The sequence below is a fragment of the Xenopus laevis genome, chromosome 1L, assembly GCF_017654675.1.
Source record: "Xenopus laevis strain J_2021 chromosome 1L, Xenopus_laevis_v10.1, whole genome shotgun sequence".
In the NCBI taxonomy this organism is placed as follows: domain Eukaryota; kingdom Metazoa; phylum Chordata; class Amphibia; order Anura; family Pipidae; genus Xenopus; species Xenopus laevis.
In genome coordinates, this window is record NC_054371.1 from 165,426,771 (window position 1) to 165,529,002 (window position 102,232).

Consider the following 102,232-nt stretch of genomic DNA (forward strand, 5'->3'; position numbering starts at 1 on the left):
AGTAAATTTACCAGCAAGTACATTGCCTGTAAATTTGTAATACCAGCCAAGGTCTTGGTTATTATTTTACAGGCTAGGCCAATGAAATACCCGCTGGGTAGCAACCTTATGTGACACCCATTACCTACCAGATTGCTTGTGATTTGGTTTTTTGGCTCTTGGACTGAATGCAGGGTTGCTCCTGTCATGAGGCAAGGTGACAAACTTACCAGTCACCAAGGGTGACACAGAGCCACTTCTACTAACTTTTTTTTAAAAATGGGAATTCATCTCTTCTAGTGCAATAAAGCTCTTTGAACTAGTGATGTGGCCTCCCCCTTGGACTGCACAATACTTGCTCAAAACATCATTTATTTTAAACTGTTCTGGTAATTATACTTTTTAAAACTGTTCTGGTAATTATACTTTTTAATTCTTTCCACCTGTGGGGCATCAGAATCCATAGCCTGTATAACGTATTGCAACTGGTCATTATCAATTTTAATTTTATTTCCATCTATGGGGCCCCTTAATCCATATCCTTCATGACATATTGCACCTGGTTATTCTAATTTTAATTTCTGTGGTCCTTGCATATTTTAAAAGCTTTTTTTTTTTAAATCTGGTTATTAGGCTACCAGTTACTCGAGCAACCAAGCAAATGCCACTAGGTAAAGTATTATTATTAACAATACATAATTATAATGCACATTCCACAGTGCTGGCAATAAATGGGTGTATACGCTAAACATACAGATATAAACATACAAAAATACAACCAATAACAAGGGTTTTACAAGGGGTGATAAGATGAGGTGTAAGTCCAATATGCCTGAAGATATCAGTCTATGCTAGAGAACAAATTCATTTTAAGGTATCGATATAATTGTAATGTGAGGGAGAGAGAGGGAACAGAGAAAGAACCATGGAAACTATAAACCCAATGACCTATTCAAGCAATTGTTATGATTTTGTATCTTCATCTTCATACAAGAATTATGAGTGACACTTCTGCTTATCTCTCTATATTACTTTATGAGGTCTCCTAAAGTTTCTTTCAGGAATGTCGCCTGTAAACATGAAACGCAATATAAAATGTTTCCAGGGGAACACTGATGGCTGATCTTACATTAAAGGAAAACTATACCCCCCAAACAATGTAGGTCTCTATTAAAAGTTACTGAGTAAAACAGCTCATGTGTAAAACCCTGCATCATGTAAATGAACCATTATCATAATAATATACTTTTTTAGTAGTATGTGCCATTGGGTAATCATAAATAGAAAATTGCCATTTTAAAAAATAAGGGCCACCCCCTGAGATTGTACGATTCACTGTGCACACATACAAACCACATGTAAGGTCACATGAGCCAATTAACAGACAGAGTTCTGCCTTTTGCCTCCTCACTTCTTCCTGTTACAGTTAGTGTTGTAGTATTTCTGGTCAGGTGATCTCTGAGGCAGCACAGATAGAGTCACGAAATGGTGGTTCAAGGCAAGAGATGTAAAAGGGCAATATTTATGTAAATATATATTCTAGTTTGGTAAGATTCTTTAATATGTCATTCAATTTGATATAAACTATCTGTTGCTTAAGTGTTCATTTTGGGGTTATAGTTTTCCTTTAAGGCTAGGTTGATTCTTAGCCTGTGGATATACACACAGTCTCTACACCAGAATCAGTAGCTTCATTCTTTCTTCTATCTCTATGAGTTGGCAACATAATGGCATGGCACCCTAAAACTTTCCTGTCCTAGGCTTGAGCCATTGTGGCCTTCCCACAAATCCAGTCATGACAGAGACACACATTTAGCTTTACACACACTTAACTAACCCATTAACATTTAAAGGAACATCTGTTTCATGGAAGCTAAGTAATAAGATGAAATGTGGTTTGCATTCCCAATAAAATGGTTTGTTATGTTCATGTAAGGATTGACTGACAGGAGCCAATGTGCTGTATATAAGTTTTAATACAGAAAAATGTGCACCCACCTCTGCAGAGGGATATAACAAGGCAGCAAAAAAAAAAACAAGTCCAGGTTCAGGCCAAGGGTCAAGGGCAGGCGGCAGACAAACAGTTTGGGGATAGGTCAAAGGTTGGGACAGGCACAGTACATGCAGAGTCAAAAAACAAGCCAAGGTCAAAACCGGGAGATCAATAGCAAAGGGAACAAGGACCAGACAGGAACAGGACAGGAACAAGGCAAGATTACCAGATTTGGGAACAGGAGCAGAAACAGAAGCAGGATCAGGAACAGGAACCAAAACAGGATCAAAATCAATATAGGCCAATAATCCAGCACTGAAGAGTCTGGGATGCAAAAATTTGACTCTGACCCTAAGCCAGCAGTTCAGCACCCGACCCTATCCCAGCCAGCACTGATATCTATAGGCCTGTGCCCACTCCTCTCTGATGTCACAGGGTTGAAACTATAATAAGCCATGCCTGGAGGTGGAAGCAGGGCATAGTAAGGTTACGGCAGAGTAGGCACATGGGGAAGTTTGGCCCGAACCTGCCAGTGGCTTGCTCTGGTTGTGCTGAAGTCAGTAATTTAATGCTGGACATATTTCAGAATGTCACAGCGAAGTGTCCTGTCAAATGATATGGCCAGCACTTTATTTACAACCACCATAGTGAATTTGGAGTAACTAATTCCTCCATACAAATCTGGAGTACTGCTTACACAAAGTTGAAATAATTAGTTATTGACAACATTTTATTTGCGTTAATAATGTCAAATTCATAAAGATAGCATGAAACTTGGAAAATGGCTTTACACCAACTTATTGATTGAAAAAACAGGCTTACAGCAAATTAGAATATTCCATTATAGTTATTCTGCGGAAGGGAAAATGAAAGTTTCAAGTGGTTGAAGCACCCCTCACGGGTGGTCTTATGCCTTTAAAAATGGGTGGACTTTTATATCTCTTCCATGGCTACATTTGGGGAGGATTAGCTTGTGAGGCAGTGCTGTGGTTAGGAGACAATTCCCAATAAAAAAATGCAACCAAGCAGAGAGGTGCCAGACTATGAAAAATATGACAGGAGGTAAATAGTTAAGACTACTATAAGGGGTTTACCTTGGCATGGTATGTTGCTTGGCCATTTTATGATCATAAACTCACAACAAAAAAACTTTTCAAAATGTATGCACTTGCTCAGACCAGGGGCATAGTTTTTGAAGCCAGTGCCCCCTGGAAATTAGTTTTTCACGTCCTCTACTCCACAAAATCACAGATGACCCATGACACATGCAATATAACAGTTTACCTGCAACGTACCCCCCTTACCTGGCTGACCATGGGTCCCCAAAACTCCACACGGGATATGGGCCCTCTATATTTAGCACATAATAAATTACTAATAAAACACAGGGGCAGGGAATGTGTATTGATTAATACACACTGATCAATCCCCCCCATATGTTTTTAGTAAATCTGGCCAGTTTGGATTGCATTTTACTTGGTGTGTGCTCCAACAACCCCCTTTGTATTCACTTGATTCAAGTGACATTAAGTGACTAATTATAACTAATCACATAATTATACAATGGGTACTGTTTAGAAGGATATATTTATAGTGTATTTGTGGCTCTTGTGTTATGCAGGTTATTCGTGGCTCTTGAGTATTATAAATCAATAAGGTATTCACATGCATAAATGATTCGGAAATAATTAGCAATCATCAGACATCCAGAAAAAGTTATTTTTAGTAAGATCAACAGACTGCCTCTTTAAAGGGTTGCCTCCTCAGTGCTTAAAGGGGTTGTTCACCTTTGAGTTAACTTTTAGCATGATGTAGAGAGTGAGATGTAGAGACAGTTTGCAATTGGTATTCATTTTTTATTATTTGTGGTTTCTGACTTCTCTTTTTATTCAGCATATCTTGATTTGAGAGACTGGAATATGAATAGGAGATGGCCTGAATAGAACGACTAGTAATAAAAATCATCATCAAATAACCATACTCTACTAGTAAATGAAAGTCGCTGAGTTGCACTGATTGCCAACTGATTTTAAGTAAATACAGTGAGTGCAGCCCTTCTATGCGGATTTCCTTTGTGTCCCCTTTTTTTTATTAAATCAATCAAATTCATAACGTTAGTGTAATATAACAATATAAAACCAAGCTTCCCCTTCCACTGTGATCAATTAAAGTACAGGCCAGTGTTGCTGGACAGAATTGTATGCTTCAATAGACTATGTGGAAGCCAGATAAGTGTGGGAAACTTGAGGCAGCACAGCAGTTAGCTTTGCTGCTTGCAGCACTGGTGTCCTTCTGTAAATCCCTGACAGGATATTATCATCAAGAGGGTTGTTTGGGCTCTTCCTATGCTTGTATGGGGTTTTTTTTGGGTGCACTTTTTTCCTCCTATATTCCAAAAAATGTATAGACAGGCAGGCCCGGATTTGTGGAAAGGCCACCTAGGCCCGGGCCTAGGGCGGCAGGATTTTAGGGGGGTGGCATGCTGCCTAACCACACCCACATTGGTTCAAAAACACTGGGGATGCGCTGGTTATATAATATTTTTTTTAAATTTCCTGTGCGCTAATCCCCATTGCTCCTGTCCCACTGCAGGGTACAGGGGCGACAAACGGTAGAGGGCCTAGGGGCGCCCACTATGTAAATCCAGCCCTGTAGACAGGTTCATCGGCTGTTGATAAATCTTTACCCCAGTGTGTGTGTGATAAAGACTGTATAAGGGTGATGCCAGATGGTATGTTTTGTTGCCTGTACTAGATCTCATCTGATGTGGAAGACAAAAACACTAGAAATATTGGATCGTCTGTGCTAAAATCTGTACACAAGTAGCCTGCCTCACCCTTATTTAAATTAATGAATCTGCTGCCCACACTGGAAATACTGAGAAGTCTGTGCTAAAATTTGTATACAGTGGATAAATAAGTATGCAAGCTATGTTTTTGCCAGCTACCAGCAATCACAAGTGTGGGTCAATTAAAAAGTGTCTTGTGGGTTAATTACATAGTAACATAGTAAGTTAGGTTAAAAATGACACATGTCCAACAAGTTCAAAATTTTAACCTGCCAAACTGCTAGTTGATCCAGAGGAGGAAAGCTAGCAGATTGAGTTGAGCCATCAGTGCAGCTATGAAGTGAGCCTAGGAACTCAGACTCCTCTATTGTATACACTGATTTAGTTTTCAATAATTTTTATTGGAATTTTTCAAAAGACATTACAGTCATATAAATGACATAACTTACATCAATAACATATTTACAATACAATTTACATAATAAAGAACAGTTACATAAGGACCTGTTTAAACATCCTACAGAATAGGTCTATAATATTATGGTACTATAACATTATATTGTATACACTGATTTAGCACATTTGCCTTGTCTGTATCTGTTACAACCATACTGGTATCATTATTTAAAGGAGCAACACTCTCAACCCACATCTTTTTACTATTAATATACTTAAAAAACTTTTTGGGGTAAGTATTCGCCTCAGCCCCAATGCTCTCCTCATTTACTCCTTAAGTTAACAGTAACGATTTAATATAATTTTAAATGACAACCATTTCTGTTCTGTGTTTTTAGATGAAAACATAATGCCCCAATCTATGCTCTGAAGGGCAGCCCTCAAGGCACTAAAATTAGCTTTTCTGAAATTCATGGTTTTTGTTGTCCCTGTGTATATTTGTTTTTTGCACTAGACATTAAAAGACATCACATTATCATACCTCCCAACTGTCCTGTTTTCAGTGGGACAGTCCTGCTTTTGACAGCTCAACCCGCAGTCCCTCGTTTGTACTGAAAAGTCCTGATTTTCTCTGCACTGAACAGACAGAAAAAGATACAAAGTTTCTAACTTAATTGGCTTTTGGCCAAGAACCGCCACCGCCAGAACCGCCACCAGATGCAGCTGAGATACTTTTGTAACAATTTTGAGATAAGCAAATACGTAATTGTAACAATTTAGACAAGGAGGTGCCTTGGGAAAAGTTAGACTCACAGCTTAAAGGGCAATTCACCAAACTTCTGACTGACAAACTTCTTCTTCTGACTCCAGCTTTCAAATGGGGGTCACTGTATTCTAAAAAACAAATGTTCTGAAATGCTACATATGTATGTATCTTCATATCCAGACCCTCTCGTATTCAAATTACAGTCTCTTATTCAAATCAATTCATAGTTGCTAGGGTAATTTAGACCCTAGCAACAAGGTTGCTGAAATTGCAAACTGGAGAGCTGAATAACTGAAAAAACACAAATGATAAATAATGAAAACCATTTGCAAATTGTCTCAGAATATCACTCTCAATAATACTAAATACTAAAAGTTATTCTATTGGTGAACAATCCCTTTAATAAGATGAAGGCATTCAAATTCTAAGATTCAATTTTTGTGTTTTTTTTTAAAGACACGATTTAGCTTTTTGTTCATCAGCTCTCTGGTGTGAAATTTCAGCAGTTATTTGGTTACTAGGGTCCAGTTTACCCTAGTATCCAGGCATTGGTTTAAATGAGAGACAGGAGGATAAGTAAGATAGGGTCAGTGACCCTATCTGACAGCGGAAAAGATGCAGAAGAGGAAAAGAGGAAAAGTTGCTGTAATTAGGAAATCTGTAACGTATAATGTTAGTTTATAAGAGAACAACCCCTTTAAAGAAAGGGTTCCTATTGTTTCTTTATGTTTCTATTAGACAAATGCAGAGAGCAAATAAATAACGAGCCCATTGTATGTATTTGATGCCGTTGCTTTCTATCTCCTTCTTTGCTCTACAGCAATGAAAAGGTTTCACTTTAAAAACACTGTTTTTTTCTGTGGTTCTTCTCAAATGGGGGGGGGGGATATGTCGTCCTTTGAATTACTAGGAAACCTGTCAAACAGGTTTGGAATTTAAAACAAAACGTCCAGTGAATTTACCTGCCTTCATTTATTTTAACTTTTTGTCTTTACAGGTTTTTTAGCGATAAATAACCCACCCCGGCACTTACTGTAGAATCTGTTCATAGGATCATTTAAATACCAATGGCTGTACTGCAAGAAATACATTTACAATTTGTTATATAGAGTTCATATAACATACTAGCCACAGCATTGCTAGGGTTAATAGAATTGTTTTTGTTTTGTTTACCCAGGAAGTGCTTTACGCATATTATTCACCTATATTAGTGGCAGGAAGCTGTCTCTTACAGTGCTGAGCGGAGGCTTCCAGATGCTGGGAGATGATACACATTTTAATGAGACAAATATGAATGAAAATAAGAAGCAGAATACATAATTTAGGGCTGTAAGGAGTGACTACAAGTTGTGGAGTCCTGAACTGTGATTGTGATATAAGAGCTGAGTCCTGCAACAACTGACCAGGGAGTGACTGTCGCAGACATGCATTCGTGAGTAACATGGATAGACTATTGGTCAAGTACATACGTGATTATGTGTATTAATTTCAAGAATGGCACTATCTCTGTGTGGTTTGTATAGGCATGGAACAATGGTAAAATAGGTGACTAAGGCACGTTTTACATCCACGCCTGCTACACTCCACATCCACACACACTATGCTCTCTGCCTGTAGCACTGGGGATGGGAGCAGGAAAGTTGTTGCAAACAAGGGTAAACTGGCAGATAATTGGCAGATGGCAGCAAGTGAGAGGGCAGGGGGTTATAGGCGGACAATGGCAGTGGGTGGAGGTGTAGGGATGGAGATTGGCCAAATATCTCTAGGCTGTTTGGGTTTGTACTATATTCTGCTCATATTTGTGTGGATTACTTCAGGGGACTCTGCCTCCCCCACAGGGCAAAAGCACACAGGTTAACAAGCTTCTGATGAGATTAAGCCTGTCTTAAAGTGGCCATAGACATTATAATTACAATCTTTCCTGGAAAAGTCTTTCCAGGAATGATAGTTTGTTTCAATAAACACGTGTAGAGCTGAATTGTCAGATACACAAGTAGAAACAATAGAATTCTACCTGTATCTGACGATTCAGCACTAACAATGGCCGATGTTCTGGTGTTTTCAAAAAACCCAATCAAAATTTTCCACCTGAGTCAATCAATGAGCCGACCAATATAAGCCTTCTGCCGATATCGGTCGGCTCGTCTCCCCCCCCCGTACACTCACCGAATATATTACGAAACTAACATAAAGGTGGCCATACACGGCCGAAAAAAGCTGCCGACAGACAGAGTCGGCAGCTTATTGGCCCGTGTGTGGGGCCCTCCGACGGGCTTCGCCAATCAATATCTGGCCGAAAGTCAGCCAGATGTTGATCGGGCAGGGTTAAAAATCCAGTCGGTTCGCGGCCGCATCTGTTCCTATATGCGGTCCCGCAATCCGACTGCCTGTATTGGCAGTATTATGATCCGATTGTTGGGCTCTAGGGCCCACGATTGGATCAGCCAGATATCGCCCATCTCAATATGCAAAATCGCGTGTGTATGGCCCAGTATGGATCCAGTAGGTTATGGATTTGTTATGATTAAGTCTGTAAATCCGTGCGTACATCGTTCAATAAACGAGAATCATTTTAATAATTTTAAATAATGCACCAATATCCCGAATAAGTCTGTGTTAAATTATGTAACTTGCCTCAAAAAATTATGGTTGTTTAAAAAAACCGTAACACTAAAAAAAATTAAAGCATTTTGAAGTAATTAATGTAACATATGTAGAGTTTTCTTGAACTGGAAAAACTGGTGTGTTTGCTTCAGAAACACTACAATAGTTTATATAAATAAGCTGCTGTGTAGCTGTAGGGGTAACAATTCAAAGGAGAAAAAGCTCAGTTTACATAGCAGATAATATGAAATTCCACACGCAATAGCCACTACCAATAGGGTTCTGTATACTCATGAGTCCCTCAAAAGCTGCAGCGTCAGCTGTCTGTATTGTGATAAATTTGAGAATGAAAAAAAACATTAATTTATTGTTATGTAATCCTGTCTTGGCTAAAACAATTCTTGTCCAGTTAGTCAAGGTTAAGAACAAGGATTACATTGGATTCTTCCACACAGGATGGGCCTTTGCTAAGTGGAAAAGTAAAGTGATGGTGAGGTTGTACTACATCTCTCTTGCTGCTGTATAAAAATAAAGAAAGATGAGGCCAGAGTTTCTTGCAAACAAACAGAACAAAGGCTTTGATGTCAAAGCACCACAAAGGCTAGGGCCAGACAAGTCGGATCTCAACCTGTGAAAAAACGCAGTCTACGAATCCACTGCTGCCTTTCTGCCCAATGTGCCTGCAATTGACGACATAATCTGCCGCATTTGCTTGCACCTGACCGGGGGTAATGTTCCCAGGTACATACCTTCCAACTGTTCCGTTTTTCGCTGGACATTTCCAGATTTTGACAGCTCAACCCACAGTCCCGGATTGTTACTGAAATGTCCCGACTTCTCTTTGATCTCCTGCACTGAACAGCAAGAAAAAGATCCAAAGTTTCTTAACCGTAATTGGCTTTTGAGAACCCAGAATATGTGGCCGGTGCACTTAGATACTTTTGTAATAATTTAAAATAAGCAATAAAGAAACAATTGTAACAGTTTAAGATAAGCAGAGCTCTTGGGGAAACTGCAACTTGCATCGGAAAGGGCAATTCACCTTCATTAGCAAAACTGTAACAACACATAAAAACCCCAGAAATGTGTTCAAACTTTCATAACCTGCCAAATTTTATAAAATTAATATGGTAATTAGGGGGTGTGGACACAAAATTGGGCGCGTCAAAAATGTTACCACACTCATTTTGGCAAATCTTTTTGTCCCTCTTTCTATTTCCAAAATGTTGGGAGGTATGCAGGCACGTCAGGCAGAAGGGCGGTAGCGGAGAAGCGGATTCTCAGCCAGTGTTTCTCTGCGTCTGGTCTAATAAAGATATGGGATCTGTTATCCAGAATGCTTGGAACCTGGGGTTTTCCGGATAATGATCTTTCCATAATTTGGATCTTCATACCTTAAGTCTACTAAAAAATCATGTAAACATTAAATAAACCCAATAGGCTGATTTTGCCTCCAATAATTAATTGTATCTCAGTTTGGATCAAGTACAAGTTATTATTTTATTATTACAGAGAAAAATTGTAATTATTTGGATAAAATGGAGCTTATGGGAGATGGCCTTTGTCGTAATTTGGAGCTTTCTAGATAACGGGTTTTTCGGATAACAGATTCCATACCTGTTCTAGGGGTGCGCCTACCATGAAGAAAGTTGAGAACCTTGCCTCAGGTGGCATTGCCCCGCAAATTACCATGGGAGGCAAATAACCATTCCTGGTAACTGTAAGAGCCAGATTTCTGTCTCTGACCTATACTCACAAGACTTGAGGTATATAGTAATAGATAGAAAATTACTATTTCAGATGCTCTGTGATTTGATTGCACACCTAGATTATTCTAATAATCCTGTTGCCCTACATGTCTTATGACAATAATCATTTTGGCAACAAAGACACATTTATCAACACTAGGCAAATTTGTACTTCTGGAGTAAGCCATTCCTGGGAATTTGAAGTTAGAGTGCAGCTCAGCGGTTCCTGAGACCAATGTGCTGGATCATTTTTTTTTTTTTAAAAGGAGCACCGGCAGAGGAAAAAATTTGAGTAAATAAATTAACTGGTGGGTGCCTTACACTTTGCCACCTCTAGCCTTTTCCTATTATATAGAAGCTAGGAAAAATGTCTCAGGAAGAATATAATTAGTCGATTGATATTTCCATTTAACAATTACAAAAGGTAAATAAAAAGAAAAGAGCTAGCGAGCCTCTCAGGTTTTTGCATGGCTATCTATTTTGTGCTGTGTATTCTTTGTCATTTTATGGGTATTACATTACATTACTGGGACATTTTTGTGTTCTGAAGCATAGGTAGGGTCCAGTAAAACAAGTTTAGTTAATACACAATTAGGGGCTAGATTGATTTTTTTTCCGAGTACATTGATACAAATGATAACCCCTGATTATGAAGTCTAATGAATGGTTGGCAGATGGTAATCCTGAAAAAACTGAAGAGCCAATACCTTGATTGCATTCAAGGTATTGGCTCTTCAGTTGTTCCAGGAATACTTAACTGGCGTGTGACTAGACCAGTGCTAATACCTACATCCCCATCTGTGATAACCTGTTTTGGCAGATCTCCACATGTAAAATATTTTACATGTGGCACACTGGTGTAGTCATGCAAAATGGCCTATTACACAGGTGTGCTGCATTTACCATGGGACAATTTCCACTCATATCACCCTTAGGGAGCAACTATACTCAGTCACCATTCTCATCAGCAAAGCAGGCTCATCATCCAGGCCAATGCCCCCTGGAATAATTTCTGCCCTGTGCTCCAATTTTTATTGCCTGGATTGTTAGTGGTTTCTTAGAGCTCTGAGGAGCAGCCTGGGTCTGAGTCTAGGTTTATATTTGACTTGGGAAAACTTAAATGATTTAGAGGAGTGACACATTCAGTAAGATTAGTGGTGGGCCTATATAGCATATGGCCCTTGTGGTGTTTTATTGTTTGGGCCTCGTCTTTACTAAATCCAGGTAGATGACTTCCCCAGGCCCCTGCACTACAAAGTATCCGAATGCAGCAACACCATCAGCATGAATGTTGTTCCTGTCTGAGGATAAGACCATTGCTCTAAAGAGGGCTGGGCCAAGGTATTTTGGCACCCTAGGCAAGTGCCTCGAATGGTGCCCCCTGCAGTAGTCCCACACTATAAATTTGCACCTTACCACCTTTAATTTAAAAAAATATTTTAACGCATTTATAAAAGTACAATAAAGCAGCAGGCCCCCCCAGTCACAGCACACCTAACATCACCAAACATTCCCAGTACAGCAGCCCCCCAGTCAGAGCAGGCACACATTACCCTCTCAGATAACTGTTATAACACAATGTCATGTCACACACTGTCTGACTGTCAGTGTGTCTAATCTTGGTGTAGTTTGCATATCTTTAAATTCAGCCTCAGATCAGATGTGCTGAAAAAAAAAGTACTACTCATTTCCCCTCCTACTACCTCCATTGTGAATTGTACCCGTGTTGCAATACCTGTCTTCCCATGCTGGCAGCCAACAGCCAGCTTTAAATCAAAAAGAAAAGTGTTTTTGACACAAGCCACACCAGTGCACCAATTCTTGCCTCTTATCCCACTGCTGTCAGATGGCTGAATGGAGCGTGACACACCAACAGCGCATGCTCCGACAAGATAGCATTTAATAAGGTATACTACAGGAGTGGGGGCACGAACTGGACACACGGAAGCAAAGTTAATGATTACATTGTGCGCCAGAGGGAGTTGGGGCAGGTGGCTGGCTTATATTAAATAAACCACTAGTGCTTAAAAATAAAAAGAAGACATTTTTCCCCCCAGAGAAATGGGCCCCGCTGTGACTGCGCCCTAGGCAGATGCCTACTCTGCCTACCCCTAATTCTGGCCCTGGCTCTAAAGCTGGGGTCTCCAACCTTTTTTGCCAGTGAGCCACATTCAGATTTAAAAAGCGTTGGGGAGCAACACAAGCATAAAAAATGTTCCTGGGTGGTACAAAATAAGTGCTGCTATTTGCCATTTAGTGTGGACTGTCAGCCTACAGGAGGCTTTGCTTGGCAGTACACCTGGATTTTATGCAACATCCAAGGGTGAGCAATATGTTGTTCACGAGTCACAGTTGAGGATCACTTCTCTAACGGTTTAAGAATTACCCAATAACTTATTTCACAGGGATGTTCAGATACTGCTGTCCCTAATAGGCCTCATTTAGTAAACCACTCCTATTAACTATGTTTTTACCTACAATACATAGATTTTCAGCATGATTGTGTCATCCACAATCAAGTACAAAATACTGCACTACATACCAAAGGTGCAAAGATTTGTGTTGATTTATAAACTGCACTCAAATGGACACAACTTGTACCTGCAAGAGCAGGGGCTTTGTGTTAAACAATACAGTGCAAGCAAAAAAAAAATATATAGATGTATTGTGTTGTACAAGAATGTGACATGGACATGCTCTTATATGACATTTAGTTGCATGCTATCAGTCTGGTGAAACATCAGTCCCCAATAAAACACACAAAAATGAACCCCTTTCTCTCACTCTGGTCAAGTGCTGGTATAGGGTACTGGCCTTCTTTGCACTGGAAGAGCATTTCATGCAAAGTTGGAGCAACTGACAAACTGGTAAATTACATTAGTATAGCTGAGTTTAAGTAGGTCAAGTGCTTTGTATTTGGCATTTTAGATGCATACTCCATACCTCCCAACTATCCTGTTTTCTGTGGGATTTTGACAGCTAAGGCCGCAGTCCCGGGTTTCTTACTGAAATGTCCTGACTTTCTCTTTGATCTCCTCTTTGACTCGATAAAAAGATACAAAGTTAGAGCCTTTTTGGCAGAGTCCAGAACAGTCAGCGGCTGCACTTGGATATTTTGTAACAATTTAAGATAAGCAACAAAACAATTGTAATTATTTAAGATAAGTAATTATCTAGGGAAAGACTAGAAGCGTAAAGGGCAATTCACTTTCATTAGCAAAACTGTTATAACACATAAAACATAGCACTAAAACTCTCAAACTTTTATAACCTGCCAAAATTTTATAAAATGGCCATGGTAATTAGGAGGTGTGACCATAACATGGGCTTGACCAAAATTGCCGGGCTGCATGCGGCACAGGTTTTTGTCCCGTTTTTCAAATGTTGGGAGATATGATATTCTGTGGCCATTTATGAGTTTAGCGAACATAAATGTGCAGTATATTTACAGAACTGAAGTTGAGTTTTCCTAGAAAGCCTATTAGCAGTTAACAGCGCCACTGATATGCGGTTGCTCAATCGTGGCGATAAGAGTGATGACATTAGGAAGATGGTTCCAGTATGTATGTGCAATCTGTGCTAGTGATTGCCTTATTCATATATCACAATAGTAACAGCCAAATTCATCCTTATTTGTATAAACAGAGGAAGCAAATGACACATTACTGTTATAAGGGCAAGGGCAGACTAGTGTATTGAAAGTTTCTCAATACTAGCGGATGTGCTGAAATAAGTGGCTTCCTGCATCTGCATTTAAAATTACAGTTTCCACCTATCTGCTACACAGAGCCGATCGGAGAAGAGAGCGGCCTGAAAAACCTGAAAGCCTCCGCTTTGCTCTGTGTAGCTGCAAACAGGCGGAAATTGTATTTTTTTTATTTTAACAATTCCATTTTTATTTAAAAGATATATGTATAAACATAACATTCCCATGAGTTGACATTTGCATTGCAATGTACAATAGTTTGATATAAAGTGACATAACAGATTAATAAAGTCCCGTGGGATTCAATCAAACCTGTGTGGTGTGTTGTCTATGTGTGTTTGACAAAAGACCGATAGCAGTGCTCTGCTGTAAGGTAGTATTGGTAATTAAGTATAAGTACTGTACGGTCTGTACTCGAGTCTTTAACTGTTTTATATTATTGGGAAAGGGGAGAACATGAAAATAACAGGGAACAAATAGGGGGCTCATGTCTGGTGTTATACTCTTATGCCCATAGGCATTCAGGGGAGACTAGTGGTAGGTTGACACTTACTAGGTACAGATGTTTTAGTGAGACATTTTGCCAAGGATTCCACGCTTTACCATGTTTATCCGGGAATCCCCTTCTTGCATAGATGAGTTTGTATAGCGGGATCGCCTGGTTAACCTGGTTCTTCCATAGTGATAATGTAGGGGGCTTGTTAGCTTTCCACTGCATAACAATACATTTCTTGGCTACCATTAGTACTATAGCAATCACGGTCTTAGCTGCTCGGGTGTAAGCTACCATGTAGACCTGGTTTAGTAGCATTACCTGAGGATCAGGTTGTATATGGATCCCTATGACATTTGTGAGATATTCAGATATGGATAACCAGAATTTGCTTATTTTCGAGCAGAGCCACATCATGTGTATGTAGTTGGTTGATGAATGGTGACACCTTGGGCACTCATCAGAGTGTTCTTCTGAAATCCTATGTAGGCGGTAAGGGGTGAGGTAGGTTCTGTGTAGGAATTTGAATTTGAGTAACTTATCTCTAGCCCCAACCAGGTATTAGAATTGTGAGTCTAATATATCAGTCTAATCATCTGTATTAGGCAACTGAAACTTCATCTTTAGGCTCTGAAAATCAGATATTGACTGTCAATCGCAAACATCTTTGATGTATTAAAAGGAGAACTAAACCCTAAAAATGAATAGGGCTAAAAATGCCTTGTTTTATATAATGAACTTGCACCAGCCTAAAGTTTCAGCTTGTCAATAGCAGCAATGATCCAGGACTTCAAACTTGTCACAGGGGGTCACCATCTTGGAAAGTGTCTGTGACACTCACATGCTTAGTGGGCTCTGAGCAGCTGTTGAGAAGCTAAGCTTAGGGGTCGTCGCTAATTATCAAGCAGAAAATGAGGTTGGCCTGTATCATAAGCAGATGCTACAGGGCTGATTATTAAATTCTGATGCTAGTTGCACTGGTTTCTGTGTCCATGTAGTAATTATCTGTATTAATTACAAATCAGCCTTATATTGTGACATTTCTATTCTATGTGTACTGTATATTGTGAGTGGGTCCCTAAGCTCAGTAAGTGACAGCAGCACAGAGCATGTGCAGTGAATCAGTAGAAAAGAAGATGGGGAGCTACTGGGGCATCTTTGGAGACACAGGTCTTTACTGCTAAAGGGCTGTGGTTGCCATGGGCTGGTAAAGAAGCACAAAACATAATGTACAACATTTCTAGCCTACTTCTTTAGTTTAACTTTCCGTGTCTTTAAATGTTATATCTGGCCCAGGTAATTGTAATTTTAATGTAGATACAGGAAGCCACTGATTTCAGCACATCCACTTCTCTTTGCCTCATTAATATTATATATCAGATGGAGAGAAGCCTTCAATATGCTAGTCTGCCCTTGCCCTTGCCCGTTATGTACATATCTCTGCTTTGTAGTCACTACTATTTCATTGACCATCCATTTGGGCTCTGGACAGATCCAAGACATTTTAAATAAGTACTGGCACCACTGATAGCTCATCTCAAAGGGGCATATGACCATACCATATCTAGATATCTGATAAAATGCATCATACACGGAAGCACTAGTTGACAGAGAGATGTTCTTACACATAATTTCACAACATGGGTGGTGCATCGATTTGAAGAAGAGGAAACTGACACCATCCCAGACAGTTCAGTTTCTAGAGAAGATATTAAACATGGAGAATATGCCTCAAATCTTCAGACACAAAAAAAGACTAGAGATTATAGCTGCAGCAAGTGACCAAGGGGTTGGTGAGCAACATGTTGCTGTATTGGTACCTAAGGCATGGTGCTCACATACAATCACGCCCTCACTGCTGCCTACAGTCACTCGCTTTCTTGCTGGTTGCTCAACTCTCCAATCAGTTGCTAACAATGTGATCTGGCTTTGTCTTGCTGTAATAAGCAAGGTCTTTGCTTGTTGTCTGGATGGCAGCATATGATGCCCCAAAACCTATCAGTATAAGTTGTATATTGTTCAGCATTAAGCCGGCAATATATGTGCAGAATTTATTGTCATGTATAACGAGCAATCGTTCGTTGCAATCTGCCAACCTACAACTAAACATTCAGATTAAAATAAATAGAAAAAATAACAAATAAGACAATGTTCTGGCCATTAATTGACAGGCAGCAATCATACAAAAGTTATGTCCAACAAATAGTAGTGACAGTCACCCACTGATATTGTCAGATAGGCAATACATGCAATACATAAAAAATTTTCGTTAGCCGACAGAAATCTTCTAACCTGACTAATCGACTAAACGACCGATCGCCATAGTATCAAAGATTTTGGGATCCAGACACGGTCCGAAAATCATACGAAACAAAAGTTATCTTTTCGTCTATGGCCAGCTTTAATTGTGCCTTTCAAGATGTGCAAGCTACCCATGCCACATGCACCCCCATACAATCACAGATGCTGGCTTTTTTTCAACTGTTGCTTGATAACAAGCTGGGTGGTCCCTCTTCTCATTAGCCTGAGAGCAACATCCAAGGGGTTGGGGAGCAACATGTTGCTCACAAGCTTGGGGGATCACTAGCCTAGTGGATGCAGTGTCTAAAAATAATTGTAAATTTTGATTGGTCAGAACACAGGAAAGTTTTCCACTTCGACTTAGTCCATCTTAAATGAGAATGGGCCCAGAGAAGGCAGCGGTGTTTATATATAGTCTCTGAATGCTAAAGATTTAGCTTGCATTTGTGAATACAGCATCGCACTGTGTGCACTGACAATGGTTTTTGCAAGTATTCCCGAGTCCATGCAGTGATTTTCACTACAAAATTATGGCTAATTGGTGAGATACTCACTAGGAGTTTTTTTTTAGCATTGCACAACTTTATATTATCGGTGGGCAATATCAATCTTTTAATCTGTCCAATCGACTGTACGACCAAGTGCCATGGTATGCAATTTGTCGGGACAATCCACAGTCCAAAAATCATATGAACCTTTGTTTTGTATGACGGTATCTTTGCATCTATGGCCAGTTTAAGGCAAAGGGAATGTTGCAAAAAAGGGCTACTATGTGGTATGGTCACAGAATGTGTTGTGTAAAACGTGCCCCCCCCCCATATTCTGTCTAGGTTTCACACACAACATTTCATTTTCCAGGTCTGATATTACTATTGAGTATTTAGTGTCCATGCAAGTTTCATTCTGCTTATGTAAATACTAAAAGAAACTTTAGGGAATTGTCACACCAGATGTTTTCTCTGCCAATGTATCCACATCAGGAAAAAAGCATGCCCTGACATCACTGTACACTATGACAGGCATGACTTGTTACCTTAAAAAATGCATACTTTGGTACCAAAATCCAACCCGTCCATGCCTGTCATTTCAGAGTGATGTTGGGGAAGAAAGAATTGGATTGGCTTTTTTTTCCTTGGAGTAGATTCCAGTGTCGGACTGGGATGTCAGGGGCCCACCAGAAAACCTTAGACCATGGGGCCACCAGAAAACCTTTAGACCGTGGGCCCACTTTCCAAGCTTTTATTCCTCCTCTCCTCATGCAAACTCTTTATTCTCCAAGTCTTTTTTATCTACTAACTATATTCTTCCATTATTAAGCATTTTTTCCCATAAAAAAATAGGGAATGACCATGAAATATGCTAAATGGTAAGAATCAAGAGGGACCTGGCGTTTTCCTGGTATCCCAGTGGGCCAGTCCGACACTGGTAGATATACTGTGACATGGCCCTTAGGGCAAATATTGCTCTGCTAAAGGAATTGTAAATGAATGAGAGAATGGGAGAACAATTCTATGGTATCTACATATCTCTTTGCAAATGTTTTCCCAGTAGTAGGAAGCTGTGGTGTCTTTACACTGTATAGAAAATCCCCCACACCAGTCTGAGCTTCAATGCAAGTAGACTTTAGATGTGCTACAGCATGTTTTGGATAATAAAAGCAAGTCAAGGTATTCTTTAAGTGTCTGTTGTGTATGTTGCCTGTGTAAATTCAGCTGGCTTTTAGAGAACTTCAAAGGGGATATTGAAACTAGAGAGGAATACACTCACACAGACAAACTGCTGTACAAGGGAAGAGTAGACATGCAGCATCAGACAATATATATAATATGCAGCTCTCTAAATTCTGAAATGGACCAAAGAGGATCAATGCCAAACAATGCTACATTCCACTTGCTAGAATACTAAGGGGCATGTTTATCAAAAAGTGAAGTTAGAGATTGATCCCCACAGTCCCCTAGAGTGACTACTCTCCATTCATTTCTATGGGATTTTTAAAAGAGTATTTATCAATGGGTGAAAGTGAAAGTTCATCCTTTGATAAATACGCCTTTCAAAATCCCATAGAAATTAATGGAGAGTTGTGGAATTTCATGTGGCGATCTCTAACTTCACTTTTTGATAAATATACCTCTATGTGTATATGTAGGACCATGAACTTTCACATTCAATCAGGGCTAATCAACTGGAGGCCATAGGCCAGATGCGGCTTTCCAAGGGAATTTTACAACTTTCAGTTTGCTCAAGTGAGCCATACCCAGGACTTCACGTTGATTCCAACTCAAATTGTGAATTAGTTGCTAATTAGGTTACTATACTATATACTGTATAAATAAACTTCTAGGGGCTACCAGTAACCTAACAAAAAAGGCAAAAATGTGAACCTGGCCCCCACCCATTTCATCATAAAACACAAAACACATTTACACTGACTGCATTGCAGTATTCCTAGAAGCCCTGGTGCAGTCACACCCCTAATCACACGGTAGTTCCTCTACTGGGAGCTGCCATGCATTATCCTATATGGTTCTCTTTGCATTACAGTTAATCTGTTTAGCATACAATATTTTAGTGCTTATTTCCACATTAAGGACAATGGCGTGTTTTGTTGCACACGTTGAATCACAACAAAACACCTGAAATGCTTTGCCATTGCCTGAAATGTAAATCACTGTGAGTAACTTATTCAAACTGAGTAATTACATGATAATGTTGCTTGGTGCCCATTTTCACACGAGTGCAAATGACTCACCCTCACAATTTACATTGTGGGCAATGGCAGCAATGTAACGTTTGATTTATCATGGGCGACAAAATGCCCTGTGTGCCATTTCCCTTACAGGAGTCAAGTATAATTCATGGACGCAGGTCTCTATGCTCTGGAATTGAGCGCATAGGTCTGTAGCAAATTCTTTAAAGCAGGAAGGCAATGTGGAAAGTGCCAAAAATGTGAATTGTGACTTTTTTTTTTGCACACTGACTTTAACCTTTTAAGGCAGAATGTAAATTGCCGGCGGGATGGCACCTGTAGGAGAGTAGGCCTGATTTGTATGGCTCATGAGTGGAATTTTGTATGAGGTATACCTGGGGTAAATCAAGGGTATGTTCATGAGCATGTAGGTAATGTTCTTTTCATTGTGGTCCCATTCTATTTGTTGGCATAGCTATCTTAGCAGTATGAGACCTTATGATTCCTGATGGCGGGGGGGGGGGAGATCGGACGCCAGAAGGAGGGCCCTTGAAGTCAGCCCCTGTGAGCCCCGGATGCCCTAGGAGCAGAGACCCCTGTCATAAACAGATTTACAGTACATTACGTTAGGGCCTTGTGTCCAGCTTGCAAGTTCTAAATATAGACACAATAGTAGTGTGCGAGGTGCCTCCCATGTTTCACCCAACTCTCACCTGTATGAAGTGCACAGGCGGTGCATACAAGAGGCTTTGTGAACCACTTTGTGTTTCATTCAGGGAGCTCACATATAAGGTGCCAGCACAATTCATTAATTAAAGTGTAAAGAACTGGTGTTTTGACTCCATGCTAAAAAAGCTTTGTGCCTAGCCTCTTCTTTAATAAATGAAAAACAATTGTCGCCAATTGACACAAACTGCAAATTAAACCTTACATCTACTACCAATTCCAGGATTTTCATCAATGCTTGCTCCTATTTTAATTTCCAGTTTATCTGTTAGCAGTGATATATCTGTGTTGTGTTTGACTAAAGTAGTAATATTTATACATAATGGAATGCTGGAATGTCACAAAGGTTACAGGGGTGGGACAGCAATGTGCAGTGATGCTGTAATGCATTCTAAAGTCTTCCTTTGCTGAGTTTATTAACAAATGGAAATCTGTGCTCACTAGAGATGTCGCGAACTGTTCGCCGGCGAACTTGTTCGCGCGAACATCGGGTGTTCGCGCTCGCCGGAAGTTCGCGAACGTCGCGCGACGTTCGCCATTTTGGGTTCGCCATTGTTGGCGCTTTTTTTTGCCCTCTCACCCCAGACCAGCAGGTACATGGCAGCCAATCAGGAAGCTCTCCCCTGGACCACTCCCCTTCCCTATAAAAACCGAAGCCCTGCAGCGTTTTTTCACTCTGCCTGTGTGTGCTGAAGAGATAGTGTAGGGAGAGAGCTGCTGCCTGTTAGTGATTTCAGGGACAGTTGAAAGTTTGCTGGCTAGTAATCGTTTTGATACTGCTCTGTTATTGGAGGGACAGAAGTCTGCAGGGGTTTGAGGGACATTTTAGCTTAGGTAGCTTTGCTGGCTAGTAATCTACCTTCTACTGCAGTGCTCTGTATGTAGCTGCAGTGGGCAGCTGTCCTGCTTCTGATCTCATCTGCTGACTGCTGCAATAACAGTAGTCCTTGTAAGGACTGCTTTTATTTATTTTTTTGTTGTTTTACTACTACTACTACTACTACTATAAGAGCCCAGTGCTATTAGTCTAGCAGTGTTGGGGAGTGGGACTGGTGTGCTAATCTGCTGCTCCTAGTAGTTCAGCAGCACCAACTTTAATTTTTTTTTTTTAATATTCATTTTTTTTTTATTTTACTTTTTTTATTTTACTACCGCTGTAGTAGTGTATAAGTTGACCTTTTAGGCATTATTTGCCCTGTAGGCATTATTTGCACAGTGTTTTCTTCAACCCGCCATCTAGCTGTGTGACCTTGTTCACATTCTGTCTAAATATCCATAATATTACCGTCTCCAGAAAAAACACCGGAGTGACTTTTTTCAAGCAGCCATAATATATTTTACGTAATCCGTATCCACCGCTGTAGTAGTGTATACGTTGACCTTGTAGGCATTATTTGCACACTGTTTTCTTCAACCCGCCATCTAGCTGTGTGACCTTGTTCACATTCTGTCTAAATATCCATAATATTACCGTCTCCAGAAAAAACACCGGAGTGACTTTTTTCAAGCAGCCATAATATATTTTACGTAATCCGTATCCACCGCTGTAGTAGTGTATACGTTGACCTTGTAGGCATTATTTGCACACTGTTTTCTTCAACCCGCCATCTAGCTGTGTGACCTTGTTCACATTCTGTCTAAATATCCATAATATTACCGTCTCCAGAAAAAACACCGGAGTGACTTTTTTCAAGCAGCCATAATATATTTTACGTAATCCGTATCCACCGCTGTAGTAGTGTATACGTTGACCTTGTAGGCATTATTTGCACAGTGTTTTCTTCAACCCGCCATCTAGCTGTGTGACCTTGTTCACATTCTGTCTAAATATCCATAATATTACCGTCTCCAGAAAAAACACCGGAGTGACTTTTTTCAAGCAGCCATAATATATTTTACGTAATCCGTATCCACCGCTGTAGTAGTGTATACGTTGACCTTGTAGGCATTATTTGCACAGTGTTTTCTTCAACCCGCCATCTAGCTGTGTGACCTTGTTCACATTCTGTCTAAATATCCATAATATTACCGTCTCCAGAAAAAACACCGGAGTGACTTTTTTCAAGCAGCCATAATATATTTTACGTAATCCGTATCCACCGCTGTAGTAGTGTATACGTTGACCTTGTAGGCATTATTTGCACACTGTTTTCTTCAACCCGCCATCTAGCTGTGTGTATTATCGTTTCCAGAAAAACCAACTGAGTTTTTGTTGTTGTTGTTGTTTTTTAAAAAATAATGCCAGGCAAAGGCAGGCCGCCACGCAGAGGCCGTGCTAGGGGCCGTGCTGCTATGCAATCCTGTGGCCCTAGCAAATTGCCCAGTTTTAAAAAGCCAATGACCCTGAACTCCCAAAATGCTGAAGAGGTAGTTGACTGGCTTATACAGCACACCCCATCCTCTACCGTTTCTAACTTTACCACAACATCCTCCTCATCCTCCACTGCTATGGCCACCCCACGTAACACTTCCTCCACCACCGGTGCCCCTTCTTCACTGGGGTCAGAGGAGTTATTTTCCCATGAGTTTCTTGAACTGAGTAATGCGCAACCATTATTGCCAGAAGAAGATGAAGGAGATGAGGACCTTACACCAGATTTAATTCTGGCAGAGAACACGACAGAGATGGACATAATGAGTGATGAGGAGGAGGTCCCCGCTGCTGCTTCCTTCTGTGATGTGTCAGAAGAAATTGATGCATCTGAGGAGAATGATGATGAGGAGATTGATGTTTTGTGGGTGCCTAGTAGAAGAGAGCAAGAGGAGGGTAGTTCAGATGGAGAGACGGAGAGTCAGAGAGGCAGTAGGAGAATAAGACTTAGAAGAAGCAGGGAGGACAGCCCGCAGGGATCAGTAGGGCAACAACATGTATCGGCACCTGTGTTCAGCCGGCCAACGCACCCGCCATTGCCGCCAATGCCGCCAACTTCTACTGTTACCGCCAGATCGCACACTTCCAAAAAGTCAGCAGTGTGGGATTTTTTTAATGTGTGTGCCTCTGACAAAAGCATTGTAATTTGCAATGAGTGCAGTCAGAAACTGAGCCTTGGTAAGCCCAACAGCCACATAGGTACAACTTCTATGCGAAGGCACATGAGCGGCAAGCACAAAGCACTTTGGGAGCAACACCTCAAAGGCAACAGGCAAACTAAAAGCCACACTCCTTCTGGTCCAGCATCTTACTGCTCTACCTCTGCTCTCCTTGACCCGTCTGAACCACCCTCCACTCCGCCTTCCACCTTGACCACCTGTTCCCATTCCCAGTCATCTGCCACCAGCCAAGTTTCTGTGAAGGCCATGTTTGAGCGTAAGAAGCCAATGTCTGACTGTCACCCCCTTGCCCGGCGTCTGACAGCTGGCTTGTCTGCACTCTTAGCCCGCCAGCTTTTACCATACCAGCTGGTGGACTCTGAGGCCTTCCGCAAATTTGTAGCAATTGGGACACCGCAGTGGAAGGTACCCAGCCGCAATTTTTTTTCTAAAAAGGGAATACCACACCTGTACCAACATGTGCAGAGCCAAGTTACTGCATCTCTGTCACTTAGTGTTGGGCCAAAGGTCCATATGACTACTGACGCATGGTCCTCCAAGCATGGTCAGGGCAGGTATGTCACCTACACTGCCCACTGGGTGAACTTGGTAATGGCTGGGAAGCAGGGAATGGGTAGCTCAACAACAACAGTGGAGTTGGTGTCACCGCCACGGATTGCACGCGGTTCTGCCACCACCTCTACTCCTCCATCGCTCTCTACCTCGTCGTCTTCTTCTTCTTCTTACTCTGCTGCTGGGTCCTCCTTCTCCTCCTCCACACCTGTGCACCCCCAGCTCCCCCTAGGCTATTCGACGTGCCAGGTACGCCGTTGTCACGCTGTCTTGGGGATGACGTGCCTGGAAAGCAAAAACCATACCGGATCTGTACTCCTGTCATCTCTGCAGTCACAGGCCGATCGGTGGCTGACCCCACACCAACTGCAGATCGGAAAAGTGGTGTGTGACAATGGAAGCAATCTGTTGGCAGCGTTGAGACTAGGCAATTTAACACATGTGCCCTGCATGGCACATGTGTTAAATTTAATAGTCCAACGTTTTGTCTCCAAGTACCCAGGATTCCAGGACGTTCTCACCCAGTCCAGAAAGGGTGTCGGCCCATTTCAGACGTTCCTACACAGCCATGGCACGCCTTGCTGACATTCAGCAGCGCTACAACATGCCAGTCAGGCGTTTGATTTCTGACAGCCAGACTCGCTGGAATTCAACGCTCCTTATGTTGGAACGTCTGCTGCAACAACAAAGGGCCGTCAACGAGTACCTTTTTGAACTGGGTGGTAGGACTGGATCTGCACAGCTGGGGATTTTTTTCCCCCGTTACTGGGTGCTTATGCGCGATGCCTGCAGGCTCATGCGACCTTTTGAAGAGGTGACAAATATGGTCAGTCGCACCGAAGGCACCATCAGCGACCTAATACCCTTCGCTTTATTCCTGGAGCGTGCCGTGCGACGAGTGACAGATGAGGCTGTAGACCAGCGTGACGAGGAGCTGCAAGCGCACGATTTCTGGTCGGAATCACCAGAACGAACCCAGGCACCTGCTGCAACGCAGGGAGAGGTGCCAGAAGTGGAGTCAGAGGAGGAAGGTGGCTTTGTGGAGGAGGAGGAGGAGGACCAACAGGAGCAGGCTTCCCAGGGGGCTAGTGGTGACCTTTTGGGGACCCCTGGTCTTGTACGTGGCTGGGGGGAGGAGACCGTGGATGATGCAGTCCTTGATAATGAGGAAGCGGAGATGGATAGCTCTGCATCCAACCTTGTGAGAATGGGGTCTTTCATGCTGTCATGCCTGTTGAAGGACCCCCGTATCAAGAGGCTTAAGGAGAAGGACCTGTACTGGGTCGCAACGCTACTAGACCCTCGGTACAAGCATAAAGTGTCAGAAATGTTACCAACATACCACAAGTCCGAAAAGATGCGGCATTTACAAACCAGCCTGCAAAACATGTTGTACAATGCTTTTAAGGGTGATGTCACTTCAGGAACTCATCAACATTCCAGGGGCAGAGGTGCCAGTAATCCTGCCACGAGCACACCTGCAAGGACAAAGCCCTTTGGCCAGTCTGTAACGTCAGACATGCAAATGTTTTTCTGTCCAAGGCAGCGCCACAACCCTTCTGGATCCACCCTCAAAGAACGCCTCGACCGGCAGGTAGCGGACTACCTGGCATTAACTGCAGATATCGACACTCTGAGGAGCGATGAACCCCTGGACTACTGGGTGCGCAGGCTTGATCTGTGGCCAGAGCTGTCACAATTTGCCATGAACCTCTTGTCTTGCCCAGCCTCAAGTGTGCTCTCAGAAAGGACCTTCAGTGCAGCAGGAGGGATTGTAACTGAGAAGAGAACTCGCCTAGGTCACAAAAGTGTCGATTACCTGACCTTTATTAAAATGAATGAGGGGTGGATCTCGGAGGGTTACTGCACGCCGGAAGACTTGTTCTGACTTCTATGCAGCTGTCCTTCTCTTCAAGCCTCATGACTCCACACACAGCTGTCCTTTAGCGTCCTCCTCCTCCCTCCGCCACCGTTACAAACTAGGGTGCAAACCCTACTGGTTTAATTTTTTCTGGCCTCTGTGCTTCAGTGGCTGCAACCAAAAAAACTGGGCAAACAATGTCTACAAGGTCAACGTATGGCAAAAAATGACTATTTTCAGCATTTATATGGCATATTTTTTCTGGCAACTGTGCTTCAGTGGCTGCGTCCAAAAAAATGCATATTTTCTGCATTTATATGGCATAATTTTTCTGGCCTCTGTGCTTCAGTGGCTGCAACCAAAAAAATGCATATTTTCAGCATTTATATGGCATAATTTTTCTGGCCTCTGTGCTTCAGTGGCTGCAACCAAAAAAATTTATATTTTCAGCATTTATATGGCATAATTTTTCTGGCCTCTGTGCTTCAGTGGCTGCAACCAAAAAAATGCATATTTTCAGCATTTATATGGCATAATTTTTCTGGCAACTGTGCTTCAGTGGCTGCGACCAAAAAAATGACTATTTTCAGCATTTATATGGCATATTTTTTCTGGCCTCTGTGCTTCAGTGGCTGCGGCCAAAAAAACTGGGCAAACAATGCCTACAAGGTCAACGACGTTGACCTTGTAGGCATTGTTTGCCCAGTTTTTTTGGCCGCAGCCACTGAAGCACAGAGGCCAGAAAAAATATGCCATATAAATGCTGAAAATAGTCATTTTTTGCCATATACGTTGAGTCAACGTATGGCAAAAAATGACTATTTTCAGCATTTATATGGCATATTTTTTCTGGCCTCTGTGCTTCAGTGGCTGCGGCCAAAAAAACTGGGCAAACAATGTCTACAAGGTCAACGTATGGCGAAAAATGACTATTTTCAGCATTTATATGGCATATTTTTTCTGGCAACTGTGCTTCAGTGGCTGCGTCCAAAAAAACTGGGCAAACAATGCCTACAAGGTCAACGTATGGCAGTTGTTTAAAGAGAACAGTAGATTACTAGCCAGCAAAGCTACCTAAGCTAAAATGTCCCTCAAATCCCTGCAGACTTCTGTCCCTCCAATACAGAGCAGTATCAAGCAGATTACTAGCCAGCAAACTTACTATCATCTGTCCCTGAAATCACTAACAGCTCTCCCCCTACACTATCTCTTCCAAGCACACACAGGCAGATTTTTCAGATACATTTTTGCCCTTGATCCCCCTCTGGCATGCCACTGTCCAGGTCGTTGCACCCTTTAAACAACTTTAAAATCATTTTTCTGGCCAGAAATTTTTTTTTTAGATGTTAAAGTTCGCCTTCCCATTGAAGTCTATGGGGTTTGCGAACCGTTCGCGAACCGCTCGCGTTTTTGCGCAAGTTCGCGAATATGTTCGCAAACTTTTTTTCCGACGTTCGCTACATCCCTAGTGCTCACCCCTGCAAACATTGTGTGATCACATACTACATGCAGGTCATCAGCCCTCCACCTTATCTATACGAATATGCCTTCTCAGGCAATGTAAAGTGATTATGCGAGATAAATCTACTCTAGGGTAAATGAAGACAATGCTGTTTGCAGACAGCTTTTATTATCACATAGTCTTTGTGTATTTTTAATTAAAACCTTATGTTTTGCAGCTCTCCAGTTTACAGTTGGAACTCACCTGAATCTGTGCCTTTTTTTATGCAGGATTTGGCCGACCCAGTTGCATACAGTAACTATAGAGGAAGCAGACCCCATGGCCACGGGGGAGCCTGGACTTCCTCTATAGCTGAAAAGAATACCCCCTCCCCAACTCTCTTACCTATGGGCATGGAGGGGGGCACAGATGGTTGGGAGACTCTGGCACAGGGTGGGCGGGAAGTTGGGCACTCAAGTTAGGCCACTGGCCTGATTGAACCGAATCCTTTAAATTAAGTGACTTCTGGTCTCACAAAAAGGGAAATGTTTCTTTTTAGCGCTTCCATATATTAATTTGGGTTTGGATTCGGGAATTGGCTGAATCCCAAAATAGAGAATTTGGTACATCCCTAGTTTTTCAGGGATTTCATAAAGAACGTTTCCAGTGTTCCCTCTAACTGCATCTTGGCTATGTGCGGAAAAAAATAATTTTGTGTGCACATGTTAAACATGTGTGCACATTTTATAAAATGGTGTGCTCAGGTCAGAATGAATACAAAATTGTGTTTTCACACAAAGTTCAATGCGTGCACCACAATTTGTTGTGTGCTCTGGCCTCCAAATGTGTGTGTCTGCAGATGAGTGCATAGTGTAGGGGGATCGCTGCATGTTACTTTTAAGGGTGGTGGCAGACAAGGCTACTGGGTGAGATTAGTCGCCCAGGGACAAATCGCCTCTTCTTCGGACGACTAATCTCCCCCCTAAATGCCTCACCGCTGGCTACAATGTAAATCGCCGGTGGGGTGGTACTCGGAATGTTTCCTTGATTGGCGACTTCGGAAAATGAAGCATTCTGAGTGCCATCCTGCCAGCGATTTACATCTAGTTGGCAGGAATGCATTTAGGGGAGATTAGTTGACCGAAGAAGAGTCGATTTGTCACAGGTGGCCTTGTCTGCCACCACCCTAAGGGCAAAAAGAAAGCCAGTAGCACACTGAGTCAGGTTGCAGTTGTGTTCAAAAAGAATTATTTTATTAAGCCCATATGCAAAAAGGCAACGTTTCGAGCCTACTAGGCCCTTTCTCAAGAAAGGGCCTAGTAGGCTCGAAACGTTGCCTTTTTGCATATGGGCTTAATAAAATAATTATTTTTGAACACAACTGCAACCTGACTCAGTGTGCTACTGGCTTTCTTTTGGATATCGATTTGACCCAGTGACAGGGGTGGGTCTCACAGTACAGCACCTGGCACTACAAAAAGTGTGTATTTGGGAGGTGAGCGCTCCACTTGATTGGACTTACCACCCTAAGGGCAGTGACTGATGGGGAGATTTGTCACTAACTTTGTGCGACTAAGCAACCTGTTGGTCATACCACCAGTGGTTTAAATTTTTTCCAATGGAGAGGCATTTGTTGCATGTGATTATTTATGAGCAACTGCAGGTGATAAATAATTGCAGGTGCCAACGGGGAGAAGTGTCTTGGCAGCTGAATCTTGGCAGCTCTTAGGTGGCCTACAGCCAAAATTGTTGCAGGTTTGGGAGAGTCTCACTTGCTTGGCATTTATATGCGTGGGAATACATTGTGGCCAGCAATAGTGAATAAGCAAGTTTCAGTTTTTGAGGTAGTGAAAAGTAAAACCATTGCCAAATCTGCCTTTTATTCAATCAAAAATGGAAATGGAAATGATTTAGGTTAGGGGTATAAAACGCTCCATAAACATCTGTACAGGTGTGTCACACAATATAGGGGCACAGAGGGCACATGTTGGTTATCAATGGCTAGATTTTGTGTAGAGAATTGTGAGTAGCCTCCAGGTCCATTACAGTTCACTCTGGTGCCCCTTACCTTGTTAGCTACTTGGTGTCGGTCCTGTGTGTGACCCCAGCCAGCAGCGAGGGACAGTGAGAGGAATTCAGTGTCAGGATGAATCTGTCCATCACGTTACTGATGTGCGTTTCCTTCTGGCTGGATATGCAGTTAATCCGCACCGGTGTGTGAGGAGGTCCCAGAAGCAGACAGGTTTGCTCACCTGTATCATTGTGTATCCGGCGCCTCCTGTGGGGAGTGTGACATGTAGTTCCCCTCTGTTCTCCCCTCAGGCCATTCCCTGCCCTCTCTCCGCCTCCCACTGATAAAAGCAGCATTCGGTGATTATGAGGCGCCAGTAAGAAGTGTGTGAGTGGAAGTTGCACCGGGCACTGCTGCACCCAGAGAGGCGGTAAGTAGGGGTAGAGAGTTGGGCACCTCGCTGTGTGGGAGATGGGAATGGCTAGTGCAGTAGAACAACGTACCAGTACAGCGCTCAGTCTCCCGCACATTTATACTTTCCCTCTCTGGGGAGCCGTAGAACTGTACGTTATCTATCGCTGTCTCGCTGACTCTCCTCTGCCGCTGCAGCTGCTGCTGTCTGGGGACGGTCCATCTTCTCCCTGCTGCGGTTTGCGCAGAGTCTCAGCCTTTTCATGTCCCTGTTAGAAGGACAGACTCATTTATACTCATTAGCAGAAACTTGCTGGAAGGTGAGCAGCCGCTGGTTATAATCGGTGGGTATGCTGTGCCCGTGCTTGTGTTTGGGGTGCCATTGCCTCTACATAAGATGCTGTTCCGCAGTTTTCCACCTCAGCGTCGCATTTGGCATCGAGCGCTCGTAGCCAGCCAAGGGGTTAAACATAGGGAGGCGCACGTGGGAAATCACAGGTGTCCCCCCCCCAACTCGGACACAAATGGAATGGACTGTTTACTTGGCACTTTTCACTTGAAACTTTGTGTTGGCACGGCAGCAGGTCAATAAGTATGATACACACTGTGCCATTGCCTGTGACTATCCCTTGCTACCAGCTATCCTCTGTGCTGCCTGAGCATCTCATCTGTTATTCGGAAACCCATTATGCAAAAAGAATAAATCGATGCCAATTCCGGTAGCTCAATCCAAACTGTCAGTTTCTATTGTGTAACTGATTTCCTCATTCTCTGTTAATACTAAAGAGCATCTTGCCAACTAAATTGCATGAATCCCTGTTGGTGGCAATACCAGGGGTGTGAATACAAAGGAAGCATACCATGTGTTACAGGGGGGTCCAGGAGTGTAGTGAGCCCAGCGAAGCCCTAATTCATCATCAGTTTTAATCTATTGTAATAGTCAATTTACTCATATTTTGGGGCTTGAAACTGAATTTGCTGGCCCAGTAACATTTAGTTATGCCACTGGGCAAAACAAGCCACTTGCTTACATATTTCTGTAGTAGGTTTAAGCTTTGGTGCTGCAAAATAATGGAAACACCCAATAACCAGAAACAGTAACAAATAAAGGATGTCTGTATATAGTCATTTCCTATGCTACTGTAAATTCTGACAGGTTCTTAGTCATCTGATTCAAATTAGTTTTTGGGATTGCAGCATCCTCTTTAGATTGCCTAAGTTATTAAAGTATGTTATTGGGCAGTGGATTCTGAAACAGATGCATCAATCTGCAATGACGCATTGATGAAAGATCTGTGAATCATTATCATGTTATCTACTCCTCCTCTATTAGTGATATGCATGTATATCCAAGTTTGGGTCACACTACGAGGTTGTTGGTGTGGATTTTTGGGTGGGTGGCAGGTCTGGTATTTGGTATTGCCAGCCATTGCACCTAGAGGCCCTGCATGTTACCTTTGAGGTTTGTGATCTCAGAGGCAGACCCCCATCTCAGGGGCGTAACTACAGAGGAAGCAGACCCTGCGGCTGCAGTGGGCCCAGGAGGTATAGAGATGCCCCATAAGGCCCTAATTAATGAACAAATTCAACATAATTGGTAAAAAAGTACAACCTCTGGATATGTTGGGGCCCTAAAATTAATTTGCTGTGGGGCCCAATAACATCTAATATGCCACTGCCCCATCCTCTGTGATATCACCGATGGCTGGATTTGGGTTAAGTTAAAAGTAAAGGTCTGTGGAATAACCCTAATTAAGAAACATATTTTAACTAAATGGCATTACTGGTCCTTTCATAATTTTTACATAGTTTGTTAGTTTTTTCAGAACTGCCATCAGCTTTTCTGACAGATATTGTTTATTATTGCATTAACAAACTCCTACCATTCTAAAGCCTAAAGCTTGCCATACACTTGCCATACTCTTATGGCAAAGCTACCATATAAGCTTATTTTATTCTTTTTATTCTTATAACGACTATAGTAGCCCATAGGGTAGCCAGCTGTTTTGATCCGGACAGGGTTGTCCTGGTGGAAACTGCCTAATTTGGAAATCTGGAAAGGGCCGTAAAGTAAATGTTGCGACGATCAGTCAATCACCTGACATTTTAATGTCATCTTATTACTGTCCTTTCAAGGAGCTGACAGAAAAAAAATTCAAAAAGCATCTCTAGAACATAATTCTACTATTACTCATCTTCAATTAGGTGGTAACGTAGTTCAAGTTCCAAATGCTAATAAGACATCTGCAGTCAGCATAGAAGAATCATGGTCACCCTGAACAAAAACAGTTTAAATATAAGTTTTCAATAATATAGAAAACACATTAGATGGTCACTTACTTATAGGGGTTGTTCATTTATAGGGGTTGTTCACCTTCAAAGTCAAAGTAAACTTTATTGTCATCTCAGCAGTATACGAATATACAGTGAGACGAGACGACGTGGCTCCAGCTAGTACATATCACACTAAGGCACTTAAAAATACACAAAAAATATGTAAACATGAAATGTGCAATATATAGGCAGAAATTGGATATATACATGTGTAAACCTTTAGAATTGTGCAAATAAATTAACAGTTCACAAAGTTAAGTTCACAGTTCAGGTGTGTCTGGAATGTAGTGGGAGGACAGGCAGTGAGTTGAGGAGTCTGATAGCTTGCGGGAAAAAAGCTTTCGAGCAGCCTGGTTGTTCGGGCTTTAATACTGCGAAAGTGTCTGCGACTTTTTTCAATTCAGATTCTTCACAAGAAATATAGACTTATTTCAATTGCTTTCCAATATATATACTTTTAGTATAAAGTTTAATGTTCGTGTCTCTAGTGACCAATGTGTAAAAGAAAACGGATCCGCACACACACCGATTAGTGCAGTCGGGGATTATCCCCTTTTATTCAGTCACCAAACATCAACGTTTCGGGGGGGAACACCCACCCTTCATCAGGGGTGTTCCCCCCCGAAACGTTGATGTTTGGTGGCTGAATAAAAGGGGATAATCCCCAACTGCACTAATCGGTGTGTGTGCAGATCCGTTTTCTTTTACACATTGGTTGCTAAGGGACCCGGCCGGGTCAACGGAAGGAACGCACCATCAGCTTGCAGGAGTGGTGAACTACAGGTGTGCGGTAGGAGAATTACATTGTAATCAAGTCGTGTCTCTAGTGATACATTTTGCGACATTAGTTAATAGATTTCTCAGAAACATCTTTGGAATATCAGCAACTATTGTATCAATTATAACAGCTGCCTTTAAAGGGGAACTCTGGCTTCCAAACCAAAATTAGAGAAATAGGCCTACATAACACAGAAACCTCTAATATACCCTTAACAGTTACCTGTTTCTTCTAAATGCCATTTTCTATGCTGAAATCCAGCTGTTTAACAGTTCTTTTTCTGTATCAATTGAAATCCTGGCAGGGAAGGAGGGACTAAACACTGATGTTACAAATTGTAACAACGTCTCCACAGCTTATAGACAGCACACAGGAACTACATAACCCATAATGCATTGCACTGTTATGTTCCTTTCTTTATTGAAATGTGCATTGGGGTTTGGAGGATGCAGGCCTAGGACAGATGGCCGCTGAAACAAAGTAACAGTAGTCAGCCAGATCAGCAGGAGAGCAGGGGCTAGGCTTGGGGAACTGTTCCAAACCATTAAAAATCATGAAAGGTCTGCATATTTTTTAATTAATGTATATTGCAAAGTTTCTCGAAAATTTACTTTACAAAAAGCTTAAGTTATGTTTGGGTGGAGTTCCCCTTTAATGAAACTCAGTGATTCTGCTCAGCAGGGCCAAAGATAATAAACGTATCAACTAATAACTATTGTATCAATTTGGAACAGTTTACAGAGTCAGGGACCCCCTAACAGAGCTGCTTTAGAAAGATGTAATAAGGTGAACAATGAAACTATATACTTCAATATTAGAAAAACTGTCACAAATATAAAATAGAGACTAATTTTAAAAAATATATTTAATTCTGGGAAACAACTGAACTGAAAAAAGTGTTGGAAGGTGAACAACCCCTTTAAGGGAAGGCAGTGTGCGAAGTGCAGAAAAGAGCCACAACTGGAATTTTTTGCACTATGCACAAAAAACTGTTTTTGCAGATCTCTTCAAATTCTTTTATGTACATTTATGCACATTCAACCTTTTTGTGTGCTACACAATTTTCGTGCGTGCCATGATGCCATAACTTGTGTGCACATGCTCAAGTGCACAGCATAGAGTGAGCATGTTTGCATTCCTGAGCACTGTTTATTCATCAACTATAGTATTAATGCCGTGATGGGAAAAGAGAGTGATGCAGATTTATTGTGCAAACCCTGGAGCTAACAAATTTGTATTTATGAGCTACACCGAATGATCATGTATGGTACACCTGGACCGTAAATCTGCTGCTGTTACCTGCACCTACATCTTTATAAGTGTTTCTTATTGACATTTAAAAAGGAAATATGCCATAAATCATTTATAGTTACTTTATGTTTTTATAAATGTATAGAAAACCATATCTTGGTAGGATATTCTGCACAGGCAGTCTAATTTACTGTATCTGTCATTTGACTTGGAACTGTTATACTGGTTTCTATAATGAGGGATTTGGAAATATTCACAGTGTCCTGCAGTGGCCAAATAATTTAATGGATAGATGGTCTCTATGCAGGGATTAGGGATATAAGTAAAAGGAGGGGGTGAATTTAAGAACCTAATCAATATTGGCATAGATGTTTGCAGTAGGTCAAGCACCAAATTTGGCAATGGAGACATGGACCCCTTGCTGTGTTGGTATTCAACAAGAAAACTTATACACAATTTGTCTATGAATGATTTCAGTAAATCTAAAGCAATTGGACTTGCTGAGTAGTCATTGAAGATGTGTCACTACTCAGCTTCATTGGTTCAACTGATTTGCACAGGACGTCCCTGGCATATAAACTCTTTCGATAATCCAATCACAATGGTGCAGTGTAGTTATTCAGAGAGGTGAAAATTGAAACTCAGAGAGGTTGTGAATGATGTGAGGTTACTGTAATAACATTACCAAGGTGCCATGCAACTCTTTTTTCAATTTTGTGAGCTTTTTTTTTTTTTTAACATTTCTTTTATTGAGTAAACCAAAGCAGTTGTACACATTGAAAACGTAACATTCATACATTATGTCGGTTTTGTTTGTACATAGTCTGTAACACAGTTTACATTTATTTTATTGTAACTAAATGAACATAGTAAAATAAAATAAAATAAAATTATATTCAAAATCCCAAAACTTTCTTCCCCTTCCCATTACCTAATCTAGGGGGCAGTGTTAAGTAGGACATGTTAAAATGAACTGTTATTGGATTAGCCTGCTTGATATACCATTTCCAAATTCCAATTTTTACCAGCAATGTAATTCCTGTAAGATTACATGGGCAGTCTGAAAAAACTGTGATACAATTAAGATGACCCTACCTCGGGATCCTCATCCATCCATACATCCCAGACTTTTTGAAACCTTTCTGGACAACCTCTTTTTATATATGTCAGTTTATATAACGGAATGATTTTCTCAAGGTGTTGCTCTCACGATTGCGGGGTAGGCCCTTTTATGGATTTCCAGTGTATTGCTATCATTTTTTTTGCATGCATACAAAGGATTGATATTAGGGTCCGGTGCACCCTTTTAAGGGATAGCTCCTCAATCTGATTTAGTATTAGCACCATAGGGTCTATTGGTAGAGTGATCTCCGTTTTTATGCGGATCATCTGCACCACCTTCTCCCAATAGTTATGTATTATTGGGCAGCCCCACACCATGTACATGAAGTCTGCTGGACTGTGACTACATCTAGGGCATTCTGGTACCTGATCAGGTTTAAATTCATGAAGTCTTTGGTGAGTGATATATACCCTATGCAAATTGTTTAGCTGTGTCATTCTGTCCCTACTGCTAATAATCCCATCAAATGTTGTGTCAAGAATATCTTCCCAATTCTCCTCTGTAATTTGCGGGATGTCCCTTTGCCATTTGACCCTCAGTTGTTTAAGGGGGTGCTTCCTGCTTTTAATAATTGTACATAGAATTGTGACAATGGTTTTTTGAGGTCTGTTGAATGTATTCCCAGTTCCGAAGTTTTTGTCGATGACGCTATGGGCAATTTCCCATTGCATGTCTGCAGATAGCGAAAAATCATGTAATTTGGTAGAGAAAATTGTTGTTTAAGCGCTTGGAACGGTAGTAGTTTGCTTTCCTCTATTACATCCGCTATATACTTAATGTTAAATCTAGCCCATGGGGTGTAACTCGAACAACCCTGTTGCGTTTTTGGGAATTTTGTAAACTTTAATGATGGTTTAATGATCCATTTCCTTCATTCATTTTATTGCAAATCTTTGAAACATTCAGTTCTACCTTATTTAACTAAATTGTTGCTTGTATGGCATTTGAGCTATATTCTACCCAATAATTTATTAGAAGTTTCAGTCATGTTTAATATTTCTCAGATTCTTGACAAATAAAGTACAGTAACAGCACTTCATTATAACTAATAAGAAAATACTTCAGCAGCACTCCGATTATGGTGAAAAAAATTGGTACTTTATTCGTGCGTCAAGCTAAGCGACGTTTCGAGCTTTTCCAGCCCTTTTATTCATGTGAATATTTATGGCACTTCATTATAACTAAATGTCTGGGGATCAGTTTTCACTGGTTTAGTAACGTTTATGACCAGTTACATGGGTGTCTACTCTGTTTACTTTTCCTTTACATCTCACATCTCTTTTTTGTTTTTTGCAATTTTAACTCTGTTCTCACCTATGAAATGTAATACTGCAAGCAATTTTAAAAAGCAAGACTTTGCACCTTCAGTTCAATAGTTACCAATTTTTTACAGATAAAACAATCTGGAGTATGGTGCAGAGTGCAGTGTCAGCTGGCGCAAGGTTTCCTAAGAATACAATACTGCTTAACGTTGCATTTATCTGTAGACCTCAAGTCTCTGCTGCAGAAAATATAGTAGAAATTTTTTTTATCACTCTGGTAGGACTTTTCAAAAGGATTATTTGAGGGGATCTACAAGTGACCATAAAAGCCCACATAGTTGAGTAATATGGTAAAAATCAACTGATCTGCCCGTCCCTGTCTGAGCATGTATGGCCACCATTAGTTACATTAGCCAACAGGCAGCAGTGTTGAAGTCAGTCCAGTAACCAAACCCAAGTAAATCGCTGGCGGGATGGCACTTGGATCACTTAGTTTTCAGAAGTTGCCTTACTAGGAACTTCTGGCGACTTTGGAAAATGAAGTGCTCCGAGTGCCATCCCGCCAACGATTTACATTCTAGCCAGCAGGAAGGCAGGGGAGGCAGTTCGGGAAGATTATTCGCCCCGAAGAACTAATCGCCGGGCAACTAATCTCCCCGAATCTGACCATGTGTCTCTGCCTAAGGAAGAGCAGCCAGAAGAAGAACAATGAAGTATAAAAAGGCAGCTTCATGATGATTGATGTCATAGGGTAAGGCACACGTAGGATAAGCACTTCTGTTTAGCTATGTCGCTGATTGAATATCTTTCCAATCAGTCTGGGAGCTAGAGCAGAAAGTAAAAGTCAAGACTTTCTGAGAGAAATAGCTCAATTTTGTCTCACATATAATAGTGATATTATAGTTCACTCAAAGTTAATTAATTTTTTTATAGGCTCTATAAATTTTCATTACTTCACTTTAATTGTTCTCTTCTGTTTCAGTTTATTTGCATACCAGAATCTGGATGGTGGAGAGTGGGGGTTCCATATAAGCAATTTGGCACCCACCACACTACTTTATGAAAGGTAAGATGTTTGTGTGTGTGTATAAAAATGGGGAGGACAAATATGTCAACAAAAACATGCCATCATACACCAGTGCAGCTATTAAGAGCCAGCTTAGTGAGTAGGTAAGTTAGAGGCACAACCATGACAGTAATAAGTGCTGCTGGTTGGGAGGAACATTGGACAAATATTCCAGACTGATCAAGTTTATGTGCTTATGTGCTTAGACTGTGGTAAAGTCTCCAGGCAACTTCGGGCGATTTCGGAAATCGAAGCACCGCGAGTGCATTGCGCTGGCATTTTCTCATTCAAGCAAGAGGAAGGCAGGAAGAAGGCAGTTCGGGGAGATTGTCGCCACGCAGAAGAGGCGACTAGTCGCCAGGTGACTAAAGCTCCCCGAATCTGCCAGTCTGCCCTTGGCCTGGGTGGTGGCAGATGGGGAGATTTGTAGCATAGTGACAAATCTTCTCTACTGTCGGCGACTATCCCCCCTGAGATGCCTTTCAGCCGCAAGAATGCGAAACGCTGATGGCATATGTATCGCTTCGGAATTCCAAAGTTGCCCGAAGTTTCCTCGTGAGGTAACTTTGGGTGACTTCGGAAAATGAAGCAATTCGGATGCCATCCTGCTGGCGATTAACATTCTTGCCAGCAGGAAGACATTTGGGGAGATTAGACGCATGCAGTAGAGAAGATTTGTCGCTGGGCGAATAATCTCCCCGTCTGCCACCAATCTAAAAGAGAGAAGAGACATTTCTAGTTAAGAAAACAATTAATCAGTTCTCTTAAGTTATCAGGCTTGGTAAATTGCCATCTGATGGAAACATTTTTACCTACCTCATGGTAGAAGCAGTGCTGAGTCTAGAAGACCAGTCAGTTACAGTAGTCTTGTGATAGGATAAGTGCATTAATATGTTTTAGTAGTTGCTTAAAAGAGAAAGGGACAGATTTTGGCAATACTATACAGAAAAAAGTCACATATTTTGGCAGTGCTATTAATATAGTATGAGTATGATGAGGTGAAAAGGTTAAAGTCAAAGATTAGGGCAATGGCACATAGGACATAATTTTGCTGCACTTGGTCCTTACCTTAGTGTGTATTATGTTTGCTTTAGGTGAAAGTAAAAGAGGAGACTCTGCCTGCGCAAATATTTATATAACAAAACATACTAATTATACACTGTTGCTAGGTCTGTGATTTTAGAACTTGCCAGCCTAAATGAAAGTTAGTGAAGTGGTTGACGCTGTGTTGAGCTCCTGCACCACTGTAGTCCTTCTTTCCATTGCTGGAAAGCTACAATAGTTTCTGGGCATCATAGGCTATTTGTAACTGCATACATATAAGTGTCATTGTTTTCGTTCTGAGCAAACTATACAACTATACCCAACTGAAAGACATTAGCAGTGTTTAGTTTGGTTACAGTAAGGATAGCCCCAAGCGCACAATTCCCAGTACTCTAAATTGACTATTGATCATGGCTGTAGAAACCACAGTGCAGATTCTGCAAGGGTTGGATACTCCCAGTATTTTTATTTTTTTTTAACAAAAGTTTTTTTATTTAGTTCGATACAGTACATTAACATGGATGAAATACAAGTTTACTCAGTATATTCATGTAACACAGACATTATTACTCCCAGTATTTTAAATGCCAGAAGTAATGTTGATAGCTGTAGCTCAGATCACCCAAAAGCTGTGAATGTCCCACTACTGACATAGAGCTTATGATACAGTGACCCTGGAATCACAGTGAACTTTAATTTTCCAGAGAAAAAATGTCTGAAAATAGTGCTGTGAGGTTAATCATCAATGACTATTGTCAGCGAATCTCTTCCTTATATGACATTCTGCCTAAGAAACAAGGCAGCCCACCACTTAAAGGGGAACTATCATAAACTAGAACATTTATTAAATAAGCTAGCAAATATGTTTCTAAGTTGTTCAAAGAACCATATTCATAAAAAAATAATCAATTACTAGAATTATACACTCTTTAAAAAATAAAACAAAAAAATTTATATTTTTTATATACAGCTTCTATGCTGCATATGCAGCTACTGAATGTTTTTTTGTGTGCCTAAGCTCAGAAGATGAATCACAATGTAGTTAATCAGCAGTTTGATGGCTTCAGTACATTTCACTGGTTTTTAATGACACTCTATCTATCACTGACTAAATGAAGCAAGAAGGCTGAATGAATTGTATCTTCTCTGTACACTGGCATACTAGCTCCCCTTTTATGTACAAGGAAACAGACAATGACCATTTGCAATTGGCACTTACCGTTTACATGAAAGATTTCTTTGTTGTAAAAGCATAAATGAAAAATAAAATAATTTGAGTGTCATACTTATACAATACAAATACATTGCACTAAAAGGAAGTAGAAAGGGCACCAATACATATGTAATCATTTTTTTATCGGACAAATGCAAGTTCTGCATAGAGGACTTAGGTTTGCCCAAGCCTTTTTGTATAACACCCCTTAATTTCTGCTCTAGAGCAGGTCACACTCTAAATAGCACCTGTATATGTATTAGTATATGCAAAGATCTTACACATGATTTGAGTTTGTGTTAAAAGCATTTGTCATTATGTCCCCATATACACACACACATATACACACTCTCTCTCTTGCATTTTTGCAAATGTACTGGCCAGAATTTTTCAAATTCTCAGCACTTGTAACATTGGCTCCTTTACTTCACATAAGAAGAACAGATGGCCCTGTCGCCCACCCACTCTGTGCCTGTGACATACTCGTGCTGAGATTATGCTGCATCACCAAGGTACACCAAGAAGGAACCATTTTTAGGATGCATTAACTCTTACAGTGCCTGAGTTGGTTTAGCACATGCCAAGCACTGTAAAATTATGATTGATCAAGATTACAAATCTTTGGCTGATAAAAGTTTACTGGAAGCTTCTCAGATCTAGTGTAATGATGAGTACCTGACATCAGTATATTACATAAAGGTTACTTGAGGTTGCATAAGTAGGATGCAGATTACTTACCCTTTGTCCAAAATTACTGACTTAAAGTGGCTCTTCTATTTTGGCCAGCATTTCAGTGTGTTTGAATACACTTAATCTGATCTTATTTACCCTAGCAACCAGGCAGTAGTTTGCACGAGAGACTTGAATATGAATAATAGAGGGTCTAAATAAGTAGATAAGTAACAAAAATGATTAATAACAAATAATAATAATAAAATTGTATGAATAATAATTCAATTGTAGCCTTGAGTATTCGTTTTTGGCTGCTGCGGTCAGTGACCACATTTGAAAGCTAGAAAGAAGCAGAAGAAGAAGGCAAATAATTAAAAACTATATATAAAAAAATAAATAATGAAGACCAATTTAAAATCTGCTAAATAACATACTAAAAGTTGAAACAGTGAATCACCCCTTTAAACTGTTACCCAGATGGTTTCTGCAGTGGCTTTTCCAATCAAGTGCCTTTCCAAAACTCATTCTTGTCACTTTAACCCATAAAGGCATAGACATGTTTGCAGACATGACTAAACCTTGCTGAAGTTTGTAACGTTTCTCGTCTTTTAGCTTGGAATATCAAATCTTGACATCTAAGATTTCTGGCCCCCTAAACAGGCAATTAGAATCAGATTATCTCAGTTTGAGGGATTATTAAAGATCATACCTAGAGCAAAAGCAGAATTTCTAGTAATTAATCATCTCTGTTCTACTTCACTGCATCTAAAACTTTCTAATGAATAGAGCCATTATTGTATTATATAGCTATTATATATAGATTTTTTAGAGACAGAAAATCTATCGGGCAGTGCAGCATGTTACTAACAATGTTTAATTTTAATATAAAAGTCAAAGGCTTTATACTGATACATGTTTGAAATAAGGTCGTAGCACTTACACTGGAAACTGCTTGATATAAAGGATTTCCCTCTGAGATCATAGCTGTATTTGGGCCTTTTTTAATTTGACTCAGTGGGCATCAGATCCAAGAAAGAGTCAAGAACAGCATGAAGATATGGCAGGCACAGACTGTATATCAACGCTACAGGAACACAAGGCAGACCCTGGATAGAGGCAGCCAAGACCAAAGACAGGGACATTTTCTGCAATGACACAGCCAGTTCCTCAACAAGCTTGTACTAATATATATTAACTCATGTCTTTGTCAAAAGTGTAAGTGTAGGCACATTCTCTTGTAGTGATTTAGAAACAACAAATACAGTTTTTTAAAGACAATTACTTATTAATGTTAATCTGGTTAATGTGTCTCTTTCTACCCAGAGCCATGCAGAAACGCTTTATATTAATAGGAGTCCTCAGCCTCCTACTGGTGGCACTTGCACTATTTTTTGGACTCTACTTTGGATTGCGTCGTGATACCCCTTCTACGGAATATGTCTATGCGAGAGCAGCTGTAGCCACTGATGCTGGAATATGTTCAGAGATTGGAAGGTAAGTGTTTTGTGAATGTTTATACTGTTTTAAAGTACCCAATATATGCTATACTAGGACACCCAAGGGAAGGGTGGCAAGACCAGAAAATAAAGACCAGCTCACCACTATGAGGTGGAGGAGAGACAATGAGATGGTCTAATAATAAGCCTGACAGTTGGGGGCACAATTATCAAGTGTCGAATATCGAGGGTTAATTAACCCTCAAATTTAAATCCTTCGAATTTGAATATCGGGATCGATGGATTTAGCGCAAATCCTGCGATCGATCGAAGTAAAAATGGTTAGAAAAGTGATGGGGATGGTCCCCATAGGCTATCTGAGTACCTGTCCAAATCTAGGTAAGTAGTGGGAGCACTCACCGATCACTGGCTCAGCTTGTGCTGCACATCCGACCGAGGTCCCATCGGTAAAAGTACAAAGTCCAATTCATGCATAGATGGAGCACCAAGACGGCCGAAAATCGATTTAAAAACTTTGATTTTTATTTCATCATGTTAAAACAATCAACAAACAGCATGCCCTTGTAATCCCCTGGGTCATGTGCTCAACGCGTTTCGTGACAACCCGTCACTTCCTCAGGAGCTAACCCCTGCACACACCCACACCAATTTATAAAGGGAACGTGAACTCCACATCACACCTGGGTGAAAAAATCAACCAACCCAGGTAGGTGTTGTATGTTTATACCACCCTCCCACAATTGACAAGAGATAATCCATAGCCCAATATCTATACAAAAGCAATATCTAAAACATACGTACAATTAAAAACCATAACTGATAAACAAAGAAAAAAAGAAAAGAAAAAAAAAAAAAGAAAAAAAAGGGGAGAGAGAATAAAGCTCACTGAACATGTAGTTAACAGGACTAGCAGAGCTAATGATACTATGTTATTCCTATTGTTTGATGTTTCAAAAAACTGCCACAATAATTGTAACATTAATGATACAGAAACTCCCTAGACTTCAAATGTAGCAAAATGCGGGAGTACTTATATATAGAACCCGCAGGGATAATCTAAGTTAAATTCATCAATTAGAAAAAAAATAATTAAATAGGAATAATTTAATAGAGCATATGTGCATATATAATTTAATTTAATTTAATTTAACTTGATTTAATTCAATTTAATTTAATTTAATTTAATAAAAGCAAGATAATTCCCATTCCCTATTCATTCCCCCAAGGGTCTCCGAGGTCTTTAGCTGATAAATCCAATATGCTTCCTTGCACAATAGTTTCCTATCTAAATCCCCTCCTCTTACTCCCAGTTTAATATTGTCTATAACCTGAAAGGATATCCCGATCTTCCCATCATGTTTCTCCAAAATATGTTTCGCTACTGCTGATCTGTAGTCCCCTCTATTAACCGCTGATAGATGTTCTAAAAATCGTGTGCCCACTTTTCTTACAGTTTTGCCCACATACTGGGCACCACACTTACAATTTATCAAATAGATCACTCCCGTCGACAAGCAATTAAAATATCTGTCAATAGTATATCTCCTACCCGTATAAGTGGCTGAAAATTCCTTTGATACCTGTATATACGAACATGCCTTACACCTGGTCCTGCCACAACCATAGTTGCCCTTATACCTCAACCAAACGCTGTTGTCCACCGTCTCCTTGGAGCTATATAAGCTCTTCGAGACCCAGGACGCTATGTTTCTGCTTTTCTTATATACAAACGATGGGCGGGCATCCAAGACTTTTGCCAGCACCTGATCTTGCATGAGAATCCCCCAATGCTTCTTGATACTCCTTGTTACTGCTCCTGTCCCCTTACCAAAAGTAGTACAGTATCTCAGGGGTCTATTCTGTAATGGCCTATCTTTCACTCTATGGTTACTCCCTTGTAGCAATATTTTTCTATCCATCGACACCGCCTTCTCATATGCTGACCTGATGTCTTCATTATCATAGCCTCTCTCAAGGAACCGATCCCAAAGTTGCATAGATTGACTATTGAAGGTTTCCCATGTAGAGCATATCCTCCTAAGACGTATAAATTGTCCCACCGGTATACCCCTCAAGCAATTGGAGGGGTGGGCACTACTTGAATGTAACAAAGTGTTCCGTGTGATAGGTTTTCTATAGAGATCAGTGACGATCTTACCCTCCTTTACCGAAAACATCACGTCAAGAAAAGGAATCTGAGTTTCGTGTGTATCCATAGTAAATGTTAATCCCTGTACCTTCTCATTACAATATCCGACAAAATTATTTAAGGATTCTACATCCCCATCCCATATGCCAATGCAGTCATCGATGTAGCGGAAAAACCGGACTAGTTGTCCTTTAAAGGGGTTCTCAGGAGCAAAGATGTGGAGTAGTTCGAACCACCCCATAAAAAGGTTAGCGTAAGTGGGGGCGAATGACGCCCCCATCGCCGCCCCGCATTTCTGTAAATAAAATCGTCCATCAAAAAGAAAATAATTTGTCCTAAGAAGAAAATTGATAGAATCTAACAAAAATTCTGACTGTTCTCTTGGAAAAACCCGTTCTCTCTGTAGCCAAAAGCTTATAGCCTCAATCCCCACCTGATGGTTGATGGAAGAATAAAGGGCCACAACGTCCATGGAAAACCATCTATACCCCGGACGCCAAACCATACCTTGTATCTTGTCGATACACATTGTGGTATCCCTTAGATAGGTTGGAAGTTGTTCAACCAAGGGTCGTAATAATCCATCAACATAAGTTGACAAATTAGATCCTAGGGAGCCAATACCTGCCACAATGGGACGGCCCTTAACCTCCGTCAAGGACTTGTGTACCTTGGGTAGTACATGAAAGACGGGAATAATAGGGGACTTGCACCCAAGACTTTCCCATTCCCTTTTAGACAGTACCCCATTATCATACCCTTCAAGTAAAATCAAATCCAGTTGGTTCATAAACTTTTTTGTGGGGTCCGATTGTATACGTGAATATGTATCAGTGTCATTAAGCTGACGTAAAATCTCATTCTCATAGGTTTCCACATCCAGGACCACTACGGACCCCCCCTTATCTGCCTGCTTGATAACAATGTTTTTATCTTTACTCAATGCCCGTAGTGCTTTAAATTCACTTGTTGTCAAATTCTTACATCTTGTGCCCTTAACAGTACCTACCATCTTTTCAATGTCCGATTGGACCAGTTTCTGAAATATAGATATTTGGGGGCTCTTAGAATTAACTGGATAGAAGTCTGACTTTCTCGTCATCCCTGAATGTCTCACTGCCAAGTCTGCATCATCAATGTTTTCATTCATTAAATCATTTAAGACATTTAATGTGCACAAATCACCAAAATCATGAATATCTCCCCCCTGTCCCACTCCACAGTCCCCATCCTGTAAAGAAATCGTCGATTCAGTTATAACTGAAGGTGTCAGCGTGTCTGCCCCTGACAAAGTCACATCATCGTTGTCCTCCCTGATGGTATCCTCTTGGGCAAAATGTCTTTTCAGGGTAAGGTTCCGTATAAACCTATTCAGATCCAGTATCAAAGAAAAATCATCACAATTTAGATCGGGGATAAAATTAAGCCCCTTAGATAGCACTGACAATTCATCCGAAGTCAAAGTCTTAGATGACAAATTAATTATATTGTCAAAAACAGGCTTACCCCTCTCATCCGATGGAGCCGATGTTGTCTGCCCGTCGGTCCCAAACGAGACCCCATCAGGCAGCCCACTCACCGCTGTTTGGTGCGTGCTCCTTTCCCCGAGTACCATTGTTGGGGGTATGGATCTGTATCTCCGTCCACCCCTCCGCCTCCTCCTCTGCCCCTTCCAAAGCTGCGGGTCTTCATAGGATCCATCCTCGGAGTCGACTGATACCTTGGATTGTATAGCTGCGGCCTCGCCGTCCGGTCGTTGTCCATAACCTCCGGGTCCGACCTTAAAAAAGGAGAAGAGGGAGAAAGGGAAGGTGCACGGACACCCCGCATCTCACTTTCGTGTCCCATGAACTGCACCACTCGGTCTCTCTTGAGTATTGAGCGAGGTCCTGAGCCGGAGAATACAGAATTCTGTCCCCCTCCCCCATGCGGGGAGCGCATGGAAACACTATTAGATCTCCAGACGTAAACCTGTCCACTATCGTAGTCACGTTTGTCTCGTTGAAATTTATCCCTCTTGTTGGTCTTTACCATATACTCAAATTGTTGCATCTGTCTATTCAATGTGTCCAATAAACTTTTGTCAAAACCAGCACATTTCTTTGATTGTAATAATACTTGGCTCTCAGTTACTTCTTTCTGCACCTTCACCAGCTGTTGTTTATTAAATGAAATAATGAGATCCATTAATTTATTAGAACAGTCTGTAAGTGCAGCATTCCAGGCCGTAATGAATTCAGCCGGCACCTCTGAAAAGTTAGGATATTTCTTAATCCTTAAACCGCGGGGTATCCGCTCACATTTAATATAATTCTCAAGTGAGCTAATATCCCACCATAAGCGTATTTCTCGTTTCATTTCCCGTTCCAAGGTACGGCCGTCTTGGTGCTCCATCTATGCATGAATTGGTATCTGAGTACCTGGGCTGATTGCAGGCTAGCATTACCCCCACCACACGAAGTTTGTTTGTTTCAGGTTTGGAAAAGGGTTGTGGCTGTGGTTGCTATGTATAGATATTTCTACTGAGCCAATGACCATTTAATTCTCATGTGGTTTCTATAGCTCAGTACAGTATAACTAAACACTTCTCAAAAACTACAGACTTGTTTGAACCACAAACAAATTGGAAATGCATAGACAGCACTCTGCATGGAAGCGGTCAGCCCGGCTATATCACCCATTGTCTATTACTATTACTTCTCCTCTGTTTGTTATAGGGACATCCTAAAGGAAGCTGGCTCGGCTGTAGATGCTGCTATTGCCTCTCTTATCTGTGTTGGACTACTAAATGTTCACAGCATGGGGATAGGAGGTGGTGTCATCTTGACTATTTATGATTCCAAAACTGGTAAGAACAATTAACAGGTAAAATATACTGTAACCATAAAGTGGAGTCACAGATAGTTTTACTTCAGTTTTAAAACTTACTATACAGGTATGCGACCTGTTATCCAGAATTCTTAGGATCTGTTTTTTTTGGGATAATGGATATTTCCAAAATTTGGATCTTCAGACTTTGTCTACTAGAAAATCATGTAAACCCAATAGGCTGGTTCAATAGGGGTTCCAATAAGGATTAATTATATTGTGGTTTGGATCAAGTAAAAGGTACTGTTTTAGAAAAAAAACATTTTGCAAAATTTGGATTTTTTGGATAAAATGGAGTCTATTGGAGACATCCTTTCCCCAATTCAGATCTTTCTGCATAACGGGTTTACGGATAATGGATCCCATACATGTATATGAGCAATCCCTTTGGCAAGGTTGCAAAAAAATATTTGCCTGATGTGGGCAACAATGGAATTGACCATAGTAAGTACTCCTAATTCTTTGGCTATGGGCACACTGTTATATGATCTCAGGGAGACAAATTCACTAAAGGACGAAGCGCCTAACGCTAGCATTAATTCGCTAGCGTAGCGCATTTTCATTAACTCGCCGGATGCTGGCGTAAATTCGCTAGTGTTACTTCGCACCCTTACGCCTGGCGAATTTGCACAACGGACGTAACTATGCAAATTTACTGAAATTTCAGAACGCTATCTTTTACGCCAGACTTCCTTTGCCACCTCAGACCTGGCGAAGTGCAATAGAGTAGATAGGGATTGCTTCAAAAAACGCTGGCGTTTTTTCTTTTTTTTAGGCTGAAAAAGATTTAAAATTTTTTTGGAGCTACCCTCCTTCCCCCCTACATTTCCTAACTAATGGCAACTTAACTATACAGTGGGCACATGTGTAGGGCAAAATAAACATTTTATTTGCTGTTTTGAAGGTTTCCCAGGCTTGTGTAGTGATGCTACATATACCTCCATTGTAACTTCAATTTGGCGCTGTATGCAAATTAAGCATTGCTAGCATAACTTCGCTTTGCTTGGCGAATTAACGCTAGCGCAACTTCGCAACCTTACGCTTCCCCTGAGCGCAACTTCGGATTTAAGTGAATTTGCGTAGCGCTGGCGAAAATACGCCTGGGAAGCGAATGCTGGCGCAACTACGAATCTTAGTGGATTTGCCCAAAAGGATTTTCAGGATCCTGCATGCTGAGTGGATTGGAGAGCATCATTTTGGGTTTTAAATGGATCAGTAAGCTGCTGATTCATTCATACATTGGCAAAGAGTGAAACAAATGCAAATAGTAGGGTTATAAAAAAAGTCTCAGCTGTAATCCATAAATCCACCGATTTGATTAGAATATTTAAAGGGATACTGTCATTCAAAATAAATCAGTTAATAGTGCTGCTCCAACAGAATTCTGCACTGAAATCCATTTCTCAAAAGAGCAAACAGATTTTTTTATATTCAATTTTGAAATCTGACATGGGGCTAGACATATTGTCAATTTCCCAGGTGCCCCAGGTCATGTGACTTGTGCTCTGATAAACTTCAATCACTCTTTACTGCTGTACTGCAAATTGGAGTGATATCACCCCCTCCCCCCCCCCAGCAGCCAAACAAAAGAACAATGGGAAGGTAACCAGATAGCAGCTCCCTAACACAAGATAACAGCTGCCTGGTAGATCTAAGAACAACACTCAATAGTAAAAACCCATGTCCCACTGAGACACATTCAGTTACATTGAGAAGGAAAAACAGCAGCCTGCCAGAAAGCATTTCTCTCCTAAAGTCACATGACAAGTCACATGGCCAGGGGCAGCTGGGAAATTGACAAAATGTCTTGCCCCATGTCAGATTTCAAAATTGAATATAAAAAAATCTGTTTGCTCTTTTGAGAAATGGATTTCAGTGCAGAATTCTGCTGGAGTAGCACTATTAACTGATGTGTTTGGAAAAAAACATGTTTCTGATGACAGAATTCCTTTAAAATAAAGAACAACATAGTTGTGCAAAAAAGGCTCAGTTAATGAGGCAGAGCAAAGTGCATGATACCTGTGTAAATTGGCGTGTTTGTTACCCATAATGCAACCGCTTCGCCCAGAATTGTAATATCAGGTTCCTGCAAAATAACACGTGGCACAGCTTGCATGCCTTTTACTAACACAGGTACAAAGTAGCTCCCATGCTGGTAAATAGTGTTAATTAGCGTATGTAGAGTGTCTAGCCTGAGAAATGCACACCACAGCAAGGTGAACTCACCAATCTCAGAAAGTATTTTACTCAGTGGATTTAAGGGGACATGTTTTATGTTATTATCTTTTACCACCATTGCCTACTCTGGAAGAGTTTAAGCACAGGCAAGAAAATGTCCCATCTGCCAGGGCCCTAAAGACTCAATTGATCACATACAGACTGAACTAGAGACACAAACACACATCAGACTTCTAAATACAGACTGAGCTAGAGACACAAACGCACATTAGACTTCTTAATTGCTGTATGGGTTTTATACTGCATTTTCATTGAGAGAGACAAAGTCCAGTATGGGATGGGAAGCAAGACACTCCCTTGAACACTTAATGATTAAGGCTGCAAATGGGAATTTAATGTGTTCTTTAGAAATTAAAGTACAATTATGTTGTCTCCTTTAACCCCTTCCCCACCAAAAGGTGCTGCAACGCTGCCAAGGGAAGTGACAGCCTGCCTATGACATAGTACCCAGTTTCCAGTTATGCTACAGGAAAAGTGTGAATCTCTCTCTCTATCTCCTTAAAGGGGTTGTTCACCTTTGACTTAACTATTAACAAATTGCACTTGGTTTTCATGTTTTATTATTTGTGGTTTTTGAGTTATTTAGCTTTTTTTTTCAGTAGCTCTGCAGTTTGCAATTCCTACAATCTGGTTGCCATGGTCCGTATTACCCTAGCAACCGTGCACTGATTTGAATAAAAGAATGGAATATGAATAGGAGAGGGCCTGAATAGAACGCTGAGTAATAAAAAGCAGCAATAACAACAGATTTATAGCATTACAGAGCATTTGTTTTTAGATGGGGTCACTGACCCCCATTTGAACACAAGAAAGATTTAGAAGAAGGTAAATTATTCAAAAACAATAAAAAATTAATAAGCAGGCCCGGATTTACATAGCGGGAGCCCCTAGGCCCACTGCCTTTCGTCCCCTCTGTCCCCTCCCCTTTATTCGTATACATTTTCATCATCGGGACTGGAGCAATGGGGATTGTGCATCCCCAATTTTTTTTTACCAATGTAGGTGTGGTTGGGCCTGTGAATAATGAAAACCAAATGAAAAAGTTGTTCAGAATTGACCATTCTATAACATACTAAAAGTTAACTTAAAGGTGAGCCACCCCTTTATTCAACTGCATATACAGTATAATGGCAGTTTCAGTTTTCCCTCCCAAACACAAAAACTCCTACAAATGCATATCACTATCACAATGTCTCAAGTAGCCCCGTGTGCCGTGCTTGCATAAAGCCCATAAAACAAAGTGGTTTTCCAGATGCGTCCCTGTCATAACCTTAATCTTTATCCACAGCACCCTTGTTCCCTTTCATGTCTGTCCCAGCTGTATTTATTGGGGGGTTGGTGCAGGAGACTGTTTAGAAGCTCTGTAGTAGTATCCATACTCATATCTCCCCTTCAGATCACAAGATGCATTTGAATCACCACACTCCAAATGCACGTTTGTCTTGAAATTGCTGGCGGTATATGCCCAACCTATTGCTAAATCGAAACTCTGGGCGATTTAGAGATATGAGTATGAGGATGTTTAATGAACAATGGCCTTCTTAATCACTTGAGAAATATCTTTAGTAATTTAGTCAAACATACAGTATCTTGCCCAATGACACTTCCTTCTTAGGAGAGAAAGCAGCTTAAATATTGTCCTACACTTCGCTGTAGGTAAATAAAAGGCAGAGACACATCAAAGTGCAACGGATAATAATTCTTTAGGTAAACAGTAACTGTAAAAACCAAAAATGTCTTAGAATAAGTGAAAAATAACAATCAGACAGGTCTGCAAATACAGGAACTGTGGAAGGAAGGAATGTGTCCTTTATGACTGAATGATTTCACCCATATAAGGGATGAGGTTTGTGCCTGTTAAATACAGGGAAATTCCTGTTGTTTTTATAGCCCACCCAAAGCATCTTTCAGGCAAGTCCATGCTGGTGCAAACATAACCACCAACTGCAAAAGTGTTTTAGTTAGATTTACAAACTGATGTGTCTTAGCCCCTTCTAATATTAGATTGTAAGCTTTTGTGGGCAGGTCCCTCTTTATCACTTGTTTTGGTTGCAGGTTGTTGCTGCATGTGGCCTGGTTAAAAAAGTTCAGTGTGTAAACCCATTTATTGTAGAGTGCTGTGGAATATGTTGGCTCTTTATTAATGATAATACATATAACAGTTGTAAGGGCCTCATGGATCATCTGCAATACCAAACGCTGCAATGAAGCTAAATAGTTTTCTAAATTCCTCTTTTTTTTTCCTTGCAGAAAAAGTTGAGGTTATAAATGCTCGGGAAAAGGCTCCACTTGCTGCAACAGAGAGAATGTTTGGAAATAACAGTCAGTTATCCCAAAATGGTGAGCAAAGTCAAGGCTCTAACTGCCATCATATAATATGTTTCATTACTGGTACCGTTTCCTGGATACAGGCTAGTTATGCAGTTTACACTATACCGGCCTTAGTATCTTCTCCTGTAATTAAGTTTTCAAGTTAGCAGCACATATACCAATATATACTTAGAGCCAGAGATTACTACAGACTGATTTGTTTGTGTATCTAATAAAATCTTCTATCATCTCTATAGAGTCGCATAATCCTGTGACTCCCACGCATGTTGATAGGTAGGACTTGATATTTCTTTAGGAGTCACAACATAGTCAGATCATTTTTTAGCGCTGGATATGTGCTGTAACAGAAAACTCAATTTTTTTGCCCCCCAGATGGTCTTATGGATGTCCTGTTGCATTCCTCTTTTTAACACATGATTCAAGAGGAAGCCTCTATGGGCACAAGATGCTATGTAAAATCCCTTGTGTAAATTTGATCTACCATGCTTTTACAACTGGCATCATATAGCTTGTGCTGAGTGCAATATACATCAAAGCAGGCATGCCCCCTTTAAACTTTGAAGTATCCTAGACTGAGAGGGTTTTTTCAAGTTTGCGTGCTTTTTAACATGTGCACTGAAGACAAAGGAGGTAATTTAAGGCCCAACCTGGAAAGACCGCAAGTTTCTTTAGTTAGTATCAGTACTCAGCAACATTGCCATCTGTTCTAGGCAACCAGCTGTGCAAAAGGAGTGTACTATGTCATAAGTCTGTGATTGTGGGTAATACCAGTACTAGTTACATCTTATGGCATGTAGACATTACTTTTTTTATTTTACCTTTTGACCTTTTTCATTCTTGTATTCCCTTTGTAGGCGGTTTGTCAATAGCAGTGCCTGGGGAGATACGAGGATACCAGTTGGCACACAAGCGTCATGGCAAGCTTCCGTGGAAACGGTTATTTGAACCAAGCATTAAATTGGCACGGGAGGGGTTTCCTGTGGGCTTGGGACTCGAACAAGGGCTGAATCGAAGCAGGGAGGACATTGAGCGTAATCCATTACTCTGGTAAAAACAAATGTACTTTTTCTTACACAAATATATACTTCCACTCCTACTCTTTTCTTGCCCAGTCTTCCTTTCTTGCCTTCCATTTTGATTTCCTGCCTATTTGTAATGATGGCAACATATTTTGACATGTAATATATCTAGATATTTTGATGTAGTTTGCAGCTTCATTTATGATCCCCCAATGTCTGTGGATGCACTATAAATGTTGCATTGTAAAATAGTTACTACAAAGCCTGCACCAAACTTGCCCTGGCAGTCGCTTCTATAAGTGTTGACCCTTTGTTTGCTTTTATTTTGCTTGCCTTGGTCTCAGAACCCTTAAGTATTTGTTTCATCTTAATTCCACGACTTTTCTAAATTATCGAGCACCACTTGATTGACATCAGTGTCATCCTATTCCAAAGGCTAATTTTCAGTGGGATCAAGCAAAGATCTTTGAAGAAAGACTAAAGCTGGCCATAGATGTAAAGATTTTTAAAAGATCCGATCGTCATCGTGAGACCATAATTATCTCGAAAACGATCGCACGATCGTACGAATTGTCCATCAACTAAAAAGACCATTTGCCAGGAAAACAAAGGGGAGCTGCCTGCTTGTCCCTGCAAACATAGATAGATTGCACTGGGACCGATAAAGATTTTTTAACCTGGCCGATCAATTTTCTGACAGATGTCGGCCGAAAAATCGTAAGATGTACGATCATTCGAATTTGTCGGACTTCGCTAAAATCGGTCATTCGGCAAGAAAAATCTTTGCGTCTATGGGGACCTTTAAGGGGAGAATATGTTGTACATGGCAAATTGCATAGGAGCCCAGTATACTACTTTGAGCATATAACAAATATTTTCCAATTAATAGGCACACCAAAAAATGATAACTGACTTCACTACACACCATTTATAAGGATATATTTTAATGGTCAGTTAAACATTTTGGAATTAATTATTCTGCATGGAAAGCTTTGGGTGTTTCACATGAATGGGTAAAAATAATATTGTTATGATGAGTACATCTCATGAAATATTCTTTTACAAAGCAGTAGCAAAATTAGCACGAAAAATTGTCAAATGCTTGCATGTTTTTTATCCAACAGCTTTTGTACTAAGCATTTCTCAAACGTAGGAATACCCTTGTTTTGCCCAGCAGAATAACATCAATAAAATAGCCCATTAATGTTAAACCATGTAACACGTGTTAGCTCCTTGCAAAAGAAAAGTAATTTTTATATCTAAAAAATATTAATTGAGTCTACTTAAGCCAACTCTTTCCCTTCCCTTTCTCCCACAGTGAGGTGTTCTGCAGGACAGATGGCCGTGTGCTGCAGATGGGAGATATGGTAAAGATGCCAAAATTAGCAAACACTCTACAGACCTTGGCAGATGAAGGTCCTGATGTTTTCTACACAGGTCCTCTGTCTAAGCAGATAGTGAGGGACATCCAGGATGCAGGTGAGTATAAAGGGAGAACTAGGGACAGCAAATTGGAGAACTGGATGGTTGTTGTAAGAGAGAAATAGAATTGATGAATTATACTTTGTTCACCTGATTTATTCTTTTCTGTGTGCTGTAGGAGGTATTATCACAGAAGAAGATCTACGTAATTATACTGTGGACTTCCAGGATGAACCCCTCCAATTCTCACTGGGAGACTTTACCCTGGTCAGTCCCAATGCACCCCTAAGCGGGCCTGTCCTTGGCCTTATCATGAACATCTTAAAAGGTAAGTCCAAATACAAAGCAGTTGTTGGGCTACAATTCCCTGTACAACCCCTAAAGCAGACAGCTGCCTTCTGTGTAGCTGAAGAGAACCATTTTCTTTTGGCTAAAAACCCTCTGCAGTTTTCTGTCCGGTTTGTGGAGTTTACATACCTATTGCCATTTTTTAATGCTTTCAGGTTATAATTTTTCAAGCCAAAGTGTAGCTACAGTGGAGAAACTTGGGTTGACCTATCACCGTATTTTAGAAGCCTTCCGTTTTGCTTATGCAAAGAGAACATTATTAGGAGATCCCTTGTATGAGAACATGAACGAGGTAACTCACCTTTCACTTTCCATCACTTTCTGTTAATGTTCTCTCTAGTTTCTAGAAGGTCATCTGTATAGAAAAAAAAAATTTCTTTGTGTGTACCGGTAAAACCCTGTGTATTCCCTGTATGCACAGTGACACAGGTTTGTCTGAGCAAGTATGAATTATATGTGTGTATACAAAGTTTCTCAATTTGTTGTGTTGCCTAGATGTGTCCGCATAGACCAGTGCACAACTTATGTTAAGAGCATTGCTTTCTAAGTAGAGGACATACCAAAAGGGGAACAGGTTTAGTGCCCACTTAATATATATAAAATATATAAAATCTTTAAAAATGTATTTCCATATGTTTTTCGATTTTGATATTGAATTAATCATGTCTTATTTTTCCTCGGTGTTTCATAAGTTTCAATATAAACAGCCCTTAGGGCAAAGTTGTCAAATATCAAACTGGGGACTCCTGAAGTTTTCCCAGAAGTTCGATACTGTATTTTCCCAGTTCATCACAGCCTTAATAGATGTATCCACTTTACAGGTGATAAAGAACTTGACCTCAGTTTATTATGCGGAAGAGCTGAGACGGAAGATCACAGATAATACTACTCAACCGCCTGACTATTATGAACCAACTTACTTCATACAAGATCCACATGGCACGGCCCACCTATCAATTGTAGCTGAAGATGGCAGTGCTGTATCTGCAACTAGTACCATTAATCGCTAGTAAGATCCTTCAGATATTGATATTTTAAAGGGAATATGATATTGATCTTCTTTTGTGATCTCTTGAAAAATTCTTATTTTTATCAACTTAAGGGGTAAAAATAATGGCACAAACCTGCTTACCAGGACTGCTACCTGTACACAACTTTTCATAAGTCTTGCTTCTATGTTGCTTTAATATTGGTATACTGTATTTATCAAAGGGGGAAAGACAGTTGACTGGGGGGATATAGTTGCCTTTTTAAAACCCATAATAGCTATACAGCAGGGATGGGCGAATTTGACCCTCGCCAAAAATTCGCCGCCGGCGAAATGTCGCAGACGCCCATTAAAGTCTATGGGCGTCATTTTTTCGGCGAAACGAGGCGAAAAAATTCGCCCATCCCTACTATACAGTACTGTAAAGTAAATCAGGCTATATAAAGCACTTTTATAAAAACAAGGTAAGGAAGGGCAACTTCCTGTATTAAAGACCTGAGCTATTTTACGGGTAGCTCTAGTCTTCATTGCGACAACGTAGTGATAAGCTTAGAAAGTGTTTATTCATCTGACTTTCTTTGTATTGGCTTTACAATAATATAATCGTTCTTTTAAGAGTACAGGTCTCCAACCACCAGTACCAATTACATCTATTGCTCTGTCCCCTCTAGTTAGATTTGCCAGTTTATCCCATCCAATTCGATTTGCCATTCTGTCCCATTCAGTTTCATTTTCCAGTCTATATAATTCATTTAGACTTTCCAATCTATTGATTCTAGATTCCCATCCCCCTCCCCATTTATTTTGATTTACTAATCTATGTTAGTTTTTGAAAGTTCTCCCTGTATTCTTTTCCAGCTTTGGTTCTAAGGTTATTTCCAACGTGACAGGAATCATTTATAATGATGAAATGGATGATTTTAGCTCCCCTCTTATAAATAGTGGCTTTGGCATCCCACCTTCACCAGCAAATTTCATCAAACCAGGTACTGTCATTCAATGGCTACATGTGTTTGTTCATTTATAACAATGAGCTATAGCTTAAATCATAAGATATTTTTTCTTTGCTATTTCCAGGCAGACACATACATACACATATTAGCATACAGTTTATAGTAACAACACAGGCAGATATGCGCTAACAATTGACATCTAGGAAGGAATAACATTTTAAATGGGGGGTGTCCAAATTTATAGCAATGAGGGCCAGATTTGGTGAGAACACACAGGCAGCAGTATAGACCATGGGGCAGATCATTTCACTAATGTGCCCAAATATTAAGGCTAGGCGATTCCTGATTGCACTGTGCTGGCGGGCCACATTATTAATAATTTCATGATGGAGGCTGATGGCCGGTGTAAATTTGAAAACGGGCCGCATTTGGCCCCCGGGCTGCACTTTGGACATGCCTGTGCTAAACCGATGTGTATGTTTCAGGGAAGCGACCCCTTTCTTCCATGTGCCCTTCAATTCTTCTGGACAAAAACAAAAAGGTACACCTAGTGGTTGGAGGTTCTGGAGGCCCAAAAATAACAACATCAACAGCGCTGGTAAGTATTAACAACGGCTGATAGAAATGCATGGTTGGAATAAACTATTGCTCATAAACTGATTCATTCTCAAACTCATTCTCAGAATGGTTGGAGATATAACTCAGCAGTACATGGAGAGACACATGGAGAGCCACATTTCTAGACATAATGCAGGGTCATAGCAAGGATAGCAAACTTGTGGGAAATGTAAAAATGGGACGTTAAGGCATCAGTACATTTAGTGCATCATTAACAATATGCAATCACACAGCTTTGTTGCTGTCTAGCATTATCTAAGGCTGAAGTTCCTAATCATGCACCTTTAAGGTACAAGAAAGGAATATACAATCCTGAAATCATCATCTTCATTCCAATCCTCTCTAACAAGAACTGAGGCGATAATCATTCACAACAATTAAACTCAGAAAGTTGGATCCAGGGCCTCCACTACAATGAAGTGGCCTCCAGAGGGGGCTAGAGTAATGTATATCAAAATAGGTGCAAAAGGCAATTTATCTTCCAACAGTAAACTCTGGAGTGCAGAGCAGGACATCATACATAAGGGCACATTTACTAAAGTGTAAATTTTTTCTTCATCTAACTTGACCAAAGTTAATCTCAATTCGCCAGGTGTATCTTCACAACACTTCTCATATTTACTAAAAATAGTAAATACACCTTTTCAAGAGAAATGTGGTGAATTTCCTCCGGACATAAATTCTCTGTGAAAATTTGGCATTATATACTTTTTCCCATATAATACAAATTTTTTTGGAGAATTTCCACCACGAAGAAATGAGGTATGTGGAAAATAAGCATGGAAAGGGTGATGAGGATTCAAAAGTGGCAGCTCTCTCTTTATAATGGTATTTTGCCAGCTCTAACCTGTAAATATTTCTATTGGTACAAATTCGTTAAATAGATCGGAGAATTTTCACTGGAGAAAGTTCACCTGGAGAAGAGCGACCAATTCAAAGAGAATTTTCACCAGTGCAAAGTTAACTCTCCAAAACTCGGTGCAATCTCTGTTTAGTAAATTGGTAATTTTTGGTGAAACTACTCCAAATTTTCCCTTTAGTAAATATGTATAGTAGGAATTCAACAATGTAACATAAAAGGCATATCTCTGCAGCACAATGATGGTAGGCAGAATACGTGTATAATTTTGGCCCTTATCTGGGAATCATCTTTAAGACAGTAAAGCAGGATATAAAGGAATCAATATTGAAAACAAATCCATCACTGCTGATGTAAAAGGTACAAGTGCACAGTGGGTGGAACTGCTATTTGCTAATGGCAATTTTTGGGACTAGGAAAGCATTATATACCCCTTAGATAAGTTATAGTTTAAAAGCATATGTCCCCATACTGTTTATAGTGGGTCAGTCCCCTAAGCTGCTGCTTCTTGTTTTTTTCAGTGTGAACTACAACTTCAGTACACTATTACTTCAGGCTATTAGGTAGTAACAACTGTTATCTGACAGTATGAACAGATTATGTTAGAGGCATCAATGACCAGAGCTCATAATAATATCACTGGAGAAACGGCCAGCACTATTCACTAGAGACAGGCAACCACAAAGGGACTTTACATTTTATTTTTAGCTGCTAGTAGCTGTTCTGGCTCTGTAGTAAATAAACACAACAGCTTGGAAACACCTCACGCTAGCACCTAAATATAATTCCTTCCTGTACGCCTGCCTTTTGACATTGAATAATAAAAGGTGTTACCTGTTGCCCAAGCATTAAAGTGATGGGTGTTATTCAATATTCCCAATTCAGTGGCTACAGCTTTTCATAAAGAAAAAAAAGAAATGTTAGTCTTTTGTTAAATTTGCAGTGAAAGAGATAAATGTACCATTGTTCTCATGAGAGGTGCCCACATGTATTTTTCACACAGGGATCCATTTACAGATAAACTAGCTTCGCAGGTAGTAATCTATGGATTTAATATGTAGAGAAATATCAAATGACTAGCTCACACTGATCACAGAAAAAGCCTTATTGGTTTTATGTAGAAAAGAGGATTCAGGCATGCTTAAATCAGTGAATGTGGGGGACCTGCTGCCTGGGCTTCATATTAAGCTTCATTGCAGGCCATTATGAACACAATCTGGTTTGGTTATGATGTTAAGAAGGCAGTGGAGGCGCCTCGACTACACAACCAACTTTTCCCTGGTAACTCAACACTGGAGAAAACGATTAATCAGGTCAGTGTTTATGATATATTTATCTCTCTCCAATGTTAGATATTGACTAGCCAATACCCAAACACGCCCTGATACTTTCAAATAAACGAGGCAAAGAAAGCAGAAACTACAAACGGAGTACAGGTATGGGATCTGATATCCAGAAACTTGTTATCCAGGAAGCTCTGAATTACAGGAAGGCCATCTACCATAGACTCAATTATTATAAAATAATTTAAGTTTTTAAAAAGGATTTTCTTTTTCTCTCAAATTATAAAACAGTACCTTGTACTTGATCCCAACATTAATCCTTATTGGAGGCAAACCATCCTAATTGGTTTAATTAATGTTTCCATTACTTTTTAGTAAACACCCCTTATCTGGAAAACCCCAGGTCCAAAGCATTCTGGACAACAGGTCCCATACCTCTACTATACTGTATAGAAACCCATACAAATATCATAAATTCCCTGCTATAAAATATAAGGATGCCATATTGGGGTTCTATAGTTCCTTGTACAGCTTTTATATATCACAAATCTACTCTTTGGCATCTAATAATTTAAGATCATATAGATACATTATCCCTTATCATCCTCCTCACCTGCAATAATAGTTTTATATCTCATGTAGTGAATTGTTCAGCCATGAATACACACCTTTCATTGTTTTCTTCATCACATTCCTTTGCATTGCAGGCCGCAGTACAGGAGCTAGTGAAGCGGAACCATAATGTAAGTTTTGAGACCTATGCCTTTGGATCGGTAGTTCAGGCAGTTTTGCACAGTGATGGCAAATGGGCTGCAGCTTCAGACTCACGAAAAGGGGGTTACCCAGCTGGCTATTAAACTGAAACCACCTTGTGGACTACTGAGTCGATCTAGCTGTCCATGACGATGATGAACTGTTTCAAGAACTCTTCACTCAGGGACCAGATTCAGTTGAGTACTTATGGATCATGGCAGTCTACCAAAGATGAAGTGCTGCTCTCCTCCTGCATCAGACAACATATTTCTTCAGCATAGTAATAAATAAAACAAAAGCACATTGTGGAGACTCCTATATGTGAACATTATAGAGTGCCATTGCCTTGCACAGGTCACACAGTCGAAGCCCTGGTAAAACTATTGCGTTCCCAGACTGACATATCATGAGCAGCTGTAGTTTTAAACTATACATCAAAATGAATTCCATCTCATGATGCCTAATTTGTGCCTTCTGCAGACTATAGAGAGAACGGTCCATTGCAACTGTGCTTGAGGGCACTCCATCCCTTATAGGAAGGCAATTTTTGCTTTGTCCATTAATCAAAGCCATTTTCCTGCTCAATGTATGATTAGCATGGAAGATGTTGCAATGTCTCCGTCCTAGAAATTAATAAATTATATCTCTAATAAATGTTTCTTTTATCTTATACTCCTGCCTGTTGTTTATTTGGCGTCAAGTAGAGCACAAATGCCTGGAAATGTCACGTAAGACCAATTAATTGTGCTTATTGTAGACATTAGCATCCTAAAATGCCTCTACCTATGCGTTTGACCCAGTGTTTACAATAGGCAACACTGGGATTGTGAGCAGAGAGCTGATCTGAACTGCATGTGAAGCTTCTCTGTAAGTGAGGACTAGGGATGCACCAAATCCACTATTTTGGATTCGGCCGAACCCCCGAATCCGAACCCTAATTTGCATATGCTAATTAGGGGTGGGAGGGGGAAAACATTTTTTACTTCCTTGTTTTGCGACAAAAAGTCACGCGATTTCCCTCTGTGCCCTAAATTTGCATATGCAAATTAGGATTCGGTTCGGCTGGCCAGAAGGATTTGGCCGAATCCGAATCCTGCTGAAAAAGGCCGAATCCTGGCCTAATCCCGAACCAAATCCTGGATTCGGTGCATCCCTAGGACAGACACACCAACTTCTGTGTTAAAAGTTGCTTTATAGAACTCAGCATTAAAGGAATTGTTCAGTGTAAAAATAAAAACTGGGTAAATAGATAGACTGTGCAAAATAAAAATGTTTCTAATAAAGTTAGTTAGCCAAAAATGTAATGTATAAAGGCTGGAGTGATTTTAAGTATAACATGTCAGTCTGAACACTACTTCCTGCTTTTCAGCTCTCTTGGTTTACACTGACTGGTTATACTGGCTACCAGGCAGTAACCAATCAGAGACTTGAGGGGGGGCCAAATGGGTCATATCTGTTTCTTTTGAATCTGAGCTGAATGCTGAGGATCAATTACAAACTCACTGAACAGAAATGTACCATGTGGCCCCCCTTCAATTCGCTGACTAACTCAGAGTTATAGAGCTGAAAAGCAGGAAGTTGGATTCTGGCTGTTTTATTACACATCTGTTCACTCCAGCCTTTATACATTACATATTTGGCTAACTAACTATATTAGAAAAATTTTTTATTTTGCACAACCTATTTACCAGTTTTTATTTTCACACTGAACTGTTCCTTTAACACTTCAGCATAACGTGTGTAACAGGAACTTTTCATAGAGAGCATAAACAGGAAGAGAAAAGAAAATCACACAGGGTAACAGGTCAAACATGACATCCCATTGCTAAGCAACAATAGACCCCCCTGCATTAAGTAACATGCACTGGGATAACCTCTGATTCTTTTCTAACAGGGATAAGCATATATAAGAGTATGCCCAGGGAAAGACGCCAAAACAAAACTCCACAAAATGCATCATGTGGAATTTCACTTCAGTAATATCACAAATAATCAATCATCAGCACAAGTATGGCATTGATAGGACAACAAGAAATAATGGAAAAACGATAATTATGTGATATTGATGTGGAAGCCATGTGTAAAACACAATACTGGAAATTTTAACACCTTGGAGCTCATTTATAAACAGTGGGCAAATTTGCTCCGGGGCAGTAACCCATGGCAACCAATCAGATGATTGATTTCACTGCTCAACCTGCAGCTGGCTGAAAAAAGCTAATCACTGATTGGTTGCTAAGGGTTACTGCCCAGGTGCAAATTTGCCCACTGTTTATAAATGAGCCCAAGTGTGTTAAGTAATAAACAAGCATTACAGAATAAAACCATTACAGTCTATAATGTCCTCTAATGTACTTGTAAATAACTTGCATGTTGCAAGCACCTTTTTTACTTTTATCAGCTTAGTTGCACCTCTTTGCAGCTCAGCTGCAGTGCAGTTTGGCAAGACAGCACATTATTTACGTTAGTATGTGTTGATTGATACTGCTTATAGTTACACAGTTTGCTATCCACAAAAATCCTTCTCAGTTAAGGCAGGCTCTTAAGATTGTACTATTTAGTGTACAGGTACTACTATTAGTATTTTCTACAAAAGTGCATAACCTTGCATGTATCAACATTTGAACCTCATTTGTCAGTTTGCTGCCCAGGTCTCCAATTTAGTCAAAACGCTCTGCAAAGTGGAACTCATAATTTTGTATAATTTACTATCATCAGAAAAAATAGAGACAGAACTTACAATGTCAGCCTAGAGGTTATTTATGAATAAATAAAAAAGCAACGTACCACGTACCCAGACCCGTTTGGTACTCGATTAACATCACTAGTCAAAAATTAGAACTAGTCAAAAATTAGAAAATGTTCCATTTATCACCACTCTTTGTAATCTATCCTCCCCCATCATGTTACAGACCAATAGTTCTTAATTTAACCAGTAACTGTCTGTATGGTACTGTATCAAATATTTTAGCAAAGTCTTAAGTAGTCACATCACCTGCCACCCCAGAGTCTAGGTTTCTCCTCATCGGCTTATAGAAGGCAATTCAATTAGTGTGGAAAGATCTATTATGCATAAACATCATTCAGGCACGAACTTGTAGTATTGTGATTTACAATGTATTGAAGTATCTCATCCCTTATTACCCCTCCAAAGGCTTTTCTACCACTGATGTCAAACTAACATGCCTATAAGTGTTTGGTCTAAGAGGATCATTCGTTTGCACCTCAAAGCATTTTGATCTGGGACCAGATCAAATAGTGAGATCAGGATGAATTTGGGAATATAAATGTCAGCCGTCAAGGTCATGGAAGGGTTGCAATCTGTGTGCCCCCTCCAGAAAATACCACCCCATTAACTGCTGTCTGACAATGAAGTTAGTTAGGACAAGAGTTATTGGCAGACTTGAACGAATGCAAACAGAGCTCGCCAGATAATTGCCTCTAAGTCCAGTGATAGAGAGTTATGTTTGAGAGGAGCTTATGTAAAATAATGGTATAGCCAATCAAGCATGGTGGCATTATAACAACATTCTGGTTTCATTCCTAGGTTCCATATTTCTTAATCTTACAATTGCTTTTCACACTATGGTGCACCAGCCCTGCAGTTTGCACCCTGCATTACATATAGTATTTATTATATATAGTATATTTTATCCAACTGGGTCTCTAGGCAGGATTCGTTATAGGAGAACCCCCCCCAGTTGCACCTCTAATTAGTGATATGGAAGAGCTCTAAAGGTGACCCTCTGTAATGAAATGTGGTGCAAAGGTGCAAATAAGACATATTTACAGGTAATTCACTAGTAAGAACTGTGAACTATGGAACAACACAAACCATAAAGAAATAAACCATAAAGAAATATAAAAAATGAACTTCTAGGAAAACATAGTGTAAAATATACATTTATTGATTATACAATTATAAAAAGTGCATGTAATATAAGCAATTCTTTGGAAAAAAAAGTCACAATTTCATAGCTTACTTATAAATGTGCAATAACATGGGTAAATAGTCATAAAAAAAAGTTGCAAGCGTGGAGGCGTCCATGAGCTATCCAAAAGGGCGAAGATCAGCATTACACAGTAAAAGGTAAAAGGGGAGTGAAAGTGGTGTCTTGGCTGGGGTTTATGCTGCATGTAAGCACCCTGCTTGGCAAGTTTGTACTGATCAGGGTTTTACATGCAACCTCTGTCATTCCATTCATATTCTCAGTTCTCTTTCTTTCACATACTCAAGGATGTCTACTGCCTGATATGCAGCTCTGATACAGAGCAGAATGTTGCCTATGTTTATAGGTTTCAAGTTTTTAGGTAAACATCAGATTTATCTTTATATCTGCCAGGTAGAGAGGTGACAGTTCTTATGAGATGTGCGTATTTGAGCCAAAACACTTGAAAGTTATAAAAAAAATATATATTTACTCACAGAAAACCAGACACAGGCAGGCACCACTTGACATACACTACAGACTGTCAGATGCAAACACACAAATATTAATGAACAAAAAGATATACAGACAAGGACAGAAAAAATGGTCACATTCAGTAGGGTTTCAATCTGTCAGGTTCCTTTAAGTAAATAGTGAATAAAATTACCTACTTTTTACACCCCGGGTCATCCCTCTTTTATACAAGAAATAAGACACTGTAATAAAGTTGGAATAAACAGCTTCAAAGCAGTATTTTCAAACGGGGCAGATTTACTAAGCTCGAGTGAATAATTTGAATAAAAAAATATTCGAATTTCGAAGTAATTTTTTGGGTACTTCGACCATCGAATTGGTCAGATTAGTTCAAATTCGATCGAATCGAATGATTCGAAGTAAAAATTGTTCGACTATTCGACCATTTGATAATCGAAGTACTGTCTCTTTAAAAAAAAATTCGACTTCATAATACTTCAATTTTAGCCTATGGGGACCTTCCAGAGCACTTTTCTAAGTTCGATTCGAAGGATTTAATCAAACGATTTTTATTCGATTGTTCGATCGAACATTTTGCGCTAAAATCCTTCGAATTCGATATTCGAATTTGAAGGATTTTACTTCGAGGGTCGAATTCGAGGGTTTTTTAACCCTCGAAATTCGACCCTTGATCAATCTGCAACTACATGTTTCAGGTACAACCCTTTTTACAATTGAAAAAGGGTTGTACCTGAAACATGTAGTGTTTTGCACTGCTAATAAAAGAAACACATGCAGTTTGAAAATACTGCTTTGAAGCTGTTTATTCCAACTTTATTCCAGTATCTTATACTTTTGGCAGTGTGACACAGGCTCCTAGGAATTCATAGCGATACACTTTCTGAACTTATACGCTGGGACCATCAACTTGTTTTACTTTGTACAAGAAATACACCATCCCTGGGTACTTTCCATTATTATACAGACTGCAAGTCATCATTTATTTTATTCTAGTGCCATAATGTATTGCCTACCTATACTCCATCTTACCCTTTATCAACCTTGCATTAGATGTACCCCTCCTGCCAATGTATCCAGCTCTGAAACAATTCTTTGACACATTTTTAATTGGCTGTTCTATAATTATGCCACTGCTGAATTCCTGACGGCCTTACTTCCACAAAGGTACACTGCATATTCCACTGGAACAAGAAAAACCATATTATTAAAATGCATATCAGCACCTGATAATGCTGCCAATAGGGACCTTTTACTTACTAAACTGTAATTAAGGGCCCATGCATTTCCTCACAATCATTTGCATGAACAATCCCATTCATTTAAATGGCTTGTATCAACCTGTGCAGATTGCACTTCTGTACAGTTGCACTACCTCCTTCCTGCCTCCTGTTGTGAAACAGCAATGTTGTCCCTATTGACCTAGAGGAGCCCTGGTTCTTTTACCACTTTCAAACCAAGAAGTAGCTTCAGGGTACTCACAGTGATCTAGAATTAATCTGGACAAAGGGGCGTGACCCCTGAAAAGTTGCGTCTAGAATTAATCTGGAACATATATCACTCTCACATTAAATACTGGGAATGACATCTACCATCTTTTCAGAGCTATTGCGAGCCAATTTGTGTTAAAGTGCAAGGCCCACTACATCAATTGTGATTAGGGGTGCCACCTTTTGTTTTATTTGATACTGAACAGGGCAGAGACATGTCTGTGAAGGGGCGGACCAATGACATCAGGGGTGGAGTCATGCTGCAAATGTGGGCAGAGTTGTAACGCTATGGACACGTCAAGTAAATGGAGTCGCTCAGATAGAGGGTCGACCTGAAAGAGGGGATTGGAAGCAGACAGGGTGGATTTGGAGGCAGACAGGGGTGGATCAGAAAGGGATCAGGAGCGGGCTGGGGCCAGACGAAGAGTTATTACAAATTTACCAGAGGATCTCCCTGTGGGCCCCAGTCCATGTAAACTACCATTAGCCCTTTCCTATTGCCACATTAAGCCTTTTTAATACTGTTTCCATCTTATTGTTGACCTGGATGTCAAGTTCACTGTTTGGCCCTAGAAAGCCTAGTCCTACATTCAAAAGTAAACCATAAGAGTTAGAGTTCAAGAAGGTAAAGGAAACCAGAACCCAATGGGACAGACAACACTGAAAGCAGATAACCAGACAACAAAACTGAGAGAAAAAGAATACATACAATGAATAAGGATGGGAAGACAAGAACGAAATATGAGCATAGCAAATCAGTCATGTGAATTCATGGATGTGTCAAAACATTTTTGTTCTGTGAACTTCATGGATAGGCTCCTCTTCTCACATCCGTTAGTTTGTATCCCATTCCTTGCTCATGATGTTACCTGCAGTTATTTGGGAAAAGTCTGGTATATTTCTTTTGGTGTGCTTTGTCTCTCTGTACAGCCTAATACCCTGCAGCTTTCCCCTTCTTTCTTTTGTCAGAATATGCAAACAGACAGGTGTCCTTTTTCTGCACTCCTTGTACCACATTGAAGAACATTGGAGAATCAGTCTGGTGTCCTCTGTTCTGCAGCCCTTCCTGCACATCCTGCACAGAAACAAAGTGCTGTTACTAAGTGTAAAAGGCATATACCCAACCTATAATGACAAGGTATTTTTGGAGAAACGTAGGCCAGTAAAAATTACTGTAATTTTCATTTTTGCAAATTCTATTGCAATAATCGCAATATCAATAGCAACAATGGTATGATCTCAGTGATATTCTGACAGTTCCAATTGGTCTTTGTTTTTTTGTTTTTTGTAATATTAGCTTTTTTTTAGCAGATATCTAGTTTGGAATTTTAACAGCTAGATTGCCTAGGCCAGTTTACCTTAGCAACCAGGTTGTGGCATTCATAAAAGGCTTTAATACAAACATAAGAGGCCTTCACGAGAAACAAAAGTAATAAAAAGTAACAATAATATTATAACTCACAGAGCAATAGCTTTTTGATTGCTGGAGTCTGTGACTCCCTCTGAAAGCACAAAATGGTAGCTAAAGGTAACTGATGTAAAAGAGCAATATTTACTGATATTTATATTCCAGTTTGGCTCTTTTAATAGGCCACTTAATATGATATAAACTACAGTATATGTTGTTGTGGGGGTATAGTTTTTATTTAATAAATTAAACCAACCTTCACTTCACTTGATCACACTAAATGGCCTCTCCTGTCCTTTGCTTATTGAATAAACCGTCCATCACCTCACTGAACTAAACCGTTCACCATTCTATATTATAGGGGTTGTTCACCTTTAAATTAACATTTAGTAAGACCTAGAGACAATTTGCAATTTTTTTAATTTTCTGTTTTTTTGAGTTATTTAGCTTTTTATTCAACAGCTTTCCAGTTTGCAATTTCAGCAATCTGGTTGGTAGGTTCCAAATAACACTAGCAACCATGGACTGATTTGAATAATAGACTTACCCACAAAACTGTCCTTAATGAATGAATTAATTTATTTATTGTCTGGTATTTATACCTTATATAATGTAGTCAATCCTTACCTTATTGAATGAAACAGTTTCTTCTCTTACCAAATAAATGTATCACTGACCTTACTGAATGTGTGTTCAAAGACAAGTTTATTATCTTCCTTGACATGGAGGATGGGATCAGAGATGGCTTTCTCCAGGTTGGCTCCAAACCAAAGTGTGTTCACAATAGCCTGAAAGTAAACAGATGAAGTTCATGAGGACAGAATGTTGCCTGGGCCACACTTTGCTGTAAACTTTGACATCATAAAAAAGCAAAAAATATGAAATGAATGCATAAAAACTGCTCAAAGTGAGTCATTTTGCCCATGTCTAAAATGTTGTTGTTAAGGGTTCAGCTGATAATATATGATCACTATTCTGACACATGTTCACTGCATAATAAAATGGACTTAATGGACCTAATTAAGTAGCCCCCACTGCTTAAGAAAGAAACACCCAAATACAGAGGTTGGCCTTCAGGTAATAAAAGTAAAAGGGGAACTATTGAAAAAATGAAAATTTAATATAAGTTTCCTCATACAGAAGTAAGAAGCTTTCTAAATACAATCAATTAAATATTCTGCATTGTTTCTGAAAGAATCAAGTTTATCTTTAATATTCCTCTCTCAGCATATGTTTCTCCTCATTCTGTCCTCATGCAGCAGTTGGGTGTCAGATGAATGATCCAATATATCTTATAGGGGGGGGGGCTTCTTTTCCTAGCAGATGAATTATAGCTCACTCAAATAACTGATTCCAGTACAAACAAAATCTAACAAAATAACTGCCTTTTGCACAAATTCTGCATGTAGAGAGACAGGATTTCTAGTGATTTTAATAGAATGAGCTCTAATACATCTTCTAAGTAAAGGATAAGATATATTGGATCATTCATCTGACACCCAACTCATGAATGAAGACTGAATGAAGAGAAACAGATGCTGCGAGAGGAACAGTGAAGATAAACTTGATTATTTCAGAAAACGGCACAGAATTTTTAATTGATTGTATTTAGAAAATTTCTTATTTCAGTATGCTGAAGCTTATATTAAATTTTAGTTTTTGCGATAATTCCCCTTTAATGTAGAGACCATAAGGTTAATGTGAACCTATGGTTTTAAATCCCTACACTTCCTGATCTTCCTAGTTTCTGGGCAAATGCACACTTTTTCACACTTTGATATTGTGAGTGAGAAGGGGTGGATCTTCCTCTTTGGCTTCTGGTATCTGACCCAGCTGGATGTTTCCAGGGACTATGGGTACACCAGGGCCCAGTAAAGCCAAGTTGCCCTAGAGTGAGTGTTAGAGTAAATGTAACCCATGCTCTAGTATAATAGCTGGTTGTTAACCACATTGGAAGCTGAAAGTACAAATACACACCAGAGCTGTGGCGCTTGTGATGTAACTTCCTCCAGACGCACCTATAACCAACTGAGATTTCTTGTCATTGGACAAGAGGATGCTGGGAGCCATAGACGATGGAGGGCGATCTCCTAGGTATAAGGATGAAAAGATATTTTTATTTGAAAAGGCACATAACCGCATAACTATAGACAAATAAATATGTGTGCATAGTTGAATCCCCTAACTTGTTTTACCTGATTATAACCTGATTATAATACACGGTTAAAAGCACGCAGAACTTCAGCTGACGATAGATGTTTTAGAGGTTGTACCCACAAGGGCACTATGTATCATATTTGGTGGCTATGTCCTCTAGTTCAAAGATTTTGGATAAGAATATATAATATGATTTATTCCATTTTTAATATACCTATTCCAAAGCACCCTAGCACGGCCCTATTATGTAAAAAAACCTGATGCTTTCACGTCACACCAATTCCAACTTTTCCTGTTAATAATGACGGCTGCAAAACAAACAATCGCAAAGGCTTGGAAAACCAAGCATATCTCTATCGAGGTCACGAAGGGTATAATTGATTGGATAATGGTCCAGGAGAAGATGTCTAGCATCTTACTGGATACTCACCAGAAATACCTGTTGGTTTGGTCCCCTTGGATTGAATATAGATTTGGTAATAATTATCCGACTGCCTTTCTAAGCATTTGAATCGTTACCACTGTCTTCTCTCACTTGTAACTATTTTTATAGGATTTTCAGGACTTGTCTGCTAGTTCAATGGTTAATTTGATTGTCAGTATTTTGCTTTCTGTTCACCAACAGTGGATGTTCACAGTTTAACTATAAGCTATGTGTAAATTTGTGAGTATTTTGATGTAACTACATGTGGAGACTATATGGTATATTTGAAGACTCAACCTGTACTGTCTCTTAATGTGCTACTGTAAGCTACTGTCAACTTTGTTTATGTTATGTAAACTCAATAAAAATATTGGAATATAAAAGCACGCAGACATTGAGATACACCCCAAAGCTAACAAAATCACTACATATTATAGTCTGGACAGGACTAGGTCTGAAAAGTCACTGGATTTGTATGATTGCCCTGTATATTGAACATTATACTAGAAGAGCAGTATAACATCTTGGCAGTTGTTCTGAGAGGTATACTCTATACCTTTTATACAAAAATTTGTGCTGTGTGGACTGCGGTGCAATTGTTTGGACATGCCCATTTTATGGTCACACTCCCTAATTACCATGCCCATTTGCCAGGTTATGAAAGTTTATGAACAATTCTGGGATTTTTAGTGCAATGTTTTATGTATTATATCAGTTTTGCTAATGAAAGTTAATTGCCTTTTAATTTGCTAGTCTCAGTTCTCCCAAGAGACCTGCTTATCTTAAATTTGTTTCTTAGCTAATCTTAAATTGTTATAAAAGTATCCAAGTGCAGGTGCTGACTGTTCTGGGCTCTCTGCCAAAAAGCTTCTTATTTTAATTAAGTATCAGAAACGTTGTATCTTTTTCTGGCGTCAGAAAGAGAAAGTCAGGACTGCAGGAAGGAACTGCAGGACTGCGAGCCGAGCTGTCAAACCGGGACTGTCACGCTGAAAAAGGGACAGCTGGGAAATATGCCTTTAGTACAGACTTGGCCAACTGGTAGACCATTTAGCAATAATTGTTTATAGAGTGTTCATCTATTCTGAAATTCTGATACCATCCACTTGTAGCTAGTGTCACTTACACAGCATCCACAGAGTGGTATTAATAACAGACGGGAGATAGAAAAGGGCAGAATGTAATGTGAAGTAAGGAAAATTAAATCATTAAAAACTGCTTCACATTTAATCAGCTTTTTGGTCATCCTGGCAACAAGTAGACTGCATTTTAAAATTCAAGAAGGGTAGGAAAAAAAGGCTAATAAATACATAAGAAGACTTGGGCTGGTGGCACACAGGCAAGCCTGGGCCTAGGGCGGCAAAGAAATAGGGGCGGCATGCCGCCCAGCCGGCGTTCAAATGCACCAGCTGCGCCGGCGTTTTTTCGCCGGCGCACTGGGAAGGCAGGCGCTAGGACCGCGCGGCCGCCTGGTCGGACCGCGCGGCCTAGGGGCGCCCAAAAGTGGAATCCGGCGCTGCACACAGGGCATAATCTCTACTAGCATTTTTTCAGAGGAAAAGTGTCTGAAACCTTTGTTTCCACCTACTAACACTGCTTGTGCCACAGCCCTAAATATAAATTGTCACAGTCTCAGAACAAGTGTGGTAACTAGCAGAGCCTTCATCAGCTACTAACCCCAATACTGCCAAGTTACCAGGACCCTTCCCAACAGTGGGCCCAAAATATTAACCCTGCTATTGGTCCTTTGTGCCCCTGGATAGAGGGTCCTGCCAACAAGAAGAATGGAACCCAATGGAAAATAAATGGTAAACACACCTACAATAATCTCTGACCACGCCAGCAGCAACATATTATGCCAAGACTCTGTCCAAAATCTACCCAGACCATGCCCACCCCCATGCCCCTGACTGCAGTACTCCTGACCCCCTCATGTCAGCCCTTGTAACTAGACTTTACTGGTCCCCACAGCAAAATCATTTATTGTTCCCCCAAAACTTAGTAAGAATATTTTGATAAACATATATTAAAAGTCCTTATCAGTCAGTGTCCCACTAGGATTCTTATTGCTCCTGGACCACCAGCAGACATTGGGATTTAATATAGTTTATTTTCCTTTAAGGTTCACTGTGCTCTCACCTGTACTGATGACTTTTGCTCCAGAGCAAAAGTCTGCCAGCTGGTTATTAAATATGATTCCTGTTTGTGGGGAATAAACCATGGAACCAAATCTGGAAGGTGATGAAACACAGATTACTGAAGGCAAATACAGTAGGAATGTAAAACATGTACAGTGCTATAACTGCGATCCAGGCATGCACAAGCTGGCTAATCGCCAAGGCTGTTTTGCTGTACAGGTATGGGACCTAATGCTAATTAAACCCAGTGTTTTGTCTCCAATTAGGATTAATTATATCTTAGTTAGGATCAAGTTAAATGTACTGTTTTGTTATTACAGAGAAAAAGAAAATCACTTGTAGAAATGTGAATTATTTGATTAAAATGGAGACTATGGGAGATGCTTTCTGGATAACGGATACCATATCTGTACTTTCATTTGTTACTTCAGTTCTCTCGAATAAATGCAACTGATATGTTCTTTAGGCTAACTGACCTCAGGCCATCATATAATATTTACAATATATCAGGGACTGCTTTAGTATATAGAGATACTTGCTGGATTCAAGCATATTCATGGGGGACATAGAATTTTGAATTTGTGTGTTAAATATGATTTTTTTTCCCTAATCATATCTTAGTTTTGATCAAGTACAAGATACTGTTTTATTATTACAGAGAAAAAGGAAATCATTTAAAAAATTTGATTAAAATGGGAGATGACCTTCCCATAATTAGGAGCTTTCTGGAAAAAAGGTTTCTGGATAACGGATCCCATACCTGTAAAGATAAGTTGCTTTTATAGGTAAATTGCAAAGGGGGGATTGTGCTGAATTAAATGGCAATATATTGACAGGTCCCTTACTAAATGTCAAATATCCCACATGCGCTTTAAGAGTTTACTTCCAAAAATGGACGTCGAGGCAGGAAAAGGTTTGGGTTCCTAGGAAAATAAGCTAAAATTAAAGCTCCCTAAGCCACAAGCACAAATGAGAATTGACTTCACTTTCTTACATTTGATTGATGGAACTGGTGACGGATACCGAACTCCCATCCTGACTTATGACAGAGATGTGAGAAGTGCCGAAGGACTCTGAACGCGGTGCATTCACAGAATAATAATTTAGCGAATGATTTCCATAATCATCAATCTGATCCCGGATCTGTTGAGCAAATCTCTCCGACAATAATTTGGTGGTGAGCTGCAAGTATAGGAATAAAGAGACTAAGATAATGCTACGTAAGAAATAGGAAGAAGATTGTTACATGCAAATAAAGAGAGACTGGTACTTTAGAAAGTATCAAATTAAGACATGGGAGCATGACCACATGCATTCATTCATGTCATATGTTGACTTGCCATCAGTGTTGAACATACCCACTCAGTCATCTTACGTGCTGATTATTATTCCAACACCAACCTCTTCCATCTGTTTTGTCCCAGAATCTGCCATTTTAATCTTCTGGCCATTAGTAAATTTCATGGTTTCTGCAATACGATGGTAGGTCTGTATTTGTGCCTCTTTATCTTGAATAGAGCTCTCAGAAAAATTATACCCTGAAATAAAACAATTTGCTTAATAATCTCGGTTTTAGATCCCACACAAACCACATAGTTTTATTTTAATTTTAAACTTGATATTGTCTATAAACCTAGCCTTTCCCCAATATTTACATAATGCTATATAGTGTTAATCTATAGATTTCAAAATACATTGATTATGCTATAAAGTAATTATGCGAGGGACAGGCAAATGATTAACTTGAAAACACCATAGGGCATTAGTTGTTGGGGGTTTATTAGCTTACGCCATATTTTGAGGTCCAGTGTATTGTTAGGGTCCTCCTTAGCTCACAACAAAGTTATAGAAGAAAACACTGGTTTATTTGCAGCAGTGATTCTGGAGCTGCTGTTGCCACCTGAGGCTATTGTGCTCTGTGAATTCCAATGTATAGGTGTGGATACAAACAAGCGCAGGAGAATCTGCTGCAAATGGTGCCTTTATTCAAAACACAACATGTTTTGAGCTCTTGCTCTCTTTATCAACACTTGATAAAGAGCAAGAGCTCGAAACATGTCGTGTTTTGAATAAAGGCACCATTTGCAGCAGATTCTCCTGCGCTTGTTTGTATCCACACCTATACATTGAAATTCATATACTGCTGGCTTTGGATGGAAGCAGGGTGTTGGATACCGGAATATTTACCTAAGGGTATCTGAGTACTAGTCTACTTGCTTATATTGTGCTCTGTGCACTAGAAGAGTCGATTTTCTGTTTAGATAAAACAAAATTAAACGTGGTTCTTGAAGTTACCAGAGAGGAAGCTTTTTGCCACCCCCGGTAGCTGGCCGATTACTGCTGCCCGAGGCAAGGTTCTCACTAGAGACAGAAAGTTGACCTGTACCCAACCCTAACCCACCCCTTCACCACCCGCATCCAGTGTTGGACTGGCCCACAGGGATACCAGGAAAACTCCCGATGGGCCCAGGTGTGAGTGGGCCTCTTACTTCTAACCATTTGGCCTATTTCATGGTCATTCCCTATTTCTTTATGGGAACAAAGAGGTTTAATAATGGAAGAATAGAGTATAGTATGTAGAGAAAAGATACTAGGAGAATAAAGTGGTTGAGTTAGGAGAGGAGGTATACATTTTGGAAAGCGGGCCCTCAACCTAAGGTTTTCTGGTGGGCCCCTGGTATCCCAGTCCGACTCTGCCCGCATCCAACCTAACCCGGTACACCTCTGTATTTATAGACCCGCTGCCACTCTGCCCCTGACATCACAGAAGGGGCAGTCTATGAAAAGGAATGACTAGAGGCGGAAGCGGGCCATAATAAGGTCTCAAGCATTTGAACATGGTAAACTTCAGCCTGCACGCGACTGCATGAGTTGTGTGGAAGTCAGCCCAAACCTGCTCAAACCTTGGGTTTCGGGCCGGCTCACACATCACTAGTTCTTGCCTTGCCTCATGACAGGAGCGTCCTTTTTTATTCAGTCATAATTTCAAAGACAATAAATAGTGAATAAAGTACCCCCTCTTGTAAAATATAAGGATATTATAAGTTACCGAGGAGTTTCATGACCATATAAAAACACGAGGCCAAAACAGGTCATGGAACTCCAAGGTAACTTCTAATATCCTCATATTTTGCAACTGGGGGTACTTTATTAATTATAATACACAAGTTTCAGTGAGTCATGTGAAAAAATTACATCAATTACTCATCGTTTATAACTTATGACATCAGAACTCACTGTTTATAAGGAAATAATTTACAAGATATTCATGGCTTTTGTGTATGATATATATATAATCTGACAGAATGACCATAGGTATGCTACTGATGAATGCATGCCAACACCCGAAATGTCTTAAGTTAAACATATGTTCAGAGCTAAACCATGATCTTTACAATCAAATGTCCAATTGGTGAATTGCAACTTCCTGAATCATCCCCTCTGTGCAGGAGTCCCAAATCTGACATAGAAGTAGTAGAAGTAGTAGAACTACAAAGATGTGTGAAATATGACCAATAAACCAACTTAAAGTGACTTGTGCACTTGTGTAATCTCTCCTTTACCGCACACCCAGTAAATCATCATACTCACCAGATATAGACCAGTAGTAAACCGAATGGAAAGGAGAGAGTGTGCAGTAAAGGAGAGATTACACAAGTTCACCCATTCACACCTTTTTGTATATACATAATTTGTATTAAATTACTACACTATATAGTTTTTGTCTAATGTGTGCTTCCTTGTAGTTCTACTAGTAGCAAATTTGCATATATATTATCTGACAATATTGGCCTTGATGGGGCAAGCTTTAGCATTTCCCACAATATAAAATCAGATATAAAAATGCAGGCAGAGGGCGCAACAACCTTACCTTCTAGAACCTTGAGAATAAAACTGAGCAAAGCTCCCCCTGATGGTGGGTGTGCAGAATACAAAGTGTAATTTGCCAATGACATATTCAGAGCTCTTCCTATGTGCACTTTATAATTTGTGAAATCATCCCGTGTCAAATTACTTCCTGAAAAAAGAAGCCAAATGATAATTGAGTTGCCAGGATGGGCCCAAAAAGAAAGAATATTTTGTAGGAATGCAGGAGCAAAACAAGGTGGCTTTTACAGGAAATAGATGCTTTACCTTGACTCTGTAGATCCTCCAGCATTAGTTCTGCTATAGGTCCCTGATAGAAGGCATCTGCTCCTTTCTCTGACACTACACGCAGAGTGTGAGCCAGCTGAGTGAAGTTGAGAAGCTGATTCTCCTTCACCAGATCCTGGTCCTTGCAAAGCAGTGTGCTACAAGGAGAACAGGATAAAATAGAGATGTAGATGGAATATTTCCTACCTGGAGGCACATCCTACAGCAATAAGCACCACTGCTTTTAAACACTAGAAACAAATATGTTTGTGAAGGTTCTTATTCATTCACTCAGATCATGGTATATCCAGGGTCGGACTGGAGCAATGGGGGCCCACCAGGACTGCCACATGAAGGGCCCTCCAGGCAGTCACTGGGGGGCCCCTCCCAGGTTCCCTCTGCTTGCCTGTCAGTGCAATGCGCGCCTGCGTGAATGCCGGTGAGACTTGCACCTTTGCTAACGCTGATGCGGGGCGTGCCTGAGCAAATGCCGTCACTGTGTGCACGTGCACAGAGGTGCAGTGTTTTTTTTAGGGGGTGCAGGTCTGGGTTGGCGGGGGCCCATCGGGTTTTTTCCCCGGTGTCCCATTGGCCCAGTCCGACACTGGGTATATCTATAGTAATAAGTCAAATCAACTGGACTCAGGGACGTAAGTACAGAGGAAGCAGACCCTGCAACTGCAGGGGGCCCAGGCGGTATAGGGGGCCCCATGAGGGCCCTAATTAAAGATTTCTATATATATATTGGCAAAACAGGACAGCCTCTGGATATGTTGGGGGCCCTAAAATGCATTTGCTGTGGGGCCCAGTAATATCTAGTTACGCCACTGACTGGATTTGCTGTACAGGTATGGGACCTGTTATACAGAATGCTCGGGACCTGGGGCGTCTTCTAGAAAATCATTTAAAAATTGAATAAGCCCAATAAGCTGGTTTTAATTCCAATAAAGGAAAATAATGTGCATGCACTCCTGCAGCCAAGGCGGTTAGAGGTAAAACTTGAAGCTTTATTCCATCTTGTTAAAAGATAGACGTCCTAATGCGTTTCGTATCGAATGATACGTAATCATAGGCCTATGGTTACGTATCATTCGATACGAAATGCGTTAGGACGTTTATCTTTTAACAAGATGGAATAAAGCTTCAAGTTTTACCTCTAACCGCCTTGGCTGCAGGAGTGCATGCACAATTATTTTCCTTGATTCACATTGCCTAAGATACGGGTTTGGGGCACGGCAACCGGGCCATCCGGTTTATTTGGTGAGTGTAAGCTCTGCTGACTATTATACAATTCAAAAGTCTAATTGGTTTTACACAAAAGTGCCGGACCTGGGGTTTGTACACCCAGGTCAATCTTCCTACTCGGTGAGCTATTACCTGGTAGTTTTCGTCACTGTTAATGTTAAGCACAACTATAGTTTGGTGCTTTAGATGTAATTTAATTGAGCCAGATTGGAGCCAGCCGTTTCCCCCTTCTTTATGTTTAATTCCAATAAGGATTAATTATATATTAGTTTGGCTCTCGTACAATGTATTGTTTTATTAGTACAGAGAAAAAGTAAATCATTTTTTAAAATTTGGATTATTTGGATAACATGGAGTCTATGGGAGACGGCCTTTCCGTAATTTGGAGCTTTCTGGATAACAGGTTTCCGGATAACATATCCCATACCTGTATTTTCTTTTTCCTTGAAGAAGTTTCACTAGTCATCCGACTGGCTTTCTCAATTCATAATGACCTGTACAAAAATATTTGTGGTTATATACCCTGGAATCTTACTCCAATTAGCATAATCCTTTTAGTAAAACCAGCATGGGGTCAGAGGGACCTCATAGAGGTAAGGCGTTGATTGTATTAGCATCATTGGAGTTATGAGGTGTTACTAAACTGCCAGGGAGAGGTGCTCAAACAGCTTTGTATGGTGCCAGTAGCGTAATTAGAGGGGGGCGGGCCCTGGTGCGTGACGTGCAGCCAGGCCCTGCCCCCTCCTTACGGCCCGCATTTTGAGTGACGCACGGGCTGCCGGGGCCCTGAGGGGGTGCGGGCCCTGGCCCGCTCGCACCCCTGCTCCCCCGTTAGTTCCACCACTGTATGGTGCAGACAATACAAAACAGAGCAGCATCTGTAGATTGGTGGTATTTATAACTCTCTCTGGGGACATGAAAGAGGCAACATTTTAGAAAATGAAAGAGCACAAAGGCCGCATTGTAGAATTTTGAGAATTAATTCAAATGCGCACAGAATTTTGTCACACAGATCACTGATGCATATTTCTCACACTTATGTAATGTTTAGGACTGCGGCCAATCCTTCACACTGTTCAACACTGTGAAAGTTCTGTAGCTTTACTAAAACCTGCAGAAGTAGTCCATAAGTAAAAAAAAAACAACTATTTTTATTTGACAGTAAAATATTGAAATCACTAAAAAGCCCCCAAATGTCAAATTAAATGTCCCCATTAGTGAAGCTCTTAGCAAGTGGGTAAGTGTTTTACGATGACCATAGGTAATTTTAACCTTGGCTTTCTAAGACAACCACCTAATAAGGAGTTCTATGTCTACCATGAACCCTTTATTAGCGCAAAGAACACTAGAACATATCCAGCACATGAACATTGTTTGCGGGCATTACCCTTTCTTACCAAACTGAGTGCTTTAGAATATTATTTTTAATTTGTGGGTATTTAAGAAACTTGCTTGTGACCGATGAGAGTTTCACCCCTTCTGCCACCAGATTAATTGTTGGTTGAAATAGAGATTTCCATGGTAAGCGGCCATGTCTCCGGTGAGCAGCTTCATACCCACGAAGCTCCCCAGGGACCCCAATCCACTGAGCACCTACGAATACAAAATCACTTCTGTTTAATCACTATCAATTCATAACAACATTGTATACTAATATTTGTACTGTGTTCAAATATTATCAGTTGACTTTACTAAAGCCCAGACAGTATGTTTAGTAGGCAGCAAGATAAGAAGATATGAATACTTTATATTCTTCTAAACGTCCAAACTCGATCTGCTATGGATAGTCGCATGATTATTTGCTCCCTCTTGTGGCTGGCCATATGTTTTGGCATCATGTTTCAGTTGGCTTTAGGAAGACATATATTTCCAACACCTTATATGAAGAAAAGACGTGCCTATACAGCATAATGCTTGCACTCCGTAACATACTTAACCCTGGTGTTTATTAATATGTGATGTCCCTTCATTCTTACATTGTGCCATATAAATATGCACAGATGACACTATGATTGTATGCAGACACTTGTCATTTCAGTTGCCTAATAAAGATTGCACTTTTTATCCATTATATATATTATCACTTGATGAAGCATGGATATTTCTGTGCAAAATGCATTAAGGAAGCATATCAGATTTATCTGCTGCTTTGTTGTTATTACTTTGATGTTGAGCTCCTGTGGCAGAGGACAATTAATTTTATTATGATAAGAAATACTACACTATATGCTCTTTTGTTTATATATGGACAAGCTTTGCTCGTTGCCCTGGAATGAAAAGGTCATGTTCAGCCATGATATACCCATTAGAATTAGGAAGGCCCAGGTGTGTAGAGGGCCCCATTGGGACCTAACTAATAAGCAATTTCTAAATATATGGTGTATTCAGGCCAACATGTGGAATTTTCAGGGGGGGGGGGGTAATAAAATTTGCTCTGGGGCTCAATGACACAGAGTTAAATCACTGGCACCAATATTTAAAGGGATACTGTTATTGGAAAAAATGTTTTTTTCAAAATGAATCAGTTAATAGTGCTGCTCCAGCAGAATTCTGCACTTAAATCCATTTCTCAAAAGAGCAAACAGATTTTTTTATATTCAATTTTGAAATCTGACATGGGGCTAGACATATTGTCAATTTCCCAGCTGCCTCAGGTCATGTGACTTGTGCTCTGATAAACTTCAATCACACTTTACTGCTGTACTGCAAGTTGGAGTGATTTCACCCCCTCCCTTTTCCCCCCAGCAGCCAAACAAAAGAACAATGGGAAGGTAACCAGATAGCAGCTCCCTAACACAAGATAACAACTGCCTGGTAGATCTAAGAACAACACTCAATAGTAAAAACCCATGTCCCACTGAGACACATTCAGTTACATTGAGAAGGAAAAGCAGCAGCCTGCCAGAAAGCATTTCTCTCCTAAAGTGCAGACACAAGTCACATGACCAGGGGCAGAAGGGAAATTAACAAAATGTCTAGCTCCATGTCAGATTTCAAAATTGAATATAAAAAAATCTGTTTGCTCTTTTGAGAAATGGATTTCAGTGCAGAAGTCTGCTGGAGTAGCACTATTAACTGATGCATTTTGAAAAAAACATGTTTTCTGATGACAGGATCCCTTTAATATAAACTGTTATATGATCTGGTGTTATTAATGGCCGGTGAACATAATGAGGCACTATTGAATAGGCACTTATAGCACTTTTAGCACTTTTTAAACACACCGGTGTTATACTTTATTGCACTACATTCAGGGGTGCTTCACAAATGAGGTGAGTTGAGGCTGTCGCCTCAGGTAGCAGCACCCGACTAGATACCAGGGGCAGCAAAAATGCTGCTCCTGGTACTTTAACAGCTGAATTTTCAGTTTTCAAACCAGAAATTCAGCTCTTCTAGTGCAGAGAGCAGTTCTCTGCGCTATCATACTGGCCCTCTCTGCCGCCCTTGTGGACCCCCCTGGACCCCTTCAGGCGCAAAAAGGTAAGCGCACGGTGGAGGGGAGGCAGCAGCAACTGCTGCTGCCTCAGGTGGCGGAGGGGCCAGGATCACCCCTGACTACATTTGCCTTATACTGTATGCACTCCCCGTGGAATGGAAATCATTTCATTTCATTTTATAACCATGTTTTTGTTTCAGTTTATTGCACTTTTCGCTGGGTTCCAGCCTCACCTGTTTTGAAGAAGGATTTTATTCCATTACATTGTGTAAGGTCTAGCGTAGAACTCTGGGGCACTGTCTCTCGGGCATTGATAACCTCCACCAGTCCTAAGGGCAACATGTTGCAGGCATTATAGCAAGAAAATCCACGGCACTCTCCAAATAAGAGACATGTGATACATTTTTTAAAGTATGTGCCTGAATAACATCTGTATTCAGGAGAAGGATCTATTAAAGGCATAGTTTACTTTTGAACATTTTAGAATGATGCAGACAGTGATACACAATTTGCATTTGGTCTTCAGTTTATATTTGTTGTGTTCTGGTTGCTAGGGTTGGTATTTTCTCTAGAAACCAGGCAGTAGTTTGAATAAGAGTATGGAAGAGGAATAGGGGTGAGTCTGAGTAATAGAAAGTAACAACAACAATATAATTGTAGCCACACAGAGCAATCTTTTTTTTGACTGCTGGAGTCGTTGATCCCCTTTTGAAAGCTAGAAAGATGCAGAAGTTGAAGGCAAATACTGTAATTCAAAAACTACAGGTATAAGGAATAAATAACAAAGACCAAGATGCTAAGAATAAGCCATTTATTACATACTAAAGGTTAACTTCCCGTTAAGGAAAACTGAATCCTGGGTTTAATATGAAGCATAATATATTATCTATTCACCCTTTTTTGTTCCCATGCCTTAAATATTTGGGAATTATTAGAAATGATACACCGAATCTAGAATGACTGGATTTGAACTGATACACATATATTAACTACAAAAGATTGGTTCAAATACTGAACTGAATGTTCTACTTCCTTTGCTATTCAAATCTGAGCAAAATCCCCAAGTATAAAATATCTGTCACCTTCACTTGCCGAGTGCTTTAAAGTCACATGACTTCAAGGAATCTGATTCGGTTTGGCTCAACACTAAGGGCAGATTTATCAAGGGTCGAATTGAAAATTCTAATTTTTAAATTTTAATTTCGAGTTTATTTTAGTGTAATTCGACTAGGGAATAGTCCAAATTCGATTTGACTTTTAAAAAAATTTGATTTTAGAAATTTATCATGTACTGTCCCTTAAAAAATTCGAATTCGACTATTCGCCATCTAAAACCTGCCGAATTGGTGTTTTAGCTTATGGGGGACAACCTCCTACAATCATCATGGGGGCAGATTTATCAAAGGTCGAGGTGAATTTTCGAATGAAAAAAATTCTAATTTCAAGCTTTTTTTGTGTACTTCGACTAGGGAATAGTCCAAATCTGATTCGAATTAGATTTTTTTTTTACTGTGTACGGTCTCTTTAAAAATTCGACTTCGACCATTTGCCATCTAAAACCTGCCGAATTGCTGTTTTAGCCTATGGGGGACCTCCTAGAACCTACTTGGAGTCAATTGGTAGACTTTAAAAAAAATTTGGGAAAAACTTTGAATCGAATTTGATCGAATGTGCTATTCCTCCAACTCGTACAATTCGAGTTCGGCCAAATATGGACCTATTCAATAGAAAACTGACCTTTCTTGAATTTTGAATTCGAATTTTGAAGTTTCTTCAATTTGACCTTTAATAAATATGCCCCTAAGGGTTTAGTTAGATTTGGCAAAAAATAATGCACAGAGGACAGCAAAGAAAACCCAACTTATTTTGAAAAAAGATAAAACCATTGGCCTCAGCTGAGTAACAAAAAATTCCTTACTGACTGAGATAATATCTGACTACCTTCACCATAATGCAATAGAATTGAATTACTATATAACACAAGTCTAAGCAGTGATTGAACTAACAGCAGAGCCAGACTACCACATGGTTATTTAAATGGCAATTCCAGATCCCATAGCTAAAAAATGCATAGCAAAGACCTTCCTTCCCCAGATTTGTGTTACTGCTCATTATGGTGTAGTCAGTATTTTTCAGGTACTCACCTTTTAAAACCTAGAGAGATATGAAGAGGGCATATGGGCGGCACCTGCACCCAGTAACCCTTTATGGTCCTAGGCCAAACAGATCTACAGTGGCAACCTCTATACATAGGCCAGTATGTGTCTATAATATATACCTACCTGTAGAAGCATTATATATGGTGAAAATCACACCTCCACCAAGTCCCATACTTTGTGGGTTTATCACTGACGTACATAGCAGTGCAGCAATAGCAGCATCCACTGGAGACCCTCCTTCTTTTAAGATGTTCCTGTATGTAGAAACAATAAATATATGTGCTTTTACCACTACTAAATATAAAAACCACTGTCACATATGTCACAGAGAGCTCTCTACCACCCACCTTTCATGTGATAGATCAGAAGACATAGGAGTCATTTACAAAAAGAAAACACAAATCAGAAATGTTTGCACTTTGGACAATGCTTTCTGCTGTTTAGGAATTGCTGCAACTCTTTGCGTTCTGTTTTAGAATGTTGGAACCTGCTGCTTTCTCCACAAATACAGTCCTGACTGCATAAGTCATTTATACATATCCCTTAGGAATTTTGTCATACTTGTGTTGCTCCTCAACTCTTATTATATTTGAATGTGGCTTAGGGATAAAAAAAGGTTGGGGACCCCTGCTCTAGAGGACCAGAGAGTGGATGAGTTACTTTGTGTATGTTTACATTGTTGCAAATATACAATTGTAACAATCATATATATCTATTGAGGAAATACAAGGTGGAATACATAATTACTTCTGTATCCCTCCTGCAATCCTCCATTTAACTAGTTCAGGTGCTGAGGTGATTGGTCAATTAAAACTCAACTTTTATTAATCTCACTTAAAAGATCACGCTACAAAAACACATCATTGGGGATCCTCCTCAATGACGCTGGACCATGTCCATAAAAATACATTCAACTTAAAAACACATAGGATGGACCAGTGGGGAAATAGTGCACTGATATCCAATCAGCCACTATCTATACAAATATAGTCAATGATGGGGTATATGTAGATTATTCCCCTGCTCTTATCTATATATAAACAGATAGTAAGACGCCCAGTATTAATTCTGGTAATTAGTAGTTGGTTCCAGAATACCACAAAAGGATGGCATTCCCTCTTAGCCAAAGAATAAATGTGCCTTTTAGTAACCAAACGTCAGAGTTTGCTCCAAAAACTGGTCATTAGCACAGCCAGCCCTCCCAGACCACCCTTCCATTAGTTTCCCAGAGTGAATCTGCCTAACTACGTAGGGAGCAGATGGGAGCTGGTCCCCCACTGTCCACCTATGCCACCCAACGCGTTTCACCGGAAAACCGGCTTCTTCAGGGGCATAAATATACAATTGATTTTACTCAATATACAAGGTAACTTACAACACAAAAATGTTTTTGGTTGCAGGAATTCAAGCACCGTTTACACCCTCATACTTTGATCATATGTATTTTTTAAAAGCATTTCTGCAGATTGCCCATTTTATTCCATTTAGCCCTGATCTCACAGAAGCAATAGCCTCACTACATTTTCAGCACTGGCCAGGACCAGCTATTCAGTAGAACCACAAACAAATATTCTTTGGCTTTGCCCCACCTCCACACAGCCACACACAAGGGTTGGGTGGAAAATCCAATATGAATAACTAAAAAGGGAATTCCCAACCAATTGTTAAACATATAATTATGAACATATAATAGAAACATGTAAAACGATGAATCCCTGGGGAGGAGCTTTATTTTTTTCTGTGTTTTAATGCTTTTTCTTTCCTTTAATTTGTTAAATGTAGTGCATAATGTGCAGAGCCTCAATTCTCCAAATAAGAGAAGGATAGCATTTAATATGTACAAAAACCTCTCTCCAGAAATCATCTGCCTCCAAGAAACACGTTTCACTCAGAAGTCATACCCAAAATTCTTTTATAAACAATATCACACACACTATCTCGCCTCCACCACTAGCAAGCATAGAGGTGTAGCTATATTTATTCACAAAAATTTCCCTTTCATCACTCTTAATGTAAATATCGATGCTAATGGTCAATATATCATACTTCAAGGTACGCTTTATGACCAGCACTATACAATCATCTCCAGTTATGCCCCAAATGCTGAACCGCTCCAATTCTTTGACACACTCTGTAGCCTTTTGCCGGATTTAAGCCGGACCAGGCTCCTTTGGGCAGGAGACTTTAATTTATCTTTCAATCATATACTAGACCGGTCTTCATCTAACCACCCTGTGCGATATAGGACAATCACTAAGCGGGTAGACCAGCTACTCCATACACACAAGCTTATTGATTCCTGGAGAGAGGCTAATGGTTCTACTCGGGATTATACCTTCTACTCCCACACACACAAATCCTACTCTAGAATTGATTATATCCTAGTTAATGCTTCAGATACCTTCTCGCTAATTGACTCTAAGCACATACAATGTGCATGGTCAGGGCCGCCATCAGGGGGGGACAGGGGGGACTGTTGTCCCGGGCCCGGATGTTTTGGGGAGTTAAGGGGGGCCCGGCCGTGCTGCACTTACTTGCATTTACTTGCACAGCCGGTCCCCTGCATCCGAGCTCCGATGACTTCTTCTTGTGTTCTGATTCGCCAGTGAAATGTAAGTCCCGGTAAAGCCACATTCTGATTGGTTGGGAGAAGTTTGTACCTCCCCTCTACTTTATCCAATCACCATGCGCCTTTACCGGGACTTACATTTCACTGGCGAATCAGAGCACAAGAAACTGAAGATACCGGCATCTGAACTCCCTGGCTAAGGTACGTGCAGTTTTTTTTTTTCTTTTAACTTGTGGGAGCCCTGACCAATTGTTTTTTTAAATGTGTGGGGGCCCTTTGCTAGTTTTTTTTTTTTTTTTTAAGATGTGTGGGGGCCCTGGCTAATAGTTTTTTTTTTTAAATGTGTGGGGGCCCTTTGCTATTTTTTTTTTTTAAGATGTGTGGGGGCCCTGGCTAATAGTTTTTTTTAAAAAAATGTGTGGGGGCCCTGGCTAATTGTTTTTTTTTTAAATGTGTGGGGGCCCTTTGCTATTTTTTTTTTTTTTAAAGATGTGTGGGGGCCCTGGCTAATAGTTTTTTTTAAAAAATATGTGGGGGCCCTGGCTAATTGTTTTTTTTTTAAATGTGTGGGGGCCCTTTGCTATTTTTTTTTTAAATGTGTGGGGGCCCTTTGCTATTTTTTTTTTTTTTAAAGATGTGTGGGGGCCCTGGCTAATAGTTTTTTTAAAAAAAATATGTGGGGGCCCTGGCTAATTGTTTTTTTTTAAATGTGTGGGGGCCCTTTGCTATTTTTTTTTTAAGATGTGTGGGGGCCCTGGCTAATTGTTTTTTTTTGTAAAAAATGTGTGGGGGCCCTGGCTAATTGTTTTTTTTTTTTTTGTAAAAAATGTGTGGGGGCCCTGGCTTATTGTTTTTTTTGTAAAAAATGTGTGGGGGCCCTGGCTAATTGTTTTTTTTTTTTAATGTGTGGGGCCATGGCCACCAATGTTTTTTTTTCTTTAACCACCACCTGACCACCAAAACTTGTAGGAGGGGTCTGGGCACCAAAGTTATTTTTTTAACTTGTAGGGGGGCACTTCATCTTTTAATGCCTGTGTGGCCTTCATACTGAGGGAGGGGTGGCGAGGGGGGGCCCCAGAAAATTTTGTTGTGCGGGGCCCCGTGATTTCTGATGGCAGCCCTGTGCATGGTCCAACCATGATATAGTACTGACAACAATTGACCTACAGGTTCCCTTGTTCAGGCGTCCCAACTGGAAATTAAACTAAAGTTTATTAGCAGACCCTGAATGCATAAACTTTATCTCACAAGAGATAAAAAAAAATTTCCAAGATAATTTAAAGTCTGATAAATCGATAGATTGGGTCTGGGTAGCACATACTGTAAATCTTACATTAGGGGTTGTTTAATAAAATATGCTTCCCAAAAAAAGAAAGAGGATACAGGTTCAAAAATGTCTAGAATCCGAATTAGCCCCTGAAACATAATATGAAGCTGATAGATGAGACCAGGCAAAAACTCCACGCATGCCAAAGAGAACAAGCCGAAAAAGCTATCCGTAAGACTAGACACAAATTTTATAGGTACGCAAATAAAACCGATAAAATGCTAGCCAATTTACTTAAGTCAGAACTGCATCAAGGTCAGGTCCAAAAAATCAGACTAGCTAATGGTACAATCTCCTCAAATCCTGATAAAATAACGGAAACGTTTATATCCTTTTTTGAAAAATTATACACCTCCAACTCCCCTGGGAAACCAGGAGAGATGGAGGATTTTTTGAAACAATATGCCCCCGAGCATCTTTCAGAAGACATGAAACAGATCATGACCCAAGATATTACTTATGAAGATATAGAATACACGATTAAACATTTAAAGACAGGTAAAGCCCCAAGCCCTGATGGGTTCTCTTCATTGTACTACAAGAAACTATCGAACCAACTTATCCCACAACTTGAGAAACTATTTCAACACATTACCAGCGGCAAACCCCTACCTCCCGAAATGAACGACGCTTGCATTTCAATCATTCCGAAACCTAATAAAGATGCCTTAAACCCTAATTATAGACCAATATCACTACTCAATTTGGACATTAAGTTACTAGCCCCCATTTTAGCGAACAGACTAAATAGGGTTTTACCATCTACCATTCATAAGGACCAAATAGGTTTTATTCCTACCCGCCAAGCTCCAGATAATATTAGGAAGACCCTAAACCTTATAGCATATGCCAACAAAAATAAAATCCCAACCTGCTTCCTGGCATTGGACATTGAAAAAACCTTTGACACACTTAGCTGGCCCTATTTATTCTCCCTCATAGAAAAAGTTGGTCTAGGATTTACTCTAATCTATACGCTGAAGCCATATTACCAGGATCCACAAGCTCACCTCAACCTCCCCTCTACTAGGAAGGCAGACATTATCAAGATACAGAGAGGTACAAGACAAGGATGCCCTCTTTCCCCTGCCCTATTCGCATTAGCAATGGAACCTCTAGCAAGAGCACTCAATATCGATATTAGAGGCCTTACTGTTAAGGGTAAAGAATACAAGCTTTCACTTTTTGCTGATCATTTACTCATGCATGTGACTAATCCCCTCACATCTCTACCCAACCTACTAAATGTATTATCACACTTTGCAAAATTATCAGGCCTGAAAATCAACCCAGAGAGATCGGAAATGCTCCCCTGTAACCTCCCCAAGCCAATGATTAAACTGATTGAGCTGAATTTTGGATTCTCCACCAGGAATGAATATCTACAATACCTGGGAGTAAAAATAACGACCTCTCTTTCTACCTTATACAAGACTAACTACCCCTTTTTAATACACCTTCTAATGCAGAAACTTTCCTCTTGGGACAAACACCAAATCTCTTGGATCGGCAGATTGTGTAAAAATGGTACTATTACCAAAGATCCTCTACCTATTCAGGACTCTTCCCATCCCTGTCCTAAATGCTGATGGGCTCCATCACATGCAGGAGAAGCTGCCCCTTTATGGGTCCAGATTGAAAATGACTTGCTCTACCCACACTTCACCAATCATGTCCTGTGGCTCAACAAAAATCCCTTACAAAGCTTTACAGATGCATCCCCAATTACAATAGACATGCTACACCTGTGGATAAAACATTGCAAAACTTCCCAGCTGACTTCACTCCCCTCTCTCTTAAGCCAAATAATAAACAACCCAGACTTTGCACCAGGAACATCTAAAAGGCATATACATGGTGGCTAGGGAAAGGAGTGACCACACTGGAAACTCTGGTTCAACGAGGCAAACCACTCACCTTGCAACAACTAATTCAAAAATTCTAACCATCCCTGCAAGAGTTATATAGAGCTTCACAATTTACCCACTACGCCCATCAGCAAGCCAAAAAATACAATGACAACTGCTTCACGAAATCATGCTTTGAATCCATCTGCAGACAAGCACCACTGGTACCAGGCATCCTCAGCCTAACGTATAAACTGTTAAACAAATTACATACCGAAAATTTCAAACATACTGTAAATATATGCTGCAATGGGAAAGAGACCTCCAAACTACAATCTCAACACAACAATGGTCACAATGCAGCCTCACAGCAAACCTGGGAAGTACTTGTGTATCGAATAGGGAGACCTCAATTAAGCTTCTACACAGAACTTACCTTGTGCCATCATGACTGCATAAGATCTTCCCATCTTGCGATCCACACTGCTTCAGAGGTTGCCAAGAGACCGGTTCAATGCTTCACATATAGTGGACTTGCAAAGCTGTCTCAATATTGTAATGGGATCGTGTCAAACAATTACTACCTAAAATCCCCAACACAGACTTCTCTAAAGACCCAACCACCATGCTCCTGGGAAAGAAGCCAGTTTGTTTGCCCAACTCGGCTCATAGATTGTCACAACATATCCTCACAGCCGCCAGATTTAAAATTTAAATATTTGAATTTTGCACCACATGCAATGATGTCATGACGCTGCAACATTGTTGCATCACATGCGGAACAAAACATAGATTTGCACACAAAGAACATTTGTAATCATATGGGTGTCCCCACCGAACCACTAGACCACCAGGTACTGTTACACACTGGGGGAAAGGGCTGCCTTAATGAGTACTAAGGGGTATGTGCTTGTGCCCCTAATGTTCTTGTACTTTCTCCCTGGTTTTGGTAAATGACCCTTATGATGGTGGGCCAATCAGGTGCGGTTACGTTTCAGTGTGGCATATTGCATAAATCTGTTTATTCTTAGCTGTTAGCTAATAAATCTGTATGCATTTGTGATCTTAATGTCTTTACCTTTGCTTTACTGGATCCAGGGTTTAGACCATGTACTCTATGTGGGCACATATAATACAAAAACCCAGATACTGTGACGTATACTTCAACAATCTGTTACAACAAAGTAAATGGTGCATAACAGTAGACAAAGTACAATGAAAACCACATAGCTTCTGAAAGTATACACCAGGGTCTTCAGAGATGGGGAGAATTCCCCAACATGTTGGAACATAGCCATTTTTCAAAGAGAAACATCAAGATTCTGCAAGGACTTTTCTTGACAAATAATTTTACCTGAAATGTTGGGGAAGTCAGAAACTTACATGTTTTTGTAACTTTCAGAAGCTATGTATTTTTTAATGTACTTTGTGAACTGTTATGCAGCATGTACTAATTGTCGTTGATTGGCTGGCTTGTTAATAAGAGCAAATTTTTTTGGATTACTACATTTTAAGGCTTACTTACATGCACAAGTGCAGTGTGTAGTCTTGGGCACAAGTCTCCATCTTTTTTACCCACAAAGCAGGGTTTTCCCAATAATTTGAGCTTAATTATAGGCCAAATGGAAGATGCACCTGGTGCAATTTGGTTCAACGTAGCAAAATGAGCACAATTGTGCTTGCACTTCAATGCATATTGGCCACAATTGTGCTGAAAATGTTCTTAGTCTGGACTACATCATTTCTGCCATCAAAATTACTTCTATGCGTGATTCTTTAAGCATAAAGTGGAGCCTTTCAGTGTCTCCCAGCATTTTGATCAATACTCAATGGCTTAAGCTCCCCATAGACGCAAAGATTATTCTTGCCAAACGACCGATTTTAGGGAAGTCCGACTAATCCTTCAAAATTATCGTGAGGTTAGTGGGATTCGAACGATCGTACATCCTACGATTTTTCGGCTGACATCTGTCAGGAAATTGATCGGCCAGGTCAAAAAATCTTTGTCGGTCCCAGTGCAATCTATCTATGTTTGCAGCGCCAAGCAGTCAGCTCCCCTTTGTTTTCCTGGCAAATTGGTCTTTTTAGTTGATGGAAATTCGTACGATCGTTCCGAGAAAATCGTGGTCTCACGATGAGGATCAGATCTTTTAAAAACCTCAACATCTATGGCCAGCTTTAGACAGGGTTATCTAAAATATGGTGATCAGTTGTTTCCACACAAGGAACCTGCCTGAAGCATCTCTCTGTAATAAAATCTGCCATGGAACCTTGGCAATCATTTATAATTGTAATTAACTGTACATTCGGCATATGTGCACTATGCCTTGCAGTGTATTGCCAGGTCATTGCATGCCTTTGCTCTCCTATTGCATTCACTATATTATTTTTATATTTCTTTTATTAAACTGTCACATTATTTTTCTTTAGAATACATAACTTTACTTTTTTCCTCTGTTCCAGTCTCCCAGTTGATGGGGATATATTAAAGGTGGAAGCCTAACACATACATGCTAACTCTGCTTGAGGCTACCTAGTAAAATGGCCACCAAACAGCAGGATCTTTCGCAGATATGCCCACCAGAAAGTGGGAAATATCACACTTATTTGATTGTTTGGCCCTTGGTCTAAGAATCAGATGATAATTGGAATTATGCAGGCCATATGAAAGGCAAAAATCATACCTGCTCAATCTCTTTCTGCCAGATTTTCTTCCAAATAGCGATTGATATTCATCAGGCAGGGCTGTGGGCTGGCCCATGTCAGCAACTTTTATCAACCCCTGTATGGCCACCTTAAGTCTACAACAACAGAGAAATGCTGATTCACTGCCCTCTGCTTCCTGAATGTGTGTGCACAGATGGGATCTACGCATCAGCACACACACGCACAAAGCAGATTGGTGTGGAAATACTAAAGTATTTTCATGCACAAATCAACTTTGTGTGTGTACTGATGGGCAGATCTCATGGCTGTCAGTGCAGGAGGCAGAAACCAGTGGATCGGATTTTCTCTGCTGCCCTATATACACCAGTTGAGAAAACGACCTGTCTGCCATCAGCCTTGGTGTTGAAGACTTTCAGAATAATGAGTTGTATGCAAAATTTTTCCTTAAACTGGGCATAAAAACAGAGATCCGCTCGTTTGGCAAGTGGATCACTCTCTGAAATGACCGGGGGGTGGGCGTTATCAGGCTGATCCGATCGTAGGCCCCAGGGCCCAACAATTGGATCACAACAATGAGCATATTAATGGTCAAGGAACTGATACAACAGAATCTTTAACCCTGTCCGATCAATATCTGGATGAAAGTAGGCCAGATGTTGATTGGGCAGGGTTAAAAATCCTGTCAGATCAAAGTCCGTCGGAGGGCTCCATACACTGTGCAATAAGCTGCTCACTTAATTTGTCAGCAGTTTATATCTGCCTGTGTATGGGGATCTTTACTTTAAGCTGTCATCGTTTTATCCTTTATATAGAGCTATATTATGTGTTTTCCCATTATTTCATCTTTTACACTTACTGGAAAATCAATGGTGCAGTTAGTGAACAATGCAAGGAAACAACTCAGGTCAGGGAGTTGTTTCCTTATGTCTGTGTTTGAAGTTAGACACAATGCAAGACATTTAAAATATTAGCTTTAGTTCCATTCATATATTGCAAACCACGATGTAGCTAAAATTAAAGGACCAGTAACACCAAAAAATGAAAAGGTTTATTTTATCTGCTATGTAACCTGATCCTTTTCCAGACTTGATAGTTGCACTGATGGCTACACATGCAGCTTGTTTATATAAATAATAGTAGTGCTTCCTAAGCAAACAAACCAGTTTTACCAGTGCAGGGCAACAATATATTTTAATTACTTTGAAACTATTTCATTTTCTGGTATTACTGTTCATTTGAGTGGCTGAAAAAAGCTGTTTCATTATCTTCTAATGTACACATAGGAGACAAATGCACAATTAGTCAGCTTTGCACAAAGCAAACACAACACAGATTTCCAATGAAATTCCAATAAACTGATGCATGTATCAGCAGAAAGGAGCAATGAGGTGGGTAGGGGTTATATTTAATTTTTGGGATAATGTCATTGAAAATGTTTTGTGCTGTACCTAAGCATGGGGGACCCACTTGGACCCAGTTAGAGCTTGTGGCTGCTTTCATCTATGATGTTAATTAAAAGTAGTCTTTAATGCTGTTCTAAAACTTGGGATCCGGGTTTTGCAATTGCTCATTAATCTAAGACAACAAACAGTAATTTGTACACTGAAAGCAAAAGTATAAAGCCTGCTGATTATTATATTTTCTACAATGCTACTTTGGAAATTTAGGGAAAACCCTCAATCATACTTTATAAGAGATGATTGCTAGTTAAAAATGCAAAATATCTGCCAGCACTAATAACCACTTTATAATTCTGGCCAGCTCTTCAGTTTTTATAGAATCAATATTACATTTGTAAATGTCCCTACTAAATATGTACCCATTAAAAACACTGGCACAATATGTAACCATTCTTGATCATTTTAAAGTTCCTGTGTAACATTTGGCATGTTTATAAAACTCCATATTCCTCATATGTGAATTAACGCAATCCTTTGTGATTGCAGGGATTTATTCCACAATTAATTGCAAAGGGATAATAAGCATGCTTACAAATAATTGTATTTTTTATGCAAAACTGGAATAATGCCATTATTTTACTCCACCTCATACCTTGGGTAACAATGGGACAAGTTCAAGTGTCAAATTATTTCTGCAGTGAAAGTGTTTTTTTGCAGCTAGCATCACCTTTTCCATAATAATTTTACTCTTGGGTAAACACTTGAGTAAAATATGCTGCTTTATAAATATGCATGATTTTAAATGGTGGACCATAGTGTTAGATAACAGTTTATTTAATCTCTTCATTTTTTCCCACAAACCTTTAAAAATACATTCATTTATACTCTAGCTAACACTCACCTGCCAATTTCAGAGCACACCAAGGAGTCTGCAGCCACAGCTCCATGCACAAATCCTTCTCTGCAGTCCACCTTCTGCTGCCTGAGTATTACCACAGTGACTGAGATCAGTGCAGCCAGGACCAACAAGATAGTGAAAGTCAAAACACAACACTGTCCCTGGGATTTACACATCTTGGCAGATCCCTCTGCTCCTCTTGTCACATTTTCTCTCTGTGTTACTTTCTTCTTTGTCTCTTGTAAATGAATCTGTTCTTCCAGTTCCCTTGTACTTCTGTGTTCCTGGCTGTCTTGTGCCATGTGCTTAACTGTACTGCAACCTTCCCTCTTTAGCTCACTGCTTACAATAATTCTTAGTTTCTTTTTTCCCAGGTCCTTCTCTCCCCCTCTATCCTCACTCCTCCTCTCTATCTCACAGCAATGCCAGTACTTAAAGGGATACTGTCATGGGAAAATATATTTTTTTTCAAAATGAATCAGTTAATAGTGCTGCTCCAGCAGAATTCTACACTGAAATCCATTTCTCAAAAGAGCAAACAGATTTTTTTATATTCAATTTTGAAATCTGACATGGAGCTAGACATTTTGTCAATTTCCCAGCTGCCCCAAGTCATGTGACTTGTACTCTGATAAACTTCAATCACTCTTTACTGCTGTACTGCAAGTTGGAGTGATATCACCCCCTCCTGCAGCAGCCTAATAACAGAACAATGGGAAGGTAACCAGATAGCAGCTCCCTAACACAAGATAACAGCTGCCTGGTAGATCTAAGAACAACACTCAATAGTAAAAACCCATGTCCCACTGAGACACATTCAGTTACATTGAGAAGGAAAAACAGCAGCCTGCCAGAAAGCATTTCTCTCCTGAAGTGCAGGCAGAAGTCACATGACATGGGGCAGCTGGGAAATTGACAATATGTCTAGCCCCATGTCAGATTTCAAAATTGAATATAAAAAAATCTGTTTGCTCTTTTGAGAAATGGGTTTCAGTGCAGAATTCTGCTGGAGCAGCACTATTAACTGATTCATTTTGAAAAAAGGTTTTTTTCCCATGACAGTATCCCTTTAATCCCTGTATCCTCCAAAGCTGGAGATGTGAATATACTTTGATAGCAGTAAGCAACACCCTACCTACTCCTACTGCCACACAACTCCTACTTTTGCATCTTAATTAAAATCTAAACAGCAGTAAACTAGGATCCACAGAAAATATAAAAACAAAATGAAAACTATGCCAATTGTTTGCTCTGTATATATTTAAAGGGATTGTTCACCTTTAAAATACATTTTAGTATAATGCAGTGATATTCTGAGGTTTTTTTTATTACTTGTTGAGACAATTTGCAATTGTTTTTCATTTTTTTATTATTTGTGTTTTTTGTGTTATTTTGCTTTTTATTCAGCAGCTCTCTAGTTTGCAATTTCAGCAATCTGGTTCCTATGGTCCAAATTACCCTAGCAACCATGCATTGATTTGAATATAGGAGAATGGAATATGAATAGGAGAAGGCCTATATAGAAAGACGAAGCAATAACTTTACTGTAGTACAAATGGCAATAAATTACTACTTTACTTGACAAGACATTCACAGAATGTCTTTTTACACTTTAAACATTGGGATCATCCCACTTTGCAAATTACAAGTACAGATTCTGTTTTATTTTGTCTAGTGTGGATGCTGGCGGTGAAGTGTACCCTAATCTTTTTAGTTCCTGGGCCTGCAGTTCAGCAGGGTCTGTTTCCTCTATAGTTACACCCCTGCTTTTCAGTAAAATGATATGTGAGTAAGGTAGCAAACTGACTGGTATATCAACAGTCTAGCAGGTAAAATACCAACACAGGTTGGGGCCTCTGAACAACTCCTTTCTTCTTTTCCTTGCTCCACACTTGATGACACACTCCAGGTCCTCAAAATTCCGCCCAGTATGTATATACACTTATAGCCCTCGAAACTCCTATATAAAAAGGATAATCCTACGGAAGGATCCCATCCTTGACAGCATATTGAAAAATCGCTGTAAATTTGTAACTAAAAAACGTGGAACACTTGTTAACATCTTGGCCACTAGCATAATCTCCTCTCAAGAACCATCCACTGTTTCTACATGGTTAACAACAGTGAGCATGAATAAGTATGGTTCTAATAGATGCCTTAATACAACACGTGTATCTGTAACAAGACCTTTACATCTACCATCAGGAATAAAGAGTATCACATTTAATAATACAGTAATTGTAATTCAAAAATGACATTTATTTATTAGCCCAAAGTAGGGAAGAAGCACATCAATTCAGCTAGGCAATGCCTTTAGCACATTTATTTGCAGAAGTATTAATGCACAAGCTTTCGGGGTCCAACCCCTTCCTCAGGTGCAACACACATTAGTGAACACAATAGAATTTAAATGCTTCAAAACCCATGTGATACTAACACGTGATTCATTAACCCCATCTTCACCGTGTGGTCAAAATAAAGTCCCATGTAGTTTGACATTTATCCATATAAAAGTTTACAAACAATCTGGATTGAAAAAGTAGTCCTCATATTTCCTTATCTGAAAAAAATTAATAATAAATATATCATTTAAAAACATTGTTACAAAATAGCTTTCAAAAATTACACAAAATCTATAGAAAACATCTTAGACTGAAACTTTCATTCAGTCCCTGGGGAGAAAGGGAATCTACTCTTTTAATCCATGCTGCCTCCCTCCTTAGTAATTGCTGGCTAATATTGCCACCCCTAGGTAACTTCACTTGTTCCAATACAGTCCATCTCATTTGGGCTACAGTGTGCTTTGCATAATAAAAATGTTTTGCAACAGACAATTCCGCCATAAATTTTCTTGATTCCTCATTTTTCATTTTTTCTTTTTCTTTCTCTGGGTTATAATTACATATATATTACTCTTATGTTCATTTAAATGGGTTTTAATATTCCTCGAAGTCTGCCCTATATTTATTTATTAGCATTTATGAAATGCAGGAAGCATATTTAATAATACAGTAATTTTTATTCAAAAAATTACATTTATTTATTAGCATTTATGAAATGCAGGAAGCAATATGTCAGACTGGAAGAATGCTTAGGAAACTCAAATCTGATGTGAAATGGCTAAAAAGGACTGATGTCTCTGAACTCTTTTCCCTTTGCACTGATGTTAATATTTATTCCTAATCTGTAATAGGAATAGAACGGGTAACACTTGACCCTAGAGGAGGGAACCAGTGGCGTAACTTTAGAAGAAGCAGACCTTGTCTGCTGTATATCTATGAAGTAGAAGCACTTTTTATTCTTGTACATACTTATTTATCTACAGTAAACTGAAAAAAATTCCCTTGAGATCATTGACTTGGATGTTCCATAAGCAGTTTAATGTAAAGTGATATGAGGCCAGCTAGTATGAAAAATACATTAATTATATATACAGTATAATGACTACATCTCATTTCTGGGTGCATGTAACCCCCTAACCCTTAAAGAAACATTACCCAACCTAATAAGGTTTTTTTTAAAGATCTGTGTTTGAGAGTTGCTCCAGCCCAAAGTGGGCATAATGCCTGGCACTGAAGAAATGCACCACTAATAGAAAATTGCTAATGCATAACTTAGATAATCACTTAATTTTAGCTATCTAGTTGCAGTTGTTACATGTTCCCTCTGGAAGCAAGATTTTTTGCAGAGTGATTTGAGATTAAGCATACCCCAAACAATGTTTTAAAAATGTATTCTTTTTCTTAAATATTACATTCGTTCTGTTTTCAGAATAAGAAATACCCACACAATAAGAAATACCGATGTAGGGATCTGCTAAATTAGCCACCCTTAATAATATTGGCAGGCAAATCCCCAGTGTTATAGATGCCTAAATGGGTCCTAATGGGGGTCCTATTTCATTATTCTGTCTTATGCTATACCCCTTGGTGTTCTCACAGTGTACAGTATATGTCACTGTGTTATTGTATAAAAGTCTGGGTAACAATGTGCTTGAGGTCCATTGCTTTAGCCCTTACCAAGCAGGCAGGAAGGGAATGGGTAGTGGAACCTAGGTACATTAGGCCTAGTAAAGGATAAGCTATGTAATAGATCACTCAATGGGGCAAATTCACTAAAGCGTGAAGCACCTAATGCTAGCGCAATTTTGCCAGTGTGACATCATTTCGTTACTTTGCCAATTTACTAACGGGTGCTGGCGTAAATTCGCTAGCGAAGTGAACCTACTCTAGCGCTACTTCGAACCCTTACGCCAGTTGAAGGGATGTAACTATGCTAATTCACTAACTTGAGCATTTTACTGAATGTTACCTCTTGCACCAGACTTGCCTTCGCCACCTCAGACCAGGTGAAGTGCAATAGAGTAGATAGGGCCACTCATTTTACTCTAGAGAGCTAATAGGAAATAGGAAATACCCAAGCAATATGATATACCCACACAATAAGAATAACCCACATCATACATACAAATACCCATAACATCAAGAATACCCAGGCAATAAACACAATAATATGTAAATAATTGAAGCATAGTGGCTGAATTATCTATGCTAATATCTGTTACTGAACATTATTAGTAACTAAACTAGAATAGCCTACATTACAAAGGAAGAAATGGTCCCTTTAATAAATTCATGATGTAATCTGATATTGTGGCCAAATGTTTTCTCTGTAACTCGTGCTAAATTCTTTAAATGTGAATTATACCAATGTTGAGCATTCTGTTCTGCAACTTCCTGAGAAATGCTCTTTGTCCAGGCAAGAGAGTGATACTTGAATAAGATTAAACAGTCAAAACAAAAAAGGGAAATTGGAAAACAAATGGAAGACAATCCAAGGGAAATGAGCTTAATATCCTCTATGCATCACTTTCATTGTTACACTGATTAATGAGCTTTGGAACACAGTTCTAAGGGAAAATGTTATGCATGCTTCCTGAAGAACCTATGCCATTTTGGTTATGTAAATAAATATATATCCAGCTAAAGCATCCCTGAACATATACACACACACACACATATATATTAAAAAATGTATAACCTTTGTTATATACAGGCAATATAGACACAGGTATCACATGTTATATACAGGCAACACAGACACAATGATCCCATCTTATATACAAACACACAAAGTAGTGCTACACAATCACTGCTTTTTGTAGTGTCGGGTACCGACTATGACTCCAATGTAGTGAAAAATTAATTTATCTGTGCAACAAGTGGAGCATCATTTCGAGCTTAACCAGCCCTTTATCAATCTTAACCACAGTGTAACATAAAACACTGAAATAGCTCAATAGGGGAGGGATACAAATTCCAGCTTCCCAATTGGTAATTCATCACATTAACCCTGTGATATGCATGATAAATACATAGTAATAAAAAGTGTCCAAAATATGTCTGTGTCCATAAAAGTTCATAAAACCAGGCCTGGACTGGCAATCTGTGGGTTCCGGCTAAGGGGCTACTGTAAGATGCCATAGGCAGTCACTATTTATTGGGGTGCTGTGGCTGTTTGGGCCTCTGTGTACTTGGAATGTCAGGGCTTATTTTGACTCCCAGTCCAGACCTGTCCAAAACCCAGAACAGGCTCCAAGGCTCCTTCAGCATCCATTTCTGGCCCAACGTAATGTATCCCAAAACCCAGAACAGACTCCAAGGTTCCAGTCATGGCTCCCGCTTCCCCCTATAACAGCCGCCTTTCGTCTCAGCAGAAGCCCTCAGCTAGTCAGATGCCACCAGGTCATGAAGTGAGAAAACTAAGGCGAAAGTTCTGGGCAGAAAAGGGAAGAATAATGTGTGACACGAGGGACGGGTTGAGAGCTAAACATAGTAGTAGAACAGGCAGAGGTCAAACCAATCAGTCAGCACAGTACAGAGTCAGAATCCAGAAGAATAGTTAATAAAAGGCAAAAGTCAGTTCATGCAGCGATACAGAGGTGGTCAAGGACGGGCAAGGGTCAAAGAACAGAGAAACCAGACTAAATGCGAACTCGGGAACTATGTACAACAGACCTACGTTGGGCGATGGGAAGTGACACCTCTAGTGACCACAAATAAGGATTCACCCCAAAGCTTACCTTAACTGGCTTTCAGACTGGGTCTGCCTGCCACAACTCTCGCCACCGACAATTTGGATCAGCTAGAAAGTAGGTCGGATTAATGTTCCACTTGAACTTGATGGTATGCATGGGTGTTCGCACAAGGGGGCAAGAGGGGGCAGTTGTACCACCTTGAATTCTCCAGCTAGTTCCATAAAATTGTTTGTAAGGGTAGGGACACACTGGGCGATTTGGGGAGATTTAGTCGCCTGGCGACTAATCGCAGCGACTTTTCTTCCGGAATGCCTCCCCTCACTCTGCGCCTGGATAAAATGAAAAGTCGCCGTGCTAATCACACACGGCGATTCGTTTTCCGAAGTCGCCCGAAGTTGCCTCACGAGGAAACTTCGGGCGACTTCGGAAAACAATCGCCGCGTGTGATTAGCGCAGGCGATTTTTCATTTTAGCCAGGCGCAGAGCGAGGGGAGGCATTCGGGGAAGATTGGTCGTGGAAAGTCGCTGCGATTAGTCGCCAGGCGACTAAATCTCCCCAAATCGCCCAGTGTGTCCCTACCCTAAATGTAAATCCCAACAACACAAAACAACCAAGGTAAGCCTTAATTAGGTTATATTGTCATGAATGGTTAATCTTCAGTGGGATGCAAACCCATGTTTTATTAGCTCCGAAATTGTGGAAAGGAACCAGCGCTCACCCAGCACGAGGTTTAGACAAACAAAGGGGCAAGAAAATAATTTCCAATATAGTGTAGTATTATTGCATAAATTTAATACACCACTTTGTGAGGTTAAAGTACTTCTAAGAAAAGTGCCCTTTTCAAATTATACTATTTGACGTGTAACTTATTTAAATCCACACAGTGTAGTGAGTCTTATGTGAAGGTACTCACGAACGTTTAAGTAGAGTTAGGCGTTTAAAAAGATAGTTTAGCAGTCATCTCTCCAATTTTCTCCAGGCTCCGTAGCTTTAAAACAATGCGCTGACATAGTGTAAAACTATCATTTTTTTTAATCTCAAATAAAGTTAAAATCACACTCACAATGTTGTTATTTAAAATTCGCATAAAAGAAAGTCACCACTTCGCCGTTTGTTGGAATCACCAGGCAGTCGGTGTAGATGGTTTACCCGGCGTCTCAACCGCCTCGTGTGTCCCAGTGCACTCGTGGATGACGTCACTGCCCGACGCGTTTCGTCTTCTGACTTCCTCAAGGTCTTCAAAACTGCCAATGTGCATGTCACCTTATCAGGAGACGACTGATCCGGTTGTATGCTCCTCCCTTCCGCTTCCCTATTTGTTTGCACGTTACTGTGGTAACGTCTTTCCGGCCCAAATGTATCTAATCCTCCATGCGTTACCATGACACCCAGCGGATTTCTCCATCGTAGAGGGAAGGTTTTAATTTTCCTCACCGATGGATCAATATATCAATATATCTAAACAACTTTTACTTATTTCGCTTTACAGGTATTAGAATATTCACATATATGGTTAACATATTCGTAACTTTAAACCAATTAAGCCATTACGTTCGGATGTTATAATACATTTTTCTCCTTTTACCATTCAATTATAAAAAAGGTCTCAGATTAATATCTACATTGAGTGCTTTAGGTGTAAAGGTTTCTAAACTATAAATCCATCGACTCTCACATTGTAGGGTGGTTTTTACTAGATCTCCCCCTCTCCATCTATTTCTCACTTCCTCCACCCTCCAATATTGTAAACAAGCAGGATTCATTCCGTGAACTTCCTTAAAGTGTTTTGAAACGCTATGTTTCTCATTCCCTTTTTTTATATTATTAACATGTTCTCTAATCCTATCCCTCAACATTCTATTTGTTTTTCCTACATATTGTAGGCCACATGAACATTGCAGGCAATAAATCACATTTTTTGTTGTGCAGCTAATGCTTGGTTTTATTTCGAATTACCTTTTATTTACTTCTGAAATGAATTTTTTCTTTTTTTTACCATATTTACAGGCCGTGCACAAAGAACATGGGTAAAAGCCAGCCCATGTATGCCCCTTGTGGATCTTTCGCGAACAATTTGAAACAAATCCTCACTAACAACCATTGTACCATAAAAGGGCAAACAAAGATCCACACAGTGATAACACAATCTTCTTTGACCAAGAACTATCATCTAGAGGGGTTGGTAGCTATTTATTTTCTCTCTTTCCCTAAATGAATGGGATGTTAGTTTCCTTCTTCTGGAGTTGAAGGGTTGAACTTAATTGAAGTATATTTCCAAAGAAAAAAAGAACTGTGAAACACGGCCAAATACTTTTTAGATGAAACTCATATATGAAGGATAATATTAACCATTCACAAGAGGACCCAAATTTTGAAGAACAAAAAGAAAGAAAGGAATTACAAAGACTAATGAAACTTTTAAATCGCTAAGTCTTTATTAAGAAATAACTTACAGAAACTCTGCTTGCGCTCCTCTTCAGAAAAGGCGACAGGGCGGTGATCCATTACACGGTGCTCGATTTCTCCTCCCTGGCTATCTCCTAAAAGGAAGGCAGGGAGGAGAAATTGAGTGCCGCATGATGGATTGTCGGATAGAAATCCCCAGAAATCATAATTATTAAATTTGACTTTTATGGTACTTATGATGCAATCCACTTCTTTTCTGGTCCTAAAGGTTGGGGTACAGTATAAATTAGATCACAAGAGGGAGTAAGGACTACATTCAGACAATGGCACAAGTGCATATTCAAGCAATTTGCTGCTTGGGCGAGATCCAGCTCAGTGGGTACTAGGCTGCCAGTAAAAAAATTTCAAGTAATAACAGGGAAACTGTTTCAGAATGATAGACTATGAACAGGCAAATGTCAACATGTTGCGTTCCACCCCAAGTGTGAAGCACATCTGTAAATGCCCACATAAGCCTGTAATTACC

The 102,232-nt window shown here is 40.0% G+C and overlaps 2 protein-coding genes across 4 annotated transcripts; one reads left to right on the top strand and one right to left on the bottom strand.

Moving 5' to 3' along the window:
- The first annotated feature begins 7,156 nt into the window (after positions 1 to 7,156).
- ggt1.L (gamma-glutamyltransferase 1 L homeolog) lies at positions 7,157 to 60,212 on the top strand. Of its 3 annotated transcripts, none has more exons than XM_018250557.2 (14): positions 7,157 to 7,354; positions 37,244 to 37,327; positions 41,580 to 41,750; positions 46,580 to 46,710; positions 51,219 to 51,308; positions 52,154 to 52,346; positions 53,637 to 53,797; positions 53,919 to 54,068; positions 54,244 to 54,380; positions 54,910 to 55,097; positions 55,935 to 56,062; positions 56,515 to 56,627; positions 58,706 to 58,819; positions 59,497 to 60,212. In XM_018250557.2, exons 1-14 carry the CDS (start codon positions 7,347 to 7,349, stop codon positions 59,644 to 59,646), a joined length of 1,818 nt encoding a protein of 605 aa, XP_018106046.1. In that variant the 5' UTR covers positions 7,157 to 7,346; the 3' UTR covers positions 59,647 to 60,212.
- Positions 60,213 to 64,552: 4,340 nt separating this feature from the next.
- Positions 64,553 to 93,634, bottom strand: ggt5.L (gamma-glutamyltransferase 5 L homeolog). Its single transcript, XM_018261828.2, has 12 exons — positions 93,266 to 93,634; positions 82,678 to 82,808; positions 80,629 to 80,724; positions 78,357 to 78,552; positions 75,715 to 75,872; positions 75,452 to 75,598; positions 72,982 to 73,118; positions 72,575 to 72,762; positions 71,582 to 71,673; positions 68,839 to 68,951; positions 67,539 to 67,649; positions 64,553 to 66,528 (listed from the first exon to the last, which is right to left on the bottom strand). The coding sequence occupies exons 1-12, from the start codon at positions 93,562 to 93,564 to the stop codon at positions 66,385 to 66,387; spliced, it is 1,812 nt and encodes a 603-aa protein (XP_018117317.1). The 5' UTR covers positions 93,565 to 93,634; the 3' UTR covers positions 64,553 to 66,384.
- Positions 93,635 to 102,232: the final 8,598 nt, after the last annotated feature.

Excerpts from the sequence above, each read along its gene's own strand:
- ggt1.L (XM_018250557.2), top strand. Across the intron at positions 53,798-53,918 it reads GAGGGACATCCAGGATGCAG|GAGGTATTATCACAGAAGAA; the intron begins GTGAGTATAAAG and ends TGTGTGCTGTAG. Across the intron at positions 54,069-54,243 it reads TATCATGAACATCTTAAAAG|GTTATAATTTTTCAAGCCAA; the intron begins GTAAGTCCAAAT and ends TAATGCTTTCAG.
- ggt5.L (XM_018261828.2), bottom strand. The coding sequence starts at position 93,564 with ATGGCACAAGACAGCCAGGAACACAGAAGTACAAGGGAACTGGAAGAA. Across the intron at positions 75,873-78,356 it reads ATTCTAAAGCACTCAGTTTG|CACACTGCTTTGCAAGGACC; the intron begins GTAAGAAAGGGT and ends TTCTCCTTGTAG. Across the intron at positions 75,599-75,714 it reads GGAGGATCTACAGAGTCAAG|GAAGTAATTTGACACGGGAT; the intron begins GTAAAGCATCTA and ends TTCTTTTTTCAG.